Source organism: Cupressus sempervirens, chromosome 10 (assembly GCF_028749045.1).
Source record: "Cupressus sempervirens isolate cs-2001-9-10 chromosome 10, ASM2874904v1, whole genome shotgun sequence".
NCBI classification, from domain to species: domain Eukaryota; kingdom Viridiplantae; phylum Streptophyta; class Pinopsida; order Cupressales; family Cupressaceae; genus Cupressus; species Cupressus sempervirens.
In genome coordinates this window covers 313,945,227-314,089,405 of record NC_143127.1, presented here as the reverse complement: position 1 = coordinate 314,089,405, position 144,179 = coordinate 313,945,227, and the positions used below count along the sequence as shown (strand labels likewise).

Here is a 144,179-nt window from a genome sequence, read left to right as displayed (position 1 = left end):
GATCAATCATGTCTCCATAACTCCATGCTCATATTATCAACAAGAAATTGATCAACAATATGCTATATTTTCTTGAGTGTTTGCATGCTCCAAGCTGCCTACAATAGATGAATAATAGATAAGAAAATTTGCATGGAATCTTATACCTGAAAAGTCTCTTGCATTAATATCATATTTTGTAAAGTTGTCTGCTCAATCTCAAGATGGTTGTGTATAACGTGCACCATCCTTGTTGTAGCTACTAGTTCTTACAACTATTATCTTCTCATCAACCATGATCTCCAACTTCATTAAATTCCTAATATGACATTAGAATTGGTAATCCCACTCCCATAGTAATATTTATGATGGCGTAGTCATCAAACTCAACGTTCATCTGTGGTATTCTCTTTTTGTGTCTCATGTTAAATCCATCAACCATCATGACATAGAATTTTTTAAAAATTCTTCTAATTGTCATCCACTCTTAACCACCATTTTTTGAGTTGCACTATTGTCCTCAAAACATGTCACTTTCTATCCATTCACACTTATTCTTACTTGCATTCAATGCTTCATAATCATCAATATACAAATCAGATTGCATACCTTTTGTCTCATATTTATCATGTTTTCTTTCTGCAACAATCACTACTACAGGCTCTAGAGCATAATCTTCATTATCATCATTTATGGCTTTACTTAGGATCAATTTTTGGCTGGCCTTCTTCTTACAACCATGTCCTTTATTAACAAAAACTTTTTTTATGGTTAATGCATCTGTACTTGTCTTTCCCTCATATCTACCTTGACATTTCATCATAGCTTCCACCCTTGGTCTTGTTTTGCTAACATGATTCAGTCAAAAGGCTTCAAGCACATAATTTATGCAAAATCCTTCAACAACCTCAAAATTCATACGTGTATCTACACATGGAACAAACTCATTAGTATAAACATGTTTAGATTTCCATTGCTCAGTTCATATGAACTGACCCATCTCTTCTTTCATTTTTATAGGTTTATTCCCACATGGAGATGCAGGCTCAATCGTTCAGCATTCAAAACAATAAATCTTCCATTTAGGCAATGGATGCCTTTCCTCTTATCTTTTTCAATACTTTTCTATTTATACAATGTGTTTATTCAGATATTATTTTAGGAGCTGAGGATTCTTATGATATCTGAATGCATTATATTAAAGTACTATGTAAAACCTGAACACTTTGTACCTAATCAAAATAGTTTTGAATATTTCAATAAAAAAATGTACTATTTTGGTACTTATATTTTGAATAAAAGTGATCAATTTTCTTATTTACTGATTCCTGTACTTTACTTTCTACATTCTCTTCATTCTATAATATGAATTCTCAAGAACTAAAACACACTTAGTTCAACATATAACATAACAATTTAGGAGGTATGTTAAATTGGTAACATTTTTGGCAACCTATCAGGCTTATTTGCCTGCTAAACACTAATAGACCAGTTGCCTTGTAAATCCATTGAGTACAGAGTCATCTTCAGCATTTAGAAAACTGAACCTTCTCAAAATTTTAGAAAATTACCAAAGTGAAAAGATTGCTGAAACAAACACACCTCACCACACCAAATTGAAAACTAAAAGCTGAAAACTGAAAACTGAAAACAAATTTGTTAGTTTCCATAGGATCCCACAGTTGTTCATTTTGATAACTAGGATGGAATTGTATCACAGAAAAGAGATAAATATGATTTCTTTTATGATGTATTTTCTATGGCAAAACAATTGTATCGTGGTTGTGAAGACTACTAGCTGCTGGTTTTTATGACACCTTGCAAATTTGGCTGAAAATTTTATTGAACAAAAACTACAAAACTTTAACTACTAAGCTTGAATATGTACCTTGAATCATGACAGCAACGTGGTGTGTTATTTATGATTGAACTAGGGTGGTATACCAGCTATTTTGGAGTGACCATACCTCCTATTTTTTAGTATTTTTCATGTTTTATACAATGATATATCAACCTAGTATGATGGTGGATAATACATCATATTACTATTGTGTGACAAGATACTTATTCAAGTCAACCATAATTCAAAATCAGAATTTATACTAGCTATTTTTTTGAAAATATTTCAAAATAATTTGTAACAAAAATATGTCTGAATGTTCTCTAATTTCCTTATAGATGAATGGCTGAAAACTACACCATGTCATTGTGAACCTGTTATGAACCCATGGGGTATGTATGATTCAGGGCATTAGAATTCATTCCATTCTTCGTGTGATATGTACCTCATGTGTTGATGGTAGATTGATAATGATGTGTTGTAGTTTCCAATTTTATTACTAACAACTAACAACTAATATCTTAAAAACTTGAATCTGAATGTGCTGAAGCAACACTTATTAAAATCTAAAAACTAAATCACACCTAACCTACCCTAAGCTAATCAATCATCAAGATCCTCAAATACATCCATTTACTGACTGATTGAAATAGCTTCTTTTTCTAACCAATAGAGGGTAGATTTCATGCATCCATACAACTGAAATGATATAGCATGTGTGTGAAACTATCAACTATACTTGAAGCATATCCTAAAAGTAATAGGCTAGTTCACCTACCTCTTGAATCTGATTAACACATGTCTAAGATGTGTATGTAGGTAGGAGCTTCTCTTTAATGTTTGAAGCTTCATGTTTTAGATCCATCCTAGCACAATGTCTAATAGGACAGCCCTTTGTGATGACAAATTCTAGCTTACTCTTTCTAATTTTAACCTTTTCAACCTTCCTTTCAACCATAACATCAAACTAATTTGGAATATCATATTCAAGAGAATCAGGAGGCAAGGGAATCATTTCATATACCTAATGTTACTGATCAAAAATTACCTCCTCCAATGGTATCATATCGTTATCAAGGGAAGAACAAAAGTCTTCAATAATGCTTTCCCAGTTCTCATAAAAAATCATACCTTTGACATCAGCAATTTTCTGATTGACTTGTTCCTCATACACCAAAACTGTGTTTGTTTCAACTTCTTGGCATCTATCTTCAACATTGTCTTCATGTTTATGCCTTTGAACTAGTAATAAATCAACTTTATCCTTGCATTCCTGTTGATCAAAGATTGATAAATCTACATGTTTCAACATATTTTTATTATTACTAGCAATAGATAAAGAGAGTACAACCAATGCATCAGCCTGAACTTGATTGTCCCTAGCAGTTTCCACAATAATAACTGTCTGCACTTGATTTGTCTTATCTATTGATATACAAGGAATGTCTAATTCTGTAATAAATGCTTCCATTTCATCCCAAAAAGAAACCTCCTTATCATCATTTTCAACCTTAAAAAAGATAGGATTGTTATATGCATTAGTAGAACTATCTTGAATGACCAAAATAGTTAAATCATATTCCTCTTCTTGTTGTCCTAAAGTCAATGTGAGTATTTTCTAATTTTCCTCTTGTTCAATATGAACCTCGTCTTCTTCCTCACTCACAAAACCAAGAAGCTCATTAAACAAATCAAGTGGACCTTGAAAACTATCAACTTTTTCTATATGAGAAACTTCTTATGGTGGATCTAATTTTTCCATTTTAACCTATTGTTTAGGAAGGAAATCATTAAAACTCATAAAATCAAATTTACGAATCTCCTAAACATGCTGAATTGGAACATCCAGAATTGATTGAGCTTCAGAAATGAGTTTGTTATATGATGGTATCTGCTAAAGTATAGGTTTTTCCTTTTCTTGCTTGATGAAGCATGGGTAACTTGAATTTTGAATTTGAGTATCTTTCTTTAAGGGCTCTTGTAGAAAGCTTGGAATTTTAGTACTAAAAGACTATTGTTCAGCAAGCTTTATCTTCATTTCTACCTCATATGCAACAATCTGATTATCTAGATTCTTTTCAAAATCTACCTTCTGTACTTCATATTGATGATCATAAATCTAAGCTAGCATCAAAGGTGATTGAATATATTCATTATTAAATCTAGGTTCCTGGATTGGCTTCTTAGTAGAAGCTGTGATTTGATTTTCTTCTTTGTGTTGACTTGAAATACCATTATCTTCCTGAGCTTTTGTTAAGTTTTTATATGAGTTTTCCAACCTTCTGATTATAATCTTTTGATCTCATAGCTCCTTGTCATGAAATTCTTCATGTGTTCTCAATTTCCTTTGAAAACCTTCATACTTTTGACATCATACCTCATATTGTTGTTCTTTTTCAACAAGAAGTTCTTCATAGTGTCTTCTTCCTTCAGCCAACTGATTTCCAAAACTTTCATGCATTTCTTCAACTTCCTACTCATGAATATGGGCTTGATGAGCTAACTCATCCAGATGTGCTTGAAAGTCTTACTGCCCCTTAAGCTCATTTATCTGATTGTTAAAATCCTGCAACATATCTTTTAATTTGTCATGTTGTTTTCTAGTCTCTTTAAATTATTGGATTTCACATTGAATCTCATAATCTTGAGTCTGATAACAACTTTGAGAATTTGGATAAACTTTTGTTGAAGTAAAATCAGCATTCTGACCATGTGTATATGATGCAAGAGCATCCAGTGGTGTAAGGGCAATCCTGTATCACCCAAAAATATGCTTAGAGATAGTTTATGTTTAATGTGTTTTATTTTTGGATACCCATTTGGGTCAAATAAAGGTTCCAACTCTCACAATTCCACTATTAGTTTTCTGGGTTAGAGTTTTTAAGCACCTTGGGATACGTGTAAACGTAGAAAATGGGTTATTTTGTAATAGAGCCAAAATTATGATGAGTTAGAGGGTTTAATTTGGAGGGATGATTATACTTTTAATTTAAAACACTCCAGAAAAAGAATCAGGTCAAAAGGCTTTACGGTTAGAAAGTTATTGCAGTTTTAATTTTCTTGGAGACCTACTAAGAGTGCTGAAAAATGATCTGATATAGGGTTGAAAAATGGGGGACAAGCTAAGCTCCTCCATAGGGCTATAGAGCACTTCAAGAGCTTTCTAAAAATGTAAACAGTTTGTAAATCAAAATCCTAGTTCAAAAGTTATGCCTCTCAGAAGTTGGACTACCATTTTTGGATTCTTCTAATTTTACACCGACTTCTAACGTGACTTCTAGAACCTTCTGTTTTGGCAATGGATGCCAACTAGTGTATTCTAGAATGTATTCCTAAGCCTAAATGAATTGGGGTCTATTTAAGAACATTTATGGCATTGTAAAGGCAGTTCTTAGTGGAGTTAGAGAGAAGGTACTATGTGGAGGATTTCTTTCTCCAGAGTCATACTATTGTAAGCCCATTGGGCATTTTTCATTGATAATAATATATCCCTTTTCCTGTGTGTTCATTCTAGTCTTTTTTTGTGTCTCCATCAATATATGACTGATATGGATCTTGATATACATTTTTGTCATATTATGAAGATGGGTACACTGACTTACCATAATAATTTTACATATCTGCTCATTTATTAAGTTGGAAATCTGAATATAAAATTGTAATGAACATACTAGCAACTGGTCCTATGAAACTAAGTGAATTCTTCCTTTGTCGAGTCACCAGGTGTGTGTAAATTCTGCCTCCAAAAGTTGTAATACTAATCTTCACACCAAAAAAACTAGTAAATTTATGTGATTCAAACGAACTGAGAATTTGTTTGGGTCCCACTAGGCGTGCCAAAAAATTATTGTCAATCAGGATTGTGCCTATAGCAAGATGTAGAATCTAGCTATCTTGTTGAAACATGGAAACTCTCTCGGGTGGGGGGTTATCCTAAAATGAGAGATGAATCTCTAGAAGCTAGGCTAGTTCCTAAATAGTGATCACCTAATCCTAAATTATACGTTAGATAAGGGGTAAGAAGTGAATGAAAAATAATGAATACTAACCTAAATGAGGTGATACACTGATGGTCTTGAATGTAACTTTAATCAAATCAACATGAATTATGAAAGACACAATTGATTCACAATACTCAGACAAACATGCAACCACAAAAGTGTTTCTATGCAAGGACTAGGATCTTCTACTTTGAGAGGAAAACCTAGGTTTTACCAATTTTTTGCAAAAAGAACAATGATCACAAACAAAGATCTATAATCACACATATCAAGATTCAAATTTTCAATAAGGAACATAACTTAAATGAAGGTGAACACAACATTAAAGTAAAAAAATTCACAATATTGCATGAGAATCAATGAGAAGGAACCACTAAATCTCTATAACCAATGCTAAAAAAATATCTGCTACAAATTTGCTCTTACAATCAACTCAAAATCTACAATGCGCAAAAATCTAAATCTGAAAGAAGATCCCTCATAATGAGGTGAATGTACAATATATAGAACTCATAACCCTAATTCAGATTCCAAAATCATGCCTAGGAAAAATCTCTCAAAAATGATAAAAACTATGAAGAAGCCTCTAAAAATTGCTCTCAACCACCTGTCAACTGATAGATAATTGGAAAACTACCTCTAGCTCCTCAAAATCATGCATAAAACTCAAACTCTAATTCCTCAAGTAACCCAAAAATATAGCATGTAAAACTCCTCATAATCATGCAAAATATGCATAAAAAAAGCTGTCATCATGAACTGCATGCATAATAGCCCTTAAATGCTCCATAAATCACTAAAAATAGCACTATTATGCCTCATCATTGCATAAGAAACTCAAACTACCCTTAACCTCCAAAAATAGCTCCATATTCAACTCTATAACTATATGTAATGTTCAGTTATCTCAAACAGTCCATCTTTGCTCAAAATAAAGCTCATCTTTGCATGAAAGAGTTAACTAAATGTCTCTAAAGATATCCACTGAAAGCTTTCCTTGCATTTAGGCATTAAAATTATTAACTCCTCTTAATTCCCTTTATTTAATTAATATAATCAATGGTTTTATAATTGCAACCATTTGATATATCAATTTTACAATGATATCTTCTTTTATTATATTTATTAATATTAATATGTCTCGTTATATTTTATTAATTTTAAACACGTTAGTATTAATAAGTATAATAAAAGGGAATATTAACTATTTTTTACAAGTATTATAAATATAAAATGATTAATAATATTTAACTCATCTAATATATAATATTTATAAAATATATTTATTAATTTAAGTTATATATGCATTAATGATAAATATAGGCATTATATCCTTGCGAATTTTTTTGTTGGTTATCCTATTGTTGATGGCATTCTTGTTTACTTGGAGAGTTTTATGGCCATGAAATCTGCTGATTTAAACTTCATGCTTATTTCAAATTGGGTTTTCATTTATTTATTTTTTGTTATTATTGTGCATACTTAGCATGTTCTTTCGTTCTAGGCACAAATTTCTTGTTGTCCCATTGTGCAACTTGAAGAAGAATGTCAATTACATTCTTATCTCTCATTCCCTCCAATTGAGAAATTATTTGCACTCCCCTTTTTCTAACACTAACAGAAGGCTCATTCACAATGATCTCATTAACATGAAATGATGTCGAGTCTTTACTGGCAATAATTATGTTTATAAGCTATTCATTTTTACTGGAAGCCATCATAAAATATGTACTCAGATGGCAATCTACTGCTAAAAGCAATGCACCAATTGCAGCATCATGACTTTCCAAGTTTATCTCAGATTGTGCATGCAATTCCTCTACAAAACCTCTGAACTCTGAGGCCCTTAACTCACAGTCCTGATGATTCACTAGTTACAAATATTCACTTTGTAAATTGAAGTATTCATTTGCATAGCCAATGTCCATAATTAACTTTTTCTTTGATATATTATCTTGATCAATATATCTTAAATTTTAGATCAATCATGTCTTCATAACTCCATGCTCATATTATCAACAAGAAATTGATCGACAATATGTTGTATATTCTTGAGTGTTTGCATGCTCCAAGCTACCTACAGTAGATGCATAATAGATAGGAAAATCTGCATGGAATGTTATACCCGAAAAGTCTCTTGCATTAATATCATATCTTGTAAAGTTGCCTACTCAACCTCAAGATGGTTGTGTATAACATGCACCATCCTTGCTATTGTAGCTACTAGTTCTTACAACTATTATCTTCTCATCAACCATGATCTCCGACTCCATTAAATTCTTAATATGACATCAGAATTGGTAATCCCACTCCCATAGTAATATTTATGATGGCGTAGTCATCAAACTCAAGATTTATTTGTGTTATCCTCTTTTTGTGTCTCATGTTAAATCCATCAACCATCATGACATAGAATTTTTAAAAAATTCTTCTAATTGTCACCTACTCTTAACCACCATTTTTTGAGTTGCACTGTTGTCGTCCAAATATGTCACTTTCTGTCCATTCACACTTATTCTTACTTGCATTCAATGATTCATAATCATCAATATACAAATCAAATTGCATACCTTTTATCTCATATTTATCATGTTTTCTTTCTGCAACAATCACCACTAGAGGCTTTGGAGCATAATCTTCCTTATCATCACTTATGGCTTTACTTAGGATCAGTTGTTGGTTGGCCTTCTTCTTACAACCATTTCCTTTATTAACAACAACTTCTTCTATTATGGTTGTTGCATTTGTACTTGTCTTTCCCTCGTATCTACCTTGACATTTCAACATAGCTTCCACCCTTGGTCTTGTTTTGCTAACATGATTCAATCGAAAGGCTTCAAGTGTGTAATTTATGCAAGATCCTTCAACAACCTCAAACTTCATACCTATATCTACACATGGAAAAAACTCATTAGTATAAACATGTTTTGTTTTCAGATTTCTCTCTTGCCTTGTCTTTTAATATAGTTATCTGAATAACCATGTTGTAGGAACAATAGAGTAAATTATTGGAAAGATTTCCATTGCTCAGTTCATATGAACTGACCCATCTCTTCTTTCAATTTTGCAATTTTATTCCCAAATGGAGATGCAAGCTCAATCCTTTAGCATTTAGAACAAAAAATCTTTCGTTCATGCAATGGATGTCTTTCCTCTTATCTTTTTTCAGTACTTTTCTGTTTATACAATGTGTTTATTCAGATATTATTTTACGGGCTGAGGATGCTTGTGATATTTGAATGCATTGTATTTAAGTACTATGTAAAACTTGAACACTTTGTACCTAATCAAAATAGTTTCAAATATTTCAATAAAAAAATGTACTATTTTGGTACTTGTATTTTGAATAAAAGTGATCAATTTTCTTGTTTACCGATTCCTGTACTTTACTTTTTGCATTCTTTTCATTTTATAATATGAATTCTCAGCAACTAAAACACACTTAGTTCAACATATAACATAGCAATTTAGGAGGTATGTTAAATTGGTAATAGAAGTAGTAGATGAAGAAGAGTCAGAAAAGGAAGAAGAGCCAATAAAGAAGAAAGGCAAGGTAATCATCACCAAGCCATCTATTGCAGTGTTTATCAGGAGATCTAGGAAGAAAGGTAGTGAAGTCATGTTTAGCAAGCCTCCTCCCACCTTCTAAGAAAAATTGAAACAATTAGAAGAAGGTGCAGGCATAACCAACTTCATATCACTAAAGTATGAGACTAGGACAAAGGTTGAGAAGAAGCAGATCGAAGAATTGGTACTAACCAAGATGGGTAAATGGAAGTATTCCCCTAATTAGATAGCCTCCTAGATTTCTAATGATATATTAGAGAGATTAAAGCCAAGATGGGATTCAGCTATGCAAATAGCAAAAGATATCTATGAACAAACCCTGAGGCAGTTGTTACTAAGCATCACAGATGCTAAGGTAAAAGAGTCTATGAAGAAAAATCAAGACAATATGACTCTCAAATTCCATAATTGTTTAATTTTGTTAGAAGATATAGAGCATGTAGTCAAGAATGCTACAGGTATGTGGAAGAATATTTATCACTTGCATAAATTGAGTGACTTTCCAGTAGAAGTCAAGGATGATGACAGTGATGATGAGGAAGTAGGAACATACTTTGAGACAATACAATTTGACAATGAAGGAGTTGAAGAAGATAAAGAGGAAGAATCTATCGAGGACATCAAAGAAGATGATGAGGAGACTAATCCTATTAAGATAGTAGCTGTAGTCATTGCCTCACTTCCTCATTCTCCAAGCAAATTAGTAGCTACATCAGGTTAGGAGTCAGCTTCAGCAAGTTTGATTATGACCACAACATATACATCAAATGTCCAATCACTCTTCACTCCCTCACAGCTCAGCACATCACTAATGGAAGTGTCTACCATATCATCTATTGAACTATAGCCTCCCTCTTCTTCAGTTCCCAAGTTAGGTTCATCAGCAGTGAGTACAACATGTTCTACAATTTTGTGTTCTTCAGTAGTAAGCATAGTTTTGAGTTCTACAATTTTGGATTCTACAGTTTTTTTTTCTATAACTTTGGATACTTCTATAAGTATATCAGTTTTGGATTCAGTAAGAATACTAGTCAGTATTCCATCTATTGGTACTATATCTATTTTTGTAGCTAGCCCTGCTATCTCCACTATTGTTTTCATTCTGAATTCTAAGGCATTATGTACAAAGGTAGTTGAACCTGAGGCTCAACCAAGTACAAGACTTTTGAGCGAAAAGGAGATAGAGGAGGATATTGACCTAGATGTAGAGATTGAAATTCCAAAGTGGGATTTTGATAATATCACTGCAGATCAAATGCAAATAGCTATTCAGCTCTTCCAAAAGAAAGTCAAACAAAAGAAATTGAGAGAGGAAAGAGACAAAGAATATAAAATCATAGAAAGTGCTAAGAATATTTTGACTAAGGTAATAGGTATTGAAGTTGATACTTCTCAACACATCTTGTTTCAATTGAAAGAAGCAATCCAGAAGTTTAATGAGGACTCCAATGGTCAAGAAAAATTGATTGAGAAAGTAGAGAAGAAATTTGATAACAAAGTGCTTAAGCACATTGCTCAACAAATTGCCATCCAACAAGTGGAGCTTTCCTTAATTTTGACCAATCTAGAAAACTCTTGTACAAATGTAACATCACTTTTTGGAAAATTATGTAACTTTACCAAGTTCACAAAGGAAATAAAGAGAAAACTAATAAAGATTGATGAAGATCTGAAGGCTAGTGCACAATAGTTGCAACTTGACCCTAGTTCAAGCTCTACACATCATATGAAAATCAGATTCTTGTCGGATATGCAGGAAGAATTGTTGAGAGAAGAAGTAAGGATATGGTCTTCACTGATAGATATTCAGAATATGATCCTTCCCATCATGGACACAATGTAGAAGCACCTTGTTTACTCAAAAACATTGATCCATGACAACAACTTCTCAATTGCAGATCACATGATAGAATTCTTTGTAGAAGTCCAAGTTGCTCTACATATGTGTAGAGTTTTGAAAGAGAGTTGGGATAAGACTTTAGCACTCATACTTAAGGTACATTATGAGTTTCTTTCTTATATTGGTGTCTCTATGTAAATAAGTTTTGAATAAATCTTTGCTATTATTGTCAAAAAGGGGGAGAGACAATATGTATATATGGAAAGAAATAATATGAATATTGTATGGGGGAGAATCATGAAAAGGAAAGGAAAGTATATTGTATATAATTATAAAGACAAATCTTGAAAAATATCAAAACAATACCAAGCCAATATCACACTATAATGTATATAAGTTTTGGCCGATAAGTGTTTTTTGTCACTAATGCCAAAGGGGGAGATTATTGACATTAATTCAAGTTTGTTATTAGTGACAACACTTATTCAAATTCTATATGGTTACCAAGCTCATTGAATAGTCTATAGTGTTTGCCATGTAATTCAGTAGCCACTGAGCTTTATAGTTCCTACTGAGCATCCCAGTGGTTACCAAGTGAAGTTAGTGTTTACTGAGTGCAGTCATGATAATCGAGTAATTCAATTTCTACCAAGTTACACAGTATCTACCGATTCACCAATGCAAAGTGAGTTTGAGACTACTCTGAGATGATTAGTATGGACCGAGCTTCTACTTCTACCAAATGCATGACAATGTTGAGTAATGATAGTGGATGTTGTGTATCATAACTTCACCAAGTTAGTCTTCAAAACCTGAGTGTCTTCATTTGAGATGACTTTGTAATATTGGTGTTAACTTGTATATTGGCCAACTTTGTGATTTTGTAAATTGGATTGATATATATATATATATATATATATATATATGTAATGTATTGTATCATATCCATATAGAAGAATGTATGTATGCATAAATGAAGAGTAAAAGAAGCATGTGAATGTGAACCAACAGCAAAGTATAATGTAAGGCCATATCAGAAAAGGAGCAATAGAGTTATATCTATCACATAAAGGTGATTAGTACTTCAAGAGATCTCAATCAACGATTCAATTGTAAGTCAGAGATCTACTGTTTCATCCTAACAAGTGAATCAACTTCAAATCCTTTTGCAAGGTAGACTTAACAGTCTTTTCTTAAATCTCTTTACCAAGTGCATACTTCATTGTATGTTTGTAAAACCTCTAACAAGGTGGACCTAGCAGTCCTAATTGCTCCTAACAAGGAAGATCATTAGAAGTGGTCAATGTAAGCCTTAACCAGCCAACTTTATGTTGTAGTATTGAATTTTTGTGGGTTTCATCCCCACCCCAGATTTACTTTCTATTTGGAAGGTTTTTGGGTCACCAAAATTGTTGTGTTTATATATTGCTAATGTTTTATGCTTTCAGTTTCTCATGCATGCAATAAATCAAATTTATTATGGTAATTGGATTATTGCAATTAAGTTCTGAATTGGTTTAAAAAAATTGAGGTTACTGATTCACCCCTCCCCTCTCAATAACCTAGCTAGTCTTGAAAATTTTCAACAAAAATATGCTATGGAGTTTTGAATACTTAGACTTAGAAAAATGTTTAAGTGTTATTCAATAAAATAATGAATAGTCAAGGTATTTATTTTAGTAGGATTTATTGGAAGTACTTAAGGATATGTGTGGTTGAGGGAAGGTAGAACAAGATGTATAAAGTATATGATTAAAGACACTCAAGAATATTCATTGTACTGACAGATATATGAATTTTTTTTAGGTACATGTTATGATAGGTAGAACAGAGCAAATGACAGAGCAAATGAATTTTGGTTAAGGGGTTGTTTTGGTTTACCAAAAAATGACTTAGCAAGGTTGGGATGATATCCTAGATGTTTAAGCTCACTTAGAAAAAAGTAATTTCAAGTTTTGGAAAATGTGCAAGCTATTGAAGGCCGACCAATTAAGCAATTTGGTATAAAGGAAGATAGTTTTTATTTGTAATAAGTGTGGAGTTATATTGTAATGATATAATCTATTGAATGCACACTTTGTATGATCAGTATTTATGTGATATTGATGATAAAATAGTGTAATATGTATGTATGATCAGTTTTAAAGATAAAGCTACAAGGACATATCAAATATTAATATATCAACATTGTGTAAAAGGTTTTGTATCTACACCTTTTGTATACAGATTATAACATTATATATGAATGTTTGGACAGTGGGCTCATCTTTCCATTTGTATTGTAATACCAAATCCTAAGAGAGTTGAGGCTTCTAATAAGGACATATATAATGTACGGACGTAGTAGACTCCTAATAAGGTCAATATCTTTCACAAGATACTTTTGATTAGTGGATCATTTTGTGGGTACAATCTCCACCAGAATTTTCCTTGGCCAAGGTTTCCCTAGCTAAAAAGTAATGGTTTTATGAGTTTTATTTTCTTATGATTATGTTTACTTTTCAGTTTGATCTATATATATATATATATGCAAGTTTAAGGATTATTAATGATATCCATAGTTGGGGAAAAGTTTGTGGAACACTAATTCACACCCCCCCCCCCCCCCTCCTCTCAGTATTCCCTATTTCTAACATATTTAATGTGGAAACCCAATTTGGGTAAAAAACATCATGATAATTGTCATTCACTCTTCTAAAGTGATCTTAGTTAAGAGCGAACCCTGTTAAAGGTTACAAACACATTTATTACATATGACCCTATTAGGAGAATTTCACCAAAGATTAGTTAGATCTATTCACCCTATTCATGAGTGGACTTACTAAATGATTCAGTGCATTCATTAGAAACACCTTATAAAGGATTTATAAATAGGACTATTAGATCCACTCAGTTAAGATATTTTCTACTACAATGGTTAGAAAGTAACAATGAAATGATTTGTGAATATAAAAAGTACCTTTTCATGTTTAGATCTCCTTTTTTCTCAATAATCTTCTTCACACTCTTCTTTACTTGGTTGATCAACATGCACACTTATCATTAACTCTTTCCTTCACTTGACTCACACTTTCCTTTTCTCAGTATACCCTTATGTTCTTGTTCTTCTATCAACAACCATGAGAAACTTTAATCTTCTTCCTCATCCTTTACATATATTCTCTTTTTCAATTAATCTCTTTCATTAGGTTTTCCTTGAATTCCTCTCATCTATCATATCACATCTCATCCTCCATACAATGCATCTAACACTAGGTAAAACATTTTATCCATCACGTTTGTCGTAATTCTCCTTGGAACTTGAACTTTTCTTGGATCACAAACCTCTGCTTGAATATCTTCCATCTATTCTTACATAACCAATTTCTTCCATATATTTCACTAATAAACTTTATATCTTCCTTAGAATCTTCTAAAAAAATCTAGAATCTCAATTAATGGCATCCCATAATTGATTTAATCAAAATTGTTCTTCTTTGTTGACTTGTGTTCTTCCTTTACTACATAACCTCATCTGCTTTGGTACCACTATTTACTTAGTTATACTATATTTCTTGGTAATAACTAATTTCTTGAGAACACTTACAAACTTTGTTCTCAAACTTATGCTCAATATACTTCCACTAATCAATATCTCTGCTTACTGACCCCCATTTCCAACTCGATAGCACACACTTATTCCTTTTCTTTTAACTTAATAACTTCAATCATTTCTTACCGATCAATATGACTTGTTCATCTTTATAATGCTTCATAAAAAAATATTGAAAAATTAAAACAATATTAGCTAGTCAAAGATTGATTCATCAATTGCCCATTTTAAGCTCAAACACTTAATAGTACTTCATCATTTCATCTTCCAAATTTACCAAACTTTTCTTTTCTCAACACCACATCACTCAAATGATTTGGAAAACTACATAAATTAGTATCAATCATATTTACCTATTGGCATCCTTTAATCTAATAGGCTTGGCATCAATGGAAACATAACAACTGATCTAATTCTTCTACATTCCTTTCAGTGCTTGGTTTGGTAGCATTGTTCATCATCAATATCAATTTATTAGTTGTAGTAACAAAAATAAACACCAAGAACTATGTGGAAAGTTCAAACTAGGAAAAACCATGGAGAATCTAATTCTCATGAAGTAAAAAACATTGATTAAGGTGACATAGGTTGAGGTGATTTTGTACAACAAGGATAGATACCTAAAGTGCTCACTGCTATATAAAAGAGTTTTATTTGTAGGCTTAACTACTAGAATGAACATACCCCATAAATAGAAATAAGGCTCACTACCGATATAATAAGGCCCACTTCCTATCGGATGAAAGTAGAAATTACATGGACTATAGTTGTTGAGTCTCTACAATTATAGATTGTTGTTGTTTGCACCCCCTTGAATCATCTATATGGGTATGTTTGCAATTGCATCACATACACAAGCTTTGCATCCAATACATATGTAACCTTTCTTTTAACAATAAAAAAATGTATTAATACATTGCCACTAACCCATGCCATGAATACCAAACGTTCTTTGTTTACATCACTATCCAAGCATACACATTTTTGCTTCATAACATGACATGTGATAAAAATGATGCACATAACTGAAATTTTACATTTAGTTCTAAGAATCATAACTAAACTAGAAAAATATGTTATCATAACATTGTATAATGAATATGGGTACTACACAAGATATGGCATTTCCTACCACAAATATTGACACTACTGAAATATTACAACCAAGTCCAAAAGATGGAAATTCAAAGGATTTAAATATGACTAACAAAGCTAGGGACCACCACATGTTGTGGCCAAAGTATCAAAAAAAAAAATAGACGACCTGCATGGTTTCCTAGATATGAAAGGATATCTAAGTAATCATATTATAGCTACAACAATCACCAATAACACCAAGTCTACTAACAAAACTAGAATAACACCATTTTAAGGCATATAATGCACATAATTCAATGGAGATATATATTTTTCAGCATAATTCCATAAAGAAACAAAACTTAAGGAGAATGCATTATTTAAGGATCAAAGACAACTTACACCATATCAAGAATGTCGAGCAAAAGGGATAATGTGTATTGAAGAAATATGATATGAAACATCAAACAAAGAATTCAATAAGAGAACATTATTAACATTCATAAAGACATAATGAAATAAACATTATAAGAAATATAATCACAAGTGAATGTAATCAACATTATTAAAAAAAAAATCTAATCTAAGCATGACTCAAGGTTTCCAGTATATTCAATAAAGATGTAATTATTATGAATGTTGAAGTAAAGATGACATGGAACTTGATAACAATAGATAATACAATCTCAACCATTCATGATGCAATCTTTCAAATTGAGTGAAAATTAGAGAAAAAATGTAAAATGGTCAACACCAATCAATAGATCTATAAGAATAGAAGAATCATGCATAGTGAGAACAACATGTTGAAAAGAGAAGAAAAAAAAAATTGGTATATCATAGATATACATGAATTTATACTTATACAAAGGACATATTTATATGGACTAGTGTCTTAAAGAGAAGATTGTTCATAGTTGTAATAATAATGATGGAGAAATGCTACATAGTGTTTATTTTTTATGAACACGTCATTGACAAGGATATAGTGTTGTTGCTGATATATATATATATAGTGACATCAAGATGAAAATGGATCATTCTAATTTTCAGAAGGAAACATAATAGATAATAGAAAATATATATGATGCAATGAGCAGAAAGAATATAATATATCTTCAACATGAAGTATGCATAGAACACAATGGGTGACAAGAACACAACAAATCTTCAACATGAAGTAATAGAGTATCAGATCTTTCTTCAAGAACAAAAGTGACAATTATTTTCATGGAATGTAAGAAAGAAAAGGACTAGTGATAACAAGGAAGTGAAGAAAATATCCATGCTTTCTAATGAGTCTCAATTTCTACATTAATGGTTTTTATTTTACAACAATAAGGGTTTATCACCAAATTCTGAGAAATGAAATGTTGCTAAAAGGGCTAGATAATTAAATCTGAAAAGTCTAACAACATTTATAATTCTAATTTTTGAAAAAATAATGTTCACGATAGAGGTATGAGGAATAAATGTCGTACATGTAGAAATCTTATTAATAACATGGACCATATCTCAAAGAGGTTTTTATAGCATGGATCCCAATTTTCAACATGAACATGTTATTTATTTTATTTTTTTTATACTGCAGGAATCGGGTGCAGCACGGCCCCCCTATAAACTGCAGTGCGCTGGGTAAACTTTTTAACGTGACCGATAGCGCTGGCGCGACACGCCCACTGGTACCACGGGGACGGGGGAGACTAGAACCCATGACCAACCCCCTGCAACAGGGAAGATTTAGCCAACCGAGCTAGGGCCCCCGCCCCAACATGAACATGTTATAAATTATATATTGAAATGAGCAATATTTTAAAAAGGAAAAAGAAAGGGGATATAAAGTAATGCTAAGAAATATCAACATAATAGACAATCACAACTAAACTAGAAATATTTCATGCAAAGACCAAATGCTTTAAAGAAGAAGATCACAACAAAGGAGACCAAAATAAAAGCCACGTCAACATTTTTGTAATGAATCTAAGATTGGTGTCAATATCTTGTAAATAAATCATATATCAATGCAGGCCCAACAAAGGAAATATATGCTCATTTGAGGAATGAATACATAGTTGTATTTGAGTTTAAAGCTCTCAAATGGTGTAAGACATAATCAAAGAGTATGGAGCATGCATTTCTACAAATCTTTTTTTTTTTTTGCGATAGAAGGCCAAAATACCCCTATAAAAGATGAAGCATCCAAAAGCCATTGAAATATCACATACCAAGATGCAATGATATAGAAAATATAATGAACACAAGATATTATGCCACAAAATATTTTGTAAAACTCGAACAAGGAGGAAAGAACTAGTATTGGCTACACTTACACAAAGAACTAAGTCGTTTTCATTTCCCTTGCAAAAATTGAGCTCCAAAATACATGTATATTACAAAAAAAGTTAAAATAACAATAGGAAAACTATTAGTCACAACCTATGGGAAAAAAATAAAGTTTTTGTCTCAAAGTTATAACAAATACAAATTTTATGCTTGATATTTTAGCAGAGAATGGAGAGCTCACCTACAAAAAGGACCTACAATGGAAAATTTTATAAAATCTTGAAATGTCCATAGAAATCCTTACCATGGTCATTAAGGAAATTAATCTCTAACAAAGACCTCATCCATTCTTGATGGCTATAGAGGGGAGAAACAAATGGAAAGGAAAAGTGCAAGAATCTTGTGAGATTAGGGTTTTGAATACCCTAATATCACAATAGACAAAAGCATGTTTGCCTTAGAATTACTTCTTTTTTGACAAAAGCATATTTGCCTTAGAATTACTTCTTTTACAAAAAAATAATACTTTTAGCTATGAGATGTAAAAAATTTCATGCATAAAAATAAAAATAATAAATAAATTTTATATTAAAATATATTAAGTATAAAATATATTATTTAAGGAATATTAATTAAAGTTTTATTTTGTTAATGATGTATTTTATTTACTTGACAAGTAATAATATATGGTTTTTTATTATATTTATTTATTTTATTTTGTATAAATCATAATTAATGTTTATTAGGTATTCATAATAAAATACCAATACCTATTAAATTAAATATAAATAAAAAATACATATACCTTTTAAAAAGAAAATAGGCTTAAAACTAAAATTGATGAGAAGGCCTTGTAATGAGGGAGGTTATTTCCACTTTGAAGACAAGAGGAGATCATATAGGGGATTTTTGAGTCCTTTAAGGTGGGGTTGAAGTCTTTTGGGGAGTCTTTATGGTTGGGCATGAGGTGGGGTGACTTTTCCTTCATGACGGATATATTTTGGAGCTTTTTTAGGGCCTAAAAAAATAGGGATTTTACTTGAATCAGATAAAAGAAGGTTTATCACTATTACGTTGTAACAGATTTTGTTAAAAGCATAAAGAATTGTAAACACTTCATTTTTAAGTTAGTTTTTATTATGTTGTTTTGTACTTTGTGGCTTATGTTGAGTCCTTTGGAATTTTTCTACATTAGTTTGTGACTCTTTTTCTATGATATATAGTGTTGGATATAATTAATTAATTGTGTATTGTCTTTGATGTTACACAAATGTCATATCATTATCAGTCATTATATGTCGAGCTCACTTGGGTAGTGAAGACATTTTTCTATGTCTACCGAGTGTTCATGTGATTGCCTAAGTTCAGAAGGTAGTGTCTACCGAGTTCACTCGGGCATCAAAGGAAAGTATGCAGTGTTAACCAAGCTTACTCAATTGCAAAAGGATTTTTGCAAGTTTGCAGTGTTAACCGAGCTTTTGTTGGTTAACAAAGGAAATCATTTTTGAATTAGTTTCTACTAAGTTGGATTGACTAACGAAGGATTTTCTTATTTTGGCATATTAAGCTTAATTCTATTGATTCCAACCAACTGAGGTGATGAATATTAATTATTCTAAGTTGTATATGAGCCAACTTGACAAAGTGGAATATAATAAGTATAAGGTCAAGTTTTTGATTTCAAAGTGTGAATGAATGTAAAAGTATGAAGATGTTATTGAAGATTTAATGATGAGAAGAGGAAGCAAATTTGAAGGATACAAAGAATATCCTTGTGGAGTAGAAAAACTATATTTGACCAGGAATGATCAAGTACAAGCCAGAACAGAGATATGTAATCAAAAATTCAGTTGCATTCAAACTAGCTCATCTCATTGTAACTCTCTAATCATTGTAGCAGTGATCTAAATCTCCTAATAGAGTTGGCTTAACAACTATTTGCAAATCCTCTAACAAGGTGGTAGTTCTATTGAATTGTCAAAAGACCTCTAACAAGACCACTCCTAACAAAGTAATTAAATCCTCTAACAAGGTCACACCTAACAGTGTATTTTGTAACCTTTAACAGGGTTGGCTCCTAAAAGGGCTCACTTAGAAGAGTGAAAACAATAACTAGTTGCAATTGATGGTTTTTCCAAATTGGGTTTCCACATTAAATTCTGGTGTTAAATGTGTTCATGCTATTTTCTTTTATGTGTTTGCAACTAAGTTAAAGCAATGGAAATCACTGATAACATCTAAAGTTTATATGCTAAGCATTTACTGATTACTTACCGAGTTACAATATTTTTGTCTGTTTATCAAGCATCAACAGTATTCAGTTTTCAATTTACATTTTTGTACTAACATCTAAGGGATCTAGGATTTATTTTAGTAGTAACTAATTCACCCCTCCCCTCTCATTTACTCCTCCTATATTTCCAACAATTCGTATTAGAGCTTTTGGTGCTTGCAGAGAAGGTTTCAAGGGCCTAAGCTAAAGATCAGGATGTCTTACAGAAAAGAAATCCCCAAGTTGAATAGAGACAATTTTCTAGCATGGAAAGGACTTATGAGGTTATACATGGCTACCATTAGTGACTAAGGATGCAAGTATATTGATACTAAATACAAGACTCCCATTGGAACATTATCAGTTGAAGATATTGTTGAAAAGAAGAATCATAACATCATGATGATTAATATTGCATCTACTCTTAGTTATGTTGAATTTGATGAAGTCAAAGATTGCAAGATAGCTCATGAGATGTGGATCAAACTGAAAGATATATATAGAGGAGATGACAATGTAAGAAGGGCTAAGGCTGAAAGTCTCTGAGGTCATTTTGATCAAATGAAAATGAGAGATGAGAACATTGCAAAATATGTGGAAAGGATCAAAGAAAGTTTAAGTGCAATCAAAGCATCTAGAGTAGACATTGAAGAGAAAATAGTTGTAAGCAAGGTAATTATAACTCTTCTTCTTATTTATGCAATTAGAGTGTCTACTACTTAGGAGATGAGATGTGATCCAAATAATAAAATATCTTTGGATGCTTTAGTTGGAAGATTGACAACTTTTGAGTTAGATAATTTGATAACTATTTTCCTAGTTCAAAGGTTATTGAATCTACTTTTAAAGCTAAACTCTCACTCAAAGAAAAGGGAAAGAAATCAAAGTCTAGTCAATCAGGAAGTGAAGACGAAGGAACATTAGAAGAAAGTTTAGACAGTGATCTTGAAGTTTTTGAAGCCCTACTTGCAAGGAAGTATTCCAAAGGAAGAGGAAAGTACAAAGATAAAGTTCCTTTGATCTGCTTTTCCTATGAAGAAGTTGGTCACATTGTTGCTAGGTGTCCAAATAAGGAAATCAAAGATGAAAAAAAAAGTAATAAGCATAAAGGCAAGAAAGATTCCAAGAACTGCAAGGACAAAGGTAAGAAATCTTATTTTATAGCTAAAGATTCTGATAACAGTGAAGATGAAATGGTATATATTGATGTGAAAGATGAATCTAATGATGAAGTAGATAAGATGGAACTTATCTCTCATGTTAGAAAAAATGACAAATGGATTATTGATAGTGGCTATTCACATCATATGACTGGAGACAAAACAAAATTTGAGCACATGGAATATTATGATGGAGGTAGTGTAAGATTTGGAAACAATGAACCTTGTAACATAAAAGGAAAAGGATGTATTTCACTGATTAAAGAACTTGTATGTGAGAATGCTTATCGGATTGAAGGACTAAAGCATAACCTACTGAGTGTGGCATAGTTGAATAACATTGGATTCAAGGTAGAATTCATGAATGGACAAACCAAACTACTAGATGGAAAGTATGGTTGGATCTGGTAAGCAAACAAAAGGTAATCTATTTTATCTTGATTTCAATGATTGTTCATGTTTTACTGCTCAAGTAGAAGAAAGCTAGTTATGGCACAAAAGGCTATGTCATCTAAACTTTGGTAATATAGTTAAGATAAGAAAACATAAAAGGGTAAGAGGTATCCCTAGTTTGAAGAAACTTGATATGGGACTATGCAAGAATTGCCAAATTGGTAAGATGGGAAAGACTAGTTTCAAAAGAAAAAACTTTCAGTCAAAATAAGTCTTAGAAATTGTTCATACAAACTTATGTGGACCTATTGGAATAGAGAGTTATAGTGGAGAAATTTTTTTCATTCTTTTTACTAATGACTATTCTAGAATGATGATTGTAATGTATCTAAAAGAAAAATTAGAAGCCTTTCAAAAATTTAAGTGGTATCTGGCAAGAGTAGAAAATGAAACTAGAAAGAGGTTGAAATGTGTAAGATCAGATAGAGGTGGTGTATTATCTCCAATGAAATCAATAATTTATGCATTGAAAGAGGAATCAAAATACAAGGATCAGCTCCTAGTACACCACAACATAATGGTATAGCTAAAAGAAGAAACATATCTATCATGGATTATGCAAGAACCTTGATGATTGAAAATAATGTTGCTCTCAAATACTGGAAGGAAGCTATCAACACTGTAGTTCATACCTTGAACAAAGTACAATTGAAAAAAGATTCAAACAAAACTCCTTATTAGCTATGGTATGGCTACAAACCTAATGTAAATTACTTGAAAGTGTTTGGTAGCAAATGTTATATCTTGAAAGAATCTAAAAAAGGAAAATTTGATGCAAAAGGTGATGAAGGAATATTTCTAGGATACTCCTACTGAAGTAAAGAATACACATGTTTGAATGTCTACTCATAAAATTATAAAAAGTGAACATGTTAGGATTGATGAGTTTGCAGAAAAGAGTGAATAAGAAAGCAACAAGGAGCCAAAGGATTACATAAGATTTGTTTACTATGAACTTGATACCCTACCAAATCTATCTAAAATAAACGAAGCTTCATCTTCCAAGTCCCCAAAGTCTCCATCAGTTACTAGGTTGCAGATAGTGCAACCCAAGTTACAGTTTGAAGGACCCGAGTCATAATCAAAGGCTACCAAGCTAGTTCAAACCAAGCCTGATGAACCTGAGTCACAAATAGAAGGACCCGAGCTTGAAATTGAAATTCAAGATGAAGATGGTGGAATTCATTCAAAGCCCAAAGAGCCTGTGTTAGCAAGATATGTCAGAAGGCATCATGCATCTGATTAGATCATTGGAGACAAATCTAATGTAATAATGACAAGAAGAAAATTAAAAGGTACATGTTTACTTGCTGAATTTGAACCTAGAAATGTTAAAGATGCTCTGGATAATGAAAGTTGAATTGAAGCAATGAATGAAGAGATAGAACAGATAGAAAAGAACAAAACTTGGACTCTTGTTCTTAGACCCAAGGATAAAAATGTAATTGGTACAAAGTGGGTATTCAGAAATAAGATGGAAAAGTTTCAAGAAACAAAGCAAGATTGGTGTGCAAAGGTTATTCTCAATAAGAAGGTATTGATTATGGTGAGACTTTTGCTCTTGTAGCAAGACTTGAAGGTGTTAGAACTTTACTAGCATATGTAGCACATTGAGGATTTAAAGTGTATCAAATGGATGTCAAATCTACATTCTTGAATGGAATTCTTGATGAAGAAGTCTACATTGAACAACCAGAAGGTTTTGTAGATCCTAGCAAAAGAGACATGGTTTGCAAGTTACACAAATCATTATATGGTTTCAAGCAAGCTCCTAGAGCTTGGTATGAAAGACTTCATAACTACTTGGTACAGATTGTCTTTCAAAGGAAAAATGATAATAATAGTCTATATATCAAGGAAGGACCAGACAAGAAGATTGTGTTGGAAAAAATATTTGTTGATGATACTATATTTACAGGAAATGATGACTTGTACAAAGCATTTTTAGAAGAAATGAGTAAAGAATTTGAGATGTCCATGTTTGGTGAGATAAAATTCTTTGTTGGATTGCAAATACAATAGAACAAAAATGGTATCTACATCACTCAATCTAAGTATATCAAGGAAAAACTGAAGAAGTTTGGAATGGAAGATTCAAGACTAGTTGGAACCCCTATGTCTACTGAACATAAGCTCTCCAAAAATGATGATTCCAAAGAAGTATATTAGACCACATATAGATCAATGATTGTAGAATTTTAGTATGTAGTACACACAAGGCCTAATATTGTTCTCGCAGTTGGAATAGTGGCAAGATTCTCAGCAAATCCTAAGGAAAATCATATGATAGCAATCAAGAGAATCGTGAGATATCTGAAAGGTATAGAAGATTATGGCTTTTGGTATAAAATTGGAGGCAATTTGGACTTGAAAGTATTTACTGATGTTGATTGAGCAGCAAGTATTGATGACTAGAAAAAGTACTAGTGGTGGAGCATTCTTTCTTAGTAAAAGACTAGTGTCTTGGACAAGCAAGAAGCAAAATTGTACATCTCAATCCATGACAGCGGCAAAATATGTGGCAGCAATAGTTAATTGTTCTAACATTGTTTGGTTCAAACAATTGTTGGAAGGAATGAACATAGAGATCAAGGGTCCAATAGTCATATACTGTGATAACACCAGTGCAATCAATATATCAAAGAATCTAGTGATGCATACTAAAACAAAGCACATTTCTATAAAATATCACTTCTTAAGAGAGTTAGTACAAGAGAAATAAGTCAAATCAGAATATGTTAATGCAAAGGAATAGATTTTAGACATATTTACCAATCTATTACCCAAGGATGCATTTCTATATCTAAGAGGTAAGCTAGGGGTCATTCCCCTATCTGAATCTCACTAAATAAAGTTTAGTGATGCATCAACCAAAACTTGTTGAAGATCAATCAGTTGGTGTAGAATTAGCAAGGGCATATTGCAAATGAATCAGTACTTAAGGTACATTGGTATTAACATAATTATCTTTGGCATGTGTTGTCAAAGAGGGAGAAGTTTACTATCATATCTCTAAGAAATTTTTGGAACTAGAATAAAGTAAGGAACTAAAGAACTAAAGAGGGAGAAGTTTGTTATAAGAGGGAGAAAGTTTTGAATGAACTTGACAGAAGTTGTTACAGACGAAGAAAGAATACAATGAAAGGAAGAGCTCATACTGATAGAGGAAGTTCTCAAGAAAAAATTTGAAATTTCATTAAGCTATGACATGTTGTGTTGCCATCAATGCCAAAGAGGGAGATTTTTGGATACAATTGATTTATTTTGTATTGTCTTTGATGTTAAACAATTGTCATATCATTATCAATCAGTATATGTCGAGCTCACTCGGGCAGTGAAGAGAGTTTTCTGTGTCTACCGAGTGTTCCTGTGATTGCCTTAAATTTTTTATTAAATGATGCAAGTAAAGGCCAACAATTTATGTTATAGTTTTGTATTTATGGAAGATAATTGGATCTTTTTAGCATCTTTGCACATGTCAAATTTGTAATTAAATAATTATCTTATGATCTCCTTATAAATCATATTATAGCTATCAACTTTTGCTAATGCAAAAATTAAGTAGAAGCACATGAGAATTTGCTAAATCAAGGGGCTTAATCAAAAGACTTTGAAAATATAGGAGTTTATTTTCAATTGATAGACATAGGACAATAATTTAGGAGATGGTTTTGACCCCTTTTAAAGCTTTTGGAGATATTTTAAAGGTATTTTTTAGTTTGTCTTTATGATAGACTTGGTCATGTTTGACCTTTTCATCTATTTGGAGGCTTTTTGGAGTAATTTTGGTGGCTAGATTTTGACCTATTTTCTTACATCTAATCCATGTATTTGGGAAATTCCTTTTTTTTTTTTTTGGAGGGAAATTTTTTTTGGGTACAACATAGTACATTTTGAGGCTCATTTTTCACTCAATTCTTAATTATGCAAATTTTGGGTTCTAGTGACTTTTGACATTCCTTTGTTCAATTTCACATATTTTTGTAACTCGCATATTTTGATATAAAAAAGGATACCTTGGGGATTAATCTTGTCAGTATTCATCAAATTTTTATCTTTTGTAAAGTTGTGTACTTGTGTGTAAGTAATTAAATTGTTAGTGGAAGTGTTTGTTTTCCTTTATGTTTTTTCTCACCTTTACACCATCTCTTTAATAAAGTATGTTATTTATATTTTAGTTTGTACAAAAGTTAATTTTATATCTCTTTGTTGTGGAATTTACCTTTCCTTCATAAAGAAGAAATGTATTCATACCTCACTATCAAATATTTCCTGAACATACATGGTCAAGATAGTTTCTATGAACCCATCATTATGTTTAGTTGCTCAAGTGTTCTTGAGATTCTTGAATATCATAAGTAAAGAAGTTTAGTGTATCACCTCATTTAATATTTTCAAGTCATTTTAATTCCATGTGTTTACATTATTTTATGCTCCTTATTAACTCTTTCCCTCTGAAAGAGGTAGATTAGATTAGTTTTAGGTGATGTTGTAGGAAGTCGGCCTTCTCCAAAGGTTCTTTCCTCTTGGGTAACTTTTAGACCCAAAAAGATCCTATGTTTCTCAAATTAACTAGGTGCTCAAATTAGTATGGGTACAACTTCTGGAGTTGACAACTTCTTTCCTCCTTACTCACACACTGAATTGAGTTGCAAATTTTTATAAACTTTTTAATTAAAAAATATTGTCTATGACCACCCATAAAAATAATAAGATAATAAGTATGAGAACATATATTATTATACTATTTGTTTATGGATATACATTATTATACTATTATATGTATATATAAATATAAATTAATAATAGGAAGCTTGAAATTATATATGTATGTATATATATAGTTATATTATAGGTATATATCAATAGAAAATATTACATATTCAATACTCTTTTAGAAGGTTTGGAAAGAAGGCATCTTTCATATTATAGAGAATCCTCTATTAATCAGTCATTGATGACATAAATACTATATCTGAAATCTATTGATAATAAAGAACTAATATATAGTCCAATATAAATACATATATACATTAATATCAATGAAATCATGATCATATATATAGTAATATTATACAACACATATATATCTATTTGATAATAATAAAATAAATTAGGAGATGATAAATTTTTTTGGTATGGATGGAACCAAGTAAGAGATCACATAATGAAATATAATATTACTGATATATCTATTGTAAACTAGGAAGGATGTTTGTATTAAAAAAATATACTACAAAGATAAAAGAAAAATATACACACACATACATAAATCTCTCTGTTATGATTTATACATGTATATAGAGTTATAATATATGAGATAGTAATATATAAATATATAGTATATTCCTTGATTACTCATCCAAACTACTAAAAGGATAGGTTGGAGTTTTGAGAGTTGGAGTAATACCTTATGATGTGAGTAACCTTCTAAGATCAAGGTAATCACATATATCACGAGACCTTGAGGACATGGCCCCAAAATATGTAATGCATATATGCACTAGCAACTCCTTGAGAAATTCTAGCATTCATAGAAGATTTCTTAGATTTTATACGTAAGCACATTTATATATATCTTAAGGTTCATGAATAGCGAGAGAACTAGTAAATTTGGGAGAAAACATGTTAATTGGGAAAGTACCACAATTGCAAAAAATAGAATACTACCACGTTGAAGGAAACTTCCAACGCAAGAATAATGGAATACATTGTGAATCCTTGAAAGTATAAGATCAAAATAAATAATGCATATATTTTCCACAAGTCCTTTGAGGAAGCTTACTTGCAAAAAGTTTCCAAATGCCCAATAGATAAGTAATTCCCCATCTTTCTTAACTTGTTAGTGATTAAAATAGAAGTGGTGAACTGGGGGATTGAGTATGTATTATGAATCAAAGATTATTCCTTAATATAATTCAAATGCATAATGATGAATGTTAATATTTAGGAATTGACCATCATAATAAGGAAAGTTATAAGTTGTCATTTGTAAGTGGTTTGAACCCTAAATGGAAATTACAAAACAAAATAAATAAGGTATTAGTTGGGGATGCTGAAGTTTCGATGGTGTGGAGTAATAAAAGTCAACCACACCACAGATATTGCCTCCATAAAACCACATGTTATATAAATGCCACAAATGTTGGAGCCTGTGAATAAATACTACTATTACCAACCATGCCTTTGGACCATATTAACATGACACTAAAATAAAATACCACAAATTTAAGTGATGAGAGACATGAAATCAAATAAAAAGTGCCATATCTAGAAAAATGGAGTATTTTAGACCACTCTCAAACAAAAATATGACTAAAACCATGACTAGAGAACCAACCATATAAAGAGCCAAATTTTAGACCAACAAAATCACATCTATTATTAGAAGTAATAATGCACAACACACAACTGAGAGGGGATGAATCACTTGTAACCAAATTAAAACATTAAACCATACATTAAATATCAAATCTGTAAACTTAAATCCAATACAAATAAAATAATACTATAACACATAACACCACTTTTTTTTTGTATGGAAACATGGTTAAGGGGATCAAACTCGTAGATGATGTATTCATACATATAAAACCTTGTTAAAGGTTGATAGAAAATGCACATGCATTCAAGCACTTTCCTAGAGCTCACTTATCTATTACAATAAGGAAAATGACTCTTATTGAACAACAATCCAAATATATGAACACAAATTCACTATGGACAACAATCAACTAAGAAAAACTGACTAAAAGCATCAACTATGCCAATATAGCTCCCTTGAAGTACATTATTATATTCCACTCATACCTATTCTCAAACAAATATGATCTCTATTAATAATCCAATCTTCACATCATATACTTTTCTCCGTCAACACAGCCATTTACACATATGAATTCACAAATGAACTCACTCTCTTAAATACAAGTCTATAACACTTATTGGGTTGACTCAATATGAGACCTACTTATAAAATAAAGTATACAAACCAATTTAGTTCCATGAGTGTTAACTAGAACACATGTCTAATACATTAGAATATCAAATAACATGTTATCATCTAATAGTTAATCAAAATAATCAAGACAACATGTTTCTAGATTGAGCTGGCTATGAAATAAATTCCCTTTCACTGAAAAATGAGAAAAATAACTTTTGAATTCTCAATCCTCAAGAAATATGTAGGTATAAATGATTTTGTATCTTCATGAAATATCCTAAATCACAGACTGAAATTCTTCTCCATTGAATATCACCAAAGAGTATACTAGACCTTTATCTGAAGTGGTTCTCAATAAATACTATTAGTAATTGGTCTTTAGAAAACATTATTTAATTTATCTAAATCAACTTAAAGACAGATGGAATGGAAAACATAGCATGTAGACTCACCAAAAATCATCCCATAGTATTCAATCTAATAGGTTCAACAAATTGTATCTTCACCAAAACTCTTTCTCTATTGATGCTTAATAGAAACACTATCTCACACACACACACGCACGCGCACACGCACACACACACACACACGCACACACACACACACACGTGCGCGCACACGCACACACGCGCACACACACACACACACACACACGCGCGCGCGCGCGCGCACGCACGCACACACACACACATATTGAAATCAATGAATAAACATTAATGTCAAACATAGGAAAACATTATTCCTAAAAAGAATATCTTACAACATTTAACAATCTCCCCTTTGGGATTGATGGAAACATTGATGTGAAAAATCTTCAATGTACAAATTAATATCTCTTTCTCCCATAATTATTTCTCATGTTCTCTCTCTCCTCTATTTTTTATATAACTCTTTCTCCCTGTTTGACATCAGTAGATAAGTTTTAACTCTTCCTTTTCACAACTCTTCTCAACTACTCAACTACTCCACCTTATGAGTGACTCCCAAAACATCAAGTCCATATGTAGGATAAGTCAGTAAAGACCACTAGATTGATGTCATCCTGTATCTATCAATATTTTAAAAAGGGCTATCATCCCTAGCATACCCATGATATATTCAAAGATATCCTTTTTAAGGGATTTTTAAATATGTCAATGATATTTTCCTTAGTAGCCACATACTCCATCTTCCCTTATTTCTCATTCACCTTCTCTCTTAAGAAATGATACTTGATTGAAATATGCTTTGTCCTTAAATGTAACACAAGATTCTTTGATATTTATATATGGAACTTAAATCATCATAATGAATAGTAATCAATTCATAATAGATAACTCTAATATCCTTTAGAATTCACTTCATCCAAATAACTTGTTTATAGTTAATAGAAGCTCAACAACATATTTAGCTTCAACAATAGATTGTAAAATACAATCCTTCTTTTTACTAAACCAAGAAACTAGTCTTCTTCCTAAGAATAATGCTCCTCCATTACTGGTTTTTATGTCATCAATATTCCCTTCTCAATTCACTTCAGTATATGCATGAAGTATGAAATCATCATCTCTTTCATACCATAATTCATTAACTATTGTTCCTTTCAGTTATCTAAATATTATTTTAACAATAACAACATGTGATTGCTTTAGTTTAATTTGAAATATAGAAATAATTCCAAATCTATTAGATGTGTCACATCTTGTATGAGTTAAGTAATATAATCTACCAATCATAGATTTGGATTTGGATTGATTAGTACTCTTATATTCATATTTTTTGTTATCAATTTACATCCTTTAATCATCATTGTTCTAATTGGATTTGAATACGATTTCTTCAATAAGTCTTTCAGATACTTTCTCTATGATATGAAAACCCATGCCTTAGTTTGAATAATTTTCAAAGTAAGAAATAATTGCATATATCCTATATATAAAAGACCTCTCAAATTCCTTCTACGTCTCATTAGCAAGTTCTAAACTCATCTACCATTACCACCAAAAATTATATCATCCAAAAAAAAAACAATCAAAATGTTTTAGATTTAACTTTAAAGTATAAATTATTATCAAAAACACCTTTATTGAATCCAAGTATCAATCAATATTTATCTAATATTTCATACTATGCTCTAGGAGCTTGCTTTAATCCATGTAAATATTTCTTTAATTAGTAAACCATGCCCTTTTGATTATCCATAGTGAATCCATCTAGTTGTTCAATAGAGATTTCTTCCTCAATACCTCCATTACAAATGTTAATTTAACATCCATACAATATACATTAAATTCTTGTAAGCATGATAAGAAATAACATCAATTCTAGTTACATGTGGAAATGTCTTGTCAAAATATATACCTTCCATTTGAGAACATCCTTTGCAAACCAATCTAGCTTTGTTTATAACCGGTTCACTATTTTTATTCACCATGTTTAAAAATCTACTTAGTTCCAATAATATTCTTATCTTTAGGTCTAGGAAATAGGATTCATGTTTTCTTCTTCACATTATGATCAAATTCTTCTTTCCTAGCTTTAAACAATTATTATCTTTGTAGGCTTCATTAAAAAAATTAGGATAAACTTATGAAATCAAACAAATTTCATTTCTAGAAATCTTTCGTCTAGTTGTAACTCCTTGATTCTTATCAAAATTACACTGATCTTCAATATGATTGAGTTTTAAATACTTTAGAGTCTCAGGGACATGAGATTTATCAACTTCATTTCCATTGTCAATATCTTTAACCTAATCTTTACTTTCTATATTTTGATTCTAATTTTTCTCTTCTCTAACCTGTAATTGATTATCTTTGTCATCATTTGATTTATTACTACATAACCTCTCCTAAATCTGAAATCTTTCATCAACTTTCATATTAGAACTCTAAAAAGGTTTTTTAAATCTTTGATTATAGGGCTTCCCTCAACTCCTCTCTTAATAGAACAACCAAGAAATATTCATTCATCACTTCTAGGGTCAAAGTTTCCTAGATCATCATCTCTCTTAATCTAACATTTTCTTCCAAAAATTCTAAAATATGTAACCATAGGTACATATTCATACCATATTTCATAGGATGTCTTATTTATAGCATGCTTTATCTGAACTCTGTTCAATATATAAATTGTAGTAGAAATAACTTCTTTCTATTAAATTTGAGGAATTTTTCCTTCCAAAGTCATAGTCCTTACAATTTCAAAGATTGTTTTGATCCTTCACTCTGCTATCCCATTTTATTGACGGGTTCCAAGGGAAAATATTTATCTCCTTATTCTATGTTCTTCATGATATACATTGAATTCTTAGATATAAATTCTTCGTCTTGGTTAGATCTCAAATATTTCAGCTTCATTCTAGATTTAGTCTGAAGTTTGGCTTTAAATATATTAAATTTATGAAAATGTTTTGACTTTTCTATAAAAGTATGATCCAAATCATTCTAGAATAATCATCAATGAATAGAGTTAAATATCTCTGGCCATACCAATTCCTTATCTTAGTAGCACTACATATATCTATATGAACCAAATCTAAAATATTGGTTGCAGTATATGTCTTATTCTTCAAAGTAGTTCTTATTTGTTTCCCCATAATGAATGATTAGGCTTCATAAACTTTGGTAGATCTCTCAAATGATTATTAGTACTAGTCTTCACAATGTTATCAAAATTTACATGACAAAAACTCTTACATCCTAACCAACTATCATCAATCTTCACAACCAAACATCTATTCTCTGCTAAATTCAAATGATATATATTACCTCTAGATTTTTTTCTAGATGCAATCTAAATTATGGTGTCATTTGCAATAGTGCACATTGCATGCTTAAATTGTAGATTAGAACCTTGTTCGACCAATTTTCCAACACTTGTAATAGTATGCTTTAGTTCATCAATAAATAAACCATCATCTACACTATTCTCACCATCAAGATTATTTTAACCTATTTATTTGATAAAGAAAGGGGTTTTTCACTAAATATAACCACACCACCATAATTATAAAGCTTCAAAAAATTATTCACACATCCTATCATATGGTGTGAACATTCACTATTTATTATCCTTCATTCCTTCTTCTCAATTTGGTAACCATGGATTTTTCTTCAATCATAAGGGTTTCATCTTTATTAGAAATAATGACAATTATTTCCTCACTCTATTTATATTCATCATCATTATCACCATCAATAGTAGTATAATAACATTCCTTCTAATATCCAGGCTTGAACTTCCTTGGACTATTTAGGAACTCTCTTCGGACATCTAGATGCAAAATGAGAAATCTTACTACATGCAAAACATTTCAAAGGAAAATTTCCTTCATACTTACCTTCACCTTTTGGTATCCTCTTTGCAATCATAGCTTCCAATTCTTCTAGCTTTCTTTTACCTTCCTCAATTTATTCTCATTCCTTAGCATATATACCAAATATTGTAGAACTAGTAGAGCTATCATAATCAATATTATTATTTCCCTTAAAAATTGTAGCTTTAAATGTAAATTCTACTTTAGGTAAAGTGTCTATAAGTTTAATCATTTCAAATGTAGATAAATAACCAACCAGTGTATCTCTTGTTACATCTTGAATTGTTTTGATCTTCTCAATAGCAACAAATTTGGTGTCATAAAAATTTGGAAACTATCTAAGAATATTTGACATGATTTCATCTTTGTTAATGGTTCCTCCAACATCTATAATTCTAAAAAAACATTATATTTCTTCTCTTTTTCACATATGGTCTAATTTTATCACCTTCATGCATCCTTGTAGATTATGACTTTCTTTCTAGACTCTGTAACTTTTCTTGTTGGACAAACTTGACACCTTCATAGAGTGATTGCAATATTATCAAAAATTCATGAGAAGTATCATATTCCATCACATCAATATATTTGGTATTAGTTAAGAAATTGAGCAAGAATTCCTTAGAAATCATATTGCAATAAAATTTCTTCATTTGTGCTTCATTTTCATTCTCAAGGTCTAGAATCGGGTGCAGGTCCTTTGCAATATTCTAATGCTATATGCATATGGAAATGAAGTGTGTAATCATCCTTCCTTTATATAGTACATAGTTAGTTCCATCAAACTTCAAAATTTCCTTCTCAAAGGCTATTGTAGATTTCATCAAGTGGTTAAGTTTTAAAAAGAGGACCAAAGAGCTATGATACAAGTGATTAGGAATAAAAATGCATGCCACATAAATTTGGGGGTAGGGGATGAATCAATTGTGATCAAATTAAAACATTAATCCATCCATCACATATCATATCATATCTATAAAACTAAATGTGTGTGAAGCAAATAAAACCATAACACATAACACTACATTATTTTGTGTGGAAACCTAATTAAGAGAAAAACCATAATGGGGATCAAACCCACTAGATGATGTACTAACCCATATAAAAATCTATTAAAGGTTTATAGGGAATGCATGCATTTAGGAACTCAGTACTCTATTACAACAAGGGAAACAACTCTGATTGGAAAACAATCCAAATATGTGAACAATAATTCACTGTGGACAATAATGTACTGAGATGAACTAAATGAAAGCATAATATATGCCAATATAGTTATTTTAAAGTATATTATTAGATTCCACTCATATCTCTTCTCAAACAAATCTAATCTTTGTCATTGACCCAATGTTTACATCATATCATTCTCTCCATCAACACATGTACTTACACATCCAAATTCACAAATGAATTCATTCTCTTACACAAGTCTCTAACACTTATTAGGTCAACTCAATATGAAACCTAATCAAATATACATTATATCAACCAAATTTATTTTATAAATATCATCTATAACACATATAGAATACATTTCTAAATAACATTATTGATCTCAAATTGGTTTTGACAAGTGAGTGCGAACACACTTAAGTTATTTACTTAGTTCATGCCAAAAAAGTAGTAAATGTCAAGCACAACATGTATATATTAGAGCATGTTGAGTTCATAGTGAGTGCCTAGTCACTCAACTGTCAAGAAAACAATGTATGTTGAGTGATTCAGGAGCCAAGTAAATAGTGGATACCAAGTGATATAGATGCCGAGTCACAGCAAAAAGATTAGTATATGCCAAGCATCAGAGACTTTAGGTGCCGAGTAAGATAGTTTTGATATATTTGTTTGTAAAGGCACAAACAACTATGTAAACCATTTTTTAGCTGACTTAAGGATGAATAACTATATTTTGGAGATAAGGACAAACCTTAAGTTAGATTCCCAATGTAATTACACATAGACAATCAAAAAATGGAAAGGATTAAGTGGAAAAATGAATGAATCTCAGCCATAGATTCATACCTAACCCTAAGTCACCAAAATCTTCTTAAGGAGGACAAACCCTAAACTCTCTAGCAAGTGTGTAAGGTGTTGAAACAGAGTATAAAGAAGTTTGCATGTGCAAATAGAGCATTCATGGTGGCTAAGGAATTATGAAGTGAGACAACATTGTAGAATTAGTTAGAGCAGAATAGAGGAAAGAAGATAGCATACTGCAAAGAGACATCTAATCAAGAAGGATCAACGAAACATTAGTTTAGAGGTGATCTATTATCAAGCAATCAAGTGCTAACTACAAAATCAATGCTAAGACATTTTAACAAGTGATTTCAGTCAAAATATCTTAATAGAGTAGTCCTAATAAGTTGTATTGAAATCCTTTAATAGGGTGCTTACTTAGTTGTAAGTTAAAGTCCTTTAGCAAGACACTTCTAACAGGGTGTTGAAATCCTTTAACAGGGTGAGACCTAATAGTCTTTGTAAGCCTTTAACAAGGAAGACCTTTCACAAGATAGATCATGTTTCATGATCAAAACATTGTAACCTTCATTGGATACACTTTATTACTGCAGTAGTGAAGATTTGTGGGTTTCATCCCCACCCCAATTTTACCTTCTCACTTGGAGGGTTTCTGGGTAACCATATCTAGTGTTATATGTGTGAATGTTTACATGCTTACATGTTTTAGATATACATGCTTTACATGTTATTTTAGTTTATACATTGAATATATGAGATGGATGTGTGGTGAAAGTTTTATAGGTTGAAGTTTAAACTACTAATTCACCACCCCCCCCCAGGTCAAAAGTTTACCTTTCCTATTGTAATTCCAACAATTGGCTTCAGAGCCTTGTTCTCTAAAAGAGAAGCTTTGTAGCTTTGAGGAAAGATCTTGAAAAGGAAGTTTTGAATGTTTAATTAGTAAGTAATGAAGTAAGCAACCAATTTTCAAAGCTATTCCTAATATTTCTTACAAGCAAGACCCTTCTGATGTGTTATCCATGATACCATAGAATTTTTTAATGGTGCAAGATGTAAGAAAATGCTATAATTGTAAGATAGCAAGCATTGGTGATATGGAGATTGGGGAAGCATACAACAGATTATGTGAGAATAATGTGTTGAAAGAAGAATTCAAAATTGTAGAGAGGAAATGATTAAATTGTGCCCTAGATTTTCTAAATGTATTCAAGATAGAATGGATTAGGATAGTGCTTAGCTAATTTCATGATAGTTGATTATGGCTGGATAATGGACCTATCAAAATTACTAAAAGGACAATCCCTAGGGTTACTAGTTACCCAACCCTAGATCGGCCTAAGACACTAAGAAGTGATTTGAAGGAGGTGATTGAGAAAAACACTAGAGTTGTATGGAATAAGAGAGGCATGACAATTGATACAATTATTGATCCATTGATAGAGTTTTCTATCAGGGTTATTTCACACAAGTTTTACCAATCTAGTAGATTAAACAACACGCCATGTATAGCTATAGATGTTGGATACAAAATTATCAACTAACAAAGCTACAATTGCAACAACTAGTTGAGAACCTAGGAGCAATCAGAAAGACAAAGAGTGCACAATGTAAATGTGGTTCTATACTAATATACATATTCTTTTATGTCAAAACACATTTCCTATATTTGGAAAAATTGCATGGAAAACCAATAGATCAATAGCAGTGCAAATAATTGAATACATTGAACAATTGGGAGAGAACTTTGAATCTCTAATGACTAGCCACTTTGAAGATTTCAAGCAGTCAATGAAGAAGAGTTTGAGAATACCAGTATCACTAGTAGAGAAACACCATGATGACATTTGTTTCCTAGTGGATGTCGACTATACTTTTGTACAAGCTGCCACACCAAGGGTGAGATGGTTAAGACCCTTAGGATATGAAATAAATGTAGATGAAACCTTTATAGCTATAACAACTTTATTTGTAGAAGAGGTAGATAAAACTACAAAGGCATTTGGGAACTATGAGTTGGCTAAGTCCAAAATTACCATGGAACTAAAGACTACCTCAATTATTAAGAAGAAGGATAAGCTAGTGAAGAAGCTAAAAGCTAAATTGGAGAGGGTGCCAAGTAGGAAGAAGAAGAAGAGGAGGATGAAGCAAAAAAGGACTCCCAAACACAAACACCACTAGCTTTGACAAAAGGTATGGGAGAGGACCAGCAGGAAGAGGAGGAAAGTAAAGTCACCAAAGGTGCTGAGGAAGAAGAAGTCGAGGAAGCACCTACTACCATTGAACAAAAGAAGAGGAAGACCAAGGCACAACTTGTGGCAAGGGCTAAGAAAAATATCAAACCAAGCCAAGCCAAGCCTACTACACCTACTACAAGGGATAGTACACATGCAACTACACAAAAGGCTAAGGAAAAGACCAAACTAGCAAAGCAAGGAGGTCAAGTGCAAAGAAAGCCAAGAAGGAAATATGTGACACAAGGTGAATCTAATGGGTGAAAAAAAAGTCAGATGACAACAACCAATTTAAAGTGTTGAGTCATAATCCTCTTTTAGACTTAGAAAATTTATGTGAAAATGTTAAAAATAGTGCACATTTATCAGGATTTACACATGTTGATTTTGATAATTTGGGTAAAGTTGAGAAGAATCAAGTGGAGGAAGCCATATATGCTATGATGGAAAAATTCAAGACTATCCCACTGGAGATTTCCAACTCAATGCCAAAGATTTTATATGACAAAGTTGAGCAAAAATGACACTATTGTCTGAACTTGGAATGACAAATTAGAGAAACCTCACTTGCACAAGTGATGCCCAAACTAACTAAGGCATAGATTGCTAAGGCTGTGAAGAAATATGCAGTTAGGTTTGTACCTAAATATAGAGCCTTCAACATTTTTCACAATAATATTGAGGATGTAGTAAAGAATCCCACACAAATCTGGAAAGTAACTTATGGGTTGACTACAGTCAAGGAAGGAGAGAAAGAGCCTATAAAGGTTAAGGATGATAACAAAGATGATCAAGAAAACACAGTTGAGGGAGGAACACAAATGCAAATAAATGACAAGGCAACAACTGAGGAAGAGCAACATGAAGAGAAGAGTGTGCAAGGCACATGATTGTTGATTGTCAGTCCTCAACATGTAACAGGTGAGAACACTAAGACAGTAATTGTTAAGGATGTTTCTGATCTCACATCTCATAACATCAATCCCCTAATAGAGGAAGATCTCAAAAAGATTCTAGATCAATCGACACTACAGGAAAAACTTTGTGATAATCCTGTATTGGTCAATGTGGATGAACTACAAAAGACAGTGATTGATACTAAAAGGGAAAAGGTGAATCCACATGAACCACCTTCTATCATCCCTCTAGACACTAATGCACAACCTTTAGACAAAATACCAGAGGATACATCTAAAAAGGTTGATGTGATTGCAAAGGATACAGTGGAAACACAAGTCACTACTGAAGAACAATAAGGAATGGGTCAGCCAAATTCATTTGCACCTACAACACAAGATCAAGGTGCAAGTCAAGTCATTATGGTAGAACAAGGAAAGCCTAAAGAGAGTGAGATGACACCACAACTGAAGGAGCAAATAACTATCCAAGCCTTGGTAACCTTACCAGTATCTGGCACTCCATCAAGTCACACTCTTTGAAAGCTGAGCATAGACGCAACACCATTACAGATCTCAGTGTCGAGCCCAAGTTCATCAAAGGCTGAAGAAGTAATTCAATATGGAGATGTGAGCCTTGATGAAGAGATCATTTTTCCCAAGTATGACTATGATACAATGACCATAGAACAAATAGGCATACTCCAACAAGCCCTAGCAAGGAAGAAGCATCAAGAAATGCTTATAAGGGAGCATAGGAAGAAGTGTGCATTGCAAGACATCAAAGACATCTTTTTAGATGTATTTAGTCTTCCAACTTTGGATGAGACCAGGTCATTGATTAAACAACTGACAAACATAGTGGAGAAGGTCAGTGATACAAACCTAGATACAAATGCAAAGTTATTAGAATAGACATAAAGGAAGTTTCAACGCAAAGTAAATGAAAAGATACCAGGTGACATAGCACTAACACAAGTTGCACTAGCAACTAAGGTTGAGGATGTGAAGAAGGTACTCAAGAACATATTTTCATCGTACACTAAATCGTGCAATCCAACACTATTCACTCAAGAAACCAGAAGTTGCATCTTGAGCTTGGAAAGTTAGATCAATTCATCAAGTGCAAAACTACGTATGAATCTAGCTTAGAGTGAGAAGCACTTCAGGACATTGCTTCAAACCCAGAATTAGTTAGCTGCATTATTAGTAGATGAGACCAACATAAGGGCCAAACTGAAAAATTTTGCACAAGGAACTAGGATATTTCAAAACCCTAATGAAGAAAGACCAAATCTTTCTACACTAGATGGTCTAGTCCACCTTGCTATCGAGCTAGCTATCCAAATCAAGTCATTGGATGTAGCATGTGAGAACTAGGATGCAACTCTCAAGATAATATTGGATGTCCATAAATCTTTTTTGGACAAGCACACTATAAGTGTATAGCCCATTGACACAAGTGTCAAAAAAGGAGAGAAATCTTTTGGGGGAGAATAAGATAATGGGGGAGAGTAAGCAAAAGGGAGATATAAGGAGAGTATGAGAAAGGGGGAGTAATAAAGAGAGAGAGAGAAAAAGACAGATTAAGCTAAGGGGGAGCAAGCACAAAAAAACATGAAGTCGAAGAGTATCAGTTGAGGCATATTTACTCAACAAGAGTACAACATTTTGGATACAAAATAGACATATCAACTCAGGGGGAGTTATCAAATTTTGAGGTATACAAACTATTACAAAATTTTGAAAATTTGAAGTTTTGTACATAAGCCAAGTTATAGATATGTTATGTTCATGCGATTAACGATATTAATGCATACTCAAGTGTTTTTGACGCTCATGTCAAAGGGGGAGATTACTGATCTCAGACTGGTTTTGACAAGTGAGTGTCAAAACACTTAAGTTATTAAGTTAGTTCATGTCAAACAAGTAGTGCATGCCAAGCATAGCATTTATATATTAGAGCATGCCAAGTTCATAGTGAGTGTTGGGCCACTCATGTGCCAAGTCACTCAAGTGCCAAGTAGATAGTGTATGATGAGTGATTCAGGAGCTGAGTAAACAGTGGATGCCGAGTGATATAGATGTTGAGTCATAGTAGAAAGATTAGTGTATGCCAAGCATTAGAGACTTCAGGTGTCGAGTAAGACGATTTTGACATATTTGTTTCTAAAGGCACAAACAACTACGTAAACCATTTTTTAGCTAACTTAAGGATGAACTATGATATTTTGGAGAAAAGGATGAATCTTAAGTTGGATTCCCAATGCAATTACATGTATCCAATCAAAAAATGGGAAGGATTAAGTGGAAAAATGGATGAATCTCATCCATAGATTCATACCTAACCCTAAGTCACCAAAGTCTTCTTAAGGAGGACAAACCCTAAACTCTCTAGCGAGTGTGTAAGGTGTTGAAACAGAGTATAGATAATTTTGCATGTGAAAATAAAGCATTTATGGTGGTTAAGGAGTTATGAAGTGAGACAACATTGTAGAATCAATTAGAGAAGAATAAAGGAAAGAAGATAGCATACTACAAAGAGACATCTGATCAAGAAGGATCAAGAAGACAAAGGCACAACCTATGGAAAGGGCTAAGAAAACTATCAAACCAAGCCAAGCCAAGCCTATTAAACCTACTACAAGGGATAGTACACATGAAACTACACAAAAAGGTAAGGAAAAGACCAAACTAGCAAAGCAAGGAGGTCAAGTGCAGAGAAAGCCAAGAAGGAAATATGTGGCACAAGTTGAATCTGATGGGAGAAAATAGAGTCAGAAGACAAAAAAAATTTAAAGTGGTGAGTTATAATCCTCTTTTAGACTTAGAAAATTGATGTGAAAATGTTAAAAATAGTGTAGACTTATCAGGATTTACACATGTTGATTTTTATAATTTGGGTAAAGTTGAGAAAAATCAAGTGGAGGAAGCCATATATGCTATGATGGAAAAATTCAAGAATATCCCACTAGAGATTTCCAACTCAATGCCAAAGAGTTTATATGAAAAATTTGAGCAAAAATGGCACTATTTTTTGAACTTGGAAAGACAAATTAGAGAAACCTCGCTTGCACAAGTGATGCCTAAACTAACTAAGGCATAGATTGCTAAGGCTATGAAGAAATATGCAGTTAGGTTTGTACCTAAATACAAAGCCTTCAACATTTTTCACAAATAATATTGAGGATGTAGTAAAGAAGTCCACACAAATGTGGAAAGTAACTTATGGGTTTACTACAATCAAGAAAGGAGAGCAAGAGCCTGTTGGAAATAATCAAGACTAACAAGGTTACTGAGAGGGGAGGGGTGAATCAGTAACTCTAAAACTTTAACTCAATTCTGCATAATAATATTTTTACCATTCATCCATCTAAACTACTGTATGCATGAAAAGATAAACATTTGTAACACATGAACACACAGATTTGGTGACCTAGAAACCTTCCAATTAGAAAGTAAAACTGGGGTGGGGATGATACCCACAAAACTTCAATACTGCAGTATAAAGTTGGCCGGTTAAGGCTTACAATGATCACTTATGATGATCTACCCTGTTAGGAGCAAGTAGGACTGCTAGATCCACCTTGTTAAAGGATTTACAAACATACAATGAAGTATGTACTCTATTAGGAGATTTACAAAAGACTGTTAAGTCTACCTTGTTAAAGGATTTAGCAAACTGATTCACCTGTTAGGATGAAGCAGTGGATCTGATTACAACTGATTGCTGGTAAGATCCTTTGCGCTCTGATCACCTAATGTGATGAATATATCCTTTTTGCATCAATGTTGACCTTGCTGTATTCTTCTGTTCTGCTGGTGATTCACTTTCCTTCTTCTCAAAATTATTGCTACACATCATAATCAACTACTCTTAACATCTCATCATTTCACATGATATATACCAATCCAATATTTACACTGGCAAGGTCGGCCAAATACAAGTGAACAAGTATTACTGAGTCGACCAGGTGGTAGAAAACTCGGGTTCCACAAACTGACTTGGTGACCTTCTAATAGTTAGCATCCACTACAATACACTACATCGTGATGCACTTGGTAAGAGTAGAGGCACAATCCATACTAATCATTCTAAGTAGCTTGGAACTCGGTAACCATTGGTGACTCAGAGAATATTGTGTCACTCGGTAAAAAATGAATCCATTGATAACCTTCTTCACTTGGTAAATACAGATTCCTTCATTTACCTTAATTATTCAGTAGTCACTAATTCCTTCATTTACCTTGGTCACTCGGTAAACACTAAGTTCTTTGTTTACCTTGATCACTCGGTAAACACTAAGTTCTTTTTTTACCTTGATCACTTGGTAAACACTAACTGCTTGGGGAACACTGTTCTGCTCGGTAACCACTAACTACTTGGAGAACACTGTTCTACTCGGTAACCACTGTGAACTTGGTAAATATTGCTGAACTACCCATATGCTCAGTTTCCAAAAGAATGCTCGGTATCAACTGTTTACCTGTGGAGTTTATAAGGTAACTGTTGAATGCTCGGTGTGAACTATAGACTAGGTGATGAGCTCGGTAAGCATTCAAAATCGAATAAGTGTTGTCACTGATGAAAAATATATCATAATTCCAACAGAGCCTATAGAGGTTAAGGATGATAAAGAAGATGATCAAGAAAACATAGTTGAGGGGAGAACATAAATGCAAATAGATTACTAGGTAACAGCTCAAGAAGAGCAGCATCAAGAACAGAGTGTGCAAGACACACAATTGTTGAGTGTCAGTCCTCAACATGTAACGGGTGAGAACACTAAAATAGTAATTGTTAAGGATGTTTCTGATGTCACATCTCAGAACATTAGTCCCCAAATAAAGGAAGATCTCAAAAAGATTCTAGATCAAGCCACACTACAGGCAAAACTTTGTGATAATCCTATATTGGTCAGTGTGGATGAACTATGGAAGATGGTGCTTGATACTGAAAGGGAAAAGGTGAATCCACATGAACCACCTTCTATTATCCCTCAAGTCACTAATGCACAACCTTTGGACAAAATACTAGAAGATACATTTGAAAAGGTTGATGCGATTGCAAAGGATATAGTGGAAACACAAGTCACTATTTAGGAACAACAAGAAATAGGTTAGACATAGTTATTTGCACCTAGAACACAAGATTAAGGTGCAAGTCAAGTCATTATGGCAGAATAGGGAAATCCTAAAGAGAGTGAGATGACACCACAATTGAAGGAGAAAAAAACTATCCAAGTCTTGGTAACCTTACCAGTATCTGGTACTCCATCAAGTTACACTCTTCAGAAACTGAGCACAGATGCAACACCATTACAGATCTCAGTGTCGAGCCTGATTTCATCAAAGGTTGAAGAAGTAATTCAATATGGAGATGTGAACCTTGATGAAGAGATCATTTTTCCCAAGTATGACTATGATGCAATAACCATATAACAAATGGGCATACTCCAACAAGCCCTAGCAAGGAAGAAGCATCAAGAAATGCTTAGAAGGGAGCACAGGAAGAAGTAGGCATTGTAGGACATCAAAGATATCTTTTTAGATGCATTTAGCCTACCAAATTCGGATGAGACCAAGCCACTGATTGAACAACTGACAAACATAGTGGAGAAGGTTAGTTAAACAAACCTAGCTACAAATGCAAAGTTATTAGAATGGTTAGAAAGGAAGTTTCAAAGCAAAGTAAATGAAAAGATATCAGGTGACATAGCACTAACAAAAGTTGCATTGGAAATTAAGGTTGAGGATGTGAAGAAGGTACTTGAGAACATATTCTCATTGTACACTAAATTGTGCAATCCAACAATCTTCACCCAAGAAACTAGAAGTCACAACTTGAGCTTGGAAAGTTAGATCAATTGATCAGGTGCAAAACTACCTATGAGTCCAACTTAGAGTGAGAAGCACTTCAAGACATTGCTTCAAACCTAGAGTCAATTAGCTACGTTATCAATAGATGAGGCCAACATAAGGGCCAAACTAACAAATTTTGCACAAGGAACTAGGCTATGCCAAAACCCTAATGAAGAAAAACCCAAATCTTTCTACACAAGATGGTCTAGTCCACCTTGCTACCAAGCTAGCTATCCAAATCAAGTCATTGGATGTAGCATGTGAGAACTGGGATGCAGATCTCAAGATAATATTGGATGCTCATAAATCTTTTCTAGACAAACACATAAGTGTATAACCCATTTACATAAGTGTCAAAAAGGGGGGAAATCTTTTGGGGGATAATAAGATAATGGGGGATAGTAAGCAAAAGGGAGATATCAAGAGAGTATGAGAAAGGGGGAGTAATAAAGAGAGACAGAGAGAGAAAGAGAAACATAGATTAAGCTAAGAGGGAGCAAGCACAAAACATGATGAAGTCAAAGATTATTAGTTGAGGCATATTTACTCAGAAAGAGTACAAAATTTTGGATACAAAACATACACATCAACTCAGGGGGAGTTATCAGATTTTGAGGTATACAAGCTATTAATTTTTTTGAAATTTTGACTTGTTTTGTACATAAGCCAAGTTATAGATATGTTATGCTCATGAGATTAAGGATATTAATACATACTCAAGTGTTTTTTGACACTCATGTCAAAGGGGGAGATTATTGATCTCAGATTGGTTTTGACAAGTGAGTGTCAATACACTTAAGTTATTTACTTAGTTCATGCTGGACAAGTAGTGATGCCGAGCATAGCATGAATATATTAGAGCATGCCGAGTTCATAGTGAGTGTCGAGCCAATCATGTGCTGAGTCATTGAAGTGCTAAGTAGATAGTGTATGCTAAGTGATTTAGGAGCTGAGTATATAGTAGATGTCGAGTGATACAGATGTTGAGTCATAGTAGAAAGATTAGTGTATGGTAAGCATCAGAGACTTCAGGTTCTGAGTAAGAAAATTTTGACATATTTGTTTATAAAGGCACAAACAACTATGTAAACCATTTTTTAGCCGACTTAAGGATGAATTGTGATATTTTGGAGATAAGGATGAATCTTAAGTTGGATTCCCAATGCAATTACATGTAGCTAATCAGAAAATGGGAAGGATTAAGTGGAAAAATGGATGAATCTCAGCCGTAGATTCATACCTAACCCTAAGTCACAAAAGTCTTCTTGAGGAGGACAAACCCTAAACTCTCTATTGAATGCATAAGGTGTTGAAGCAGAGTATAGAGAAGTTTTCATTCATAAACAAAGCATTTATGGTGGCTAAGGAGTTATGAAGTGAGACAACATTGTAGGATCAGTTAGAGTAGAATAGAGGAAAGAAGATAACATACTACAAAGAGACATTTGATTAAGAAGGATCAATAAGACATCAGTTTAGAGGTGATTTTTTATCAAGCAATCAAGTGCTAACCGTAGGATCAATACTAAGACATTTTAACAGGTGATTTTAGTCAAAATCTCTTAACAGAGTAGTCCTAATAGGCTCTATTGAAATCCTTTAACAAGGTGCTTACTTAGTTTTAAGTTAAAGTCCTTTAACAAGGCCTTCTAATAGGGTATTGAAATAATTTAACAGGGTGAGACCTAACAGTCTTTGTGAGCCTTTAATAGGGCAGACCTTTCACAAGGTATATCATGTTTCATCATAATATATTGTAACCTTCATTGGATACACTTTGTTACTGCAGTAGTGAAGATTTGTGGGTGTCATCCCCACCCCTATTTTACCTTCTCACTTGGATGGTTTTTAGGTAATCATATCTAGTGTTATATGTGTGTGAATGTTTACTTGCTTACATGTTTTAGATATACATGTTTTACATGTTATTTTAGTTTATACATTGAATGTATGAGATGGATGTGAGATGAAAGTTTTATGGGTCCAAGTTTAAACTATTGATTCAACCCCCCTCCCAAAAGTTTACCTTTCCTATTGTAATTCCAAAAAACACACTATCATCCAATAGTTTATCATAATAATCTAGTCAAGACATTTCCTAACCGAGTTGCCCAAGAAATAAATTCTTTTTTTTTTCTATCCAATGAGAAAATTGACTTATTAGTCATGAATCCTAAAGAAAATCTACAAGTAGATGTGAATTTGTGTTTTCATGAATTATCTTGAATTAAAGAACAAAATTTTGTTCCACCAAAAATCACCGAAGAGTATATTGGACCTCTATCTAAAATCATTTTTAGCAAATACTACGAGTAACCAATCTTCAAAAAATATTTTGTAGGTTTTCTAAATCAACTTATAAATACACAAGATGGAAAATATACCATGTAGACTCACTAAACATATTGCAATAATGCTCACTCTAGCTCAGGTTCAATAAACTATATCTTCACTAAAACTCTTTCTGCACTAATCATCAACAAGAATATTGTTTGATAGACATATATGTTGACATCAATGACCAAAAAATAATACAAAACCAAACTAGAAAAAGTATCCTAATAGGAATCTCTTCCATCTTTTAACAATCTCCTAACATAATGGAGGGTGCTCCCCTTAATACCATAAACCATAACAGAAAACAAAGAAACAACAACAAATGTGAGAACAAAATATGGACTTCTTATTTGTGTCACAAATGTGGAATTACATAATTCACAAGTATAATATGCTAACCCACATGGGTGCCTTCATCACAATAATTTTCAAGACAAGTTGCAAACTATCACCCAAAGTTGTTTTAGACAATATTTTAGCTTTTCTTAAATAGACAACTTTATGTAGTCCAGGGAGGTTGTAGACATTGAAACTTAATATCTAGTGCCAAAAAAAACTTACAATATATATAGAGTCAGCCAAATACATCTTTGACAATTATTTTAGATATTTTGGGTATCCCAACTTTGAAAGGCCATAACTCATGAACTGTTGCTCCAATTGGCTATTATAACCACTTTTCAAAAATGCCAGCTCATGATCTATAGGCTCCAAACTACAGTAGCACCCTTTCATCAAGTTTTAAGACCTCATCTAAGCACTCTAAGGTCTCCAACTATGAGCCTGAAGACTTTTCTGCAAATTTTTCCACTGAAAATCTGTAATAACTTCTTTGATACTTATGCTTGAGCAATGAGATTTTTATGGTAGGCTTACAACTCTAAAATGAACCTTCCTATAGAAAATGAGAACATTTCGAGCTCATATGACAAACTAAAAATAGCAAGTTCCCATAAATAGTAACCACCATATCTACTAGTCCTTATTAAAATGGAAAAGACTAAAAATAAAATATTTTTGGGTGATGCAAGATTGCTCTTACACCCAGGATGCTCCTACATCAGACGCTCAGGGTAATTTGAGAAGCAACTCCATCACGTCTCAGGTGTTTAGAGGAAAATCAAGGTGGTTAACCTCCTCCTTTGCTAGCTGTGATGAATCTTCTATTGGCCTCCCTTTCCATTTGACCAGATATTCCTCATAAGTTTTGCTCCTTGTACATTTGCCAATGCTACTGTCTAGTATCTCCTCAATCTCCTTTGTGGCCGCACTAGCTGCTGGAATATTCCATTGCTCTTCTGCAACTTCATCTCTATCACCTCCTTCATAATACTCTGTCAAATCTAAAATATTAAATATTGGTAAAATATTCAATTCAACAAGAAACTCCACTTCATAAGCATTTCCAAAATCATGCCTTTTCACTATCTTGCATGGTCCAAACTTCTTCATCTTCATCTTATTATATGTACCCATTGGAAAACACTCCTTTCTCAAATGAACCATGACTTCATCTCTAATCTAAAATTTCTTATACCTCATTTTCACGTCTTCATTATCCTTATTCTATGTATTCATCTTTATAATGTGCTTCCTCACCTCCTCATGGATGTTCTTCAAATGGTCACCAAATTCTTCTACTTCAACACTACCTATCTCTCCTTTATCCAATTGCCTCAATTTGGAGGAATTTCTAGGACTACTCCCATATACAATCTAGAATGGTGATTTACTAGTACTCCTATCAACATAATTATTATATGCAAATTCCACTTGTGGTAAAATCATATCCCATCCTTTTGGCTCATCTCCAACCAAACATCTCAGCAAGTTTCCCAAACTATGATTTACAACTTCGATCTATCCATCAGTCTGTGGATGATGTGATGAACTAAACTTCAAATCTATCTTCAACTTCTTCCACAATGTATGCCAGAAATACATCCCAACAAATTTGGTATCTCGATCTGAAACTATACTCTTTGGAAAATCATGTTGTCTCATCACTTTTTTGAAAAACAACTCTGGTACATGAACAACATCACTAGTCTTCTTGCAAGGAATAAAATGTGTCATTTTTGAAAACCTATCAACCACCACAAAAATAGAATCATGCCTGCACTATGTCCTTGGTAATCCAAGAACAAAATCCATGCTGACATCCTCTTGCAACTTCTCTGGTATAGGTAATGGTTGATACAATCCTATATTTTGATTCACTCCTTTCGCCATCTGACATACTCTGCAACTTTGAACAAACATCTTCACATCTTGCTGTAACAGTGGCCAATATTAATTCTTAGCAACCAAAGCTATGGTTTTATCTCTGCCAAAATATCTAACCAATCCTCCACTATGCTTCTCCTTGATGAGATTCTCTCTCATTGGACTTTTGGGAGTGCACAACTGGCTTCCTTTGAACAACATACTATCTTAGATCATGAAATCCAACCACTTTGTCTTGTCAAGTGTAACAAGTTCTGTACAAGATTTCCACACTTTAGCAAAATTAGGATCATCTGGATAAAAAGTACTAAGTTCCTTGAACCCAACCACCTCTATTTGCCTTTCTATCAACAAAAGTTGTCTTCTATTAAGAGCATCTGCAACTCTGTTAGACTTCCCACTCTTGTGTTTCAAAACAAATGTATAACTCTGCAAGAACTCAACCCACTTCAAATGCCTTTGGTTCAATTTTCCTTGATTATTCAAATATTGCAAAGCTTGATGATCGGTATACAAAACAAACTCCTTAGGTAGAAGATTTTGTCTCCACTTCTTCAATGCTTGAACTATAGCATAAAATTCTTGATCAGAAATAGAATATTTTCTTTTTACATCATTCAATTTCACACTGAAATACGCAATAGGTCCACCTTCTTGGCTCAAAAAAATTCCTTTTGTAGTACCACTACCATCACAATCTACTTGAAACACCTTGTTAAAATCTAGAAGTGCTAAAATAGGCTACTCAGTAACTTTCTATTTCAATAGATTAAAACTCTTATCTGCTCTTATAGTCCACTTAAATTCTTTCCTATCCCCTCTCATTGTTTCATTCAGGGGTCCACAAATACTACTAAAACCTCTTATGAACTTTTTGTAAAAACTAGCCAATCCATGAAAAGATCTTACCTCAGTCGCACTCCTTGGAGTAGGCCATTCAAGGATAGCCTTTACTTTCTTTGGGTCCATTTTCAAACCTTCTATCGAGACTATGAATCCCAGGTACACCAACTCCTTTACAAAACTACACTTCTTCAAGTTTATCAACAACTTTTTTTCCCCTCAACTTATCAAACACCTTGTGAATATGAATCAAATGCTCCTCCAATGTCTTACTAAAGATCAAAATATCATCTAGGTAAACAATGACAACTTACCTAGAATTCCTTTAGTATCTCATTCATGAGCCTCATGAAAGTGCTTAGTGCATTGGTTAGCAGAAAAAACATGACTAACCACTCATAGAATCCTTCTTTGGTCTTGAAAGTAGTCTTCCACTCATCACCTTTTCTGATATGAATCTAATGGTATCCACTCTTCAAATCTATCTTTATAAAATACTCAGCTCCACTCAAATAGTCCATAATATCATCCATCCTTGGCAATGTAAATCTATACTTGATTGTGATCTTATTGATAGTGTGAGAATTTGTACATATCCTCCATTCACCATTCTTCTTTGGTGTTAATATGGTTGGTACATCAAATGGAATCAGACCCTCTCAAATCAACCACTTCTGCAACAACTCAGGAACTTGCCTCTTTAACTCTTCACTTTCTGCTGGTGTCATTCTATGTGTTGCCTTGTTTGGCAAGTTGGCTCCTAGAAACAAATTCATCTAGTGACTAATCCTCCTCATTAGGGGCAATCCATCAAGTATATTATCGGATACAATGTTAGAAAATTCTCCCAACACATATTCTCACGCTTCATACCTTTTAGAAACTCTATTCCATCAAAAAAACATATTATGGTAGCACTACATATCTTTTCTTCTTTATCCTTCAATGACTTCAACTTATGTTTCACTCCATCCTTGGTTAGAGTGCAGGTATTTTCTCACCCATCGTGTATGACATACCTATCAAACTGCCATGGCCTACCCAACAACATAGACATATGTCCATAGGTATGATATCATATAGTACCTCATCTTGGTAGCTTGCAATCTTGAACTTCACTAAGCACCACTTGTTGACCATGACCTTGTGGTCATCTTGCATCCAAGCAATATGGTATGAACGCAAGTGTTTCTGTCTCTTCAACTCTAATTTGGTGACCATCATTTCTGACACTAAATTTTTAGTACTTCCACCATCAATGATCACATCACAACACTTATCTTCACATTTACACCTTGTGTGAAACAAGCTCCTTCTTTGATTAGGTTCATTCTCACCACTCAGCGGGACTCTTCTCTTACCTAGGACTTCTCCTCTTTTAGCATCTTCAAAATGTAATGATTTGGCATCTTCATCAACATGTGCAACTCTGGCTTGGCCTTCTATTCTTCGATCTGTCCTTCCTTGGAACTGGGAACATTCAAATGCTCTATGCCCTTCTTCTCCATAGTGAAAACATTTTCCATGGAAGCCTCCTCTTCCAAATCCTTTTCCTCTTCCTCTTGCTCTCTGATCTCTATTATTCTGATCATGGAAACGAGTGGAATTGTTTCCCCTCTAGTTCTGACTGCTACTCCTAGCCTCATCCTTGTTCTTTTGATCATCATTACGGCCTCCATAAGATCATCCACTAGATCTTCCATTGCGACCTCTTCCACTATTCTTGTTGTCAAACTTCTTTCTTAGTTTCTCCTCAACTTTTAGGGAAAATTCGTATGCCTCCTCAATACTGTTCATTTGAACTAGACTAAGCTCGTCCTGATGCTTGGCCTTAACCCATTAAGATAATGGGCCACTTTCTCCTTATCAGCTTTTGCATGGTTGGTTCTAATGAGAACTTGGTAGAACTCTTCAATATACTCCTAAACAGATTTTCCTACTTGCTTCAACCCTTGCATCTTCTTCAATAGATCAAGCTCATAATCCACAGGAATGAATTGTTGCTTCAATTTAGCTATCATCCAATTCCATCTAGTGATTTTTTCCTTTCCCTTTCTATTTCTCTCCAATTGAACCTCCTACCACCAGATCTTCGCATGTCCCTTCAGTTTTGCCTTCACAAACTTGACCCTATCAAGATCCTCAATATCTTCATACTCAAAGTACTCCTCTAGTTCATTGATCCAATTGATTAGCTCCTTTAGGTTAATATTTCCTGAAAATGTGGAAACTTCAAACTTAGGTCTTTTTCCAATCTTAGAGATGGCCCTAAAAAGCCTTTCTTCCTCCAGGTTTAAAACTATCTCTACTTCAAAATTTTCTTCTACTTTGTCCTCATCCTTGCTTTCATCTCTTATGGGACAATTCATTCCTTTGCGCATTTTTTCTTCCAATGCTTGCATTTGTCTTTGGAGGGCTCAAAAACCCTCAGGTGTAACACCTACAACTCTTCTGCCGCACTCTCTTCGTGGAGGCATTTTCATGCATTTGTTGAGACCCTAGTGCAAACTGCCTCACAATCGGTGATCTATCTACATGCTTAGCCCAAACCATGAACCTGGTGTGAACTACCTCTTGTAGAACCAGAATCAGTATGCAAAGAACATTAACAAATAAAGTAAACATTCACAAACCAAAAACTAAATTCACATATATGCTTAGACTAAGAAAGAAAATAAGAAGTGCAAACCTCACGAGAGAAAACACTCCATGCTTTCTTGATTCTGTAGATGTGTCCTTTTGCTGTGGATGTATGCTCAAGATGCTATTAAGTTGCTTCAATGGAGATGGGTAATGGCAAATTGGTAGCTTTGTGAGCTCTCAATTTGGCATTATAAGGGTATGGTTGATGGCTTTGGTTCTCAAAATAGCATGGTAACTTTAGCTCAAAGATTGTTGATGAAATGGCTTGGGATGGGATTCAATTTATAGGCTAAGGGGTAAAGGGATGGAGGGCTTAGATGCAAGGATGGATGAAGGCTTAAGGAGGGCTAAGATGCACTCAAAGGGGAGCACATGGATTGTGCTTGTTTAGCACCAATGGGAAGGTGACACTTGTCACAAGGAGGATGAGTGTGAGAGGGTAGGGTTAAGGGTTGGTTAAGGGCATGATGAGTGGGGTTGAGTATGTAAGAGGGATGTAAGAGGAATGAGTGTGGAAGAGGGGTGTAAGAGTCATGAGTGGGCTTGTAAGAGTCTTTATGTTTTGTAAGAGCACTCATGACTTAGTGGTTGGGTTTTTTTGAGGGGAGACTTTGGTTTGGATTAGGAAAGTCTTAAACTTGTTTAAGGAATGTGACAACATTAGGGGGTGGATTAGGCTTGGGTTTAGGATTAGATTAGGGATGTTAGAGATGTGCAAGTGGATGGCATTAATGAGGGTGGGTGAGTTAGTGGCTAAGCTTGGTTAGTATGGGTGGATGGGGTGGATTAGGCTAAATGGAGGATTAGAGATAGGTTAGGGTTTTTTTTGAATTTGAGGATTTCATTTATCAAATAGATTTATTTAATAAATGGGGATTTTTGGAATTAGATAGGAGAAAAGGATTTAATTGATAAATAATAGATTATTTGATTTATCAATTAGGACTATAGATGATTAATTAAATTAATCAACTAGGGGATGACAAAGGATTAATTAAATAAGAATTTAATTAATGATGCCTTTAGAGATGGCTAAATTAGATTACCAAAGTAGTGTAATCAAATTTAGGTGTCTACACCTCTTAGTCGATGATCTATCCACACATTCAAGAACTCTAGCTCTGATACTACGTGATGAAGGGTGCTCCCCTTAATACCATAAACCATAATAGGAAACAAAGAAACAACAACAAATGCAATAACAAAATATGGACTTCTTATTTGTGTCATAAATGGAAAATTATAGAACTCACAAGTACAATATGCTAACCCAGATGGGCGCCTTCATTACAATAACTTGCAAGACAACCTATGAACTATCACCTAGAGCTATTCTAGAAAATGTTTGGGTCTTTCTTAAATAGGCAATTTTATGTCGCTTGAGAAGGTTCTAGACATTGAAACTTAATAACTAGGGCCGACAAAATCTAACAATGCATATAGAGTTGGCCAAATACATCTTTAACAATTATTTTAGATATTTCAGGTAGCCCAATTTTGAAAGGCCATAACTCACGAACCATTGCTTTTATTGGCTATTATAACCACTTTTCAAAAACACCAGCTCCTAATCTAAAAGTTCGAAACTATGGTAGCACTCTTCTGTCAAGTTTTTGGACCTCATCCAGGCACTCTAAGGCCTCCAATGATGAGTCTGAAGATTTTTCTGCAAATTTTTCCACTGAAAATTTGCAATAACTTCTCTGATACTTATGTTTGAGCAATACAATTTTAATGGTAGGTTAACAACTCTAAAATGAACCTTCTTGTAGAAAATGAGAACATTTCGAGCTCATATGACAAACTTAATAAAAATAGCAAGTTCCCATAAATAATAACCACCTTGTCTACTAGTCCTTATTAAAATGGTAAAAGACTAAAAATAAAATATTTTTGGGTGATGCAAGATTTCTCTTACACCCAGGATTCTCTTGCATCATAACATCTATAACATATTAGAAATAATCCAATCACCAAACCACTATGTTGCCATCAATGAAAACCGTATTAACATATTAATAACTCTACAATAACTAACACCCTTTAACCTTTCAACAATTTTCACCATCAAATAAATACTAGCAACCACACGTTGCTAAATTGGTGTATGCCAAAGATGTGTGAAAAGGTCAATTAGGAAAAAAAATCCTTTTTTGCTTCTATTTGTATTTTATATAAGCTAAATTAGTAGGCTATTCAATAAATAATTTTTTTTGTGCAACAGATGTATTAATAAAGTAGTAATATCTTCGAGTTAACTATGAATTCACTTATAGTGATTTGAGTATGATTGAAACCAAATCAATGTACAAGAAGATAATCAAGATCCACAACCAATGAGCTAGGGATAGAAAGAGGGTGATAAAGAAGGGGGATAAGTAAGAGAGGCAGATTAGGAGTTAGAGATAGAGTGGAAGATACAAATGGAGAGAGAAGTATAGATAAGGAGAAGGAGTGATAAATATAGAGATAAGAGATGCGTGGATAGAGATGGAAGATGGAGAAATATAAAGAGTGAGAGAGGGAGAAGAAATGATAAAGATGGAGATATGAAGTGATACATATAGAGAGGGATATGTGTGTGTACATACATTGATAACATTTAAGAGATGTCATTTTGGAGAGTTTGTGTAGAGATGTTCATTGAAGAAGATTGGAACAAAATGACTATTGTACGATGGATTAGATAGTGCATTGGTACATATGTGTCGAAGGATGTCCAAAGATTAGATATCTAAATTTTATTAGAAGGATTTGAGTGAGATTTGAGATGTGGACATGGTTTGCAAGTAGAAGAAAGCATTGCATAGATTGAAACAAGACCCTAGAGCATTGTATGAAAGATTGAATAAGTATCTTTTGAGGCTTGATTTTGGAAAAGGTACTACTAGCTGCAATTTATATTACAAATTTAACTAGGATGGGATGTTGATTATTGAGGTATAATTTGTTAATAATTTTTTTTTGAAGGACATTGATGATTTGAGTAAGAATTTTACAAATGAAATGCTAAGTGAATTTGAAATGTCTATGATAGGTGAGATAAAGTTCTTTCTTGGTTTGAAAATTTTACAATTTGAAAACATAACTTTTATATCACAGTCCAAGTACATGAGAGAAATATTCAAGAAATTTTGTGTGGAAGAGTCAAAACTAGTGGAAACTCCTATGCTAATTGGTTGTAAATTAACCAAAAATGATGACACACCAAAGTTAAATAAGATAAGGTACATATTTATTATTGATGGCTTATTGTTGTATTCAACTTAGATAAGGCCTGACATTATGAATGCAATATGTATGGTAGACATATTTTAAGCATAATCCAATCAATCTCATGAGGTGGCTATAAAGAGGATATTAATATTTGAAAGGGACAATTGACCTTTGTTTGTGATACGGTAAGGATAATAATTTCACTTTGTGTGCTTATAATGATGTTGATGGGGCAAGTAATGTGGATGTCCAAAAGAGTAATACTAGAGGTAAATTTTTATTGGGTCATAAATCAGTTGCATGGATTAGTAAAAAGAAAAATTATGTATCTCAGTCCACCACCAAAGCAAAATATGTTGTTTCTACTACTAATTATCCTTAGATATTGTGATTAAAATAGATATTGAATTATATCATAGTAAGTGTTGACGAACCTATTATTATGTATTGTGATAACTCAAGTGTAATCAATATTTTGTAGAATCATGTACTACATTCAAACATAAAGAATATATCAATCAAATACTTTTTCTTGAAGGACAAGGTAGCTGAGAAGGAAGTTAAGTCAACGTATTTTTCCATTAGGGATTAGATTGGAGATATTTTCACCAAGCCTTTACCTAAGGACAAATTTTTGTGCATGAGGGAAGTACTAGGTTATATTACCCCTCCTAATCATATATGAGATGCATTAATTTGCATCAATCCAAGGTAGCTTACAAAGTTATATATTTCTTCTTGGATTGATGTAACGAGGTTTCTCCTTAGGGGGAATAGTGAGTGCTATGTTTTGAGGATGAAAAACTTGTGGATTAATGTATGATGTTAAGGTATGAGATCAATTCTTTAAATATGTGCCCTTTGTCATTGATGTAAAAGTGGGAGATAAGTCATGTGAAAAATAGTAGTAGAAATGAGCATACATCTTAGGTTGAGAGAGATATTTGATGTACAAAAGAGTGTGTAACAAAGGGGGAATATTTTTTCTTGAGGGGATAATATTGTTAGAGAGTCTCTCCAAGAAAGAATTTTGTGGATATTGATTGATACTTATTTGATCTTTGATAGTGATCTAGTTTTTTATATTCATACATTTCCATCAATGACAAAAGGGAAAATTATTGAGAACATATATTCCTTCACATATTTGACAGATGTGTTGTAATTGATGTTAACATATTTCTTTGTAAAGACATTATTGCAAATTTAGCATATAGATGTTTAGTTAAAAAGATTGGATCTATGATTATCGTATGACAAATCAGATGGTGCACATGTATATGTGGTTGGAAGGATTGTCTTAGATGACATATATGAGGTTTCTAAAGATTAGAGTGAGATTTGAGAGAGTTACATATGATTTGCCAAAGGCTGGTATTTTGGTGATCCGATAGTGTTCAGGAAAGACAAAGTGAAAATGTTTGATCAGTGTCATTTATGACCCATTTTATACCATTATTTATCCCTTTCATATGCCTTTATACTCATTACTATATTCCTCTCTATACCCTTTTCCCATCTTATGTTGCATAAATTTTATTATACATGAGTAATATTCATTTTAGTTTTTGGATAAAATATATGAATATTTAATGTTTGATTGTATTTTACTAACATTTATAATACCAAGAGAATTAATATTTCATGGGGAGGGGAATTATAACATAAAATATCTTATCTCCTATTATCACTACTATGACAAACCTATGGTTGGTAAGGAAAAGAGATTTATTTCAAACATCCAAACACACAACCTCCCTTAGTCTATTTTCCTCTATAACCAGTGGACCGTGCATTCTTTTCAACAACTATAATATACCATTTTGAATTTTATTCCCATGATCTTTGGAGGCTTGATGCTTCTTATCCATTACTTATGTGTTCTTATTAATTTACCGCATGCATCATTTGGTATTTTTGGTCACTACAAATGAATTTGTTTGTTATGGAGTACAAGATAAGAGTCAATGGATCTCACGTGGACATGAAATTCATCATTAGATCACTTCAAAGCCATTTTTGATTCTATTACGACCAAACCATTTAAAAATCATGAAGCGATGACTATGGATGACGACAACATTGTTTAGTTGGAACAATAAAAACAAATTGGCTATTCTTTGCAAGTCGTAGATTTCTATTATGGATTTGTTATGTAATAGCCATTCTTTATATGGAGCGCATATCAAATTAGTTACAAAATTGTTGAGCCTGTGTATATGTAAGTAGCATGCAAGATAGTGTTGAGGGGATATATACATTTCTGTAGAGGAGACTATTGCACACAATTATGGTAAAAAAAACATTTTGTCATGATCACAACAATGTAGACCTCATTTGTTCTTTATTCACCATGCAAGTCAGGGAGTAAGGGCCCACTCTTTGGAAAAGAACGGTGGTATATTTATCTAGTGTTTTTTATTTAATGTATTATTTAAGAGTTATTATTTGTGTAATTAGACTATCTGATAAATTAGATGTTCATGTTTTATCTATCTACTAATTTTTAAGATTAGTTAATTTAGATTTGAATGTAGTATTTCTATAACTATTTATGCTATTGTTATTTCTTTTATAAATTTTTGGTTTTATTATTTTTAAAGATTGATGTTTATTTCTATTTTTATGTTCCTATTGCCAGGAAGTGACAATTCTTGTCACCAAGATTTATATGATTTCTCATAGATTCACTTTCGTGTCTTGTAGCTACATTCATAATCCCTCAACTCACAACTAGCATCCCTTGATAGCATATTGCCTAGACACCTTTCACAAGATGACACAAGTAGACCAAGCTGAAAATCATTCTAATTTATGTTAATTCTTTCTAATTATTTTCCCTAGTGTTGGCCTATCAATGTTTAGATCAGTATGAGCAAGCTAGCAAATGTGAAGTTTAATTTATGTTAATTCTTTCTAATTATTTGCCCTAGTGTTGGCCTATCGATGTTTAGATCAATACGAGCAAGCTAACAAATGTGAAGTTGTGGCATGTTAATGGCTCCATTCTACATCCTCGTCATAGTTGATTTATGGAAATGATAAAAAATATTAAAGGTGTTTCAGTGATAGATTTGATGCTTTCTAGAAAGGATAATGTTTGTGGCCAACTTGACATGATGTGAAGGATCGTGACTTACTCTTGGATTCTTTGTCCAATGTGTTCGATGATGTTATTATGGATCATTGATATGACCTAGCCAATGTAAATGAATTGATTTGTAACATGAATTATAATTAGTAAATTTTCTATAATTAGGTGTTTGGTAAGGCCAAACTTGTTTGTTTGTACAAGGTTGATGGTTAAAGGAATGTAACTTTTTGTGAGAGGTGTGGAGTGTGCATGCGGATGTGAGCCATACGTTGATGGTATAGAGAAGAGGTATAAGTGGAATCTAACAAGCTTTTGTAGAACTAAACAAGCATAAGGAAGATGTTATCAAACAGTTCATGGATCATGGATTTTTGTCCATGTACATAAGACGACGATCCTTCCTTTTTAATTAAGCAATGAACTCTAGGTAGTGCAAATGAAAGCAAGTGCATTCCTATTTTTAATAAGTTATACTTCTAACAAGGCATAATTTATTGTGGGTACTGGCCCCATCATAGTTTTCACTCTAACAAGGTTTCTATGTAAAAATCTTGGTGTTATGTGTTCATGTGATGGTGTGGATCGATGTTTTCATGATTAACATTATGATCTAAGTTTAATGGTTCAAATTAGCTAATTGCTTAAAGTTTATGTGACTAAGATTCACCTTCACTCTTAATTGTTACTACACATATCCAAATATATACATCCATATGTATACATACATATTGTTAGTGTTTTTTATTTCTCACATGGAGGCTTTGTTAATCCTAGTTAGGTGTCACCTATTTGACTTGTTCTAAGTGAGATGTCTATTTGGTTGATAGAGTCTTGTAGTTGTGTCATGCTATTTTTGACACCTTTTCCTCGCTCTATGGGGGCGAGAGAGAGAGAGAGAGAGAGAGAGAGAGAGAGAGAGAGAGAGAGATCCACAATTTTCTTGATCTAAGAGGCATGCATGGCTATCTCCAAGCATGTATGACTATCTCTAGGAACTATTAAATGTGATAAAATAGAAAGAATACAAGTAGTATCACATCCATTGTTATTCACTTGCCTTTTCATTCTTCCAAGTCCATGAGATGATATGTTGATTTTCTATAGGCCATGAGATTGACTATAATGATATAAATCCAATGTTGTACTTTAGGATCATTGATAGAGGTTTTTCTCTAGATGACGTGATAAATGATTGTTTTGACTTAGTTGTTGTATAATATTATGAGGTCAATTTGTTTATTCTGAAGTACATGTGTGTAAAAAAACGACAATGAGAATGATTTTCTATTGCACATAAACAACAAAAAATAGTCCTATATACCTTCAACTTTCCTAGTAAGCTCTCATACTTTAGTAATATTTAAATGCATTAAGATTTCATGTGCATTATAGTTAGTCAAATATGAGGTGGAAATGTATTTAAATTGTGTATAACCAAAAAATATATTCATGATGTTGAGATCACATACATTATGTTTAACTCAATACATCTATTGTATCTAAGTAAGAATTTTTATTATAAAATTAAATAATATTTTTATATGAAAAATTTCTATTAATTTTTTTGAAATATTATATATATATTATGATAAATTATAAATAACTAAATGTGAGGAAATAAAGCAACATCTCATTTTTGCATCTAGTGCGAAGTGTAGAAAGATGTAATTTTGTTTTAGACTTGCCATTTGTGCTGCATTTTCTGAGAGCGAACTTTAATAACAAATAAATAAAACTAGCACTTGCACCAGAAGGTGGAATGTGTATGTTGATAGAAGCATATGCTACATGCTATTATTTGTGCTTTTTTTAATACCATCACGAGATATGTTTTTTAACATAATCATGGATGTAATGAGGGAAAGAAAATAATTAACCATACATAATAAAAAACATGCAAACACATGCAATAAACAACTTTGACCAACATTTTCACCAAATTAATGATAGATACATAATACATCAAATAATGCATATAGTTCTACACTCCCCTAAATCCCCACATCCACCACCCCTCCAACTAAACCTTCTCCTCAGTGAAGCATATAAAAGAAACAAACTCATGGTAAAATAATAGTACTATGAAGGACAACTCATACAAATTTGCACCATTATTTGCAGCCACAATGATCCAAGAAGACACATTGCATTGTGTAACGAAATCATTATAACTATTTTTCTCTTGAACAATTAAAGGCATTAAACATTGCTAAGCTTCATATGTAGAAGACATTCCATAATTTAATTATAACTAACACCACAATCACAATTTCCCTCTGAAATCTAATATTTATCTTTTGCATCAACATCCCTTACAAGATTGCAATTTCTTAATCGAATATATAATTGATGGTTCGTTGTAGATAACTCGACATCATCACTACTAGACATGATAGCGCATCACACCAGGGAAAATTTTAATGAAGAAAACCAACACGAGGGAAATTTGTTTGGCAGAGGTAAGAACTCACAAAGACAAAAATTTCAATGACTCACTAAATACCGAGTCTCGTCGCATTAAACAACTAGGCCTAATCCCTCTCACTACACAAGTCGTGGGCTCCTACAGCAGGCTAATTCTGTCTAGAGCAATGGGAAGTTAATTAAATTATTTGCGGAGATGAAACATTCAAATAAATGGGACCTATCAATATCCAAACGCTTATGGAAATGAACCATTTCTCCATCCTATGTAGTCTTCTTTATACATGCATATTATGAAGGCTTATAACAAAATAAAATAAGAAAATAATGCACCAGACTCCCTACCCGCCCAAAGAAAAACACCAAGGACACAATGATCAATTGCAACCATAAACGTCTTTTCTTTATTTTTCATTCAAATCAAAGTAGCACATATAAAAGAAAAAGCCAAGTTTAGCCAGTGAAGAAAAAAACACCTTTATGTCATATTCCTTGAGAAGCATGATAATAATGAGGTGGCGGCATTTGATAGAAACAAGAAACTTGTGGCACACAAACAAGAGGAACACAGTTATGTGACAATTGATGATAGCTCTGCGTTTGCACCAACTGGTCAGGACTTAGACCTGTAGCTCATGACTACTCCATTACGATATGTTCGTAAAATTTTAGAGTGTTTTGAGAAGCACCTAATTCTTTATGCACCTTCTCATGCTCCTTCAGAAACTCCTGCTTCTCTTTGTTAAAATTTTCCATTTTCTCATTCAAAAAACTGAGGCTGGCGTCAATAAGATAATGATCTCTACAGGAGGCCTCGCAACACAAAGAATCCACCGCCTTTTTCTTATTTTCATAGGTGTCGTATTTACTAAGAAGCTTGAGATTGTAAGATACACTGTAAATCTTGTAAGCGAACTGGTTCTAGCGAGTTACATAAGAATCTTAAGCCTGGAGAACTTTACATGCTAATTGCAAATTTTCAATTACAAACTGTGTAGAAGCCTTCAAAGTCATCTAATACTAAAGGGATATAACACCAAAATTATTACAAACACAATAATAAGCAGTAGTTGTCAGAAAGATCCTGTCAGTTTGCTCCCTGGCTTCCTGAAATAGTTTGTACCTTTCTTTTCCCAAAATCTTCACCTTTAGCTTCAAAGGCTAAGCAATTTTCCCAGGAATGACTGAGAGCTAGAATAGAAATTATGCAGATTTGAATGAGACAGTTACTTCCTCCTTGTAGTTCAAACAAAACAATTCAAATCACTATAATAAAGTAACATTTGGACAATTTGTTGAAACTGCAACCACCATTCCCCAATTCCGTGATTAAGATTTATTACTATTCCCTAAGACATTCCCATAACTGTTTCTCTTCGTATAAGAAAGTCTATCATTCTCAAGCATCCCAGGCCGTCTTTGTTGGAGAAGTAGTTGTTTTCTTTTAAAGAGAAATAATTGTCTTCCTAACTATTTCTTGGCGTGTTTTGAATGTTCTTTATTTACTCTTTTATCGATGATATATAAAATTAGATTTCACAATGTATTATTATGCAAACATTAAAATGCGTTTCAATTGTTGAATTTTCTAGGCAATGACAATTTTTCGGCATCCAACATTTTTTATATAGATGACAATTTGTCAGTCATTGTGTGCCACAATAAAAAGTCTATCAGCTTAATAACACAAAAACAAAACAATTGGTATAATTGGATCGTGTCAAACATAATGGACACGACCTGCTTGATAAAAAGATGCATTGCGTCAAAGTGCCTGCCAATAGTTAGGAAAGAAGGAAATTAGAGAGTAAAATATGAAGAGAGAGTTAAAAGAAATATATTCGTTGTAATAGTTAGAAAACAAGGAAAATGAAGATTTATATATATGAAGACAGATTGAAAAGAGAGATAATGATAATAGAGATTTATAAATAGAAATATGAAGGATACAAAGGATATGAAGAGATTTAAAAGAGAGAGAATGACATGTTATTATAGGGACACTAAATAGAGATAGTTGGAAGAGAATTTAAAAAAAATTAAGGATTATGCTATTTAAAAAAATATTTAAATAATAATTATAAAATTGAGTCAAATCAATGAAGTATTCGTTTTTACATTTTCCAATATAAATTCAAATATTAAATTTTGAAAAATAAGTTGTTGACTATTTGATCCAAATCAACAAAATAGTTAGTAAGTTTGAAAACAATATTAGTTTTACAAATTTTAAAATACAAATAAAAATTAAAACAAGATTGGAAAAAATAGTTAGTTGAACATAGTGTGAAAAAAGTTAGCATTTTACGATTGACAAAAGTAAGGGACAATGTAAAACTAATAAATATATTCAAAATAGAAAATATAAAACATTAAAAAACTAAATTTAATTTAAAAAAAAAATAAAAATTTATAAATATTTTTATTAAAAATTTATCAAATATATTTTCGTTATTTATTAATTTAATTATAATTTAGAATAAAAGTTAATTTTAAAATTAGAATAAAATAATTATAAATTATTGTGAAGAAAAAATTAAATAAATTTATTTTAAAATGATATGATAATTAGTTTTTAAGTAAACTTAAACTCACAAGATGTTAAAAATAATAGAGTGATATATTTACAATCTTTGGTAAGAACAATTGTTTAGTTATTATTGTTGATTGGACATGATTTATGTCTTAGGTAGTGAGGTGGAAGATAAAATAATTACTTTAAGGAAACTCCAATCAATTTATCACAATTGTGAAAAAGATAAAACTATTATTAATGCATGACATCATTGTTGTTGGAAAAAATATGTTAATTTTTGTTAAGGAAAATTGATTTTTCTCCTTACCAAAAATAGTATGGACAATAGAATGAACACAAAATGTCATTTACAAAATTAAAAAAAATTAAAAATAGATATACACATTATAATTTGCATATAATCTTTTAAATTATTTGATTTGATTAATCAAGTTAATGTCACATTAGCACTAACATTAATGTTGTTGGCAGGAACTAATATTAACATTGACAGAACCTAATAAACATATTTGGTAATCCACAATTCAATTTTCCAAAACACAAAATCTAAGGGACTCACGAGACAAAATCTCCGCAAAAAAACTGTCGAGGTTTAAAAACAGTCGAGTTTGGAGGGAAAATATTCGACCTACAGAATCAGAATGGTAATAATCGAACGAAAAATAAGAAGGAAAAAATCACAGCGGTGAAATTCAACGGCCCGCAAGATTCCATCATCTTGAATGGTTCCAGTTTCGGGATGCCTTGATAACTATAATTATCCCAAAAAAGCAAAAAATGACCGTTGAGAAATTTGTTTAAATGGGTGTCTTGCGAGATTATTTGAAAAAGCTAAAAGCAACTGTTGAGAAATTTGTTTAAATGGATGTCTTGCGAGATTATTTGAAAAAGCAAAAAGCAACTGTTGAGAAATCCGTTTAAATGGATGTCTTGCGAGTCAAATTTTGAAGTAGAAAGACTATCATACCAGAGTAGCTACAATCGTTTGAGGTAAGTGCCATGTTCAACTACAGAGATCTAACATCATTGTTTTAGCTCAGTCAGGTTTAAAAGATTCAGTGACTTACAGTAATTGGAATGCTTTCATGGTTTTAAGTCTCTCTATATATTGGTCATATTCATTTTAATCGGTTTACGACATAATATTAGGATTAGTATATGATACCTATTTTTCACGTCATTTGGTAGCGATTCTAGTAATTTTGGTTGCGTAGTTGTGTTTGGGGTTTGAGAGAAAGATGCAAAGTATTTGACGGAATGCTGCCCTTATAAACATTTCATGGAATATTGCAATTCTCTTAATATGATTTCTGAGTGTTTTTATTTTTGTTGATTGGAAATATCTTAACGCTCTTGTTCTCATTCTGTTGCAAGCATGTAAAACCATTCAATCATTTTCTTTCTTTGGTAATTAACGCTAACCCCATGCTTATTAGCATATATCGGAGTTAAAGTCTTAGATGGAGAGACATTTTTCAACAGGGAATAGCACAGGTTGTCTGAGGGCAGGTGATCCTATAGTCCTTGGAAATGGTTAAAGGCCAGTACTATGTTTATGTACCTGGCAAGAAGGGTTTCTTCTAGAGAGTCGCTTTCCTAGAAATAGCAATAATATCGCCCATCAAAGAATTCGGGGTTTGTATTCATGATGTCAGTCACACCCATTCGATAAGAATCTAAAGACTCTTTACAAGTTTTATAGAAAAACATGAATCTCAAATTGCTTTCCAAATGATATGCATTTGTCCCACTTTCCACCATTGCAATGGCCTCTTACATTAAACAACGGGATTAAAATTAGCCTTCTTAACATATGGATGATACCTCAAGATGTCCAATTTGTATACGAGAGTCCTTTCTACCAAGGTCTGGCCCAATTGCATCCAAATTCCTAGTGGGCAAGGACGTCTGTAAACACAAGGAGCTTACATGCCTTTTATGTGCATCATTTCGGAATTAACGGAAGTCTTGACAACGAATGTAGTTCTAAATGAAGGCATGGTATCCACGTAATTTTTCTTCAGAAAGCTGCTGATTGTAGAATCAGATATGTTTGGACGTATCAACGAGAATTAGCATTTCAGTCCAGCCTTGAACGAGCCTTGACCTGAGGATCAACAACATCTATGGAAACTTTCATCCTATCGTGGAGAATAAATCTTATACATATCATATTCATATTCGGTATTTTCTAATTTGGAAAAAGCATAATCAATGAACTTGACAGATATTTCTAGCAGCTTTGCATTTTATTTATACAATAAAGAGTAAGGTCTGGATAAAATTTAATTCCCAAATTCAGTAACGACCAAGGTGACAAAAATAAATTTGATCTCTTTTAAGATCTAAAGGTTGTTGTCATTTTTTCCCCAAACCCTAGTCCATTAATTCAGACTAATTGCCTATGTTGTGTAAGTGTGTGATGGATCAAGGGCTTGATATAATGAGAAATCAAATAATCTCCAGTCTGCATTCACAACCAGATCTCGTAGGGGCTTTTCATAGCTTGGTGTGAATCCAAAGGGTCCTTTAACTGCATAAACTAGATATTTTTGTTTGCTACGTGGAAAAGATGTGGTTAACTTTTTTGTTTAGCTACTGGTGGGTTCAGTTGTCAATGAGCTATTCAAAGTTTTTTATACGATGGGTTCATTTAACTTCTAAGAGACAAAAACAGTCTTCTATTTCTCGTATGTAGCCTCAACAACTCCTTTTAAGTTTTTTGATTGTTCTCTCTCATGTGTGGTAGAGAGAAAAAAGTACTGATTCTCTCAAGTGGAGATCCAACCGTACATCATGTAGATGCAGGTGGTGTGTCCTCCCTACTACACATGTTTATCTGTGTTCCACAGCGATTTGGGGATGTGGACAGCGGTCCAGAGGGGCAGTTTCTTGAGGATGGCAGGGGCTGTCAGCATATAGATATATAGATAAACTCAAATTATTACAAGTTTTTTTGAGGATGGCAGGGGCTGTCAGCATTTAGATAGATAGATAAGCTCAAATTTTTACAAGGTTAGCTGTACATGACATTGAAACTCAAGTTTAGACATTTGTATCATGTATCAAATTTGATATTCATATGACATGTTCATTGATTTATTAAAAAATGAACTTGTCATTTCTTTGTTCAAAGTTTTGGTTACAATAAAAGCCCCAAAGGCTACACAATCGTAATCGAGTCAATGAAAATTGCACAATAATATGCATATCTGTAAGATTACAGATATCAACTATGCTTCATTTGGGCTATCAATATCCAAAGGGCACTTCACTTGTGAGTTACTTTGAGAATCAAATTTTGACTCATCTGATAAGATCCCCAATCAATCTTTGCTGCATCTCCTCCTAGTCAATCCATCTAAGACTAATATCTTTAGGATCAATATCCCAATGTGTGGCTGAAGTTTTTCAATATTGTGGAGTCTGTTGATTAGGGTTGCATAACAGATCTGGAGGGTATGCTGGCCAACAATCCACTTCTTTTTATGAAAATTTAATTTTTTTTAAAATTATAAAATATGCAGATCAGCGGGGGAATGTCTGACTGACCCTAAGTCAGCCAGACATGTCCCAGATATTCCTGGTTGCCTTGGGGATGACTACCCTTGGTTTGCACAGTGACAAGGGATGGCCACAGGACATCCTTAATCATCCCACTTTCCAAGGGATACTTGGTGGAATGAGGGCATGAGTTGTGGGGAGATGTATCCTATGGGGCTTTATATGTCATAGCTAATGAAATCTTGATTTGAAGCAAAGTAATGAACACTTTCATTGGGTCCTAATTTGAAAACTGCTGGAATTTTTGGGCATAAAAATGTCTTGTCAAGTTTCTTTTCAATACATTAGAGCAAATTTACTAAATTATAGGAAGAAAATGTGTTACTTCTAAATGTTACGGTTGAGTAAGGCTTATCTCTCTGTATAGACCTAAGTGTTATGTTTCTAGGATTTTTCCTGTTTTCTTATTGTATTTTGATATTTGAAGTATCGATGTTTATGCTAATTGGCTGTGACTGAACAGACTATAGGAAAGTATCAGATATAAGGAAGATGGCTCTGAGGGAATTCTGGAATGGTCTAATGGGGAGTTCATGAGATCAGATGCAAAATGCTGCTCAACAATGATGTGACAAACAACTGGCGTCTTCAGTGTTGGTCAAGCTTTGACATTTGGTCTCTTGCTAGGGTATACTATGGTATGTAATATTACTCTTCCAGCTAGTTGTTTGCACATAAATATGCCTGTGTGGGCTGAAAGCTCTTTTACTCACTTCCAAAGTCAAAAATTCCTGTACTTATAAACAGTAGTTACAATGTTTTGAAATCTTGGAATGTTCTAATAAGAATTACTTGACTCAATTAAGAAACTTGACTAGAACCTTGTCTTCTTCATTTGAAAAAAATTTACCTAGAACTTTTTCTGCTTTATATTCTCCTTGATAATGATGTTGCAATCTGATTCTGTGTCTTCTTGATATTCTCTTTGTCAACAATGTTGCAATCTGATTCCGTGTTTGATTCTTTTTATTTTGCGATCATACACTGCATGATTTGACAGGTTCTGTTACTTCTTTATTTTTTCCTTATCACAAACTTGCCACACTATTTCCTTCCCTTTCTAGAACTTTATCTTATCTGAACCTTCATGTTAATTTTTTTCAACTGTTTCAACCCTGCTTTTGTTTAGATTTGTCCACTGTTTAATTTTTGTACTTGTTTTGTACATAACCGCTCTGAATTTTAGTTGATATATTTAATTATTGATTTTGTCAACTAATTATCTATGCACCTATCCACTATAATATCAGTATTCAATTTTTTGATATTTATAAGCTAGCTGGGAACTCAAGTGCTTTCATCATTGGAAGATTGTTGTTGGCTTGACTGTTCCTGTACTATCTTTAAATTATATTATTATAGTCATCTCTAATAAACTGAGTTCATCCATGGTTTGTGAGATGTTTATTTAGTTTCTTGGAAGCAGGAAATATTTTCAAGTAAAAGAATTGGAATTACAGTTACCAAACCAAAGATTTCCAGATGAGTGGCCACTGCCATAAGCAGGGAAAGTAGAGAAAAAACCCGAATGGGATTAGTATAATCCTGACTCCAAGAAGATTCTATAGACAAGAGGATCTTCTCATGTCTGTAGGAGATGTGAAAAGAAAGGCTAAAAGACCAGCCAGGAGACTCCACGAGACAATTCTGGAAAGAATATTGAAGGCTAGAGATGTTCAGAAAGATATCCACCATGAAAGATTCTGTCAAAGCAGCTAATAAATCTTCTCTAAATGGCGGTTTAAATTATGACCTGAGCCCTTTGCATGCCCCAACCCATAGATTCTGATGGGAACAAGCATATAATTAATATTATACACTAGTTTTGAAATTAAAAATAGTATGCACTATTATAGATTGCACTTTAACGGGAAAGAGCGAAACCCTATAGTTATATAATGTGAGGTAGTTTTAAAATTTAAATTATTGTGGACCATTAACATATACTTATAGCTATGTATTAAATTAATGGAGAATTTATATTGTATATATTTTATTCTTAATATATATTTTTTTATTTAGAAAAAGGGGTAAAAATTTATTCAATCACCTTCAGATTACAAAGCAAAGGCCCGAGGCCCACAGAGCACTACATATGTCTATCCTCCAATAAAAGCTGGTCAATAATCCCACAATAGTCAGGAGGTAATCCATCCCTACCACTAATATCCCAACTATCCAGATTCTCTGAAGCCCACTTTGCCAAACAATCTGCCACTTTATTCCATTCACGAGGGATATGGCGAAAGGAGATAGACTCCAAGGCACAACACAGATATAAAATCTGTCTTACCAAAGAGGCTAGCTCCCAATTAACATTCTCCAACCTCTGGTTATTTAGGATATCAACAACAATCTGAGAGTCAGACTCACAGATGATCTTTTTCCAGCCTGAAGAGCATCCTCTCTCAACAGCAGACTTAATGGCCAGGGCCTCCATCAAATTATTAGAGTGCTGACCCTTATAGATAGAGAAAAGAAAAACCACCCCACCCTCATTATTTCTACCTATAGCACCAATGCCAGCATGGCTAGGATTCCCCCTAGAAGAACCATCCGTATTAATCTTCAAGATTCCAACCAAGGGAGGGGTCCATCTCCCAACCCTACAAACTTGTTGCTTACCATAACTTTGCCTTTTTCCAAAAGTATGCCTTGGGTTAATACCATCCAGGTTCAGATTCCTCACAGTAGCTTGATCACCCGGCTCTATGCTTTTAGACATATCACATTTTGCGAAAATAGTCTCCTGAAGCCTACCAAGAATCTTCCTCCATAGCTGAAGGCTATCCAATTTGGAATTACAAAAAATTCTGCGATTCCTTTCCAACCAAAGGTTCCAGAGAATAAGAGCCGGTCCAACCATCCAGGCAACCTGTAGAAAGGAGGTCTTCGTTGGAGGTCTACCCAAGCTTTCCCAAAAGTCAATGAAAGAAGTGGCATGGATACAACCATGGCGCCAGGACTCCCACCATCTATGCCATATTTCCTTCGAAAAAGGGCATAGGAAAAACATGTGAGAGATACTTTCTTCATTGTGCGTGCATAAGAAGCAAACAGAAGGACCTTGGAAGCCTCTTTTACGAATATTCTCCCATGTGAGACACTTCTTCTAAGCTAACAACCATAAGAAAAAATTACACTTGGGCCAAGAAAAAATATTCCAAACCTTCTTCCACCAGTGCACTTCCGCTAGACCATGCAGGTTCCTATCCAGTGTAGCATAGCCTTGAGCCACGGAGAATTTTCCTTTTGGACTAGGACTCCAAGCCAAAACATCCCTCTCCTTGAGGGAGCTACAAAACCTATCCTCCAACACATGAGAAAGAAGAGCACGATCCTCTTCAGATCCACCAACAGGCCATTCTTGAGAATCTTTCCAGCAAGTCACCTCCACTTGGCCCAAATGCTTGACAGTTTTAAAGTGCTCCACCTTAAACTAGCTAGCATTAGTAAGAGCGTGACAAAGAGGCTGAAGTTGGGGAAAGCTAGTAATCAAAGGTGGGTGGCCATCCCAAGAGTCCTGCCAAAAAAGAGCATTCGATCCACTGTTGCAAATCCAAAACAGACCCTTCTTAATCAGCTGGGCTCCCCTCTTAACGGTATTCCAAACACAAGAACCTTTCCCCACCAAAGCGATCCGCGGCACATCTAAACTATCAACCCCAGGGAGATACTTGTGAGTAAGAATCCTGGCCCAATCCAACTGCTAATTGTTGCACCATCTCCAATACAGCTTAGTAGCTAGTGCCGTAACAACAAGTGCCATAGACTTGAGACCAAGGCCCCCAGCATGCTTTGGCCTGCAAACATACTCCCACTTAACTAAGCTCCACTTTGAAGAGAGGAGGGTACCCGACCAAAGAAACTGACGAGAAAGAGCATCAAAATCCTTCACAAAGGAGGAAGGGGGAACTTGCACACAACATCTGTAAATAGGGAGAGTTTGCACCATAGTTTTTAGAAGAACCGTTCTCCTAGCAGAAGAAAGCCACCTGTTAGTCCAATGATTGAATTTGCTTCGGAACTTATCCAAGATCCCCTGCCAATACACCTGATACTGCGATCCTAGAGCCAAAGGGACCCCAAGGTATATCAGAGGAAGAGAACCAATCTGAAATCTAAGGATCCTAGCAATCCCGTTTTGAATAGGCTGAGGGGTATTGAAGAAGTAAATGGAAGATTTGTCATCATTGATGCATTGACCTGAAGCCCTCAAGTAGATATCTAGAGCCCACCTAAAGTTCACAGCTTCACTAATTCTGGCAATGCCCATCAATGCAGTATCATCCACAAACTGAAGGTGAGAGTAGGAAGGGAGAGAGTTGTCCCAACTCCAACCTTGAATAAGACTCCACTCCACTTGAGCCTTAATGAATCTTCCAAGACCTTCTGCCATGATAATGAATAAATAAGGAGATAAAGGGTTCCCCTGTCGAAGTCCCCAAGAAGCACTAAACAAATTAGATGGTTCCCCGTTAACAAGAACTGAGTAGGAAGGAGAAGTCACACAACTAAGAACCCAGTTCACCTACTCCTCAGCAAAACCAAACGTCAAAAGAATATCCTATAAAAATTCCCAGCTCACCCGATCATAAGCTTTAGCCATGTCAAGCTTCATAAACATAGCCCTTTCCTTAGAATTAGCCATAGAATGAATAGCTTCCATTGCAATCACAACCCCATCCAAAATCTGTCTTCCTTCAACAAAATCGCCTTGCTCCGGAGAGATCAGAGAGCTAAGAAGAGGCTTAAGTCTCTCAGCAATCAGTTTGGTGATAATCTTATAAGCGACATTACAAAGAGCAATAGGTCTAAATTGAGTCAGCTGATTAGTCCCCTCCTGTTTAGGTATAAGAACCAAGAAGGTAGAATTCATGGACCTGAGCATCTGCTTGTTCCTATGAGATTCTTGAACCACCTCAGGGAGATCAAATTTTACTATTTCCCAAAACTCTTAGAAGAACTCAATCGGAAATCCATTAGGGCCGGGAGCCTTACCTTTCTTCATATTAAACACCACTTTCTCCAGTTCAGGCAGCAAAATAGGACGTAAGAGAGCCTCATTCATTTCCTCAGAAACAAGGTGAGGAATGCAATCCAAGATCGCCCTTTCCTCCTCCCTAGCATCAATATCCTCCTTAGAAAAGAGATCTGAAAAATAGTTGATTGCAGCCCTGGAAATATCAATATTGGAAGAAAGGTGATCCCCTTCAGGTGAAATCAAAGAGGATAAAGAATTCCCCTGTCTCTGAGCCTTGACCGAATTATGGAAGAATGCAGTGTTTCTATCCCCCTCCTGAAGCCAGTCAACACGAGATTTTTGCTTCCAAAAAACTCCTCCCGAAGCTCCCACTCTTCTAGTCCTTTAAGGGCCAAGGATTTAGGTTCACTTAGGTCAACAGTCCTCCCTTGATCCCGAATCAACCGAGTAATGTTGTCTAACTTAGACTGAGCAGCAATTCTTTGCACCTGTAGGTTCCCAAAACATTGTTTATTCCACTTCTTAAGCATGTATTTAACATGCTGGAGTCTCTTGCAGAAAGTGTACATTGCCGTCCCATGCACAGGCATCCCCTCATACCACCAATCCACCATTAAGTCATGCAAAGACTGGTCTCTTAACCACATTAATTGAAACTTAAAAGAAGTGTTTTTGGTGATTCCATAAGCAATAATTGAGAGCTTGATGGGCCAATGATCAGAGCCTCTCCAATCAAGAATTTCAGAGCTGGTTGTCAACTTGTTGTTCATCCAGTAATAGGAAACCAAAAATCTATCTAGTCTTTCTGAGATAGCCTCAGCACCACATCTCCTGTTATTCCATGTGAAAACACCATTGTTCGGCTTCACATCAATGAGCTGCAAGGAATCTATCATATCTCTAAGAAGATTTGCAGAAGGGTCCAGCCTGGCAATCCCACCTCCTTTTTCATCTAAACTAGTAATAGAGTTAAAGTCCCTAGCCAAAATCCATGGGAGAAATGGATCTAAGGCTCGGATGTAACTAATATGAGCTCAAAGATTTGACTTGCTTGAAATATTAGTAGGAGCATAAATATTGGCGAGAAGACATCTTTCACCAGTGTCCAAACAAGAAGCAACCAAAGAAATAGAGGATCTACTAGAAATCCACCATAAGGGAAGAACTTTTCTCGGGTTCCAAAAACAAGCAACCCCCCCTAAACTGTTTTGAGCTCCCACCACTTGCTAGTTGCGTTGGGGCCAGATGTGAGGAGCGCAATTAGCTAAGCCATCCACTGCAAGCTTAGTTTCTTGGATAAAAACCACATCAGGTAACTGAGAATCAATTCATTTTCGAACAGCCTTTTGTCTAGGGATGCTGTTCAACCCCCTAACATTCCATGATAGAACAATCATTTATGGGGGTGAGAGAAGTGAGAATCAATGGGTTTCACAGACCCAGATTCAACCAAAGTATCCCCCATAATCTTCACCCTCTCTTGATCCGTTTTCCTACCACTCCTTGACGATTTATCAAGAGGCCCCTTTTTAAAAGATTTCTGCCATAAGCCTAATGTAGGATGGGCTTTATTTCCCTTGGCCAGATTTGAGGCCCCTTTAGGAGCAGGGGGGGCTGGAACCATCTCTATCGGACTTATCATAACCTGTGACCCTTGGTGATCCCCGGTACTTTGAACCTGAGGATGTAAATCCATATCAATCTGTACATTCTGAGGGTCCTCCAAAGGTAGCAACTCATCCTCTTTCTTTTCCTCTTCTTCCTGAACTACATGTAGACCCTTATCCCCAGAAGAAAGCTCTACCGGAATACCTTCCTCCTGAACCAGGTCTTCAAGAACATCAAATTTGTTAAACATACCATCATTGTGTCTGTCCAGCCAGGTTCTCTTCTTACCTTTGCCTTTGTTATGAGATTTGACTTGAGTAAAACCCTCCTTATCCACAGGATTAGTAGATACTGGAGCCTTCCCCTTATCACCCTTAAGAGGTCCGGAAGTATCCAAAGGAGCAGGCTTGAATCTGGGACACTTGCGAAGTAAATGACCATATTCATGGCAAATACGACATCTGAAAGGAAGGGTCTCATAATCCAACTGTTGGATCCATGAAGAGGATCCCATACAAATTTGCATAGAATCTGGTAATGGATTGGTTAAATCAACTTCTACACAAATACGAGCATAAGAGATTACCCTACGATCCTGAGTTTGTGTAGCCGCTCCCACAAGCTTTCCAAGCAGTAATGAGATTGAATGAAGAATATCTTCCCTCCAAAACTCCAGTGGCAATCTCGGAAACCGCACCTACATAGGTACCCTCGAGGGGATCTCCTCAACTGAATTAAAGCCCATGTGCCAAGGCTTGATAAAAAGCCCCGCCTGATTAAAGAAATAAGGGCCGCCTTCAAATGCCCTATTCCTATTTGACGTGCACGAGAAGATAACCAGAAAATAATTATTTGCAGCCAGAATAATCTCCATCTCGCCTTCGGGATTCCAAACCCGACGAGCCCAGGAATCCAACACTGGTAAGGAAAGATGAAGGCCCAAAATTTTGCAAATGAGGGCATGATTTTGCCAATATTCAACATCCTCGAAAATCTGTTCAGGTTGGGTGACTAAGACTGGTCGATCTTCCGATCTTTCCAAACATCCATAAACTTTTTTAATTCGGGGTACTCCTTTTGAAGATGAACCTCCATCTCCCAATGCGGATTTACTTATTAGATCCACACCATCGACCAGCGCTGAAGAAGACGGCTCAATCATCTCCATGTCCTCAGAAGCAATTTGCGATACTGAGCCCCAATTCACCATAGAGCCAACCCATCAATCCACTAGTAAAGGAGGAAGGGATAGGAAATTGTTGGTAAACAGATTGTCCTTTTAAATAAACTCTCCAAATGCCCAATTCTGAAAGAACAATTAGATGCCAACAGTTGGATAATCTATCATGAGATTGATAGATTTCCTTTGAATTGGAAGGTACAACTTCCTTATGGAATGATATGCAATGAATTTGTTTTATTGCCTAAACTAATTGGGTGCGTTCTTAACCCGAGAACGAAAGAGGAAAACCGAGTCAATCCTAGGCAAGATTAACTCAGGCAAAATTTAGATCCTAAACCTAGCCAACTTCAAGAACTCACACATCTTATGACCCCTCGGCATTGGTGATGCAATAATGTTGTTAGTTATGCAAATGCAGCAACATGAAATTAAAAAGAAGATTAAACATCTGAAACTTTGCAACATGAACAGATGAAATTACTCTGATCTATCACCCATTTGCCATTTAGTTGAGAATGCAAGAAAGTGCTTAAGACTGATTATAACAATACTCTGATTGGAAGTAATCAGAAAAGTGATGCCTAAATGCTCTGATTCATAACAAAACCTTTCTTGTTTTGAACACAACAAACATAATATTCGGATTACATTTGCTTACAATCTACAGCCAAATCTATTACAAAGAACCAAAATATCCATCTCTAATGCATGAATGAAAATGCAGAAAATTGAATGCTCTTCCCTCTACTCCAGCTCTCCGACTGTATGCAGAAGAAGCAGAACCTATATGCAATGCAATAAAATATCTAAACTAAAATGCCCTCTCTTCTGTTCCAGCTCTCTGACTGTCTGCAGTCAAGAAGAAGCCCCCCCCCTGGCGAATGGAAAAGAATTTACAATAAATAAATCTTCTTCTTTGACTATTCGATTCACCTTCAAGTGACTTTACAGTTTTCCCATGATGACCTTTGGTTTCGTAACTGCTTCTTTCTAATTCTCCATTCCTATTTGTCTTTTCAGATTCTCTTTAAAATCTTTTAAATTTGATCTTTCCAACTTCAATGTTAAACTAATATTTTCAAACTCTTTTGTAATCCAATCTTGTATGTGGGAATGACAGATGGCGTGCTGCCTCATAATTTCTTCCATGTTAGGATGTTTGGGTCCCAAAACTGTAACAGTCTGGAGAATCCATCTCTTTTTAAATTCAAATTCCCCTTTTTGGACTAATGACTTCAATTTAACTTCTCCCTCTACAATACTTGCATAAAAATCTGCATAATATTTGTATTTCCAAATCATCTCCATTATCCAAATATAGCTCTCCAGTTGTTTTCATTCCATTAAAAATCACTTGCATGCGATATATCAAAAACTTGAAAACTTAATGACAACTGTTAGTTCGAGTCAGAAGTCTTTCCACCATGGGTAAAGCATCAATGTTCCGCAAGCTTCTATGTTGTAGCCTTTGATGTAACGCCTCAGATATCTGAATGTTAAATTCCTCATCCCATCTATTGATTAATGAAGGATCTTCAACATAACATATATAAATGGATGTTACTGCACTTTATACCACAGCAAGAGTCAAACAAACTAGAATAATTGCCATTAGCACAGTTGTAGCAATCCCGCATGTAAACCTTTCATTCTTTTAAAGAAAAGTTGTCTCAAGATTCATGGTCTCTTATAGCTAACTGCACTCCAGTTAGATGACTTATCTGTTTTGAATTCACACCACCTTTCCCAATTATAGCACCAGCAAAGGAAGCATCGACACTTATCTTTGCCTTAGAAGAAAGACCAAATTTGGCTACAGCTGGTGGAGTAACCTCACGATAGACATCACGCCCTCCAATCTTCCCATTTTTAATCCACATGAGCTCTTAAACAACCTCTGGAAGGTCGCCTCTACACATCCACATTTAGACAAGCTTCTGCTAAATTAGCCACACTTTTCATGAATTCGATCTCATCCATTCCCATTAAACGAGGATCGAACATTTCATGGAGGAGACCTTGGCTTTTTAAGACAAGAACAAGGCCATCAAATTGCGTTTCTCTTTTTCTCTATTTATAGACAAAGGCTTCGTGTTGGTTAAGAGCTAAAGCATTACTACTCCAAAGCTGTAGACATTTGATTTGTGTGTGAGCTAAACAGTCACAAAGTAGTGAGGATCCAAATACCCAAATGTTCCCTTTACTCCTGTAGTCACATGGGTGTTGTCAATTGGCATGAGACGGGACAATCCAAAGTCAGATAACTTTGGAGAACATGCGGAATTGAGTAAAATGTTTGCAGATTTAATATTTCTTATGCACAATTGGAACCGACGCGAGAGAATGTAGATAAGCTGGCGCTCCTGCAGTTTCTATTGTTATCTGTAATCTTGTATTCCATGTCAAGCACTCCATTTCATCTTTTCCATGGATATGATCAGCTAGGGTTCCATTGGAGACATATTCGTAGACCAGTAAAGGGATTCAAGTTTCCAAGCAGCAGCCCAGAAGTTTCATAACGTTTTTGTGATCAATCTATGATAGAAATATGACTTTATTGATGAATTGATCGATTTGTTCCTTGTCAAATTATTTGCATCTTTTTATGGCCACTATTCTGCCTTTTGCTAGTTTGCCCTGGTAAACATCTCCGGAGAAATTATTGGTTGCTAGCTCTGCTTCTGAGAAAATTGTTGCTTACATTTTCTTCTTTTGAATTGCCTCCACTAAAAGAAAATTTAAATATATCTTCAGCATCATTCTTATCATGAAGAAACTGCATAGCTTCGGATAATAGTAGTTCTGTCATCATCTGCTTCAGATCTTCAACCTTCTCTGAAAGGTCGGCCATTAATCCTTTGAAAATTTTAATGTCTTCTTCCTTTGAATCTGCAGGTTCTAAATCATTTTGAACTTCGGAAGAACCATTACTTGTTTGAGCATCTTTGGAAACTATTTCAAGCTTGGATGCCTCAACCTTTTCAGTCAGTGTCTGAAATAAAATATCTAAACTAAAATGCCCTCTCTTCTGTTCCAGCTCTCTGACTGTCTGCAGTCAAGAAGAAGCCCCCCCCTGGCGAATGGAAAAGAATTTACAATAAATAGATCTTCTTCTCTGACTATTCGGTTCACCTTCAAGTGACTTTACAGTTTTCCCATGATGACCTTTGGTTTCGTAACTGCTTCTTTCTAATTCTCCTCGTCGGTTTTCCCATAAGTTACCTGAACTTTCTTTAAACATGATGTTGTAAAAGATGAAGATCATAATCTTGAGATGCAGATGTAAAAGTTTTATGCCTCAGATTCAGAAGTTCAAATGTCAGAGTTCAGATCCAAGATTCAAGTTCAGATTGATGCAAACAAATTTGAATGTTGCAACCTCTCACGAGGGATAAATCTACTATATGTTGCTCATAATGACAATTTCATAGAGATATGGTGACATTGGAAAAATCTGGAAACTACTAAGAGTAATTCTTGATAAACAAGATGATACTATTGAAAAGGTAGATGTTATAAGTGCTTTGGGGGATGTTTCTCTGGAAAGAGAGGATTTCTCAACTTCTGCAGATGATTACTTGAGAGCTCTGTCTATTTTAGAAAAAATGGAGGAAGCACAAAGTCGTCATATTACTGAGCTATGCTTCAAAATATCTTTGGCTCTACAGGTGCAGAACAAGATTCCTGAAGCTCTTACTTATTGTTAGCAGGTCCTTTCTATATGTACATCTTGTATGCAGGCACTGACTGAAAAGGTTGAGGCATCCAAGCTTGAAATAGTTTCCAAAGATGCTCAAACAAGTAATGGTTCTTCCGAAGTTCAAAATGATTTAGAACCTGCAGATTCAAAGGAAGAAGACATTAAAATTTTCAAAGGATTAATGGCCGACCTTTCAGAGAAGGTTGAAGATCTGAAGCAGATGATGACAGAACTACTATTATCCGAAGCTATGCAGTTTCTTCATGATAAGAATGATGCTGAAGATATATTTAAATTTTCTTTTAGTGGAGGCAATTCAAAAGAAGAAAATGTAAGCAACAATTTTCTCAGAAGCAGAGCTAGCAACCAATAATTTCTCTAGAGATGTTTACCAGGGCAAACTAGCAAAAGGCAGAATAGTGGCCATAAAAAGATGCAAATAATTTGACAAGGAACAAATCGATCAATTCATCAATAAAGTCATATTTCTATCATAGATTGATCACAAAAACGTTATGAAACTTCTGGGCTGCTGCTTGGAAACTTGAATCCCTTTACTGGTCTACGAATATGTCTCCAATGGAACCCTAGCTGATCATATCCATGGAAAAGATGAAATGGAGTGCTTGACATGGAATACAAGATTACAGATAACAATAGAAACTGCAGGAGCGCCAGCTTATCTACATTCTCTCGCGTCGGTTCCAATTGTGCATAAGAAATATTAAATCTGCAAACATTTTACTCAATTCCGCATGTTCTCCAAAGTTATCTGACTTTGGATTGTCCCGTCTCATGCCAATTGACAACACCCATGTGACTACAGGAGTAAAGGGAACATTTGGGTATTTGGATCCTCACTACTTTGTGACTGTTTAGCTCACACACAAATCAAATGTCTACAGCTTCGGAGTAGTAATGCTTTAGCTCTTAACCAACACGAAGCCTTTGTCTGTAAATAGAGAAAAAGAGAAACGCAATTTGATGGCCTTGTTCTTGTCTTAAAAAGCCAGGGTCTCCTCCATGAAATGTTCGATCCTCGTTTAATGGGAATGGATGAGATCGAATTCATGAAAAGTGTGGCTAATTTAGCAGAAGCTTGTCTAAATGTGGATGTGTAGAGGCGACCTTCCAGAGGTTGTTTAAGAGCTCATGTGGATTAAAAATGGGAAGATTGGAGGGCATGATGTCTATCGTTAGGTTACTCCACCAACTGTAGCCAAATTTGGTCTTTCTTCTAAGGCAAAGATAAGTGTCGATGTTTCCTTTGCTGGTGCTATAATTGGGAAAGGTGGTGTGAATTCAAAACAGATAAGTCATCTAACTGGAGTGAAGTTAGCTATAAGAGACCATGAATCTTGAGACAACTTTTCTTTAAAAGAATGAAAGTTTTACATGCGGGATTGCTACAACTGTGCTAATGGCAATTATTCTAGTTTGTTTGACTCTTGCTGTGGTATAAAGTGCAGTAACATCCATTTATATATGTTATGTTGAAGATCCTTCATTAATCAATAGATGGGATGAGGAATTTAACATTCAGATATCTGAGGGGTTACATCAAAGGCTACAACATAGAAGCTTGCGGAACATTGATGCTTTACCCATGGTGGAAAGACTTCTGACTCGAACTAACAGTTGTCATTAAGTTTTCAAGTTTTTGATATATCGCATGCAAGTGATTTTTAATGGAATGAAAACAACTGGAGAGCTATATTTGGATAATGGAGATGATTTGGAAATACAAATATTATGCAGAGTTTTATGCAAGTATTGTAGAGGGAGAAGTTAAATTGAAGTCATTAGTCCAAAAAGGGGAATTTGAATTTAAAAAGAGATGGATTCTCCAGACTGTTACAGTTTTGGGACCCAAACATCCTAACATGGAAGAAATTATGAGGCAGCACGCCATCTGTCATTCCCACATACAAGATTGGATTACAAAAGAGTTTGAAAATATTAGTTTAACATTGAAGTTGGAAAGATCAAATTTAAAAGATTTTAAAGAGAATCTGAAAAGACAAATAGGAATGGAGAATTAGAAAGAAGCAGTTACGAAACCAAAGGTCATCATGGGAAAACTGTAAAGTCACTTGAAGGTGAATCGAATAGTCAGAGAAGAAGATCTATTTATTGTAAATTCTTTTCCATTCGCCAGGGGGGGGCTTCTTCTTGACTGCAGACAGTCAGAGAGCTGGAACAGAAGAGAGGGCATTTTAGTTTAGTTATTTTATTGCATTGCATATAGGTTCTACTTCTTCTGCATACAGTCAGAGAGCTGGAGTAGAGGGAAGAGCATTCAATTTTCTACATTTTCATTCATGCATTAGAGATGGATATTTTGGTTCTTTGTAATAGATTTGGCTGTAGATTGTAAGCAAATGTAATCCGAATATTTTGTTTGTTGTGTTCAAAACAAGAAAGGTTTTGTTATGAATCAGAGCATTTAGGCATCACTTTTCTGATTACTTCCAATCGGAGTATTGTTATAATCAGTCTTAAGCACTTTCTTGCATTCTCAGCTAAATGGCAAATGGGTGATAGATCAGAGTAATTTCATCTGTTCATGTTGCAAAGTTTTAGATGTTTAATCTTCTTTTTAATTTCATGTTGCTGCATTTGCATAACTAACAACATTATTGCATCACCAATGTCGAGGGGTCATAAGATGTGTGAGTTTTTGAAGTTGGCTAGGTTTAGGATCTAAATTTTGCCTGAGTTAATCTTGCCTAGGATTGACTCGGTTTTCCTCTTTCGTTCTCGGGTTAAGAACACACCCAATTAGTTTAGGCAATAAAACAAATTCATTGCATATCATTCCATAAGGGAGTTGTACCTTCCAATTCAGAGGAAATCTATCAATCTCATGATAGATTATCCAAGTGTTGCCATCTAATTGTTCTTTCAGAATTGGGCATTTGGAGAGTTTATTTAAAAGGACAATCTGTTTGCCAACAGAAACCTACAGTCTCCAATCCCCCCACAACCACCAGCCCAAGAACCTGTTCTTATGCACAATCACAGATAAGTGCTCTCACCCACAATCAGCAAAAATAAAAAATATAAACTTGCAGTACCGCCCAAAACGCAGCTATAAGTTCTCTCACGCAGTCAGCAAACCCCACCCCTGCAGCCCTCGCGGATCAGCAAAAATAGACACCCCCCCGTGCACGAAGATGCCTGCACCTCCAGCCAATGCACAGCAAGGAACAGCGGCTAGGGCACACGGGCCCTAGCGCTCACCGTCGACCTGCAGAGTGCCATCTCCATCCGAAAATACATTTCCTCCTATTCTTAATATATTAAATTATATATATGATTTATTATTTATAACTAGTATAATAATTTTATTATCAACATATTTCTCCACCTAGAATAGTTGCAAGCTAGGTATTGCCAAAACCAATGGCTTGTTAATGTTTTACTTCAACTAAACAAATGAATTCTGTCGAAAATTACTCCATATAAAAGACTTACAAATTGCCTTTATGGAATACAAAGTATTGCAATTGTGGAATAAGATTTGATAAGCTTGTACAATTATGATGTACCCCTACAAAACTCATTGCCTCAATTGCAATGAAAGTCTTGGATCGCGTCAAAATGCCAAATGGCTTACGTTTTTAGTAAATTCCTAACAGTAGCTTGATTTCTGTCTTATAAATTTTAATCTTAGTTACTTCTGAGGCTTAACTAATATTTGGTCTCAGAATTAGATAAATATTGGTGACTGCCCTCTTAAAAAATCTGATAAATGTTGATCTCAGTTACTCCATAGACTTCTGTTATTTGATCTCAGACTTAGACAGCTGTTTGGTGAATGCCCTCTTAAAAAGTCTGATAAAGGTTGATCTCAGTTACTTCATAGACTTAGCTAATATCTTATCTCAGATTTAGACAATTGTTTGGTGAGTGCCCTCTTAAAAAGTCTGATAAAGATTGATCATAGTTACTTTATAGACTTAGCTCATTATATATCTCAGACTAAGACAACTATTTCGTGACTGCCCTCTTAAAAAGCTAACAAAATACTTGCCTATGTAATCAGCATTATGAATATAAGCATCAAATAATTTATTTTCTACAGTTCACGAATTTAACTTTTATTTATTTATTCCCTATATTTCTATGCTCTAGCAATGCCCTTAAGTTTGAAAAAATAGTACTTTTTTTGCCTTTTCTACAATTTTTAATGTTTTTTCGTAAGTCTGATTTTTTCAAAATATCTCATGCTTTTTGTTTGCTGATTTTTTCCCCAAACAATTTTTGCTGCTATGCCTAGCAAAGGGCACCATTGAAACCTAAGCCACTACAAACACAAATGGCAACCTAAGAGTTGGATGGCTGCCAATGTGGAATGGTAGTGCCACCTTTCAAAAAATACCATCATTATCCGATCTTGTTAGCAAGAGCCTCACCTACAATTGTTACCATCTCCATCATGGAAGAGAGTGAAAGAGCATTGACCAATCATAGGATGTGCATGCCATTAATTATTTCCACTTGCTCGACTAAATGAAGCAATCCATTATTGGAAAAAAAAACAGAAGAGTAAAGCTGCTCACTATCTTCAAAACCCCACCATGATGAGACACTACTAGATGCTTAATCAGCTAAGAAGAGTTGGAATCAAATCCATTAAACACCTATGTCTTTGCTGAGTGTTTAATGTTCTTCCACAAAAGTCTCTCTACTCATTGCCATTGGATAAAACTGAGCAGAAGGAGACACCTTTGAAAACAACTTCACGAGTATCTCAACCCTAGCCCTTTTAAATAAAATGAGTTCTGCTATAAATGGTGAACCTCAAAATATTAATGATCCTCTAACTTATGAAAATATTCTAAAATAATGGCTCATGATCCAAGATGGCCTTTACTTTCCATCCAGCCAAGTCCTTGTATAGCCTTAGCTAGATTAAGGATTGTTGATGAGGTGTGTTATGACCACACCAACATAGAATAGAGTGCCAAAGAACTCTCTATCCTCTCTTGAACAAAGACACCACATATGCTATGATTGAAGAGAAGATAATAGAGTTGGACTCCAGGTTCGAATTGTGTATTTGCAACTTTAGTGTTGATATGAGCTCTTTTGGCTTAATGTATGCTAGTAATCCAAGGGGACTTTGCTATTCACTGCGAGTTTGTCAACTATGTGGGAATGATATGGCAATGCAGGATCTTGTTCTAATTTTAGCAAAGCTTTTGAAATACATTTCAAAGAGTGAATAGTTTAGGGTTATTATTCTAATCCTAGAATGCAAGTGATAATGAATGTCTTTGAGAACTCTACCAGACTTATCTTGGTCATCAAGTTTCACCAAGCTAGTCCAGTATTCTGAGCTAGATGATAGATATTCAAATCATTATTAACATCAATACCATCAATAGGATGCATATCAATCTGCAAGCAACATTTGAAGTTAAGCTTATGCTAGATTCCACTTGACCACGCAAAGCAATTTGCAATTGACAAACTGCATGTGGTATGGATTAGTCGAGTTTCAGAAAAGTTCATTCACAATTGCTTTCATCCAACTAAATTACTTAAAGAAAATTCTAAACTAACTTGAGAGATCAAAGAACTACACAACACTCCACAATCTTCACTAAATCACCAAACTCCATGATCTATTTCAATCATGGTAGCATCAAAGTGACAATTCTCCAAAATACTCTTCTTACAAATGAGAGGAGAGTTTATATAAGAGTCTCAAATACAATGGATGAATGATATCAATTTGAAAACAATGACCAAGAGTATCCTATAGAAAACCCTAATTAGGGTTGCTACAAACATTAAATGACATTATTAAATACAATGCAAAAAATTAGAATATTCCTCAAGGACCAATAGGAAAATTAGGCAATGGCTAGTATCGAACAACTTATCATCTAGAATGTTCATTCCTTCATCCTTCTCTCTAGAAAACTCGATGAACCTTGGCATCACTTCATCAAGTGCTTCCATTGCAATGCTTGGTAAGCTATTGTGTTTCAGCTTGATCACTTATATGCCTTCCGTGCCGGTATCAAGAATGCTGTCCCAATTTGTAGCACGCCTCTACAATTGCTGATGGAGAGCATAAGAGAAACAAGACCACCCAATTGACTTTTCTCGATGAATTTCGTTTCTTGAAAGTAAACTAATTTCAATTCTTCCTTCAATTCTTCTAAGTCTAGCTCGCTGGAAAAATTAATATCTTGCTCAAGTAACAACCTTTGAATGTATGTCAAGAATAGGTCCTTCGATCCCAAGACCATCCTCTTGTGCATGATCAAATGTTGATTTCCTCATGGTTAAGGAACTGTGCCAATGATTGAAGTTATATCCACTTGCTTCTTCAATTACTCCTTCTTGAATAAGTGTTGATGTAGGAGCCTTCTTTAACTGTTTGAGGCGAAGGATCATCTTATCTTGGATTGGTTCAAAATCTTTCCATATATCCTCGAAACTTTGGACCTTGTTTACAAGCAACAAGTTCTATCACGAACATGAACCATCTTGATAAGGAAATCCTCTACTTGCCTTAAAATATCTTCAATCCAATTCTTCACCTCTTGGTTTGTGTTCTTCATTGCCTCATAAGTGTCAATAGATTCCTGAGGCATAGGCATAGGTGAAGCAAATGTAGTACCTTCTTGCCTTGTTGGTATCATAAGCCTTTGTATGTATTCCTTCAATATTTTGTTCTCCTAGTCTAATATCTCCTTTTCTTCAATCCTATCCATCCTTCCTTCAATTGCACCAACAATATCTTTCAGCTCTTGAAATTTCCACCTCTTTGTCGATGACCTAAGATCAAATGTCACAATCTGATAATCCAGAGAAGTAATCTTTTCTCTAGTTTTATCAACCATTGGGATAGCCACATGCAGAGTGTGAGTTCCTAAACTATCTCTAGTAATTTGGCTGAACTTCTTAGCTTTTTTTGGCTCTTTTGCCTTACCAATTTGAGCTAGGAATGCATCAATATCTTCAATTGGTTGCACTTCCTCTACCTTCTTCTTCATGCTAACCTTGAACCAATTAGGGATTGTGGACAACTCCATTCCATTCTCGAGCTCAGTATCATCATTTATTCCCCTCAATGCTGAATTAACCTCTTTATCAACTCTTGTTCATCGGGAATGGAATTCTCCAAGTACTCTCTCAAATAAACTTCCAATTGTATGGTAGGAGATGTTGGTTGCTGGTTTTTAATCTCTTGTTGTACTGATTGTGATGATGAAGACTCATCCCGATCTTCTTGAGGTAGTATCTCAACATCACCATCTTGTTCTAATTCTTGTTCCTCATCTTGCATATCAACCTCCCTAAACGATTAGGAACTTGTGATGGATTGGGCTGTAGTAAACTCATGCTTTTTGTGCTCAGACTCTGCTTTGGCAATATCTTTATTCCTTTCTTTTGATCCTTTAGCCATACCATTTCTTTTGTTTGAAGCTTGACCTTCCTCATGGTTGTTTTATCCTAAATTGCTAATTGTCCTTTCATCTCCCTTCGAAGAAGACTACTCACTTTGCATTTTTTAGTATATGAAAGTAACACCTTGCTTTCTTAGCTTGTTCATCTATTTATCTACCCATTCCCTCCATGTATTAGCCACTTCCCTCATTAAAATGCTCAACTCTATTAGCTCCTTCATCGTTGACCAATCAAGTGATTGAATTGATTTATCCTTCTCATGCTCATATTGGGAGTGTACATGGTTTCTATCATCCCTGACCAGGAATGGCAGAGATATTACATTTTGTCTTGAAGTCCATTGACATCTTAGACCATATTTCCTCCTTATTTCATATTCCTCTATGACATTTGCCCAGTAGTCTATAGATCAACATTGTCTTTGTGCTTCTTTCCTTTAGAGGATCCTTTGACAGGGATCGAATGATCTAATCACAATTTTGTGCTTGCTATTTCTACTGTTGTGTTGTGAGACACATCTCCAACATCTTGCCAAGTGTGATAGGAAAGCACATACCTTTTTTAGAAATAGATAATACTGAGAGGGGGGGGGGGGGGGGGGTGAATCAGTATTTTCAATCTTTTTACCCACAACTGAATATTATTAATTACTTTGCCATATGCATAAGAAAATAAACCAACAATGCTGAACAGTTGAAACAACCATACATAGAGAGAGCTCATAACACCATATTTGTTAACTAGAGAAACCCTGGTCAAGGGAAAACCCCGGTGGGGATGAAACCCACTAGATGATTCACTATATAAAAGAATTTGGTTAAGGATATTGACCCTGTTAGGAGTCTATGAAGAATGTATAGTGTCTCGAGTCCCTGTTAGGAGACTAGGCCTTGTTAGAAGCCTCAACTCAGTTAGGAGTTGCTTCAACCTTGTTAGATATTGGTAAATCATATACAAATGTGTGCAAGAAGAGTCCACTGCCCTAACATGCAACTATACAATAAGTTCTTCAAGAGAATAGGTATACATACAATACTGGATCACTTCCTGTACTTCGCAAATCTTCTGATTGTCAGTTCTTTATACAAAGAGTGACTGCGCACATATCATATCTCGCATAGCATTGCTTCGCATCACATATCATAATATCGCATTCACATTCACTTGCTTTTCACTTAACTTTGCATTTGAAATTCTTTACTTATATCAAACATATTAATAATTTCTTCCTTAGTTGGCTCGCATATCATCCTTAGAGTTGTCTCAACAAGATTTAGTAATCAAAACAATTTTGCAAGTCATACAAGTCAATTTGCTGACATGCTCTGTTCTGCACTGTGAGGTATCTGCATTAGTATTTCTTCCATAACTTGAACTTGGTTGATCGTACGAACATGCGCACTGGTATGCATCATCGGGATGACATCATGCATCTAGGGTTAATTGCGCAAGAGAAAATTCCAAGTAAATATTCCGCTATCAACAAATCTTGTCATGCTGCTGTAACACTGTTTAATACTTAGACAATTTTCCTTCACAAATAATCATGACTAAACTGCAAAACAAATGTTTCCATAAATGACAACCACATATCTCACCTTATTTGATTGATTGGTCATATTGCCAGCAATCTCCCCCTTTAGCATTGATGGCAACATTTTGGGAAAATTGGCTAAGTGCCAAACATGCTGTCATACCAATCAAAGTAAATAACCGTAACACAGTAAAAACATTGTATTCATGTTTTGAAAGGATTGCATCCCTTATAACTTTGATTACAAAGTTTGCTTAAAGAAAAACTTACTACTATACTTCAAAATATAAGTATATAACTCACAATTACAATTTTCCTTATTTCTCCCCCTTTGACATCAATGACAAAGGTGCCAATAAAAGAAAAAAATCCTGTCAAAATTTGAAAGCTGCATCAAAACTTGGAAAAACAATCACTGAAGTTAGACTTCAACTGTGCAAGGTGTTTCTTCCAACTATCTTTCAGTGCATTAGACACATTGATTAGCGCACATAGAGCATATGCGGTTAACTCTGTTGAATTCAAATTTGTGACCACAAACTTTTCATATGAGGACTTGGCTGCCAAGCATTCCTCCAATTGATTTTGTAACAATGTAATTTGTAGGGATAAACGGTCCCTTAAAAGAGTGAATCTTTTTAGAACTTTCTCCTTTTCTACTTGAGTATCCCTGATGCTATCATGAAATGCTTGCATTGTATGCTCAATAGTTTCTAACTTCTGATTCTATTTCAGAAAGTTATTAGTGAGCGTCTGAAGCTCAGTTACCTTCTCTTTGATTTGCTCATCAAAACTGTGAAGATGAAGGTATGCTATGTTGCACTTAGCATATATCTGTTTCCCTTCTTTCATACTCAGCCTCAATACCTTAATGCATACATTTAAAGTTTCTATATCATTCCTTATATTTGTACACATGGTATTAAGAAGTTTACCATCATGCTCAGTTTGTGCTTGAATTGTAGCCACGTTGGTAATTGTTGTAAACTCATTATCAAAGGTTTTGCACAAAATTGCTGCTTTCTGTTGGATATCTGCAGGTGTATCAATAGGACTTACTGTCTTCTCCAATTTATCCAAAACTAAAGTTAGAGTCTTCTCAATAGACTTGACAGATTTCTTCTTTTTAAGAAGTTTACTTAAAGAAGATATAAGATTTTGTGCCTCATCTTCTTCATCTGATTGTATTGCTGCTGTTGTGACCACTGTTGCTTGTGTATGTAGGTGGTGTAGAAGGTGCTACTACTGCTATTGCTAAAGGCACACTTGAAGTAGCTGCTTCAATGCTAGATTCAATTTTCTTTGCAGAAGGTGCATCTTCTTCCTTAGGCTCCTGATCTTTTTCTTCATCAGATGAGTTGCTGTAATCAACAATATTGCCAACAATGTTGGAACCAAAATCTTTAAATGGATCCTCAGTTTTATCCACTGTCACATTGGTGTCATCCACTTGCATAGATTGACTGCCAATGGTAATATGTGGTGAATCACTTGGAATTGGTGTTTCAGTTGGTTGCACAAAACTGTGAGGTGGATTGACTACAGTGGGACTTGTTTCCTCTGTCTGCACACTCTTCTCAGACTCCTTAGGCATAGGGCTTGCCTTCTCTGGCTGCGCACTCTCCTTTGGCATAGTAGACATGTATGTGACTATTGCCTTTTGAGTTTCCACATTTACTTCTTCATAATTTCCTCCCATGAGGAGAATGGATCTCTTTTTATTTCTCAATAATGGTGCTATTCCTTTCAGAATTTTAGTTATTTCTTCCTCATTATTTACAATACATAGCTTTTTGACCATATTTATCTTTTTTTGCTTATCTTCCTCAATAACTATGCTTTTTCTGTTTAAAAGTCTATTGTACAAGTCTTCAGGTATTTGACCTCTTATGCTATCAAACCTTTTATCTTTTAGGATCATATTTCTAACTACAACATTCTCTAGCTGTCTTCTATCCATAATATTATACAAGTCATAGTACTTATTCAATTGTACAAAATTATTGTCATTAATAATTTGCATGTTAAGATTTTCTACCTAGGGTTTCCATGCGTTTCTTCTTGTTGAAGTCTTTGCTTCTTGATCTGTTGGCTCTACTGGTCTGTCACCAGTTTCTTCTTTAGATTCAAAAGAACTAATTTGCAAGGTTCTTCTCTTCTTGCATGGTCCACTTGTAGTTTTCTTGACTCTCTTCTTAGGAGGGGTTTTCTCAAGCCTTGTGGATTTCCTAAGTGTTGACACTTCCTCTGTTTTCTTTGGGTTCCTTAGAGGTTGTTGCTACACAACTGTCGCATATGGCACTGTAGGTGCTTGCGCACTTGTCTGGGCAACTATGACCTCTTTAGTAGGTCTGGCCATTGCAATAGGTGTAGGGGTCAATAGTTCAGATTGACCACTGGCCTTCATTTCCATGGCTATCCCTTTCACCTCTTCAAATTCCTTTCTTGACATTCCTGATTCCTTCAAGATAGAATCAATCACTTTTTACCTTCTTGGAGTCCTTGATTATTTGACTTGTTTTAACTTCTCTCATCTTCTCAGTATATGTCCCCCATCTAGGACATTCAGAATCAACTTTTGAGTGTAGGATTATCTGCGCATATCCTTCAATCAGTTCCTCACTCATTTTGTAACCCATAGGTTCAATGAACTTAACTTGAGGAACTACTGCCTCCATACATGTGAAATCTGTTTCTACCATGAAGCATAGTTCATCCTTATATTTTTCCACTAGTGTAGGAGGTATCCTATACCTTTGCTTCATTTTAACTTGGAAAGATTTCATCATTCTGTCAATATCATTGTCTCTGACTGTTTCTGGTTTGGTTCTGTATGCACGAGTGATAGTTTGCATTGCGCACTCACTTCCATCCCAATTTGTGATACCAGGAAACTTCTTTTTTGCGTAGAAGAATATATGTGTTAGTAGGGATTCAAACCTAAATACTACACTCCTAGACTTCTTAATTCTTGATATGTTATCCAACAGCTGTGTTCAGATAATGTCACATAGATTAACCTCTTCACCTTTACTGCCATGTAAGCTGCATGAAGAAATCCGATAGGAACTGAATCTATCCTAGATCCATTGATCAATTGCATAACTCTACTTTTCCAGATTAATGACTCTCTAAACTACAAATTCATATTATCTCTCATGTGTGATAAATTTGATTCTATCACCATAAGCTGTACTGTCGAACATAGCAAAAAGGACACATATCTTAGAACTTGTTCGAATCTAGGAGTAGCAGATCACACCAGCATAAGGAGTCAGTATAGATTACTTTGAAACAAATAAATAGGGGACAAGATAGTGAGTCACGTTAAAACACTCAGGACAGGGAGCGAAAGAGGATAGAGTCCATCTCAGTAACATTTGAATTGGACGAGGCTATTAGCCAAAGTATATTGAGGAGACTATATGAATAAAATGGAATATAATTATATGGAAGGATTAGATAAATGGTATATGTTGAATATTCATTGTCAGACGGAGATAGGGAAGATATATTAGCCTATAATGGGTGGAGCATCCATTATATGGTAATTTGAGATCTCTAATAGGACACATTAAAATCTAAAGAGAGATCTTTAAAGATGAGGGAAAACCAATTACACTTAGTCGTAAAGGTCAAGAGTGAAATATCAAGAATGGAATATGAAATACTATGTAAAGATATATAAAATTAAGAACTTGAGATATATGGAAAAATATAATTTGAAGTACTAATTGGAAATTGTCAAGTAAATTAATGATGTCTTCTAGATGAGGATATTGTAGTGGTATCAGAGCATGATCTTGGCATCCTATAGGGTAGAAGATATACAATCATCAAATAAGTGACAGCTAAAAGGATGCCCATCATATAATCACAAGAGAAAGAAATGACATCATGATTCAATTAAGGTTCAAGAAACCTCGAAGGAAGACACATGTAATTTGCAGCAATATCTATAAAAGCATAAGGAACATATTGAGATCATCTAAGAATGATGTGACAAAATGAGTTATTTATAAGAATTAAAAAAGAGGGCATTCAAAATGGATGTCATGATTCCTAAAGGGAATCCAAAGACCCAAGAGATTTTTGTAGAGGGCATTTTTGAATGCTGCTAACAGAGGACATTCGCAATGAATGTTGACCATAGAGGGTATTTCTAAATGTCGGCCACAGAGGGCATTCTTTATGAATGCTTGCCATAGAGGGCACCCTTGAATGTCAGCCATAGAGGACATCATGTGAATGTCGGCCATAGAGGGCATTCTTGAGTGTCGGCCAAAGAGTGCATCCTTGAATGTCGGCCATAGAGGACATCGTGTGAATGTTGGCCATAGAGGACATTCTTGGATGTCGTCCATAGAGGGTGTTCTTAGTGAACATCGCCATGCCTGGTAGAGGGCACTTGTAGTAAATGTCGCCATTATTGGCAGAGGGTACATCCATCATTCTTATGAAAGATTCCTAATTCCGGTGACCATAGAAATTACCGTTTGTTTCAAAATCTGAATCTATGACTAGCGTTTATTACTGCTGAATGATCTTAGCTGAATTCTGATTTCTTTTTTCTTTTCCTTGTTTTTTCAGTTTTTTGAGGTTTTTCGGAAATAAAATAATTGGATAACAAATAGGAAATAAATAGCACTTAAGAAATGTAAACAAAATTGCAAATTTTAACATTTCTGAATTTTGAAATATTATGTACCCGACCCAACCAACAACTTGATATGTTAACTTCAAAGAGATCACTGCCAATATACAATACTGTCTCAAACAAGGATCAACACCAGCTATAGGGAGATGCTTTGAGAATGATTCAACCCTAAAGAAATTGCTGCAATGAACCATCCAATGCCAAAGGGAAGCTATGGCGTCCAATGATGAAGAAAAGACCTTCTCCAACCCCACGTGAGCTGCTGCAATGAAATGCTTGTTTCCAAAAGTTGTCTGCCCCACTGCAAGTGCCCTACTCCACTCCAATGATAATGCCAAGATAAATCGACCACCTCCTCTGTCAATCTGAATGCAATGAAATACAATTCCAATCACCAAGACTTGCTAAGGTTTGCGTCCCAAGAGTCCAGAATTGAGGGTTTCGTCCAAGGCCACAAAATCGCCCTTCCAGAGCAATTTCATAATTCACAAGTTTCAAAATGCCAAAAGATAATGAACAATTAGGTTTTCATCTCCTTATAACTCCTCCCAAGTGCAAATCGAACCCTAAATGAGAATTACACTATGCACTTTATAATAAAATAACATTTTCCCAAATAAAGGCATCCAGGCTATAGGAAAAACATTACTTTATTAAAATGTCATAACTCATAGGGCCAAAAAGTCTCCGGATAGTGAAAATAGTTTATAATAATTATAAACCTTTCCAATGAGCTATAACACAAGGGCACATCTGATCAAACGAAGCTATATTCCACTTATTACTCCAAAATGACTATATAAATAGCCTTATTATAAATTATTTAAATGCTAACTTAGGAAGTATTTAAATATATTAAAATATTCCCCATTTTTCCTCTGAAAGCCCAAACTAATCAAATAAACGTGAAACTAACTATGTCACCTGTCTGTGAATGATACTGAATGAGATGGGTCAACTGTTAGTCCCTTCGTTATAATCTAGGTATGCTCCTAGAAACTAGAGAACACACCCTGTCATCCTGAAACTGAAATTATGGAATGGTCCCGTGGAACCTCACATCTGGAAATTGCCACATCTTCCTAAAATGTAGGGATACCCCCTAAAATCAAGGAACTGCACTCAACTGCTTGTAAAGTCAAGCCTGGTCACTTAATATCTTGTATGAGTCTTTATCCACAACTGCTAGCATACGAGATCCCCATGATAGGCTAACTCACATAACTTTGCTCTTCAGACTAAAGAGGGGACATGACACCTTAATACATCTCTTGTCATAGATGTATCTTAAATATTATTGTTGTACAATGAGAATAATCACCATTTCTACTTGATTTTTAAAGTGGGATTTTATGAGCAGAAAAACTAATAGATATACTATTTTTCGTTGCTTCTTAAATGATTTTTGGTGTTGAAACCATGGAATCATACATTTATGATTAGTGTCTAAATGTTGAATCGTGAACGAAATTACTTGCGAACTACATATTCACTGCAGATAGTTGTCCTTGGATCATCTGCATTTATCCTTTTTAGAGCTTTGTAATTGTTTCACTGTTGGTTCATGGTATCCTTGATTGGCTATTTGTTTACCGTACGGGTAAAATAAATGAATGCATACAGACAATGAAACACAAACAACAGAATTCCTTAGATTATTCGCATATACCAGAACATTATATTATGCTTCATAAGATGAATGATAGAAGATCAAATACAATGATCCTAGATGGGATATAAATACCAGTGTTACGGGACTCGGACTCGCCTCTGACTCGGAAAGTCAAAATTCGACTCGAACTCGGACTCGGCGACCAGACTCGGCCAGGACTCTGCAAGGACTCGGAAAATCATACAAGTATAATAACGAACTTTTGAAGGAAAAAATTGAATAACATAATATAAAGTTGAAGATTTAAGATTTAAGATTCAATCCTTCATAGATTCTTGACATGCCACATCATTTTCAGAATTCATATACATTGTAAAAAACATCTTCCGAAAATCTCTATCTTTTTAAATTTTTTAAAATTAAAAAAAAAAAAAAAAGAGTCCTGGGCTCTGGACTCGCCCAGGACTCAGCAGAGTCCTTGGACTCGGCGAGTCCATGTGGACTTTGCCAGGACTCGGCCGAGTCCGAGTCCAGAGGCAGATTGCCTCAGAGACATGGACTCTGCCTCGGACTCGCAGAGTCCTGGCATGACTCAGCGAGTCCCGAAACACTGATAAATACTATCTGCCGAACCTTCCTGAAGGAGTCCGTCGGCCACAAACATTATGTCCGCTACAAACTATTTACCTGTCGGCTACAGAATATAGGAACACTGACGACAATCACCCCGTCGGCTACAGAAACACCGACGACAATCACTCTGTCGGCTACAAAAACATCGACGACAATCCAGTCGGCTAACACTATTCTCTTATCTTATAGGAAGAAGCCTTGTTGTATATGCCATAGCCATCAATCTTTTAAAGGAGTCTTCTTGGCTGAAGCAACAACTTCCATTTTTGTTATGCCAAGCATTGCCTTTGACTTCTAAAGAGCATATTTATGAGCTGTTTTTCATAGATTTGTATTTGGGTCGCGTGCTCAGTGTTAGGGAGTTAACCCTAAAATGAATTTTCTGATTTTGGTTGCATATAAGAAGGTTTTTGATATATTTCAGGTTGATATTTTTGGAATAGTTGTTAATTTATTGTGTTTGAGTGTTGGTGGGTGAACTTGGGAGACTTCTTGCACATTGTTCACTTTGCCTGCTTGGCATACCATTCGTATATTCGACATATAATTTAAGTGCTTACATTAAGCGTGTTATTCCTTTTTTACTACTAATATTGATTACCATTGAGAATGTCTACATTGGCCATGAAACTTTTAACTAATAGATTGGAGTCTTGTGCGGTTCATACCTTTCCAAATTGATTATACATGACATGTTCCAGGACGTGTGAATTGCATATGGTGAAACACCTCTTGTTCGTCACTAATTTCTGTTTGTCATTAGTTGCTTGTTTTCTAAATAATGTTTTCGAGGCGTAGTTGGGTGGAAAATGTAATATGCAAAGTGTTTAATGATGTTTTGTACCTACTGTTCTATCTACAACATCTTATCAACATACTAATGTAGTCTAGAATATGACTGATTAATATGATGAGCCTTTTTTGTCATCCTTAATGGTCTGGCAAGAGTCTTATTGAAGTGCTTTGAGAGTAATGCAGTTTGGTATTGTTGGATGTGTTAGTAATTTTTTTATAGAGTTTCTAGAGATTCAGCCCTAGTGTTTCAAGTCTCGACAGAACATCACGAGCTTATTTATAGAAGGTGTTTTGCCTTTGTTTCACATTTGGTGATTTGTTAATGATAATTGACATTCTTCTAGTATGTTACAAAAGATTGTTATTGCCCACACTTCATTTTAGTAGTCTTTCCACTTATACAATGTTTATAATGCATATGTACTAACATTGGTAGACCTTGGATGGGCTATATTGTAGATGAGATATAACTTTTGCACCTTTCATATCCTAAACTGTCAATTTATGCTTTATACTAGTGCCCTATCACTAGTTTCCTTTCATTCAGACCTTTGATTGGCTAAATGGCTAGACACTAACACCCAACACTATTGTTCTCATGGTTTTGCCTCTAATTCAAAATTGTTTGTGAAATAGTGTGAGTTGTAAATAGGAGCAACTCACACCATTTGTAATGTTTCAAGGAAATTCTCTGTCTCTAATCCTAATAGTTCAAAAGAAACCAAGTTGAGAATTCTAAAGGTGTTATGAAACATACACCGGTTTTATATCAAGTATTAGTTTCCTTTGCATGCATGGATTGGAACTAGATTGGCAAACTTGATTAAAAGGGATTTGCTCTCCAATCTATTAAGTTGGAATGGATGCGAGTGCCCTAGTGCATGGCTCTAGTGTGCTCTAAATTTGGATTTTTAAATTGCCAAAAATGCCAAGACATTAGCATTGATAGATAGTAATTTTGGCATAAATTCAAAAGTTCCTTGTATGTAGCCCTCATAGTTTAATGTGGTGTTTAACACTCATTTTGGTGCTTTTCAATTATCACTTAAAATGCACTTGTACTGGGACTATATTGGCAAACTGAATGAAATTCCAAAGCGCTTGGTTATTGAAATTGTTAAATTGTACTAAGACACTAACACCCTCTTGGTTATTGAAATTGTTAAATTGTACTAAGACACTAACACCCTAGTGTTGTGTGCCGAAGTGGTCTTAGTTTGGACATTTAAATTACAAGAAAGGCATGGAGATTAGTACCAAAAGCTAGTCTTCCAATTTTAATACAAATTCACAAGTTTCTTGTGAAAAGGTGTTATTCTTGAACAAAAGCAACTCCTTTCTCGATTCGCAATACCTTCTAAGAATCTCACCTTGTCAATTTCTAGGAATTCATGCAACAATCTTCTATTAAGTATTTGTTTACGATTGTTATTATCTTCAAGTTGTACTAACATTTTGCAAGATTTTGTGAGAGAAAGTCAACATCACTGACATGAGGTTAAGGAAAGGGTCTTACTTCTAAGGTAATTATTTTAGTTTCAGTTGTTTATTTTCCTTTTCCCCTAAGGGAGAATGCGATAACTTTTATCATTACTCATTTCTATTGTGGAGGTAGGAATACCAATACGGGCTTTGACTTATGCAAGCCCATATACACCACAACCTTTTCCCTTCTTTCATGTATGAAGGTGCAGACTTAGAGGATTGCGATAAAGACAATAATATAGTTGGACATAGTAGACAGTGATGAATATTGTCATATTTCAAACTATAAAAAATCTAACGTCTTGAGTTTGAATGTAAGAGAAAGTTGTTAAATGATGGAATGCAAGGTGAATTGCGAGCTATAATTTGTAATGGATGTTTATGGTTTGAATAAATTTAATCATTTGATTGATATAACTCTATTTGTGGTGGTCGTAGGTATGTGCCAATCTTCTACCCAGTAAGGCATCTCTTTGATATTGCATCCATTACATTTGGTACCTCTCTTGTTGTAGATGGTGATTGCTACCATTTTTGTAATGTCCCCACTAATTAGGACAAGACTACCTGCAAAACAATGTTAGAATTTATAAAATAATAAGTTATATTTTACTATTCTACCCTCTATCCTAACACTAACCTTAAAGATGTCTTCATATTGGGATAGATACTGTTCTTGAGGATTCTTAAGTCCTCGATCATTTCTCCGTCTTCTATGAAGTGCTCCCTTTAAGGTCCTTCCTAGAAGAGACATTCTCTATCCATGGCCCTTGTCACATATGCATATGTTAACATCTACGGAATATTCCAACCTTATAACCAAATTAAGATCATTCTCTTCCTAATGGGACTCTCTTGATCTTAAGCTATTAAGATCACTCTCTTCCCAAAAGAACTCTCTTGATCTTAACAATTAATCATTTTTCCTAATACATCATATATCTTGCACAAAATAATCATTAATGTCTTCCTTAATAAAATATTCATACTTAAAATGTAAGATTTTTTCTTAATAAGATATTTATAAATAAGATATTTTTTAATAACGTTCATACCTTCCTTGTAATTGGTAGATGTTTTTACCTCAAATGTTTGACTTCTTTAATTGGAAGGTTCAGGGTCTTTAATAGTTTTGAGATTCTAATCATCTTCTACGGTTCTTATCGATCCTTAACTCCATGGTCTTTATAATGTTTCACTTTAATTTTTTAGTTGAAATCAATGAGCAATTGAAAATAAGGAAAATTGATTCTCTTTTAATATCTTATCACGTCACTCCGCTCATATGTATTATTTTATTTCAATTCGGTTCATGTCATCCACTGACGTGGGTCAGATGTTCCTTTGTTTAGTCCATTGGTAATTAACGATTTTGGAGGCATACATGCCCACTTCTTTTAATTTGAAGATATAAATATATATCTTTTTTTTTAATGGGTTGAGCCAATCAAAATGTGTCCTGATTAATTAATATATTTATGGGCTGTTTTGTTTAGATACCTTCTCTTTTCTATGCTTAGTCGTCTCACCCTTATCTCTCCGTTAAAGTCCATATGAAACTCCACGTCATCCCTCTATTCTAATCCATGTGGGATGGCGTATGTTTTAATACATTCTTTGTGCCATCATTTATGGCCCTTGTGAAGATAATTATTTGTGTAAATTATTATATGTATTCTCTGTTCTTTTTCCTAGGGTTCGATTGTTTTATCTTGTTTGATGGTCCATTGTTATATACCGCCCAAATACAAAGAACATGTGGTGTGGTGTGGTGTGTCCAAATGTATGGGCCCCATTTCTTAAGGATTAATATTAGAGATGAGTAAATTCATAGTGGATTGTTTGCATCTTTAATTATTATTACTTGTAGTCACATATTTAGTTTATAATCTAATGTCTTTAAGCTAATGTATGATATTTATTATTTAATAAATAGTTTAATTTAATTATTAGTAATATCATTTCAACTTAATTAATATTTTTTAGTTTATTCTTAATCATTTACTCATCTCAACTAAATAGGAACGTAGATTATAATATTTAAATATAAGATTTTCTCATTAGAGGGGATATTTCAATTTCCTACCTAGTTTTTAAAGTGAATTCTTAATTGGTATCATAACCTATAGAAATATTGTCTTTTCATTGTTAGTTCAATGATTTTTGGTGTCAAAGTCATGAAATCATGTGTTTTATGTTTTGTGCCTCAATGTTGAATTATTTCCCACATTTCTTGCCAAGTACATTTTCATTGCGTCCAATAATCCTTGCATCAACTCAGTTTCTCATTTACAGGTCTTCGTAACTGTTTTAGTTGTGGTTTTCTCTGTTCTTGTATTGCTATTCTCTTATCTTGCGTCGGGACATTCTCTTATATATGCTTAAGCCACCAAAAGTTTCAAAGGAGTCTTTTTGGCTGGAGCAACAACTTCTATTTGTCTCATGGTAAGTATTGATTTTGACTTTTGGTAAGCATACGTGTAATACAATTTTGAGTTATATTTCATAGATTTTCAACTGGTTCGATTGATTTCATACAGAGCTCACTAGTTGCAAAATGAAATTTAAATTTTAGTTGCACATATGAAGGTGTTTGATTTATTTCAAGTTGATATTTTTGGAATGATCGTTTAGTATTTTTTGTTTTGAGTTTGGATGGGTGAATTTTGCAGACTTATTGCATGTTCCCTTTTCCATTTGGCTGTACCATTCGTATCCTAGCCATATCAATTACATTTTTATATTATGGGTGTTATTCCTTCTTTTATTGCCAATGAGAATGTGTATGCTGGCCATGCAGTTTTTAAACATCACATTTTTAGTCTTTAGAGTTCTGTACCTTTTCAAACGGGTCTTACATGTTATGTTTCAGAGCATGTGAATTACATAAGGTGAAACACCTCTTTGTTTCTACTTTCTTTTTATCAATAGTTGCTTGTCAACTAGATGCTGTTTGCAAGGAATATGTAATGACCCCTACCAATAGGCCACTAAAAAAACCTCTAATGCTGAATTGAGAAATTTTGTCAAACACTTGGCATGCAACTGAAGACTACTACTGAAAGTAAATGCTGAACATAGGAAATTGCTCAAAACCATATGCCATTCATATATCAACAATGCCATGCATATTTCAGCCAATAATATGATCATCAAACCCTAGATAATCTAAAAATTACAATACTCTTTCACTTGCAAAATCCTAGCCTTCCTTTGATTCCAATAATGCCAAATGGTAAACAAAGACAAGTACAATGTAAAATAGTAAAGTGCTGAAGCCATATTTTGTACTCAGCTGAAAACAAACATTTCTCAGAAAATACGCCAAATGCCAAATGAGAAGTGAAGAACCTGGCTGTAATCATTTTTACCAATGCTGAAGATGCCAACACCCAAGCCAAAGTCACCCCAAATCTGAAAATGTACTTCCTTGCAAATTTTCGAAAATGTCTAGGAGTTTTGAAAAATTTCTTAAAAATAAATCATGGCATTTTGGAACTTCAAAATGCACCTATTTTTATCTCCTCGACGATAGAAATCCGATGCAAAAATACCCATAATGATATGCTGAGTAATGAGGAAGATATGAACAAAAATGTGGTTCCAAAGCCCTATCCTGAAATTGTGAAAATTGGATTAGACTTGTAGCAATAACGAACCAGCAGCTATAAATCTTTCCTCCACCATAATTAAGCCTTCTAAAGATGTCCTGCAATCAATCCATGACTGAAAATGAATAGTCCTCAGAAAATGCCCTCCTATAATTTCAGGTTTTCTGAAAAAAGCCTCCTAAAATTTTGGATCTGCTAAAAATGGCTTCTTATAATTTCGAACCTGCTAAAAACGACCTCCTATAATTTCGGCCCTGCTAAAAATGCCTCTTGAAATGCTGAAATGCTGAAAATGGCCTTAGGCCCAATGATGCCCTAGCTGAAGTGACTGTAGTATCACCTCCAAATGTGCGACCCTTCAAAGGATATCTCACCCTCTCAGTTATGCGAATCCAAGGGAGATCCGTTCTCAAAGACCTAGTGACCATCTGAAACCACTTGGCTCCATAATAGACTATGTGATTGAATCACAATCTGATGTCAAGGGAGAAAATACAAACTAGATGATCAAATGCAAGACCCATAGGGTCTATTTTTCGCTTTTCAGTAGCTTCCTCTAGAAGTCACTTAAACATTCTAGAAGCATCCAAATATTCTTATGAAATAAAGTGCACTTTTATAAAATATTACTTTATAATAAAAAGTGCATCTCAACATCAAATTATAAAACTGGGCTTGAATAAAGTAACTTTACTTTATAACAAACGTTGGCCCAAATCATATATCAACTATAAGGACAAAATATTGCCAAATAGTCGCTGGTTGACTCTCTCCACATCACCACTAGTTTACGAGAGCCTGTGATAGACTGATTCGGCACGCTAAACGATGTCAGCCAAAATGGGGACATGACAGTCCGCCCTTCTTGAAATTGCTTGTCCTCAAGCAATGACTGAACAATAAACCAATCAGCCCACCTGGATCCCAAATATAATCATACAATATACTGCTGTTAATCAACGCAAGCTCCTGCAATAACCTCTGCAATATAACCAAGAATCCATGAATGAAGCGTGAATCACTGCTCAACTGAACTTCAAATTCACTACTGCCATAGTCAAGAACCCCCGAGACACAAACTCCCAAAATATCAGAACCCAAGTAGAGTGGACATCCCAAATTGCCAACACAGTAAATACCATCGACACATCCCACTGCCTATGCGGAATGTACAATCCAACTCTGTCGCAATGGTGGACACTCCTGAATGAAACTGTGCCAAGTACGGAGAATCCACACATTGTACACCTACTGCAATCAACACAACTCTGCAAATCACCGGCCACTGTCTCATAACCATAACTCCCATGCACCGCTAATGGTGAGTAGACATCACAAGATAAACAACAAGAAATAGAACCCAAACCAAGTCTGCTTGCCATCAACTCCTCAAAACATGGATCAAATGCAAACTGATGAACATACCCCGCAGTATAATGCTGATTAAAAGTACCAGCCTCAGTCGACAGCTCGCCATGCACAGGTGATACGACCCACTGCAACTGATCACCAGCTACGTCAGGAGATGACATAGCCAAAAGAGTAGAATCAATAACAACCGCTGAAGCATCACTCCCAAACTCCTACTCTAAGTCATGTACTATCAAGCTGTCAACCGCAAAACCTATTGCCATGTCATGCCCATCACAACTCTTATCCCGTGGCATCAAATCGTCCCATAATTGATGACAAGCACTAGGAACCAAAGTACATCTCCGTATCATCATCTCATCAACATGGTCGTCAAAGGTAAATTGATGAGCATACCTCACAGTGTAATGCCGATAGAATGCGCCAATCTCAGTCAATGGCTCAGACTGCAATCCAGATGAAACTAACTACAACTGATCACTAACCAAGCTGGAACTGACTATTACCTCTGAAGACATCGCCAAGGGAGTAGTATCACTAGCAGGAACCATGCCAATTGCCAGCTCACCAACATCACACATGATCTCTGACACACCATCCCTAGTCTCCATGCCATTAGTAGTAGAGGCCATCACCATGTCAGGCATATCACAACAATTTGCTGCAGCACTCAACTCAATTGAACCTGACTCTAGTAGAAACGAACTCGATATGCCAATGCCAGTATCAAGAATGGATGCATCCCCATCTCCACTATCTCTGACAATCTCGACCATGGACATCCTCGGATCACCAGACACCACAGCCAGTGACTGTACAGAGTCTGGTAAAGATTGCAGTCGCTCTAACTCCATGCTCACCTCAACCAAATGAAACTGTGACTTCTCAAAAGCCAACTGTGTACTCTCAAGAATCTCAGAAGTCACCTCGAGCTACTGAGTAAGCTCACTCACGTCATCTTCCTTGGCCAATAATGCATCATATGCTATACTCCCCCACTCCATAAGATAATCTCTGTCGGCTACCAACTGCATATAATTCTGCCTCAGAATCCAGATAGCCTCCCATAAAGAGTGGATCTCTGTCAAGGAAAGATAACTGCCTCCCTGCTCATCACTAGTAGGAGAACCCCATCCATAAACTGCTAACAACTAACAAGCAGCATCAAAATGCTGGCAAGCAATAGCAATGTCTTGCTCACTAACTCTCAGTTGACTAGACACATGATGGCGCTGGCTAGATTGTCTCCTACAAACCTCCTCTGACACATTGTCCAAAGGAGTATCCTCAAAGTTATTGATCTCTAGAGTATTACCATCCACATCCTGCGAATCAACTCCAAAGCTCATATCAACATACGGAGTATCAAAAATTGTAGCACCGCTGCCCAATTCCTTTGTTCCAAAAGAAACTGCCATGGAAACTAAGTCCTCAAAACTGCCCACTGCATCCTCTTGGATGTCATCAATGTCAATATGATCCTAGGACTCATCTGTAAACATTGCCAAATATGAAAGATCATCAACACATTCCAGCAAGAATGGTTGACTGAATATATGAACAAAGCCCAACACCGGTTTATAAAAACTAATACCAACATCGGACAAGCTGCTGGCACAAGAAAGGACAACACCGTGCAATCTGCTAATCAAATCCATGATAGCACCCAAACAATCACTGCTACCAAAAAGTGATAAAGATCTCCAGTCAACTGAATCCCAAATGCCAATATAACAATCTTGAGTCCATATCTGTAAACTAGGATCAACTGGTAACTCAAGCAAACTCCTCACTTGAGTAATATGACTAATACCAACTAACTTCACATACTTGTCTAACACTGTCCCTGTATTGTGGATGTGAATGCAAGATGAACTCACAACATTATCAACGACCACATATGATCCACCTGCCATAGGAAGCTGATTATCAGGTGTGCAAGATGGTACTAAACTCAACTCCACGCCATGCTCATTCCCATGTCCTTCCAACTTCTGTAATGCCAATGGAGTATTAACCAAGGAAGCTTGAGTGTCCTCAAGCTCGTGAGAAAGCCTGTCAACTTCCTTCTCCTTCCTCCTCAAGGCATCTGAATAGTCATCGGCAAGGCTAAGAAGATGGTCACGATTTGATAGAAGATGTAAATAACTCAACTTCATCGTTCCCATTCCTTCCCTAATCGCCTGTAAGTCAACACAAGAAGACTGCCTAAACTCCCTTATGTCTGCCCTGTAACTGAATCATCCGGATGTGATCCTCTATCATATCCCGCATCCTGTCATGATGAGATAATGAAGTCACAATACTGTGTTCGCTCACCTTCAGCTGGTTGGACAAATAATGCGAAGTACTACTGGCCTCAACCTCATGTGACGAAGCATCCAAATGTGCTTGGTACTCCCTCTCAGCAAAGTCATGAATACTCAATGTCTGCTAATCTCTACTAGGTATCTCACCATCGTGCACAACAACATCCTCAAAATCATCATCTGAACCCTCTATGCTGTAGTCATTGCCTGTCGTAACTAAACCATCCCGAGTACCTATGACATCACCCTCTGGCGACCTGTATTCAACTGTCTCAACTTGAGTATCAAGTTGACCGTTACTATCAATCTGCGTAGTATCTTTTACCACTACCTCCTATGGCAGAGTAGAATCCGAGACCTCTGCCTGGCTGTAAGCTAGTTTCTCGAACTCCTCATGCAAGTTCTTGGTAATTGTGTCATCTGCCCTGTGAGAAGATCTGCCAAATAGAAATCTAGTCAACTTATCCACCTTAGCTGGGTTGGACAGCATGTCATTCATCATATGGTGGTGCTTAACCAACTGTTCAGACATGTCATGGCTTATTTTCCTAAGTTCATCTCGAATGTCTAAATAACCATCCTTTCTACTGTTTCAACTCTAGATCTTTCTACTTCGTCTATCAACTGTCCAAGATCGTGTTCTCTGAGACTCTGTACTATACCTGTCCATTTTGGATAAAGTAGAGTGTTGATCACTCATACAAGACGGCTCTTACCCAACAGGATGGCAAGAAAATCGCTCTGATACCATTGTAATGACCCCTACCAATAGGCCACTAAAAAAACCTCTAATGCTGAACTGAGAAATTTTGTCAAACACTTGGCATGCAATTGAAGACTACTACTGAAAGTAAATGCTGAACATAGGAAATTGCTCAAAACCATATGCCATTCATATATTGACAATTTGCAACAATGCCATACAAATTTGAGCCAATAATATGATCATCAAACCCTAGATAATCTAAAAGTTACAATACTCTTTCACTTGCAAAATCCTAGCCTTCCTTTGATTCCAATAATGCCAAATGGCAAACAAAGACAAGTACAATGTAAAATAGTAAAGTGCTAGAGCTATATTTTGTACTCAGCTGAAAACAAACATTTCTCAGAAAATATGCCAAATGCCAAATGAGAAGTGAAGAACTTGGCTGTAATAATTTTTACCAATGCTGAAGATGCCAACACCCAAGCCAAAGTCACCCCAAATCTGAAAATGTACTTCCTTGCAAATTTTTGAAAATGTCTAGGAGTTTTGAAAAATTCCTTAAAAATAAATCATGGCATTTTGGAACTCCAAAATGCACCTATCTTTATCTCCTCGACGGTAGAAATCCGGTGCAAAAATACCTAGAATGATATGCTGAGTAATGAGGAAGATATGAACAAAAATGTGGTTCCAAAGCCTTATCCTGAAATTCTGAAAATTGGATTAGACCTGTAGTAGTAACGAACCAGCAGCTATAAATCTTTCCTCCACCACAATTAAGCCTTCTAAAGATGTCCTGCAATCAATCCATGACTGAAAATGAATAGTCCTCAGAAAATGCCCTCCTATAATTTCGGGTCTGCTGAAAAAAGCCTCCTAAAATTTTGGATCTGCTAAAAATGGCTTCCTATAATTTCGAACCTGCTAAAAACGACCTCCTATAATTTTGGCCTTGCGAAAAATTCCTCTTGAAATGCTGAAAATGGCCTTAGGCCCAATGACGCCCTAGCTGAAGTGACTGTAATATCACCTCCAAATGTGCAACCCTTCAGAGGATATCTCACCCCCTCAGTTATGCGAATCCAAGGGAGACATTTGTTCCCAAAGACCTAGTGACTATCTAAAACCACTTGGCTCCATAATAGGCTATGTGATTGAATCACAATCTGATGTCAAGGGAGAAAATACAAATTGGATGATCAAATGCAAGACCCATAGGGTCTATTTCTTCACTTTTCAGTAGCTACCTCTAGAAGTCACTTAAACATTCTAGAAGCATCCAAATATTTTTATGAAATAAAGTGCACTTTTATAAAATATTACTTTATAATAAGAAGTGTATCTCAACATCAAATTATAAAATTGGGCCTGAATAAAGTAATTTTACTTTATAACAAATGTTGACCCAAATCACTAATCAACTGTAAGGACAAAATACTGCCAAATAATCGCTGTTTGACTCTCTCCACATCACCACTAGTCTACGAGAGCCTGTGATAGACTGATCTAGCACGCTAAACAATGTTAGCCAAAATGGGGACATGACAGAATAGTTAGTTGCGAAAGGTATTTTCTGAAGAGTTTGATGATGTTTTATACCTACTATTCAACATCTGATTAGTATGCTAATGTGGTCTAGAATATGTCTGATTTATATGATGAGCTTTTCTTGTCCTTTGTAATGGTGTATTTTGTGGGGAAGAAGTTTTATTGAAGCGCTTTGATTAGAATGCAGTTTGACTTTGTTAGATGTGTTAGTGCAGGTCTTTATTGAGTTTCTAGAGATTCACCAACAGCATTTCTTCTGATTTATCAACGGTACTGGTGCAAGCAAGTGTTGACAGGCCACCAACAACGCGTTCTTCATTATTTCTTGATGGTACATTGCTATTGTTTCATATTTGGGTGATTTGTTCATGGTGATTTACATTCTTCTAAGGAGTTTGTTATTACCCACACTTTATATCAGAAATCATTCTACTTATATAGTGTTTATAATGCATATGTACTAACCTTGTAAGACTGGATGCTTATATTGCACAATAGATATAACTTCTACACCTTTCATATCCTAAACACCGAATTAATTTTGACATTGGTTAGTATTGTGGGTTCCTTACCTCGGTGTATGCTGCATAATTGTTTTTTGCGTCTTATGTTTTCCTACAGCAGTTTATATGCCTTATTTACTTGCTCCATTTCTTACATGCTTTACATGTTTGTTTTGTGTCCGTCCTTTGCTTGTATGCGTTGTGTGTTGAGTGTTTTCTATGTCAATTGTGTGTATGTTTTGAGCTTCATGTGTTTTGAATTCTTGTGTACTCTGTGTTTTTTTATGTTTTATGAAATTATATCTTTTTGCTTCATATTTAAGATTTTTGATAAGTGCCTTGACCTTTACTTCTCCATATTTTATTGCGGGCAGGTGTGTAGGTCAATACCCCCATTAAAGTGGGGGCTAGATGTTGTCATAATTTTTTTATCTCTCAAGTATTGACACAATGTTTAGTAGTTGTTTTGGTGTGCAGTTTTTAGCACCTATTTTAGTCGTTATGATAGATAATATGAAACATTGATAGGGATTATTTCGGGAAATATTATAACATTCTAGATTGCGTGACTCTTGAAATTGTTAAATTGGGATCAACTCTAGCGCCCTAGTGCTAGGCACCACTTTTCTTTCATTTTAGACCTTTGAGTTGTCAAAAAGGCCAGGATACTAGTACCTAGATGAGTTCATGCCTCCATGAGATTATATTAGCAAACTGGCTCTATTTTTATGTTTTGGTCTTTAGACCATTTTGGGTCTACCCATCTTGCTTCCCCACTACCATCGATAGAATCACTCCCCCTCTACTCCTTCGATGAGTTTTTATTCAAACGTAATCGGTCTGCCACTCAAGGGCCCAATCAGACAAGTCTTTTAGGAGTGTTGAAAGCTTGAAACCGCTCATCTGTGCAAGCAAATAATCCTGCTATTGCCTGAGTGAAGTGGCATGATCCTAGGATTGCTCTTTGGAGAGCCAGGTCTTAGGAAGACATTTGGGGTAATTTGACAAAAGCTTCTCAAAAGATGCAAAATTTTTCAAAATACTTGTGTAAAAGTTGTCAATGTGAACAAAGTCATAGGTTTTGTTAGTTACAATTTAAAAACTGATTTGTAGCAATTCCATACGATATTACATCATGTAAACATTATTTCTTCAGTGATGAAGGGTCCATTGATGTTATTTAGATGGTGTAAGAAATGAGACTGTCTACTTTCCTTAACATTTTTTGATTTTCTCGCTATTGCAGAGCTTTGTACGGTCGTGTACAATCTAAAACTGATGTGAAACCTATTTAGTTGGATGGTCCTCAGAATCTTCTTTCATTTTCATCTAAATTCGCCCCTTTTCATTTAGATTTGTGGAATCTAGAGCTGTTTTACCAAAAAAAGTCCTGAAACTCTAGGTGTGGGGGTTTCAATCATCAAAATATTCTTTGAGACCCATTCCACTATTCAAAAATTCTATAAATCAGTAGAATTGAGGGTCTTTGGATGTATTTTATGTTCCGTAACTTTGCAAGGGCATGGGAGTGTGGTAGAGGCCATTTTGGATCTTCATGTATTAGACCTTTTTTGTTTAGGTAGACAAAGGGTTTGATATAAGAGTGAGTTTATGAGGGTTCCAATTGCTGGAAAATGTGGATTCAGACCATATGTGACATGCCTAAGGCTTACGAATTAGGTTTAGGGGTTTTCAAGTTGAATTCCACAAAGTTGCTTTGGGAAACAAGCCTAATTAGGCCTTGTAGTAGAGCAGGAGTTCATTTTTGAGGGATTCCTTACAAAACAACATCCTCTAGTTTTGAAATATGTTGTATAAATCCCAAATGGGTATCCAAAAAATGTCATAAATTATCTAGGTCGTTTTTGATTTAGAAGTTGGGCCCAAAATACACAATTGCTTCTCCCTTTAGGCTAATTAATGAATTACAAACCAATTGTTGAGGGTGTAGGTCCAAAGGAAGTCTACTTGCATTTTGAATATGCTACAAAAGGGCATGAAGAGTATCTTAAAAGGCTAGTAGATTGTGCGGAAATCAAACATGCTAGGGAAGATATGGTTGAAATACCTGTTTTGATGTACTGCTAGGATTTGAAGCCTAGAAAGGAGTAATCCACCCTTAAAGAGTTTGAAACTTGCATTTAATTTTTGAAAGCCTTCAAAACCATGAAATATGGTATCAATGAAGCCATCTCCTACTTTGCTCTATGTCAGACCCAACTCTAGCATACTCCCAATTTGCCCCAAATACTTGTATTGCTGTTTGAACTATTAAATTGGAGTCGAGGTTAGTGCCCAAGCATTGTGTGCCAGAGTGGCCCTAGTTTGGACCTTTAAATTGTTAGAAAGGCTAGAACACTATTACCCAAATCTAGTTTGCAATTTGGCTATAAATTGACAAGTTTCTTGTGAAATGGTGCTAGTTGCAAATAAAAGCTACTCTTTTCCTCATCTGTAATACCATAAAAGAATCTTTTGCTCTTGAATCCTAAGAATTCAACATCAATAAAATGAAGAAATTTGAAGGTATTATGAATCTTGCATATGTTTTCTATCAGTTATCATCTACTATTTATGATTATTATTTTTATTAACATGTACTAATAGTTTGCAGGACTTTGTCAGAGCAAGTCAACATGACCTAACATGAGGTTTAGGCAAGGTTCTTTTTCCTATTGTAACCATTTTAGTTTTTGTTGTTTATTTTCATTGCCTCTCGAGGGAGCAGAGAATGATTTTTATTGTTATTTATTTCTATAGTGGAGGTGGGAACACTAACAGGGGCTTTGAGTTAGGAAAGCACATAGACAACACAACCCTTTTCTCAGTTTTATGTGTGAAGTTGCAAACTTGAAAAATTGTGATAGAGAGCGTGGCAAGAAACAAACATATTAGACATTTATGAACAACACCAAATTTCAAACAGTGGAAACTCCAAGGTATTTTCATTCAATGTTAGAGAAAGTAATTAAGTTGAAAATTAATATGATGGAAATCGTTAATTCTGTGACAAATTGTGAGATATAGTTTGTAATTGATATTTGTGGTTTCATAAACTTTAATCATTTCAATGATATGATATCTTTATTTGTGGTGGTTACAGGTCTGGGACAATTTTCTACCCAGCAAGGCTTATCTTTGATTTTGCATCCATTATACTTGATAAATGGCTTCACATATTTGCATTTAAAAATATTGCTACAGGGTGACAATAACCATTATTTTCTTTGCTTTTTAAAGGGGTTTTATGGGCAACACGACCTATAGATGTACTATTTTTCATTGTCATTTCTTAAAGGATTTTGTCATTGAAGTCATGGAATTGTCCAATTATGTTTGGTGTCTTAAGGATGAATCAATAACAAAATTACTTGCCAAGTACATTTTCACTGCATATAGTTATCCTTGCATCAACTGCATATATCCTATTTAGGCCTTTGTAAATGTTTTAGTGGTGGTTGATGGTATTTTTGATTCGTTGTTTTCTTATCTTGCAAGAGGTTGTGTTGTTACCTATGCCATAGCCATCAATATACTTAAACGATTCCTCTTGGTTGAAGTGACAACTTCTATTTGTGTTATGGTAAGCATTGCATTTGACTTCTGAAGAGCATATTTAATATTTAAAGTTTAATTAGGAGTTCTTTTTCATAGATTTGTGTCTGGGTTGAGTGCTTAATCTTAGGGAGTTAGCCACAAAATGAATTTTCTGATTTTGGTTGCACATAAGAAGGCGATTGATATTTTGCAAGTTGATAATTTTGGAATTGTTTTTGGTTTATTGTGCTTGGGTCTTGGTGGATGAATTCAAGAGACTTACTCCATGTTGTTCGTTTTGCCTACTTGCCGTACCGTTCGTATACTCTGCATATCATGTAAGTGCTTACATTAAGTGTGTTATTCCATTTTTTACTACTGATTTTGATTACGATTGACAATGTCTACATTGGCCATGAAACTTTTAAATAGCAGATTGGAGTCTTGAGTGGTTCGCACCTTACTAGATGGATCACAAATGACATGTTCTGGGATGTGTGAATTACATAAGGTGAAACACCTCATGTTTTTCGCAATTTCTATTTATCATTAGTTGCTTGTTTATTAGATAATATTTAATAGAGTTTCTAGAGATTCAGCCCTAGCATTTCAAGTTTTGTGAAACTTGCAAGCACTAATTCATCATGATTTATAAAAGGTATGTTGCTGTTGTTTCACATTTGGTGATTTTTTAAATATAATTGACACTCTTCTAGTATGTTATAGGAGTTTGGTATTACCCACACTTAATTCTAGCAATCATTCTACTTATACAATGTTTATAATGCATATGTACTAACCTTTTAGGACTTTCGATGTTTATACTATGGATAATATATAACTTCTACACCTTTCATAACTTAAAACAAGGATGGTGCTTAGACAACTTTTATAGAGTCATTTCATTTTTGCGGTGACTTTCCTTTGTAGCTTGTGTGCCTTTTTTGCTTTCTCCATGTTCTTATGTGTGTTGCATGTTTTCTAAATTCATGTCTGTTTTGTGTTCGCTTTATATATTTTAATAATATAAATTCATGTCTGTTTTGTGTTCGCTTTATATATTTTAATATTATATGTTTCTACTTCACATTGCATATATTTTAAGTGCTTTGACTTTGAATCATCTACACTTTATTGCTGGTATATGTGTATGTTACGGCTCCTACTAAAGTGCGTGTAGATATAGGTTCATAAATTGTTTATCTCTAACAATTGATGCGGTATCACACATTCATTTTGGTGCTGTAATTAGCACTCATTTTGGTTCTTATGATTGGTTATTTGAAACATAAATAGGGATTAGATTGGAAAACATTATAACATTCTGCATTGTTTGATACTTTAAACTTTCAATTTTAGCTTTACACTAGCACCCTATCACTAGTTTCCATTCACTTTGACTTTTGATTTGCTGAAAAGGCTAGACACTAGCACCCAACGCTATTGTGCTCATAGTTTTGCCTCTAATTCAAAACTGTTTGTAAAATTTCGCGTTTGCAAATACGAGCAACTCAAACTATGTGCAATGTTTCAAGGAATCTCTCTATCTCTAATCCTTATAGTTCAAAAGAAATTGGGCGAAGAATTCCAAAGGTGTTATCAAACATAAACCAATTTTGTATCAAGCATTAGTGTCTTTTGACTGGCATGTATTGGAACTAGATTGTCAAACTTGATGAAAACCTAAATAGATTTTCCTCCAAACTATTAAAATTGGAATGAATGCAAGGGACCTAGTGCAAGGCCCTTGTGTGCTCTAACCTTGGACCTTTAAATTGCCAAAAAGGCCAAGACACTAGTGTTGATACATAGTAATTTTGGCATAACTTCAAAAGTTCTTTGTAGTTAGCCCTCATAATTTAATGCGATGCTTAGCACTCGTTTAGCTGCTTGTGACTTACTTATTAGGAAAAATGCACATGTACTGGGACTAGATTGAGTAACTCAATGAAATTCCAAAGCACCTGGTTATTGAAATTGTTAAATTGTACTAGAGACTAACACCCTAGTTGTGTGCCAAAGTGGTCTTAGTTTGGACTTTTAAATTAGAAGAAAGGTATGGAGAATAGTACCACAACCTAGTGTTCCAATTTGAATATAAATTAACAAGTTTCTTGTGAAAATGTGTTATACTCGAATAAAAGAAACTCCCTTCTTGATTCACAATACCTTCTAGGAATCTCATGTTATCAACTCCTAAGAATTCATGAAACAGTCTTCTATCAAGTATTTGTTTATGATTATTATTATTATCAATTGTACTAACATTTCGCAGGACTTTGTGAGGCAAGTCATAATCACCTAACATGAGGTTCAGAAAAGGGTTTAAAATTTTTAAGGTAATTATTTGAGTTTCGATTGTTTATTTTCCTTTTCCTTGAGGGAGAGTGCCATAACTTTTATCATTTCTTATTTCTATTGTGGAGATAGGAATAGCAATACGGGATTTCACTTAGGTAAGCCCCTATACGACACAACCTTTTCCCTTCTTTCATGTGTGAAGGTGCAGAGTTAGAGGAGATCAATAAAAACAATCTTATAGACGGACATAGTAGACAACAATGAACATAATCATATTTTAAGCCATGAAAAATCCAAGGTATTGAGTTTGAATGTAAGAATAGCAGTTAAAATGAGAATTAATATGCTTCAAATGGTGAATTGCATGACCAATTGCGAGATACATTTTTTTAATGGATCTTTTTGGTTTGATTAAACTTAATCATTTGAATGATATGATAACTCTATTTGTGGTGGTTGCAGGTATGTGCCAATTTTCTACTTGTTCAGGTTGCTATTTGAACTTGCATCATTACATTCGATACATCTTTTGTTGTAGAGACATCTTGAAGATATTGATAAAGTAAGGAAATCACCACCATTACCTAGCTACTTTTTGAAGTGGATTCCTTAATGGGTTACAGAACCTATAGAGATATTGTTTTTTCTTTTTTAATTCAAGATTTTAGGTGTCAAAATCATGTGTTTTATGTTTGTTACCTAAATGTTTAATCATTTCCCACATTTCTTACCAAGTACATTTTCATTGCATCCAGTCACCTTCACATCAACTTGGTTTCACGTTTACTAGACTTTGTAACTGTTTGATTGGTGGTTTTCTTTGTTCTTGTATGACTATTCTCTTATCTTGTAGCAGGACATCCTCTTCTCTATGCTTAAGCCCCCAAATGTTTCAAAGGAGTCTTCTTGGCTGTAATGTCCCCATTGTTGCCAGTATCAGGGTTTGAGAGATTAGCCTATTATTGTGATCCTTGTAGGCTAATTATTGTGGATAGAGGGTCTTTTGAGGCATTGGCTTGGCTTTGGAGGGTCTTATCTTCTCCACAATTTAGTAAGTTACAGGTTGGTCTTCGTTTGGCTCAGATCGGACTTCATTGGGGCTTAGTTTTGTGTACTTACTATTTGTGGTAAGTTGGGTGGTGATTGAGATGGACCCTTTCTATTTTTGGAAAGTGCATTTGGTCACATGGAGAAATAATAGCTGTGACTCCTATTTCAGATGACATTTAAATGATGAGTATTTTGGGGGTTATAATATTTTTAGTGGCCAAATTATTATTAAATCATTAAATGACTTATTATAAAGTTATAATTTAACTTTATAATATCACTTGTTGCCTTTGTGGCTTTTCTGAGGTTCTGATTTTCAAATCCCTTGCTGAGGTATAAGGGTTTGATCAGAGGTTTTGCTCCATTGTTGAAGTATAGTGGAGGTTGGTTTCTTGTGAATTTTGTTCCTGAAGATTGCTTGAAGTTACTGCTGAGGTATAGCGATTTCATTAGGTAAATCTCCTTACTATGATTATTTGTGACTGGGAGATAGGAATTGTAAATTCTGAGAAATAATTTAGTGTCTTCCATTGCTGTATTATTGTTTCTTGGAGGACCGTTATACTGAGATTTTGAAGGTGTTGGAAATCTGGCATGTTCTGGGGCTGCCTTTGAATGTGTTTACAATGATGATCTGAGCGCTCAAGGGATTCGGTTTGGACACCAAATATCCTTTGCATTTGGTGTGGTCTTATACTGCTAATAAACTTGAGTCTTCAGGTTACTGGAATTTTACAAATAGGTGGTCCATTGACTGAATTGTGGACGCCCAATTTCCCACAATCTGAAAGTCGATCTGCAGGACTGAGTTATTGATCCTTGGGTGGTTTTTTCTAATCTGTTGGTGCTTGTATTTGGCCCAGTGCTTAAGCAATTTGGGCAGTGATTTCAAACTCATATCTGCCTGCCTGTGAATGCTCAGGCTGGGTGAGTTAATGCTGCAAGTCTGAATGCAATCCTGGGCATTGGGAAAATTATTATAGTTGGAACTGAATCTGATCAGGCCTGTATTTTTGCCATTAGTCGCATCTAGTCCAGATAAGACAGCAATCAACCTACAAACATTGGTTGGGAAATTTGACAAGCAGGTGCCAAAAACAATTAGTTGTAATTCTCGATTTTGTGATTGCCAATAAAATTGTTATCTGATAATTGTGTGAGGATTTTCAGAATTATAGTAACTGATTGGAATTACCTATTGTCAATTCAGAAGTTCATAATTGTGTTTTCTACTTTCATGCAATACATGTGAATTTTCATGATACAATGCAATGGTCTGCAAGTTTACAATAGCAAACCCACCATATTTTGGTAACTAACTTTGTCATTGTATAAGATTTTTGCTTATATATATCCAGTTTCTTGAGGATTGGTATTTTAAGATAGAGAAGCTGCAATTTTAAAACAATTGAAGACATTGCCTCCGTTAGATGTCGTGAACCAGTGAGGGTTTTTACATTGGCTGGAGCAATGACTTCTTTTTGTCTCTTGGTAAGCATTTCTTTTGACATCTAAAAAGCATATTTATAATACGATTTTGAGTTATATTTCATAGATTTTTAATTTGTTCGATTGATTTCATACAAATCTCACTAGTTGCAAAATAAAATTTTAAATTTTGGTGTTTGATTTATTTCACGTTGGTGGTTTTGGAGTGATCGTTTAGTTTATTGTGTTTGTGTTTTTATATAATATGGGTGTTATTACCTGTTTTACTGCCAATTCTTATTATCAAGGAGAATGTGTATACTGGCCATGCAGTCTTTAAACACCACATTTGAGTCTTTTGAGCTTTGTACCTTTTCAAACGTGTCTTACATGTCATGTTTCAGAGCACGTGAAATGCATAATGTGAACCACCTCTTTGTTCCTAATTTCTTTTTTATCAATAGTTTCTTGTCAATAAGATGATGTTTGCAAGGAGTAGTTACTTGTGAAAGGTACCATGTGAAGAGTTCGGTGATGTATTGTACCTACTGCACTATTTTCAACATTTGATCAGTATGCTAATAGAGTCTCTAATATGACTGATTTATATGATGAGCTTTTCTTGTCATCTTTAATGGTGTATTTTGAGGGGAAGAAGTTTTATTGAAGTGCTTTGATTAGAATGCTGTTTGACTTTGTTGGTTATGTTAGATAGGTGTTTATTAAGTTTCTAGAGATTCACCAACAACATTTCAGTCTGATTTATCAACGCTGAATGATACTGGTGCAAGTAAGTGTTGACAGACCACCAAAATGTGTTCGTCATTATTTCTAGAAGGTATATTGCTGTTGTTTCATATTTGGGTAATTTTTGTATGGTGATTTACATTCTTCTAGGCTGCTAAAGGAGTTTGTTACTATATTCCAGAAATCATTGCACTTATATGGTGTTTATAATGCACATGCAGCAACCTTGTAAGTATTTGGATGTTTATCGTGCCAAAGAGATATAACTTCTGCACCTTTCATGTCCTAATCATCGTGTTGTGTTTAGACACTGGTTAGTATTGTGGGTTCCTCACCTCAGTCTATGTTGCATAATTGTTTCTCGAGTCTTATGGTTTAAAATTGTAGCTTGCATGGCTTATTTCTTTGCTTCATTTTTTACATGCCTTACATGTTTGTTTTATTACCTTCCCTACATCGCTCGTATGCTTTGTGTGTTGAGTGATTTCTGTGTCTTGTGTGTATGCTTTGCGCTTCATGTGTTTTGCATTCATGTCTACTCTATGTTTGTAATGTCCCTGTCATAAAATAAATGTATTTAATTAAACCTTGTTAATGGGCCGATTGATTTAATATATCTTGGACCCATTCTTATTTTGTTTCCGTAGTTTGTGTCACTGTCGGCTATCTTTGTACACCCTCGGAAAGTTTCCCGATGGGTATTTAAGCACGGTTTGTAGGTAGTCTTTAGGTATGCAATTTGGATTATTTTTCTCCGCACTGCGAATTCCTATTGGAGTTCTCTGTTGTTCGCCATTTCGGAAGTGAAAGACCTTCCTTATTTGGTTTATCCGGTTTCGGTGGGATTTAACCCTCACCCTATTTCGTCGCCTGTAACACTTCGCTCGGATTTGGCAAATTGGAGCACCATCTTTCGGCATATATTGAAGGGATTATTCGTATTCAAGTTTCTATTATTGTGTCTGATCTACTTGTGTTTTGTATGAACGTGTTTGCATTCATTGTTGTGGCTCAAACACCTATCGTGTGGTATCCAAACATTTCTGTATGGCCCCCTTATAGCTCGTACGGCCTTCAGTCTTCCACAGACCATTCACCAAACCCCTGTACCTCCCTTGCACCCTCCATCTACTCCCTGTACATCTTGTCGTATGGCCTATTTGGCCTTGACTCCGTACGCCACCCCTCCATCTCCCTTGGACCACTATACGACCACTATGCCACACCTCCCTCCATCGTGCGACCACTGCGCCATGCCTCCCTCCTCTATACTACCCTTGTGCCTCTTCCCTCTATGGACTGTCCATTGTACGAACTCCATTGTCCACTGTACACACACCGTACGACCTTCACCACAATAGTCTATGGCCGTCTCTCCACTCCAGCACACCGTACATTCTCACAAATACTGTATGGCCTCGAGTTGGCATCCATACATCACTCCAATCTTACCACACTGCCCTCCAAAATCGTGTATGGGTTTTGTCATTTGATTACCATAACGACAAAAAGTTTGTTGAGAGTAGTTGCGTCGATCGGAACATTACAATGCTTTTCTTATGTTTGATAAAATCAAAGTAAAGAGAATCGGAATTGCCGAATCCAATCGTGAATCTGCCATGAATCGGAATCGAATAGGCCACAAATCGACAAATTAAAAAAACCCTTGATTTAAAACTTATTTCATGCATCCTTTATTGAATATAACTTAAACACATTATAACATCATCAAATAGAAGCTAACATACATAAACAAGGAACATAAATGATAAATCCATCACATACGTTACATGTAAAATGTAAATTGTAGTTGAAGTAAATAGAAATCATAGGATCATAATGAGTCAAATCATAGAATGTATGTAAGATGAAGATCCATAAGACATCAAATCATAAATCTATGTAAGATGAAGATCCTTGAAAGTATGTCTATCAGTATCTGCAAACAAAATGAAAAAATAAGCCTCTAGCTCAAGCCTCATCATCATTCTCATGCTCGACCGTAGCCTCAGCTTCAACCTCTGAGTATCATGTCTGCCTTCTACAAAGGTGTCCAAGGTAGGTCCTAGAGGACTACTGAGCCATAGCCCCTGCATGTAAGATGGGCTCATGAACAACATCAGTAGGGCCTGTGTTGTGACTGTGTGCGTGTGTCTTCCAGTGCTTAAATGTGTTCTAGCCACCTCCTCTACCATGGCCACAACCTCAACCTCTCTATCTACTTGGTCAACCCATTCATGGTCTACCTCAGTGAAGATTGGATCCACAACCTCAGTGAGCCATTATGATTTTGGATCAATCTCCTCTAGAATGATTGGAGAGGAGTCAACACCCAAAATCTGTCTGATCCTAAGATAGAGGTTGTAATGAGCAAAGACAAGGTCATTCAACTTTTGCACAAATAACCTATTTCTCCTCTTCGAGTGGATATGCTTGAACATAGACCAACTGCGCTCACATCCAAAAGCGCTATTTGGTTGACTTAGAATACAAATGATAATGTTATGAAGTTTTGGGGTTATGGGTCCAAACATTTGCCACCATCTATCTGAAATAAGGGAAAACAAAAACAATTAGTCTCATTTACAACTTTAAAATTAGAAAAGCAAAAATTAAAATGCACTACTTATAAGCCATAAACTTAAGTTTCAAGAATATTTTATTTTTACTTGGCTGTATTATTGTCCGAGTATCTATGGCCATTTTGCTAGTGAAAATTGGCCCTTCTTTATTATTGGATTTGTCTAGCTCAATGGTTGCAACTGCACTATCACTACTCAACCTCTGGATCACTGTATGTAGGCTAACGATGAAGTCAGGACGGAAACGAAATGCTGGATTTAGATAATAAGTTAGTGTATGGATGGGTCGATGGAGCTAATTTTTCCATCTCCTATCAGTGATCTCCCAAATAGGGGCATACGTCTCCTACACTCCTGCATACTAGGCTCTAATGGCCTCTTTGGCCCTATCCATGCCCTCATATATGTAGCCCATAAAGGGATTCTCCCCATCAGTTGTTTGTAGGAGAGATACGAGGGGCTTAGTGACTTGCATATAATGTAAAAAAAAACATGAGTCTAAACTTAAATATAAAACTAAAAGTAAAACTAAATCATTAAACAATTAAATAACAAATGCTAAATGTTAAATTGTAAGAAATTTACCTCAAGGATATTTTTAGTAGGTTTCCAAGAGCCATCCTCATCAAAAATGCAATTCGCCACATCTACCTCTGCAGTGGTTGTAGCATAGGAAGATGTAGTCCACTCTTGTCCAACAAACATGCTCTTTAATTCTGCCGTTGATGTCAATAAGCACTGCAGTGTTATGAAATTCGAAGCAAACCTCATGATGCCTGGACGAGCTAACTCCCTACCTCCTGTGTAGTCCCTCATTGTGCTAAGGATGAATGCATGATTGTAGATAAACTTGCATATATTTTTGGCCCTTTCTACACATGATTTGACTCACTCAAGCTTGCCAATTTCCTCCAACATGAGGTGCATGGAGTGCAAAGAATGCAAACACAAAAGGAGCATGTCCTAAAAAGTCATTATGTGACATCTACCATGTGATGGGCCATTCCACCAACGACTGTCCATATAACTTAAAGACAAGAGGGCCACAATTGCTTTTCACTCAGGAACATTCATCTACCTCCGGGGTTGCTAACCAACAAACAAACAATGCGTCATCTGGTGGGTTCCGAAAAAATTGGCAAGGTGGAAGAGGAGGTAATGAGAAAAAAAGTCGGATACAATACGATTCAAAGGGTCGGTCGATGATTCAGTGTCGGGCATGCAACCAGTGTGGCCACTTCACTTGAGACTACAATAAGAATGAGATCATGAAGAAGCCAATTTCTCGAAGCCTCAGGTGAACTTACTCAACATTGAGGAAGAAGTATTGGTAGTCACTCATAATCAAGTGAAACAAGATATGTACCTGATCCCTATACAGAAAAGAAGAGAGTACGAGAGGCAAAAGAGGAAGTAGAAAAAGCAATGAAAGCGAAGGGGGATTTACCTGTGGCTACAAGTACCTCTGGATCAACAAACACTGAGAATAACATAATAGGGCGGATATTGCAAATGGAGGTTCCAATAAAAATACAAGACCTCCACACCTTACCTGAGTTAAAGACGACATTACTAAACACCCGCACTACACAACCAAGAACCAACATTACACAACCAAGACCAACATTACACAACAACCAATCATTGCGGGAGGATCAATAGTAGACCCTATGCTACTCATGTTGAAAAATGGATGGTACCCCGTGGTAGTGGAGATGTGTATCATCGGGACAATCCTCACCGATACCATAGTGGATGGTGGGTCAGGGGTAAATGTGCTTCCGAAGGAGACATGGAAGAAACTTGGGAAGCCTACCCCGTGGGTCCCCCCCCCACCTTCAGCTTACTCGGTGCAAGCCAACATGGAATCAAACCTCTGGGAACATTGATGGCTCTACTAGTCATCATTAGAACCTAGCCATTTGTAGTAGATTTTGTTGTGATTCGATTGAAAAAGAAGAGGTATGATGGCATTTTGGGAAGGAGATGGATAGTAACAAGGCAAACCACAATTGGAAGAGAAGCACACTTTCCTTGGAGAGCAGTGGAAGGAAGTTCGTTGTCGACCTTCGGACCCAAATGGTGAGTGAGGAGATGGCTTAAGAGTTTGAATCCAATGGAGAATTTCGTGGAAGGGACGAGGGAAGAGATCAAATGGAGCCTAATGATGAAGGCATGTTGGAACTTGAAAGATGTTTCGAAGATGACTTGGATTCCTTGAATGGACTCTTCCATTGGGAAATGGAAGATTACAAGTTATTTTCGAGTTGCAATATGCTAGGAGTGGAAGGAATGGATGCAGAAGAGAAGGAGGTTTTCTACCAGAGTTCGGGGAGTACAAAGGAGAAGCTTGGGTGAATGAAAATCCTGCTCACAACTTTGACTTAGGAAAACCAATCAAGTATGAAGAGCCATCCGTATGACTCACGAATCTCGGGATGAAGAGAGTCCGTGCAAATACTGGTTGGTGATGATTGGAATCCTGTGTTGAAGGTGGCGGCATTCAAAATCTTCATGCAATACATAGATGTGTTTGCCTGGAGTTACAAGGACCTGGAGGGTGTAACACCAAAGTTGTGCGTACATCGTGTACCCCTAGTGCTTGGCTTGGTACATGTGTGGAAGAGACCACATAGGACGAATACAAATTACATAGCTAGGGTTGATGACGAGATCCAACGCATGTTGGAGGCAGGAATCATATTTCCAGTTGAGACAAGTGAATGGGTTTTGCCCATTGTGATATCATTGAAAAGGAGGCAAACCAGATTAGGATTTGTGTTGATTTTTGTTGTTTGAATGTTGTCACTATAAAAGGTCCCTTCCCTATCTCGTTCACGAATACAATACTTGAAGAAGTTGTTGGACATTAAATGCACTCATTTATGGATAGGTTCTCTGGTTATAACCAGATATCGATAGTGGATGAGGATAAGATGAAGATGACTTTTATGGTAAAAAATGGCATCTATGCGTATAACCGGATGCCCTTCAGTTTGTGCAATGTGCTAGCAACCCTCCAAAGAATAATTCTCCATATCCTTAATAAAATGTTCGTAGAGTACTTTCATGCCATCTTGGATGATTGGTCTATCTTCAATGGACAAGACATGCATCAGGCAATACTCGGGGAATGCATGGAAAGGTTTCGTCAGGCCAGGTTGGCGCTGAAGCCGAAGAAAAGAAATTTCATGGTACCCCAGGGTAAACTGTTGGGGCACATTGTATGTAAGAAGGGACTCAAAACAGATCCTTACAAGATACACGTAATTGTAGAGATGGAAGCATCAACTGACATCAATGGGGTCAATTCATTCTTAGGGCACATTGGATATTACAGGAGGTTCATAAAGAACTTTGCTCAAGTTTCATGGCCCCTCGACATGCTGACAAGAAAAGGGGAACCCTATGTTTGGGATATGGAGCAAGAAAAATCCTTTTAAGTTATTGAAAACGAGATCACTAGGGGCACCAATTCTAGCATACCCGAATTGGGATAAAGAGTCTCACGTGCATGTGGACGTGTTTTACTTTGCAAGTGGTGCAACACTTGCACAAATGGGTGATCATGGCCTCGATCATCTTATCTACTTTGCTAGTAGATTGTTGTCAAAGGTAGAGAAGAACTACAACGCAACGGAGTGGGAGGCTCTAGGAATGGTGTATGCTGTACAAAAGTTCAGACACTGTCTGTTGGCAATGCCCTTCACATTCTACATAGACCACCAAGCATTGATGTACTTGGTAAACAAACTCATCATTCACGGGAGGATGAGCAGATGGTTGTTGCTACTACATGAGTTTACATTCACCATCATGGTGCGACTAGGGAAGAGCCACGTTATAGTCGATGAACTATCTTGAATTAGGTTGGGGGAGCTGTCGGAAGGAGTTAATGATGACTTCCCAGATGCACGTTTATTTCGTATAGCCATCCTTCTGGAGTGGTGCAAAAGCATTGACGAATATCTATCCACTTCACAATTGCCTAGGGAGATGGCACTAGGCGAATGACAAAAGTCGCCATTAAGGAGTAGAACATTTTCCCTGATCAATGGTGTGTTGTATAAAATGGTGCCAAACCAAGTAATGAGAAGATGCATCATGGAGGAGGAAGTACAAAGCATCCTTCGGGAAGCTCACGAAGGCCCGAAAGGAGGGCATATGGGACCGAGCACGATGGTAAGGAAAGTACTTCTAGCAGGGCTATTGTGGCCTACGCTATACAATGATGCTAGAGAGTGGGTGGTGGACTACGACACTTGTCAGTGCGCGGGTAAACCCTTGAAACGAGATTTTATGCTGCTCAATCCATCACATGCCCAGGAGTTGTTCAAATGGTGGGGTTTAGATTTTGTGGGGTCCCTGAAGCCAAGTAGGGCTCGGAGGTGCCACTAAATTGTTTTAGCAATGCAGTATGTCACGAAGTGGGTGGAGGCATGAGTGTTGCTCGATAACTCAACCATAAGCACAACGATGTTCATTTATGAGTAGATAATCACACCTTATGGCATAGCTATCTAGTTGACTAGTGACAGGGGAGGTCACTTCATCAATCATATGATTCGACTATTCACTATTGAGTTCAAAGATTTTCACTCCCTATTGAGCCCATACTATCCGAGAGCCAACGGCCAGGCAGAGGCAACGAACGAAATTCTAGTATTGGTCATATACAAGTCATGCGGGGTGGAGCAATCCTACTGAGAAGAAAAGCTACCATTAGCACTTTGGGCATACCACACAACATACAAAGTGACGAGGACAAACGACATTCCAACGAATGTTCGACTAAGAAGCGGTCGTACTGGTAGAATTTACAGTCCCAAGCCTCTAGATAGCAATTGATAATAGAATCGGTGATATGGAAAGTATTCGGGAGAGATTGTATAGGTTAAATAAGAGAGATGAATAACAACTAATGGCGCAATGGGCGACTGAGGTAGCACAAACTTGTCATAAGCGTGGCATGATAAACATTTGAAGCAGACAAGGTTTCAGCTTGGATAGTTGGTACTAAGGTACAATGGGCATAATGAGGTTAAACCTGGAATGTTCAAGGTGAAATGGCTAGGACCTTACAGAATATAGGAAATGGGCAACATTGAAGCCATAAAGTTGTGGACTCTCAATGGATGGGAGATAGCAGATTTAGTCAATTGCTTGAAACTCAAAATTTACCACCAACAACATGAAGGGAACCGAGTGGACCCACAAGGTAAATTAGTCTTGAACAAAACAAAATAAAATAAAAAAAATAAAAAAAATTGAAGAACCCACCAAATGGTGACCGACATTGAACCGTGGCATCATCGAACGATGACTCTCATGCACGGTGGAGCCATTGAATAGTGACTATCACCGGATGGTGCGGTGACTCCTGTCACCGTCCACACAATAAAGACCCTCCACAGAACTGTCTGCACAATAAAGATCCTCCGCATAATGAATAGACCACTGCATGGCATAACACAATCACACACTGTCTGCAGACAAACTAAACATGTGCTTTGCTCTATCTTGGGGTTAGGAGGTGTGTGAGGCTAAGAGGATCGTGTTCATCTCCACAGTGATGCTCATGTGACCAATCCGAGGGAGTAGATGAATACCGTATAGACAAGGGAATCGTGCCATACCACAAGTAGGCCGATGGTTTGAACCATGGACCACCATTTCCCATGATTGCATATTGACCATTCCACTGTACACAATTTTCATTTAAGTGCAAAGATACAACCGCTTTGGAAAACAAAAATATTGTGCACTGGGGAGCGTGAGTGAAAGGTACAACCATTCCAGTTAGGGTACAACACGAAAAAAGGGAGATGGTTATGGACTCAACCGAAAAGTGCACCACTTCCTTGAGAGAAAAGTTAACTAAAAACTTGCCCAGTTCGAGTTCCAGAATGATCAAGAATGCTCAAATTTAACCTTCAAGCATAAGAGTTAGAGGCAGTATGGACAAAGGTAAAAAGCCAAGGAGACTGAGAGTGTTTGCAACCCTGACCAAAGAGCACGTGACACCACAGATGATCATGTAAGGTTTGAATGGGTTGGATTGTCGAAAGTGATGGTTCAAGAGTGCGACAACACCAAACAATTAGGTTATTAAAGATAGCTTGAGGCACGCACAAGTGCAATGGATGGTACAAATGTCGCTATTCAGCATCAAAGATTTTGAAGGCCCTCTTTGCGCAATGATTGAGACCTTCAATATTGTCTCCAAGAGGAGCACAATATCATACATGGACCACCTCGTAGTAGTTTCTTTCACACCGAAAAATTTAGGCGAGCTTTTGGCTTATCGACAAAAGGGCACAAGGTGGAATTGAAGGCACATAAATTGACTCTGAAGGTGAAAGATTTCTACATCCAGCTAATTTGTCGAGATGACCTCACACAAACGGAGAGAGAATTGCTTAACAAGGCTTCACAAGATAGAGGGATAAATAGGTCCTTTATTAGAGATGGGCATTGGAAGTGCTTGATGGACTTGGTCAAAAGTCGGTTGACAGGTGCCAGCCGTGCATGCGACATTTCATTTCAGCACTTCTCCCTCATGAATAACTTGCTGGTGGGAAGGGTTTATGATTGGGGCACACTATTATTAGAGTGCATGTACAAATTTGTGACCCTTTAGCACTAATGTTCTACATGCCGCACCACACAATTGGATTGCTTATGGATGTTGTGGTCAACCAGGTGCCAAATGACATTTTGGCGAGAGAAGTCAAAGTAGTACCCATGGTACCAAACAAGCCTCCTATTATGAGATGGCGACATTTGGACAGGATAGGCAGCCAAAAAGCAGCACAAGGAGAGGCTCAAGCAGGAGGTAGAGGAAAGCTTAGGTCCTGGGGACACAAATAGTGGGCGCTAGGAAACCTCAGAGGATGAGGATGAGATAGACGAGGACTAAGATGAGGAGGTGGAGGTGATTTTAGCGACCCCATTGTTATTTTCACAACCCATGTTGTCTAACACGACTTATTTGGCACCCATTCCCACTAATGCCCTTATCTTGACATTTGGTTAGGTTAGAGAAGCCATAGATATGACTCTACCAATGGTGATGACAAAAAGGGTACCGATGGTGGACGAGATTGCAGTGATGGAAACAACCCCTGTGACAATATCAACCATGACCACGGTGAGCACTTTAGGAGTTTTCGCACTCGAAGATGTGGTTGGGAGTGTGTTAGGAGTTGGGAAGATTGTGGGCGATGGATCATAGGAGCCAATTCGGCTAGAGGCAATTGGCACGAAGGCTTTCGTTAGTGTTGCCTCCCCCTTGTTGGCTGAACTAGTAAGCATTGCACTATTGGCACAACTAGAGGTTGAGGATGATTAGGTGATGGATTGAGCCAATATGTTCTTGCAAAAGTAGTTCTAACTCACTCCTACAGACGTTGGTCCCTCCATATAGTCCCCAAGACTCGAACAGGTTCTGGCTAGTGTACCAACAACACCACAAGAGAAGGGAATTCCATTGTGCAAGGATGCACTAGAAGATGAGAGGGCCGCACCGGAGGTGGAAGTGGTTTCCATAAGAGGAATGGAGATAGGTATAGACCAACAAGTTTTGCAAGAGGACGAGATGTTCTCCTATGGGTTGGACGAAGAGAGATCTAGGGTGTACATTAGAGCTCTGGACGATGTGCTGGAAAGATGTTATGCCCCCCTTATTAGGGTTAGTTTGAGACAATAATGATTGCAAAGAAATTGGTAAGTTCATAGTAAATCTAATTGAATGTTTCATATCTTTAATAAACTATCTAATTTGAAATGATTAACATTCATAATAAATATTCTCCATCAAGTTATTGGATCATACTATGACATTCACAATGAATGCCCTCCACCAAGTTATACTTGGATCATTCCATGATATTCAACATGAATGCCCTCCACCAAGTTATACTTAGATCATTCTCCACCAAGTGCACTTGGATCATATCATGGCATTCATAATGAATGTCCTCCACCAAGCTATGCTTGGATTGTATGTTGACATTCACAATGAATGACCTCCACCAAGGTATACTTGGATCATATCATGACATTTCTAATGAATGTCCTCCACCAAGTATTACTTAGATCATAAAGATTATATTCATTTAATATTCCAAATATCTATTATGATCTAAAACATTATATTAATTATTTATTCCATAAATCTATATTGATATGTACTCACAGACTAGTTACTCTTATAATATCAAATCATTAATTATCATTGTTTCAATTAAAATCATATTTCTAATATTAGTAAAATTCAAACTCGAATATTTTTTATAATTTTCTATGTATAAATATGTTCATATACATACATATATAATAATATGGAAACATGTTATATAACAAATATATCTAACATATAAAACAACTTTTGTACTCAATAAAATATCTCACCTTTATCTTACATACCTCCCAAGTTCTACCCCCTATGATTTCGGGATTCATTATTCCTTCTTTCATTTTCGATGGCCCATGATATATGACTTCTTTAAAATGTTTTTTTCCTTGAATACTATGCATTCTTTTCCATCGGGAAGATCTGCTATTTACTTCCAAGCCACTTGCCTTATATAATCGTAATCGCTAAGAGACGTGATGTGTGGGGGTGTCTGAATTATGACCTCGAGTTAGGGTAGTAATTCATTATTACTTAACTACATATTTCTTGTATTTGGAATATTCAATCAATACATAATATTTATTTATCGATAACTATTTTAGATATTAAAATAATATTATTTTTACTATATAATTTATAACATAACTAACACATATTAGTATATTCTTAATAATTTAGTCATTTCATTGTATATTTCTATTATCTACATTGATTGAAAATTTAATGGTAGATTTCATCAATAGAGGGGGATATTACAGTCCTACCCTCCCGAAATTGCTTGTCCTCAAGAAATTATGATTTCCATTTGAATTAATGAACCCTTAGATTTTGATAAACAACTTTGTTTAGTTCCATTTACTTGAATTTAATGATAATTAAGAGTTAGGGTAATTTTATGAGTGCATGTTATGAGTTCTGATATTTTCATTCAAATAAGTTAATATAGAATGGATTCCTATTTAGTATTTGGTGATTGATTGAGCATGATTATGATCAATTTTGTTGTGTTTGATGATTGGATAATAATAAAACATTGGTTGATTGATAGATCTCATAGTACCAAAGTTGGCAAGTTGATTGAATGATTCCAAAAATACTTTGGTTGATAATTTTATAATCAAGAGATATGGTATGATGTTGATAGTTTCAACATCTTTTGCTATAGTTATAATGATTCATTTAATGGTCTCTCCATAATCATTAGCGTTCACTCAATTGAAATAGACTCAAGTCCTTTTGTTTTTCTTATATGACCTCTTTAGTGTATGAAAATTTCAATGTCGTAGGGTGCTAGGTACTCATCTACGAGTTGGCTTCTTCAAGGTATTGGCGACTGCATGTTCCTACCCATATTGGATTCTTTCCTCAAAGATTTTGGAATCATGTTCTTACCCATCTTGGACTCTTTCCTCAAGGCATTTGAAACCATGTCCTCACCCATCTTGGAATATTTCCTCTAAGGCATTGGAACCCATGTCCTTACCCATCTTGGAATCTACCTAACTCATGTGGATTTACTTTGCCTCTCCCTTCTTGACAATGAAATACTTTATTCATGAACTCATATTCATCATTTATGTAATCATGTCTCCATGATAATTATCACCCATTTTCAAAGTTTTATCGTTTATTGATTGAAATGTTTATGATTATGTTTACTCGATAGGATGGCATGATCATGCTTTGATATCATTGTAATGTCCCTCTTATTAGGGTTAGTTTGGGACAATAATGATTGCAAAGAAATTGGTAAGTTCATAATAAATCTAAGTGAATATTTCACATCTCCAATAAACTGTCTAATTTGAAATGATTAACATTCATAATAAATAGTCTCTATCAAGTTATTGGAACATACTATGACATTCACAATGAATGCCCTCCACCAAGTTATACTTGGATCATTCCATGACATTCAACATGAATGCCATGCACCAAGTTATACTTGGATCATTCTCCACCAAGTGCACTTGGATCATATCATGAAATTCATAATGAACGTCCTCCACCAAGCTATGGTTGGATAGTATGCAGACATTCACAATGAATACCCTCCACCAAGGTATACTTAGATCATATCATGACATTTCTAATGAATGTCCTCCACCAAGTATTACTTGGATTATAAAGATTATATTCATTTAATATTCCAAATATCTAGAATGATCTAAAACATTATATTAATTATTTATTCCATAAAACTATATTGATATCTACTAACATATTAGTTACTCTTATAATATCAAATCATTAATTATCATTGCTTCAATTAAAATCATATTTCTAATATTAGTAAGATTCAAACTTGAATATTTTTTTATAATTTTCTATGTATAAATATGTTCATATACATAAATATATAATAATATGGAAAAATGTTATATAACAAATATATCTAACATATAAAACAATTTTTGTACTCAATAAAATATCTTACCTTTATCTTACATACCTCCTAAGTTCTACCCCCTATGATTTCGAGATTGATTGTTCCTTCTTTCATTTTCGATGGCCCATGATATATGACTTTTTTAAAATGTTTTTTTCCTTGAACACTTTCCATTCTTTTCCATTGAGAATATCTGCTATTTACTTCTGAGCCACTTTCCTTATATAATCGTAATCGCTAAGAGATGTAATGTGTGGGGGTGTCCGAAGTATGACCCTAAGTTAGGGTAGTAATTCATTATTATTTTACTATGTATTTCTTGCATTTTTTTATTTTTAGTTATTTTCTTGTATTTTATATATTCAATCAATACATAATATTTATTTATAGATAACTATTTTAGATATTAAAATAATATTTTTTTTACTATATAATTTATAACATAACTAATACATATTACTTTATTCTCAATAATTTAGTCATTTCATTGTATATTTCTATTAGCTACATCGATTGAAAATTTAATGGTAGATTTCATCATTAGAGGGGGATATTACAAAAGAGGTCGGGTACTTGGACATAATGGCTTGACCAGAACAAGGGAATTGCATTTGATCCAAGCATACATACGACAAATGTGCCCTGAATGTTTCTACTCTTTCTTTTAGGCAAGAAGGTGGCCAACAATAGAGATGCCAAAGATGCTGGTAGACTAGGCTATAGAACATGAGTTGGGACCAATGAACAACACCATGGAGAGGCTTGCACATGAGATAGTAGCCGTGTATAAAGATGCCTACTATGCTTAGCGGCATTCAGAGGCAAACAAAGTTGTAGTTGAGAGGTCTAGAGAGGTGGAGGCGAAGTCTAGGGAGGAGCTAGCCACTCACTTGGCTAGCCAGTAGGTAGCTTGGGCAGTAGAGCAAGTAGTACTCTTGTAGGACAAAGAAAACGTTGAAAGGGGGCTAGAAGAGGCTAAAGCAACCTATACATAGGAGGCACAGGCCATGGAGGCAACACTTTTATTGAAGGATGCTGTGGAGGTCAACATGAGGACACAAAAGGATTTGTGCATCCACACGGATTAGGTCTATGAGTTGCGTCAATTGCTGGACACTCCAGGGATATAACCTCCACCTTAGTCTTTGTTTTTTGATGTATTTGGTTAGTTGTCTCCTATTTTGTAAGTTGTGAGTTGTCAGGAGGATGACTTTTCTTTTGCGGGGATGATGTTGTCGGGTTAGTGGGTAGTTAGACAGTTGGCACATCCGAGGGAGTTACACGGTCCCAACGGTTCGCCTCGTGACCCCTCAGACATGATAAGTATGCATCATTTCCTTAAATTGAGACATGTTGATATGAAGTACATCTGTGTATGGTGATCAATGAATATAATATTATCTATCTATCTTTACATTCCATGTTGAGCACTTTACTTTATGTACATAATTAGTCTTTGTTACCCCACCAGGGTAAACAGGGACCCATCCAAAACCTCCTCAGAGTAATCACCCAATAATTGGCAAGGGGTATCATACCCAATGCAACTCATAGCATCATCAGAGGTGTCCATACTTGTTATATCCACATCTCCTAACAAATGCTCAATCGTTGACACAAGACTCTACACATGACTCTATGTCATGCTGTAAATCAACAGTGCTAGAGCCTAAACCAAGATCCGCTAACTTCGCTGTAACACCCAGATCACTAATATCATAGCTGGATAGCTCCATTTCTGTATTGTCCCCTCCTGAGGAAGATATTGCTTCTCTCCTTGGAGCAACATTACGACATATGACATATAAATCTCCAATAACAATCCCCTCCTCAAGAGAGTTTGAGCAATCAATGGTAGCAACTGTCCCATTAGCCCCTGCTCTATCTGTAGTGACAACTCTAGAATCTTGAACTTGCTCAAGCTCATTACTGCTATCCTCTGTTATCATTGACACAACCACGTCCCTGCAAATAAGCCGATCATCAACACTGTAGATAGGACTAGTGGGTGTTGTACTAAACACAGGTAAATTTGCATCATGAACCCCTGTTGGGGAAAACTCAAGCATCCTTCTCTACATTCTTCATGTTGGGCGAAAAGAAGAAACCATGTATGCCATTGCCCTATCTACCACTGCCGAATCAAACAGTCTCTCTGTCAACCTTTTCTGATGAAGCTTAAGTTTCTCATACTCTCTCTCTCTCTCTCTCTCTCTCTCTCTCTCTCTCTCTCTCTCTCTCTCTCTCAAGCCATTTATTTTCTTGCTATCTTCCCCACTACTCTGCCAGCTTCCAAAACTACTAGGTTTCTTGTATCTGTCCATAGCTGAAAAAAGCTAGAATGTTGGTCACTCTGAAAACAACAACAAATATGAAATAAAAATAAGTTTCCTACCCGACAAGATGGAAAGAAACCGCTGTGATACCACTGTAATAACCCTTGCTAGTCATAGCTCAAACAAACACCAATCTTTTCTATATAATTTAATGGTTTGACATTTCGTCAAACACTTGGCACCAACTCTATTAAAGTTGTATATGATGATTTAAAATACATTTGCTTTCAAAGTGTTTTGGTATGTATGCTTGTTTTGTAAATAAAATACATTCAATAGTAAACGCTGAAACTAAATGCTAATTTATTAACAAATACAAAGATAAATTGTGCCAATACATTAGCTATTGTGAATTGGAAATTACAAACATCAAACATGGAATTGTAATTTTTTGAAAGAGAGGAGTACACAAATTACATTCAACAAATAATAAACTTGGTTTTTCAGTTTGATAGTATGTCCTTGACTCTTCTAGCTTCTTAACTGATCACAGTTCCTATAATGATGACCAAGCCTTCTTACTTCCAAACGTAGCCCTCCAGATTGCAAATGCAATCCCCTCCAGCTTGGATGCAGGTCTGAAAAGGGTGAAATTCAGCCCAAAGAAATTATCCCAGGCCTCCATAATCTGAGAATTTGCAACACAGGCCCTTAGAATTGTATCACAACCTCTATAAAATGAGCATGCCAGTGTACATGAAAAATTACTGCCTTAGAATGTAACAGAAGCCTCAAATCGAACTCCCAAAATGCAGATTGAAATGTCATTAAATCTCCTTCAACAATGCCTCCCAACAATAATCAAAATAGTAGGAAGTTTACACAATTCAGACTAAGCAATTCTCAGAACTTTGGATTACTTACATAACTTAGAATCAAAACCCTTATGCTTCAGCAAGGGACTTGAAAACCAAAAACTCAGAATTTTCACAAAGACAATAAAATGCAAATAGATAATCAAATAGTCGGATGCCTTTCTCCTCAAATGGGTTCATATTTATAATCTCGAAATGATACAAGATTTCCAAATGAACTCCACTTAAGAAGCTTCCTAAACACAACATTCAACTATAATAAAGTATCATTATAATATAATTTATTAATTACTTTTGGCTCCCAAAAATGACCTTTTCCAACATAACATAATATTCTCAAACACAAGGCCAATATTTCTTGTACTCACAATTTAAAACTTTTCGACCCGGTTCCAACAAGCTATGATACTGAGGTGATCAACATACAACACCAACAAAAATAGCAATCTCAACATATTTAGATGAATAATAATAATAATAATTCATCTGTCTTGTGAAAACAACTGAAGAAGCATCATAATCAAAATTTGACAACACAAAAGTGACCTTGATGAAGAAAGATGATGAATGAACTTGACAAGGTGACTTACTATAAACAAACACTCCCTCCAAGATTCTTGGAGCCCAAACCAGAAATAAAAAATGAGAGCATCACTCAACTCTTCTAACTCAACTAAGCACCAGTGTGGGAGTTTAGAGTGTCGGTGTGGGAGTTTAGAGTGCCGGTGTGGGAGTATAGAGCGTTGGTGTGGGAGTTCAGAGCGCTGGTGTGGGAGTGCAGAGCATCGGTGTGGGAGTATAGAACAACGCCGGTGTTGCAGTGCCGAACAACGCCCGTACACAAAATCAAGTAATAATGGCATGACCAAAAGAGAAGTTGCCAAAGTTTGATGGTGATGGAACAGTCGATCCAATTGGACAATGTAAGACATGCGAAACAATTTGGACAGTCAAAGGCATGGCATGATAAACACCTGAAACGGAACAAGTTCCAATCGGGACAGTTGGTGTTGAAGTATGATGGACGAAATGAAATCAAACTAGGCAAGTTTAAAGTCAGATGGGTTAGGTTGTACCAAATTCGGGAAGTAGGCGATAATGGAGCAATAAAGTTGTGGACATTAGACGGACAAGCAATACCAGAGGCATTCAATAGTTCAAAGTTGAAGATGTACCATGCCAGAATGATCCCCTTGTCATTGGAGAAGGACAAAACTTGGAGAATTAGATGCATATGTTTTTAAAAAAATGAAAAAGAGGGGAAAAAAAAAGTAGTGAAGTATGTTTTGCGGATGAGGTGTCTCGTGGACACCTGTCTTGTGGACAAGGTGTTCTGCAAACACCTGACTTGCGGATGAGGTGTTCCGTGGGGTGTTCCATGAACTCTTTCCACAGTCTTCGTTAACATCGGATGCGACTTCTCTCTTTATCGCGTGGCTTCTCTCTTTCCCCCGGCATGTCTTTTATGTTCGCAAGGTACTACTTTATGTTTCTGTGGTGCTCTCTCCCACAAGTTGCCTTAAAACGACCACGTCTTTCCCATTCTCCCGTGGCATAACTCCAATCCTCCCACAGACGGCATTATAATTTCAGTGGCATTATATTGGACATCCAAATCCTCATAGCAAATTGGGCAAGAAAGCGGCGCTGGAACTGATGAAGCAGAAGCATTATTATGATTACTATTCCATGCACTACCCCAACGCAATGGACAACATGACTGTGATGGAGGGCTACGAAGCTTGGTAAGCTTTGGCAATATATTAGGACGAGATGTGTCATTGGGTCTCCAAGCCTTGCCATTGATACTACGGAGTGATTTGTTTCCAACACTTGTAGACTTCATCTTATACTCAGGTTTTAGCCTCTGTACCGGAGGATTGAGGGCAAGCCTTACATGCTGACTGTTCGCTCAAGTGGCATATGTGTTCCACTTCTGCGACCTTTTTTCTCTCTGCTGGTTGTACTTTCTAGGTCCGCATCTTGGCTTAATTTCCATCTCCATGGAGTGGTGGTGCAGTTGGCTAGCGTAGTTTTCCATTCTTCGCCGCGAGAGAAGTTAAGGAAGGTAATTTTTGCCGTCGTGGGAAGAGCGAAAGGAAGTTAGTGGTGATGGAAAGAAGGCAGTGTGTACAAATTTATCCAAGGAGGGAAGCTTGCCAAGGAAGAACAGGCTCCGTGCGAACTTTTTCCCGCACCGTGGGAGAAAGAGAAGTATTAAGGAAGATTTTTGGGAAGTTTCAGACAACTAAGTGTGCATTGTCAAATTTTTCCGCGGAAGACATAAGCAACAAGAGGAGGAACCCTACATTATAAAGGTCAAGCAAGAAGCTGTTATTATGGAATCCGCAGGGAAATGGAAGCAGTGGAAGAACCAGCTAAAGACAAGTATGGAAAGGAATGCCAGAGTCTTGGCTTTTGGAATCCGAGTTGTAGGGCCATCAACATCTACTAGTAAGAAGCAAAAAGTAAGGGCTGAACTCTCACACCACATGGTTCAGTTTGAAGGGCTCAATGGCAGCGAATGTCAGAAATGGTGGCAAGAAACTCTGGACAAAGAGGTAATTAAACAAATTCTAGGACGAGCACAAGTGCATTGGGCCATACAGCTTCCAGTGTTTTCCATTCAATTATTTGAATCGGTTTTGCAAACCATGATAGAATCATACAATAGGCACAGTAGAACCAGTACTTTTTTGTACAAAAAGCACCGCATGACAATTTCTTTCAAACCGAAGGATTTCACTAGGGTTTTTGGCATCCCTGGCCAAGGAGGATGGAAAGTGAAAATCAAGAACCACAAGCTGTCATAGGAATGAAAAGAATATTGGGTAAAGTTAGTAGGCTGCGATCTTACGCTTGAAGAAATGGAATCAGTGGTCAAGGGTGTCAAATGCCTTTGGGCTTCGACAAGATTTTATTCGGGAGGGCCACTGGAGATGCATCATGGATGTCATCAAAAGCAATTGACAAGGGCAAGTCAGGCATCGGATATAGCTTTGCCACAAATTGTATTCATGAATGACACTATGAACAACACAGTGTATGATTGGGCTACGGTCCTCACCGACATGATGGAGGAGTTCATGACACTTTAGCACTGGACGTTCTTTATGTTGCAGCATGCCATTGGCCTGTTTCTGGAGGCAACCATACCACTGGTTGATTTTGAGGTTCCACCGAGGGGAAAGTTGGCGCTAGGAGAGCCTCCAATATTCTATTGGAGACATTTGGACATGAGTGGAACAACAGTGGGGCAGAAGAAGGTATTCCAAGGATTAGAGGCATATGGAGACACGAACAACGGATGGGAGGACACTTCAGAGAGCAGCAGGGCCGAGTTCGAGGAAGAGAGTACTTCTATGAAAGTTGGCAGTGACCCAACAATTAGCGAGTCCACATTCTTCACCCTGCTGTAGTTGCCAACTTTGGCGCACTTGTCCACCACCACTTCATTCATTCCTCCATTTGGTCAGCATCATGCATCGGTTGTTATGACTCTACTGATAGTGGTAGATGTTGTCCCATGGACGGTGGCAAATGTTGTCCCATAGACGACGACAGATGTTGCATCGATGGCCACTATAGATGTTTTCTCGATGACCACGACAGATGTTGTTTTTCCTATGGCCATGACTGAGGGCATGCCTTCCCAGGATTGTATGCCAGACCCTGTTGCAGCAGCAGAGCCAACCCCGAAGTTGGTAGAGTTGCCAGTGCAGAGCCTGAACCCCAGGTTTGTTTGGATGTGATTGGCTCTGATGCTGTGGTCACTATTTTGTCCTCCTTGTTGACAGAGACACAACCAACACAGTTAGCAGAGTCAACACAACAAGAGGAGAGCATCGAGCTAGCACTGACAGAGTAGCCCGAGAGGATGGAGGTGATGGATAGAGCGAGCACATTTCTGCGGCAACAGTTTTGACTCATCTCTGTAGAGGTCGGTCCATCCATTCAGTCCTTGAGGCATGGAGGGGTCTCCCCAGTACTAGCCATCATATCGGAGCCACAAGAGGTGGCGGTTCCACAGTCCGAGGATGCACCCAAGAAGGAGGCGGCGCCAGATGTGGACATGGTTACCGCAAGAGTGGCAGAGACGAGTAGTGATGGGGAATGGACCATGAACGATGTGGAAAATGAGGATTATGGGTCAGATGAGGACAGATGCAGGGACTACCTTAGAGCCATGCGAGTTTCACTGAAGAAAGGACACACCATTGCATTACATGTGTTGACTCATCGGAAAGAGTTGCATTTGATCCTGGCTTATATCAGGGGGGTTTGTTCGGAGCGGTTTCATTCGTGCTTTGAGGACAAGGGATAGCCAGTAGTTGAGACACCTGAGATGTTGGCTAATTGGGCCACCGAGCTTGAGTTGGGGTCGTGCACCACTTCGATGGAGAAGCTGGTGCACTAGATGATGGGATTGTACAAAGAAGTCTATTATGCTCACAGGCATGTGGAGGCGGGCAAGGCAACAGACAAGGTCACAGTTGAGAGGTCTCTGACAGTAGAGAGGGAGGCTAGAGAAAAGTTAAATGTGGACATGGCTAGCCAGCAAGCAGTGTGGGCAGCTGAGCGTGCAACATTTTTGCAGGATAAGGAAGCAGATGAGCAAGAATTGCAGTTAGCTAAGGCCCAGGCTATGGACACAACGCTTCTTCTGAAGGAAGCCGTAGAGGTTAATATGTAGACTCAGAAGGATTTGCACATCCAGACGGATCAAGTGTATGAATTGCACCGGCAACAACATTCTTTAGGATCACAACCTTCTCTCTAGCATATATTCTTTCTATATTGTATATTGTGGTCTCCAATTTTTGTTAGTTTTGAAGTCGCCAGGAGACAACTTTTCTTTTGGGGGGGGATGATGTCGTTGGTAGAGATTGTGTAACCGACAGGATGATGTCATCGGTAAACATTGTGTAGCCAATAGGTAGATTAGCATTGTCATGTAGTCGACGGACCCCTTCAGGAAGGTTTGATGGGAAGTATATATACCCCATCTGAGATCATTGTAAATCATCATTAGAAGCATAATGTAATATCTTTGGCATATGCGAATAATAAAATGAGTACTGTTGTTCTTGTCTATTGTTTGTGTGCATTAATTCATTTACTCATACGGTAAACATTAGCTAGGGAGGATAAACAAGATTCATACACAATATGAATAACATATTACCTCAACGTAAAAAATGGTTTTTTAAATGTCAACTCTTTTGATTCCCTTGTTTATTGAATGCCAACTCATTTGGCAAATGTCAACTCATTTGATATTTGAAAGTCAACTCATTTGACTTTCTAGTTTCTTGAATATCAACTCATTTGACATTTGAATGAAGTTATTGTAAGATCGTCACCTTACAATAACTTCTACAAATACAAGTGATAATCATTTGGAAGTCGTCACTTCCTCATGATGTACACAGGGGATAGGCCCATGTAGTTATGAACAATATTCATAAATCACAGTCCTCTTAACTATTTACAACTTATTGATCATTGGAGAATCCTTCTCAGCATGATATACTCCCTCTGAGTCAATACGTCCGAGATCACTGAAGTTTGGCAGAGCCATATCCTTTATCTGATGCCTCTCTTTCAAGGTTGCATTTAATGAAATGTCAAGCTCCCTCTGAATCTCAATCTTCCTCTTAGTTGGAAATCAATCTTCCTTTTTCCTGCAATAACATTCTCGAGAGAAGATCAAGGCAAATAGTTTTTATAGTAATAAAAATCACCTTTAATAATTATTCTCAATAATATTATTAATTGTAAGAATTGAATATATACTCAATTCAAGATAAATTTATTCTATTCTATGTAGTTATTATTATAATCTTCACCTTACACGATATAATATATACCGTGGTCTTTAACTTGACCAAATTCCTTTATTTCCTTAGATCAATCAATCATAATAATCGCTTGTTTAATCAAACAACTTTCCATCATCATTTTCTTAGGTATAGTAATTTGTCGGCAAGTATTCGTTTGTTGCATATATGTAGTTACAACTTCTCACCAATTAAAAAAAATATGACTGAGAGAATTCATAATATAATCTGCCACACCACATAGTATGTTATCCCTAATGCCTGTGATTAGATCTGCCTGTTAAGCAGAGCTATATTTTCAAAAGAATTAAGTTTGAATGTTTTCCCTAATATCGTTGGTTGCAAGGAGACAATTGATGGTAATAAAATTGTTGAGTATAATACAGGGCGTTGAGATATAATCTAAAGCTGTATCCTTTTCCTCGAATATCCCTTATTCAATCTGATCATCCTCGTATGCTGTATGCTCTAAAATATTGATCCCTTCTGAATACCTTCTGAGATATATGTTGTTGGAGATTATATTGATTGAGAAATATATACATTATCGATTAGCTATTTGGAGCCAAACAAATGAAATAGATAAATGATATTGATGTGAAGGCTAATACATCTTTCATGCCTGACAATGGGGTTTATTAATACACATTGTGTAATATGGGGTGTGTGACTACTGATTTGACTATATTCATGTTTGACATTATCGCCATCCCTTGCTATACGATAAATGAAGACCAGATTCACAAATAATTTATCCAATTTTTGGTATCTTCTTCTATTATCTTCATTCATCATGCTTGGTTCTATATAGTCCTTCCAATTTTTATACTTATCTTATTTTTTTGTCAACCTGCTCCAGGTAACTATGGCCAATAACTCTACGTATCTTATATAGGATCGTTAACTTGTATGAATTGTGCTGGAACTTCCTTCTGAATCGCCTTCACTAAGGTGCTAAGACTAAGTTTACTCTCCACTAAGGTTCATGCTAGATTCTAGATGTTATTCTCTTCACAACTTCACATAAGTTTTCTTATCAATTTGTGTTTTCTTTGACACTATATCAAATCATATGATGTTCATCAGTTGTTTAAATTTGCAACATGTCTCTGATACCATGCTATTTCCCTAGAGATCACGACAAATGTAGTTGTATTGTCATTTTTGGTATATATTTTCCAAATGGCAGCCATCTCTCTAATATAGGATGAAGTATGGATAGATATGTCCCTTCATGGGACATGCCTATTCATTAGTATTTAATTAATATATTGACAAATAAATATCTCATATTTTTAATATATTAATATATATATTATGTCACACACACACACACACACACACACACACACACACACACACACACACACATATTTGCACTATAGTTTATCCAACTAAAGCTACCTGTTGTCCTGCATTTTGTCACCACAAAATGTTGGTAATAGCATGAAACTTTTCCAAGCTAGTTTCACATTTCTCTAAGCTTGAATTTGATATTCAATTGCTTAATGTTGGTTGACTGATCCATTTCAATTCAAATATCAAATTGTTTTTCTGAAGGCTTTCGTCAAGTTGTTTTTGTTTTGCTTTCTGTCGAGCCTTTGCTTGATTTTTGAAGCCTTCACAGTCCGTTCTTTGCTTTTGAGTTTGCATTTTCTTGTTTTTGGTCTTTTGGATTTGCTCATGTCATGCCTTTCATTTTCCCCTTCGATTCGGTCTAACGTAGGGGTCAATCGGAGTTGTCAGTTAAGAGATATGGTCATTTTAGTGCCTCAAAAGTGGACATTTTAGGTGCAACAACACGAATTAAAAAAAAATGATGGTATATTTTCATTTTGACATTCACTTTTTCAAAAATATAACATTTACTTACTTTTTGTTATGTTTTGAAGTTACTTTTCATTTAAATTTATAATTTAAAGTGACTATAGTGCACATGTTATAATTTTAAGTTGAGTTGCTTTTTAATTTTTCACTTAAAGTGATAGAACTATATAGTTACTTTTTAAATTTTTGATTTTTAAATCAAATACTTATATAAATGTCACTTTAACTTAATGTTTATGAATTATATTGTTTAATATGATGCATAAATGTTATTTTGGACCCATATTGATGACATTTTTATAAAAATAAGTGAAATGCATAACTTAAAAGCCTTAAAGTGGACTTTTTATATGCATATGCATGTAAAAAACTATGAAAAGTGAAAACTTTTCATGTTATTGCATATAAAAACTCACTTTGAGGACATTTTTCATGCCATTACATCAAAAGCTTGTAAAAGTGGACCTTTTTGATGCAATGACATAAAAAGTTGAGTTTTTGTGCTTGTGCATCAAAAAGTGAGACATGTTTGTAAAATATGTAAGTGACTCCAAAAGGTCCATTTTGGAGTCTTACACATTTTAAAATATGCAATGAGCTTCAAAAGGTGAGATTATGTCTAAAGACATTTTAAAACATGCAATGGACTCTAAAAGGTCTGATTTTGCCTTCCAATATGTTTTAAAATATATAATGAACATAAAAATGTCCTATTTTGTGGAAAAAACATGTTCTTGCTTCAAAAACCTTCGATTTTGATCATAACTAGAGATTTTCTCCATGGATTTGGATTAAATCACTTGCATTCAAAACATCTCAAAATGTTTTGGAGTGGTGATCATTTTGCCCTCATAAAAAATAAGTTTATTGAGCCCAAAAATGTATTCAAAACTCCCAATTTAGGGCACAAGTTTGCATAAAACTCCATAAATCTTCAAATTTTGATCATGTTTTTTGCTTGCAACCAAGTCGTTTTTACCTTATATGCTGATTACATCATATTGTGATTATCATTTTGTTGTTAAAACATCAAATCGTTTTGCTTGGTGAATCACGTTCTTACTTGGAAGAACACGTTTTTGGAAAAACATCTCAAGAATATGAAATCTTCAAAACGTTGCAAGAAGGAGACAATCTAGGGCACGTTTTGGCATCTTACACAATAATCTCCTTGTTTTTTTTCCCTTCATCATTCGAATTTTGAAGATTTGAAAATTTCTCACCATTTTTGAAGAAGATTTCAAACAAAGAGCATTTTTTCCGTCATTTTTGGCACATATTCTTAATGTAAGTGGACCTCTTCTTTCTTGCATTTTAATTCATGCTTATCCTTGCTGATTTTATGCATGAAATCGTTGAATGTATGCCATTTGTATAAATCTTTGCCTTAGAATGTGCATTTTTCCTTTAAATATGAATCTCTTATTCATTTTGATGTTTTTGGTTCTTCCCCAAGTTCCAAATTCGAATTTCTTCTTTGGAATGCATTGCATCTTGGCATGTTTTGAGTTGTTTTCAAAGGTATGTTTTTTCTTTTGTTTTGTTTTTGTGTGCTTGTTTGTCGGTTTTTCTCCATTTGGAGAAGTTGCAAGTTTTTTCCCAAAAACTTGTTTTTCCTTCATTACATGTGAAAGCATTATCATTTTTCACATTCCATTTCCATGTTATTACATCTCACATCTCATCTGACAAATGCGATTACATGTTTTTCACTTCATTCGCCATCCACACATGCATGTAATCCCATTTTCCGTTTCCATTTTCATCCATCTCATTTTTCACTTCCATTCACATGACACGATTACATGAAATGCCTTATGTGTAATTACATCTAAAAGGTCCAATTTTGATTAAAAGTCATATTTTGAATAGATAAAAGGATGTCATTTTCACTTTCCGTGTACTTTGACTTATTCCTTCCTCCAAAAGTGATTATATAATTCATTATCTCACCTCCATGTTTCATTTCCATCGTCACATACGCATTCACACTTACATGAATAAGTACATGTTTCCAGCTTATAACATATTTTACATGTTACCCTCCACCCGCATATACACGTAAAGTGTACCTTTCATTCACACTTACATCTCATTTCACTTTTCACTTTCTGTTACATATTGCATTTACATATACGCATGTTTTGTTCAATAAAGTCTTGAAAACTTTAAGTCACTTTTGAAATCAGCAACTTTCACTTTGCACACATTCCCATGCATTTCACCTTTGCACATTTTCATTCCATTCCATTTCATTTCATTTTCCATATTTGCATTTCCATATCATTTCATTCCATTGCATATGCATATGCTTTCTCTTCGAAAGTCACTCCTTTTCGAATCTTCACTGCTGCTCCGGAATTCACTTGCATGGAGATTCCTTCTGATGATGTATTTGTGTTTTGGGATTTTTGTGTTGCAATAAAAGCACGAGAAATGTCCTCGCCATCTAAATCCAAAGGCAAGATGAAATATCAATATGATAAAGAATTGGCTCATGTAGTTCCTTTTTCAGTAACATCTGTCTTGGACAACGTGTTGGACACGAAGATTGGTCATGTAGACGTGGCTGATTTTCTACAAAGGATTGAAGCTCCAGCTACACATGAGATGAAACATATTAAAAGAAGCAACATCCATTGGGTTTCTACATTTCCCATGGCGGCCATAGAACTTGATTTTGTTTATGGATGCGCTCGGCGGTTCACTCCTAAGACACGAAATATCAAAGACACTGACGGCAAGGTTATCATTAGCTTTGATCCTGAAGTTATTGAACAAATCTTCAAAGTTCCTCGTAAATCAGAATGTGCTAATTTGACTAAAGAATCATCATTGGCCTGTTGGAATGAGCAAAATGATAGTTATCAAAAGTATCTCAACCTTTACTGGTTAGACAAGAAGAAAAACAATTTTTATAGATGGCCAAAGACTCTTTATTGGTCAAATTTTAAACAAGAATACAAGGATCTCATCGTCCTTCTCAACAAAATCTGTGGTCTTAAGGATTCTTCCGATTTTGAGCCATGGATGTACAAATTTATGTTTCAAATTATAGAGAACAAAGAACACATCTTTTGGGGAGAGCTTATCAGTATTGCGCTTTGTCAGTAGATATGCCATGTAGGAACATCAGTACCTTTTTACATGAATTCTTATCTCGTTTACATTGCTGCTGCCATGGGGTATTTTTCAAGTCTTTCCACCAAAGGTGACCGTCTTCAAGTACCTGTTTGGGAATACTATGACCAAATCACTTTGGCTAATAATAAATACCATTATAGAAGAGTCCAAGATGCCTTCTTTGGACATTACAGGTGTCTGTTCAACAAACAATTGTGTATCAAAAGAGTGTCTAATGCAGCATGGGAGAAGGTAAACTAGTACGGCTGCATTTTTCTTCAATTTCTCACTTTCACATATTTAAGAGTTGGATATTTCAAAGAAGAGCCGTATAGCTTACCTAGGTATGCTACAGATCAAATTATTCTAATGGAGTTAGCAAGACGACTCATGCATGTACAGAGTGATCTACATGCGTCACATAGGCCCGGATTTGGCATCACCTCAGCTAGGCCTTTATCTATTGGAAATTATTCAATTGTTTTTGTGCCTAAAGTGAAGAATATGGAAGAAGAGTTGCAATTGATTACATTGAAAAGGTTCAAGGCTAGATTTGATTTTGATTATGGAGAGATGAACTCTTAGATAAAGAGGGCCTATACTCATGTTCATCGCATTGAAGATATTTGGATTGACATGAGAACAAAACTTGATATTATGAAGATGGAATATTGCAGGTTAACCTTGCAACAAATAATCGATCTTAATATGTTGGAAATCCCTCCAGATTTTCAAGCTGAAGATGATGGCAACATTCTTGATCTGGAATTTTATCAAGCCGATTTTGATAAAATGTGCCCTTTTCCTATTCAATGGCAACAAAAGGAAGGTACATCTATTATGGACAGGTTTCAATGCATCTTAGCAAACACTAACAAGTGGTTGAAAAGTAAAGGCCTAAAAAGAGTAAATCCTAAGATGGGTCTAGATTGTGGAAGTTTTGGTCTTCCTAGCAGGAAATCACAATTGGAAATTACAAGGAAAGATGGTGCATCATCTTCAAATGCCAAAAGTACTCTAAAATTCAAATTAAAGGGAGAAAAAGGAACTAAATCATCTCAAGTTCTTGAACCAATTCAAGAATCAGTGATAGAATTAGAAGAAGAATTGGAAACAGAATCCAAGAAAGAAGATTCATATGAAGAAGGAGAAATTAGGATCACATCTCCTCCAAAGCCTACACGAGCCTGCACGTCTTCTCCACATGAAGAGCCCTTTTTGCATGAGGTTGATGATGA

At 35.3% G+C, this 144,179-nt stretch overlaps 1 long non-coding RNA gene across 2 annotated transcripts; it reads left to right on the top strand.

Moving 5' to 3' along the window:
• The first annotated feature begins 64,126 nt into the window (after positions 1-64,126).
• Positions 64,127-113,924, top strand: LOC149533881 (uncharacterized). 2 transcript variants are annotated; one of them, XR_016357732.1, is made up of 8 exons: positions 64,127-64,582; positions 67,620-67,794; positions 106,542-106,657; positions 110,330-110,412; positions 110,642-110,704; positions 110,799-110,877; positions 113,130-113,229; positions 113,521-113,924. It is a non-coding gene; the product is annotated as an uncharacterized LOC149533881 (long non-coding RNA). The 2 variants fall into 2 exon arrangements; XR_016357733.1 differs by lacking the exons at positions 64,127-64,582; positions 67,620-67,794; positions 106,542-106,657; ... (1 more) ...; positions 110,642-110,704; positions 110,799-110,877 and adding an exon at positions 112,808-112,822 and having other exon boundaries at positions 113,521-113,646.
• The last annotated feature ends 30,255 nt before the right edge of the window (positions 113,925-144,179 follow it).